Source organism: Nothobranchius furzeri, chromosome 8 (assembly GCF_043380555.1).
Source record: "Nothobranchius furzeri strain GRZ-AD chromosome 8, NfurGRZ-RIMD1, whole genome shotgun sequence".
Lineage (NCBI taxonomy): Eukaryota > Metazoa > Chordata > Actinopteri > Cyprinodontiformes > Nothobranchiidae > Nothobranchius > Nothobranchius furzeri.
In genome coordinates, this window is record NC_091748.1 from 64646665 (window position 1) to 64789574 (window position 142910).

The 142910-nt window shown below is 41.0% G+C and overlaps 7 protein-coding genes across 12 annotated transcripts in view; 1 reads left to right on the forward strand and 6 right to left on the reverse strand.

Annotated features, from left to right (window-relative positions):
• Window positions 1-18379: 18379 nt before the first annotated feature.
• kdm4b (lysine (K)-specific demethylase 4B) lies at window positions 18380-84727 on the reverse strand. The gene is made up of 22 exons (XM_015970785.3): window positions 84593-84727; window positions 77045-77482; window positions 76286-76461; window positions 72939-73053; window positions 71342-71535; window positions 60441-60490; window positions 49929-50032; window positions 48577-48714; window positions 39247-39443; window positions 38922-39154; window positions 38614-38840; window positions 38421-38541; window positions 36912-37072; window positions 33325-33532; window positions 31162-31238; window positions 30442-30497; window positions 30241-30349; window positions 26942-27718; window positions 26435-26611; window positions 25983-26102; window positions 20729-20821; window positions 18380-19042 (listed from the first exon to the last, which is right to left on the reverse strand). Exons 2-22 carry the CDS (start codon window positions 77453-77455, stop codon window positions 18569-18571), a joined length of 4218 nt encoding a protein of 1405 aa, XP_015826271.3. The 5' UTR covers window positions 77456-77482; window positions 84593-84727; the 3' UTR covers window positions 18380-18568.
• Window positions 84728-85156: 429 nt separating this feature from the next.
• uhrf1 (ubiquitin-like with PHD and ring finger domains 1) lies at window positions 85157-103733 on the reverse strand. 2 transcript variants are annotated; one of them, XM_015970787.3, is made up of 17 exons: window positions 103600-103733; window positions 102332-102494; window positions 101939-102205; window positions 99849-99997; window positions 98399-98614; window positions 98044-98159; window positions 97743-97929; window positions 97472-97595; window positions 97270-97377; window positions 94566-94670; window positions 94360-94466; window positions 94084-94246; window positions 93833-93970; window positions 92694-92796; window positions 90909-91057; window positions 90601-90699; window positions 85157-86650 (listed from the first exon to the last, which is right to left on the reverse strand). In XM_015970787.3, exons 2-17 carry the CDS (start codon window positions 102482-102484, stop codon window positions 86504-86506), a joined length of 2331 nt encoding a protein of 776 aa, XP_015826273.1. In that variant the 5' UTR covers window positions 102485-102494; window positions 103600-103733; the 3' UTR covers window positions 85157-86503. The 2 variants fall into 2 exon arrangements, with proteins under 2 accessions (XP_015826273.1, XP_015826274.1); XM_015970788.3 differs by having other exon boundaries at window positions 102332-102489; window positions 103600-103721.
• Window positions 103734-103780: 47 nt separating this feature from the next.
• LOC107392782 (small conductance calcium-activated potassium channel protein 2) lies at window positions 103781-112414 on the reverse strand. Of its 3 annotated transcripts, none has more exons than XM_054752242.2 (10): window positions 111817-112414; window positions 109928-110883; window positions 109375-109812; window positions 107975-108070; window positions 107404-107822; window positions 107158-107299; window positions 106669-106779; window positions 105282-105409; window positions 105052-105121; window positions 103781-104690 (listed from the first exon to the last, which is right to left on the reverse strand). In XM_054752242.2, the coding sequence occupies exons 1-10, from the start codon at window positions 111836-111838 to the stop codon at window positions 104406-104408; spliced, it is 2667 nt and encodes an 888-aa protein (XP_054608217.2). In that variant the 5' UTR covers window positions 111839-112414; the 3' UTR covers window positions 103781-104405. The 3 variants fall into 3 exon arrangements, with proteins under 3 accessions (XP_054608217.2, XP_054608216.2, XP_015826272.3); XM_054752241.2 differs by having other exon boundaries at window positions 103782-104690; window positions 109928-110945; window positions 111826-112414; XM_015970786.3 differs by having other exon boundaries at window positions 103784-104690; window positions 109928-110945.
• A 1911-nt stretch (window positions 112415-114325) lies between these two features.
• ccdc124 (coiled-coil domain containing 124) lies at window positions 114326-116243 on the reverse strand. Its single transcript, XM_015970789.3, has 5 exons — window positions 116148-116243; window positions 115462-115640; window positions 115132-115324; window positions 114962-115067; window positions 114326-114876 (listed from the first exon to the last, which is right to left on the reverse strand). Exons 2-5 carry the CDS (start codon window positions 115618-115620, stop codon window positions 114672-114674), a joined length of 663 nt encoding a protein of 220 aa, XP_015826275.1. The 5' UTR covers window positions 115621-115640; window positions 116148-116243; the 3' UTR covers window positions 114326-114671.
• Window positions 116244-122655: 6412 nt separating this feature from the next.
• cluap1 (clusterin associated protein 1) lies at window positions 122656-131612 on the reverse strand. 3 transcript variants are annotated; one of them, XM_070553954.1, is made up of 14 exons: window positions 131501-131612; window positions 130858-130885; window positions 130664-130775; window positions 130385-130469; window positions 130122-130298; window positions 129080-129175; window positions 128882-128965; window positions 128625-128758; window positions 126022-126163; window positions 125714-125786; window positions 125522-125632; window positions 124624-124673; window positions 124304-124363; window positions 122656-122957 (listed from the first exon to the last, which is right to left on the reverse strand). In XM_070553954.1, exons 2-14 carry the CDS (start codon window positions 130877-130879, stop codon window positions 122790-122792), a joined length of 1314 nt encoding a protein of 437 aa, XP_070410055.1. In that variant the 5' UTR covers window positions 130880-130885; window positions 131501-131612; the 3' UTR covers window positions 122656-122789. The 3 variants fall into 3 exon arrangements, with proteins under 3 accessions (XP_070410055.1, XP_070410056.1, XP_015826276.3); XM_070553955.1 differs by having other exon boundaries at window positions 131508-131600; XM_015970790.3 differs by lacking the exon at window positions 124304-124363.
• Window positions 131613-134929: 3317 nt separating this feature from the next.
• pex11g (peroxisomal biogenesis factor 11 gamma) lies at window positions 134930-137345 on the reverse strand. Its single transcript, XM_015970792.3, has 5 exons — window positions 137195-137345; window positions 136435-136632; window positions 135752-135930; window positions 135389-135457; window positions 134930-135289 (listed from the first exon to the last, which is right to left on the reverse strand). The coding sequence occupies exons 1-5, from the start codon at window positions 137255-137257 to the stop codon at window positions 135067-135069; spliced, it is 732 nt and encodes a 243-aa protein (XP_015826278.3). The 5' UTR covers window positions 137258-137345; the 3' UTR covers window positions 134930-135066.
• A 2064-nt stretch (window positions 137346-139409) lies between these two features.
• The window catches only part of LOC107392623 (mediator of RNA polymerase II transcription subunit 26), a 5219-nt gene continuing 1718 nt past the window's right edge, over window positions 139410-142910 (forward strand). Inside the window, exons 1-3 of the mRNA XM_054752240.2 lie at window positions 139410-139527; window positions 140215-140289; window positions 140369-142910. The exon at window positions 140369-142910 is cut by the window's right edge and continues 1718 nt beyond it. Coding sequence (XP_054608215.2) covers window positions 139456-139527; window positions 140215-140289; window positions 140369-141775 — 1554 coding nt within the window. The 5' untranslated portion in view covers window positions 139410-139455 and the 3' untranslated portion in view covers window positions 141776-142910. The remainder of the gene's footprint in view (window positions 139528-140214; window positions 140290-140368) is intronic.

Consider the following 142910-nt stretch of genomic DNA (forward strand, 5'->3'; position numbering starts at 1 on the left):
CTAGTCCCGCCCCTCAAGTGCCTCTCTGCCTGTGAGTTACCAGACTCTTTCTCTGTGCAGAATTAAACAGAGAATGAGTCTGGCAGGCCAGGCTACTCTTTTCGCCCTCTTCTTGTTTAGGATTTTCCTGAAATGTGCTCATATTATGGTCATTCACAAAGAAAAGCCACAGTCCCACACCCTTACAGAGACCTGAGAGACACTTTTTCAAATACAAAACTTGACAGGTATGACCATCAGACTTAACAACTGAAAGTGCTTAACAAATAAAATGGTACGGTATTGTAAATGGTATCGGATGGCGGAAAATGCACTGGAACTGCCCTGCAGTGGGATTGTTATTCCAGCATCCTAAAAAAACACTATTAGGGTTGGGCAGAGTCATGATGGTAAATAAGGAAACTGTATTAACATTTTTCCCAACACAGCCAGGCTGGAAAATTCTATAGCAATTTCCCATCATCTGTTTTCAACAGCACACTGGTTGTTGCAACCATAGGCTGCACAACAAGGGGATGATTATAATGTTTAAACAGGATATCTAATTTAATGCCCATGTTAGTGCCACCTTCTGGTAGCCTAGTGAACTAGACCAAATTCTTGCTTTGCAAAGTTTGGTCTAGGAACGCTCCACTGGAAACTCAGCAGCCCCTAACAGCATTCTGGCTGGCCAATCACAGCTCTCTAGAGGGGTTTCAAACACAAAATGAGCTGTGATTGGTCCATAATGGTGGGCCAATCATAGTGCTCTATCTGCTTAGTGAACAAATCACAGAGCTTTATCCACTTTGTGGGCCAATCAGGGCACTCTATATGCCTGGTGGGTGGGATGATGCAACGTAGTGAAACAAGATGGCGACAGCTCATTTGAAACTTTTACATCAATTTTGGAATATTAGAACTTGGGCTCCATTAGAATCAGGAGCAGATAGATGTATTTAAGTGCTTTATTTTAGAAAAAATGGTGTTTTGTCCTTCTTCAACTGCGGACCGCCTCATTTACTGGGATGATGCAACAGAGTGAAACAAGAGTATGTCACATTCATTGTCCAGTAGCATGCTGAGATCATTTGAAAGACAACGGTAGAACCCGCCCCACAACCGAGAACCGTCAATGGAGCGTTGCCAGACTAAATAATACATTTATTTAGTCTGGCTTGCCAGGCTAACCTTCTGGTGGAATTAAGTGTTGTGCTTTGAGGAGATAATTAAGACACACGGGCTGTTAGAGACTGAAAACTCAACCTGGAAAACAAACCTGAGGATGAAATAAAATGTGGAAAAGGACAAAAATGGACATTAAGGACTGCAGTGGCCATTAAATATTTGGTAGATAGGCACAGACGGTAGGCATGTGAAATCATTTCATCATTGTCTAATTTATCTGTAAATTTGATGACTGAAAAAAATGATTGTTTTGGAATTGTAGTCATTTTGCAGCTGTTCATGTAGACTTTTCTTAATTCACACAGCTTTTGCCTTGCTGTTGTATGTTCAAACGTTATTTTTTCCTGGTGCATTCATCTGTAATTGGTTCTTTGATGCTTGAAAACATCATGATTATGTGTGTGTGGGAGCGAAGGTTCTAAAACGCCATCATGGCAGCTCAGGATAGGTTGGCTTCCCTCTTTATCATTGCAACTACAGACCAAATAAAGATGACTATTTTGACCTTTATTTCTATTCCTGATTCCTGAAGCTCCATGTTGAATCACATCATGATTGTTTCTTTCCAATAACCAAGCAGAATATGTTTATTTTTACTCTATCAAGAGGAAAACTCAGAAAATGCACAGATCTATCCAAGATGTGAGGGGAAAGGGGTCACACAGGGGACTTAATGCCCCCTCTCCTCCTTCCTCCTAAATAGACTTTAATGCTTATTAATTATGCACCATTTAGTCCCGACATCGAATGTGCACGCAAGTTATCAAACAACACTTTACTCGCGTGTCAAAACAAGAGAATTTGACATCCTAGAAATGAGGACTGGTTGACTCAACAGTCTTTAAATTATTCATTCTGGTTCATGCTGGCATCAAAAATTCAAAGCTGTAAATATGTTTTTTATTATTCATGCTTTGCAAGCATTCACATTGACAAATCAACACGAAATATCTAAATGATTAGTTTTGTTAGTCTGCGGCTTTGCTTTATTGTACTGAAGGGCGGAGACTGGCAGATTAGGGCTTTTAGACTTTAGGAATTACCTGGTATGTGTCAAAGCTCTTTATTTTGCTTATTTATGGTCTTGTTGAGTTCAAATTTTGAGTAAAAATTGAAACATTTGAGTGTTTTAGCTCTGAGGAGGAAGAATAAGAGTACTACAACAAGAAAATTAGAACTATAATCCGTCTATCTTGTCCAATTGATATAAAAACCTCACCAAAAAACTCTTCTAACAGCTTGTTTTGATTTGCTGAATTTAACATGTTTGAAGAACCCACAAGGAACCACTGACACTGAGTGTGAAGTCACTTTACAACAAATATGAGTAAAAAGTTCTTGTTACGTTCAATTAACAAGAAAGGCCCATCATCGTACGTAACAAGTGGGATTTAGGGTGTTCGATGTGATCACGATTGCAGGGGTGCCATCTGGTGCAGTATGGTGGAGCGAGCTGTGAAGTCTCTATAGGTGTTTCAGGCGACGCCTCAATTGAATTCAATTTTATTTATATAGCGCCAAATCACGACAAGAGTCGTCTCAAGGCACTTCACATAATAAACATTCCGTTCTCCAATTGTTGTAACTCTGTAGCAGACGTAGTCAAGGACGTAATTTTCACTTTAGAAGTGGGGGGGACATGGGGGGGGGGGTATCTTTACAATATGTTCTAAGGGGAAACAGGCTTCAACACAAACGGTTGCTTTCCGCTTGGTCCTAGAGCTCAACCAGTGTCAATTTAATATAGCGTAATATTGTTTTTGGATGGTAAAAAGTGCAGGGGTCAAAACTTGACTTTGGAAAAAGTGGGGGGGACATGTCCCCCCCCCCAAAATTACGTCCATTGACGTAGTTTTTCCAAACAGACTGGTGAGCAGGCGGCTCTGATTTAGCTGGAGTGGAGTGTGAATTGATCTGTGTGTGGATCAAATGTTTCATACAAAATCTGCCATCGACTCCGGGTGTTAACCTGACTGCACAAATTGTGTATTTTAAAGCCTATAAAAAAAACTCTGCAAATGATCAGTTAAATCAATGTAGCTACAATAAGCTTGGAAAAGCATATTTATCATTTAAAAGCAAGGTATCCTGTTCAAAGCGTGTTCTGACCTACTCCAGGTGGGTGGTTTTAATAATGTGGCTTCTTCGGGTTTGTTGTTTAATTTTCTCCAAAGATTTTGCACCTGTTAACATATAGCTTAAAGCAGGGGCGGATTAAGGACTGAAGAGCATCCGGGGCTTAACACACGCACACACACGCTCGTGCGCGCACACACACGTGCCACGCACTAGTCAACATCATATATGTCTTGTACCACATAATTTTTAATCTGAAGCTACATATTAAGCATTTTCAGGGCAGAGTATTGTTCCTGTTAGTGTTTAGTGTGAGATGATAGTAAATATTCCCTTTCCTTCTCCAACAACTTTACCTGATAGTAAGCTAACTTTAGGCAAACCAGCAGCACAACAAATATTTTCAAATAAGACTCACAAACCTGAGTCAGCACCAGTCTCATCAAAGCTGGGGTTCTGTCGCCGTACTTTTGGTCTAAAAAACGTCCTTATATCCATCTTCACTCATGCGTTTCAGGCAGAGAGTGTAGAAGAAGCCGGCTGCTGAAGGGCTTCTTCTTCAGTGGAGGAGGCTCAGGCAGGCTGTATACAAACTACTGCCAGCTGCTCCCTCTCTGTTGGACTTTGGTACTGCATGTTACTTCCGCGATTTAGATCCGGGGCTTTCTATGAAACATCCGGGGCTTCAGCCCAAGTAGCCGGGCCTACCGCCACCCCTGGCTTAAAGAGATACTTCGTAACTTTTTCATATTTTAAAATCATTTTCTTTAGTCAATATTGAGCTGACATTTCTGGCGCTGCAGTCTGCTTCCAGCATGTTCCTGCATGTTTTAGATCATGAGCACAGCCTTTTTGTTTGACTTGGTGATGAATCACTCCTGTAGACACTAATGAAGGCTGAGGAGACATTTCAGCTTTAAGATTAAGGTGTTAAAAAGATGAACACACGTTTTGCTTTTGGTTCTCCAAACTGGCACTACAGTTAATGGGCGTTTCTCAATGTCAAGGTGCCTGGCCTCTTGGTCTGAGAGCAAAGTGGTCTTGGCCTGGTCTTGCGAGGCCAGGGCCCTTGCTTACAAGGACACTGTCCTTCCTTGGTCAAAGAAAACAGTTAAATGGAACAGACTTGTATCACGTAAGACAGCCACAGAAAAGGAGCGCTCAGAAAGATAAGAGGAGAACCACTCCAGAAACGTTCCTGATAGGCCTACCCGGTCTCTCAGCCTCTCCAGTAGCAGGTGAGGTCTTCATAGAGTTAACTAGTTTGGTTAACTCAGGCAAAGAAACAGGAGCAAAGCTATCTAGGATGATGGGCCTGGTTGGAGTTGGGAGAGGCAGCGATAAGGCTGAAGGAGAGATGTTAGATCTAACCTTATTGACTTTGTCCACAAAGAAAGACAGAAAGTTTTCACAGTCTGCAACAGAGTGGATGGAGGCTGTAGGACAGGCAGGAGAGACGATGCTGCTGATGGTGTTAAACAGCACCTTGGGGTTCCCTTTGCTCTGGGACACCAGGATGGAGAAATAGGAAACCCTTGCATCTCTGACTGCGGAGTTAAAGGATGTCAGAAGATCCTTTAGGTGCAGCAGATGGACGTGGAGATGGGTTTTCTTCCACAAGCGCTCAATTTTTCTGCATTGGCGCTTCAGGCTGCGAAGGCTGTCATTAAACCAGGGAGTAGGGTTCACTGCAGGAACGGATCTGGTTCTGACAGGACAGATGTTGTCCAGAATGGAGAGGCAGTGCTTGTTAAACTGAGAAGTTAAGGAATCTGGGTCGTTATCAGAAGAACAGGATGGATCAAAAGCAGCAGAAAAATTGCTAGCTGTGCTCTCATTAAGAAAACGAGAACTAACCATTGGGCGAGCAGGAGGTGGGGACGCAGAAACTGACAAGTTAAAGAAAATGTAATGTGATCAGAAATATAAACGTCCTCAGAACAAACACTGTCAGCATTTAGATTCAGGGTAAAAACAAGGTCTAGAGTGTGCCCCCTGGTGTGTGTGGGGCCAGAAACATGCTGGGTAAAGCCGAAGGAGTCCAGGCTGGAGAAATTCATGGCAAAGTGGTCTGAGCCACCAAAGCTGCAACTACTAAGCAACTTACCAACCATAGCTAACTGCTTTGGATATAAAAACACATTTTAGGTATCAGCTCGATAGCTACAATTAGTTGACTTAAATTTAAAATTGCCCTGGAAGTAGCTGCTGGCTTCTGATCCACCATCCTTTTGAAAATAGGGAAGGCTAGGCTAGGCTACAAGGCACCTCCCGTGTATCCTTGCTCAGCTAGCTAAACGGCTAACAAACGGAGAACAGATGCCTTGGTAGAAAATTAACATTGGAACACACCTTAGCAGTTCCTGATGACGTATCTTCTAGGCAACCGGGGCGGGACCAAGACATCATGGCGAGGCTCCTTGGCATTAAGAAACACCCAAAAACTTTCTCACTTCTTCCCAATAATATACAATAAACAATTGTTGTTAAACAATTGCTTTACTATTAATTTCTGAAAAACAATAAAATGATTAAAACAGATATTGTGGTTATTATAAACAAAACAGTTATGAGGGGGAAAATTATGCTTATAAACCAATGTCCAGCACAGAAGTAGTTGCTGATGGAAGTTAGACAAGTTTACAGGAAGTTTATTACTGTCGTAAACAACACCTGCCACAGACATTGCAGAAAGTGATGTCATCTGACAAGGGGTTATATTTAGCACGCTCTCATAAATGAATGATTATTGGCAGATCAGATACAGAGGAAAAGCACCAAGGACTTGGATTGCTAGTCTAGAGATGGTTTGAAACTAAAACCAATAAATACACAGTAAAGCCATAATACAGGTAGAAACCAAACCACTAAAGTTGTGCAGTTTCAGGTCAGCAGGGGGCAGCAGTGTGCTGTCCAATATGAATCTGAATCAGATTGGGCTCAAAAACCACTGAAACCACTTTGAAAACACTAGCTTAAAGTGTTGGAAACTCTTTGGCATTGCTTAAAAATTGTGAAATATGTTCTGTGTGGATAAGTTGCTCCTCTCAATATTTTACTTGTGCAAAATCCATTACCCACAATGCCTCTTTAGCAACAGGCTGAGTCTAAAGTGTCCATGCTGTAGAAGTACTAGCCCATGTAGCTATTGGGAGTAGGTTTTCATCAGAAGTCAGATGCAGTCTGTAGTAAAAGAATGTCCTTCTGTATTGTGCTCTACCCTTTGAACTAGAAGTGGAGTTTACCTTAGGAAATTTGAATTAATGTTTGCTTTCTAGAGTTTTCTTTAGGCAAACTGATGTGTTAAACACTCTGAAATCCTTTTCTTTAAATATTCATCTTTGTGTACAACTGGGAAAATAATTCATGAATTACTGACAAAATGATGTGAACTTGAGGATATTTATTTCTGACAACCCTTGCATTTGTTTATGTCTTATTCACATTCTTCATCTGGACCCTACACATCTATCTGGGTTTGAATGGGTTCGAGGCTCCTGCATTAGCCTCTGATAGAAAATAGACACTAGGATTAGAAAAGCCTGACAGATCTACGTCACACTGTCACTTAACTTATGGACTCGCCCATCTTGGCACACAACAGGGAAGGCTGTTGTTGGTTTAGTGTCCATAACACAGAACGTCTCGACTACTAGAAGCTAACTATTAGCATTAGCAACTCCACCACACAGCAGAACTCCTCCAGGCTTGAGTTATTTGTGGAGATAAAACATCACATTGCAGTGCATACAGAGTCAGTGGTAGAGTCGCTTTGCTGTTATCCAATAAGTGGCAAGATGTCAACATTTCAGAAAACAAGAGTCCAAAACCTGCCGTCCGAGGCTACTCTCTCGTCCAGCTGATACAGGTGCTTCTGGGTTTTGTCCCCCCTGAGTGTGACATTTATTCCTACTAGAGACCACTGCAAATGTATTGATAAAACATTTGATGTTGAAGCTATACCTCCTGGTTATAATCAGTTACATTTGGGTTAAATTATTTGTTATTGTTTTGTAGGGAAGTGTTGTATCAGATGGCTTAATCTCTGCCAAGAGGTGTTTCAGATTTTTTTTTCTCATGTCTGCTACATGCAACTATGTTTTTCTTTATCTTGCTGAACCATCATCTCAGTCTGAGCATTTCTAGATCTTTTCTCAACATCGTCTGGCTTTTGGTCATTAATTCCCCTTACCCAATATGAAGGTGCAAAAGGACCACAAACATTTCCGATTCAGAGCCCTTGACTTCATATCTACTGTAATTACTTGCTTCCAGCAATGAGTGAATACCTCACATTCTCCATATTCAGCTCCTGCTAAAATTGTCTGAATGTTAAGTTTTAACCTCATCTCACATCACGACGTGAACGCTGAAAATAATGTATTCATTTTATAGTAAAGGCAATAAAGCTGTGATCTGATGCGCCACAGGGTTTGTTTCAAATATGTCAAAAACTTTAGATAAATATAGCATGACTCAAGCCTTTAAAGAAATACATGCTAGAATGTACATTTTGAGACTTCTTTTATATTTTTGAATTTATTTACTGCATGAGATTTCATAAACTTTTTTTGTTTTTAACTTTTGATTGTTAAAACGCCAGATTTCCTTTTCAAAAGGTGATCACACAGCCCAGCTCCTTTTGCTGTCTACAGCACAGCCTTTACAACAATTTATCTTACTGACTTCCTTTATAACCCTCTTGATCTTTAATCAACGCTGTGTTTATAAATACTTAGTCACAAAAATAAACCAATCAGTCACTAAATAATGCTAATCCTTCTAGATGCTCCCATGCAACGTCTTATTGCTTCAAACTCAAACTGAGTGAAATTCATTTCTGACTGTAAAATTGTTTAACTTGCATATCACCACGCTACTAAGAAGTATTTCCCTCATTTAAATCCACTGTAGTAGACAATGTGTTTAATGAGTTGAATTCTTGTAAATAATCCCTAAAGTTGAATTGTACACTGCAAAATCTGATTTCTAAGAAAGTAAAAAAAAGTCTAATTTTTAGACATTTAATCTTGTTTTTTATCTATAAACTATATTCTCCAGAAAAACACTACTTAAAATATGGTAAATATTCTTAAATATGATCCAGATTTTCTTTTTTTTTTTGTAAGAATTTCTTAAAACTAATTAATACATTTTTGCTAGTTTTTTTAGAGGCCTCGCCAAGCAACATTTGCTTGCCCCATTGGTGATTTTTTTTACTCAAAACAAGAAAAGTTGGATCATATTTAAGAATATTTACGTTATTGTAAGTTGTGTAGTTATTTTTAAGGTTTGTTTTCCCTTTTAGACTAAAAATAAGTGAAAATATAAAAAAAAAATTGGCCTTTTTACTTTCTTAGACATTCGTTCTTGCAGTGTGGATAAACTCAAATTAAGACAGATTAGGGTTTCCTAATGACGTTATAATGACATTATAAACATGAGCGGAACAGATCTGCTTCACCCATCTGTACAAAAAGATTTCAGAAATTATTTTATGCCGTTTTTGTTTCTCGATGTTCTCGCTTGCAGATAAAAAACACAATTCACTCAAAATACCACCAGCACAATCTGCTGATGTCAAATAGATGATAGCAAACATAATCAGGCAGCTGGATGAGTTTCACTCTGAAACTGCAGAGAAAACATCAACACACACACACACACACACACACAGCCTCTCTCTCTCTGTGATCTTAGTCAAACAAAAATTACCTAAATGTACATTTGAAAAATAAACCCATTTGGAGGCAGCTGCAGAATAGATGCGGTGAAATTATGTTGTGAGTCGCTTGCAAAGTCAAACTGATGAGAATCCTTGATTTGCGAGCTCTGCAGAGCCTGACACAAAGTAAATATCAGCAGCAGCGACTTGGCTGTAGTGAGCATCTCTCTATTCAAATATAAATTAAAAAACGTCTCGCAAAAGAATGAATCAAAGGCTCCCAGTAGCCCCGATAGCCCCGGCATGGCAACTGGCACCTTTTAACGGGGCTGCTAAAAGGCCATTTAATACGTTTTCTCTTTTAAATCATCAGAACTCCCTTTTCAGTAACCTCAGTAATGATCTTTATCAGAGAGTTGAACAAGAAAATGTTCACAAAGGATAGAAGGGGTAAAAATGCCACAGGCGATGGCACTTGGATGGGCTAAAGGCTAATTGTGTCTGAAATGAGATTTTAAGGGTTTGAATTAGCAGAGGGTGCAGCACATGGCAGAGAAGAAATGAAAGGAAAATGGAAGGAATATTGAAGCAGGTCACTTGTAGATAAGCGTGTCAGCTCTCCGGGAGTCGGAATGTGTTTGTGCACCTTTTTCTGTCTGGTGATTAATTAGATCGACTCATAGGATCAAACCATGACATCATGTGTCCTCCAGAGACTCTTAACATTAAACCCTCTCATAAAAAGTAGCAAAACATCACATTTCTTTACATTTGAAAAATAAAAGGAGATATTCCTGAATGGGTAAGCTTTCGAGTTAGTTGTGGAAAGGATGCATTTGCATATTTAAATGATGAAGAGCAGGGTGGAGGACAGGATCAAGATGTGAAGAAGACTTTATTGCTCCAGTAAAAGAGTAAAGATGATGTAGCATCACCAGCTGTGCACTCAGCTCTGTCAGCGCGTGTGGTTTCCATGCAAATATGGGTTGATGGATGAGTGTGGTCCATTCTAAAGGGAACCAGCCACTGGGGGGTGGGGGTGGAGGGCTGTGGTCGCTCAAAGACTAATGGGCCGATTAAGAGCTATATGGAGGCGGCCATTTATTTGTTGTGTGTGGCTGGATGAAGATTCACTTCATTAATGCGGGCTGACGATTACCAGTGTTGCTTTTCTGTGAGTGACTTTTTGTGACATTTTTGTCAAAAGCCTCCGTCTCATTGTTACTTACATGTATAAAATATATTTACATTTAATTTATTATTAAAAATTAACTATTTAAATATATATTTTATAATGGCTGCCAAGCATTACTTGCATTGATTTGAAGCGTTGTTGAATTAAATCAACACGCATCCAACAGCTGCAATATACAAGTAGCCAGTAGGTGGTTTAGAGGTCTTTCACACCATCTACCATACTGCTGTCTTTTTTCTGTCGCAATCTCAAAATTAACAAGTTAGTGAGCTCTTTTATTGACGCCATGTTTGTTTTGGTTGCTCCCTATCCGTTCTGATTTCTCTAGTGTGCCTCCTAGTGGAACACTCCAGGACTACATCCAGTGAGGCAGCCAGCTGCCTGCACCACCGCGAGCTTAAACAGCGACTATATTCCAGGCTTTAGTCTGTTTTAAAAAGGGTCAAATCATTGTCATGCATCAAGCAGAGAAAACATCTGAGAAGATTGCTTTTTTGAGTTCTTTTTTTAAACAAAGGAAAGTTTTTTTTTACCTTGCTGACTCACTTCTGCAATCTTCATCAGAGCTAGCTGTTAATGGCGGTGCCACTTCCTTCTCTGTCCGTGGGCAGCAGAGGAAAAAACCTTTCCTGTGTTTGAAAAAATAACTTCAAAAAGCATTCAGAAGAAAAACATAGAGTGAATATACAAAAGATCTTAGAAGATTGTAGAAACTACTAAAGTGGGTTAAAGTGACAGTGTGTATTTTCCCTGGCATTAGGGGGCAGTATACCTAAATCAATCAATCGAGCAAGCAGTATTTTTGTGTATGTAAGTAAGACCTTACCAACAGATGACAGATCAGGGTCAAAAATCCCTGGGAGCGCAATTTTTGAAGGAGTACTTCGTCAGATTGTTCAACCTTCATCACCACCCTCTCCTTATTCTGCTCTTTCTACCAACTCCTCCTTTCCCAGGATCCACTGATTTCCCTCTTTCCCGTTCATTTTTATTTTCCTTTTCCTAAAATTTCCCACATTTTTTTCCTCATTTTCACCATATTTTTTAAACATTTTGTGGGGTGACGGTGGCACAGGAGTTAAGTGCTCGCCCCACAATTGGAAGGTCCCACTCAGTCTGTCATTGTGCCCTTGAGCAAGCCACTTAACCCACCTTACCTGCTGATGGTGTTTGGAGGGACTGGTGGCCCCTGTGCACAGCAGACTTGCCTCTATCAATGTGCCCCAGGGCAGCTGTGGCTACAGTGTAGCTCATCACCACCGGGGTGTGAATGGGCGAATGACTAATTGTGTTGTAAAGCGCCTTGAGGGGTCCCAGGACTCTAGAAGGCGCTATATCAAATACAGGCCATTTATTTAAATATTTTCAATTTTTTATTTTTTGTTCTTGTGAAGCACCTCGTGATCTTTATCTTCAGAGGTTCTACATAAAAGGTTGTTTTCGTTCTTCTTTCTCCAGCAAATAACAAACACACTTCACAGTGTGGCCCATAGCCACCCCTGGAAAACTGAGCTCTCTGTAAGGTAGATGATCGTCTTCATAACCAACTTAAATGTTAACCTCCTCTCTGTTTACTCACTCAGACTGGAACGCTCTCTGTGAGATCACCACGTCATTGTTTTTGGAGACAAACAGCTGGGAAATGATCTGATTTAAACCAGCTTTCTTCAGTTCCTCTTACCAAATACTCTAAAGTTTAATCTGGCCACTGAAGCAGGTCTAGAAGAAACCAGGTCACATCACGGCTACTTCTTAGAAATTTGGTGGAGTTCATTCAGATGAAGAACTTCTAATAATTCAGTCCGATCCTCTTCTAAAGGGAAGACAGTGCTGACAGATGGAACTCGACTGAGTCATTACGGTGTGATCCTGCTTCGGTGATGTGATTTACGATGCAGAAATGTAATAAAAGCTTAAGGCTATAATGGAGCCTGTCATATCAACCAGCTTGTCAACATAATTGCCACTTTCATCTGCAATTAGATCCAACTGCATTCAGCCATTTCCATTTCCATGTAAGCCATTCAGCTGTGTGATAGTCAACCATTAGGTTAGAGATTTAAATGTCATCCTGAAGGACGTTTTGATGGACACACTTACACTGGTGCCCGTGGACTTTAAACTTACGTGTGTGCGTGTGCGCGTGTGTGTGTGTGTGTGTGTGTGTGTGTGTGTGTGTGCACGCGTGCGTGCGTGCATGCGTGCGTGTGTGTGTGTGTGTGTGTGTGTCTGATTGGGTCCTCTCCACTGGAAAACTCCAGAAGTTTCCTGCTCTTTTGTTCACATAAACTACAGATGGGTCGGCATAAACTTTTGTCCTTGGATGTCCTTTTCAGCTTGTTTCTTAGCTATTCCCCAGCTGGGTTCAGCTGACTAAAGAAATCAAACTCCTTAGTTGTTAAAGTAATTGTCAAGCTGGCACACCCCGAGTTCGTCTGCAGGGACCGCAGACGCTTCCGAATGTTAATGGTCACCCTTTTCCAGCGAGGGCAATGCAGGCTGGGCATATTCAAAGCAAGTGTGTGTGTGTGTGTGTGTGTGTGTGTGTGTGTGTGTGTGTGTGTGTGTGTAAAGGTGGGGCAAACAAAGACTGGCAATTTGTCTACAAGACAAAGAATTCTTGTTCTTTTACGGACCTTTTCTTTAACTTTTATCCTCACCTCAATGGGTTTCTTGTAAATTGTGAAGCTCTTATAACTCTGAAGTGTTTGAGTGAATCCTGTTCATGAATGTAGAAATGATGGAATAAAACACTGAAAGACAGCTGTGATGCATTTTTACTTAGTAATTTATTATTAATGAAGTTTATGTTCCCAACCAATAAAAAACACATTTTGAACCTAAGAGGAGGTACATAAAAGAAAGGCGGATTTGATCTAACGGTAATTCTGGAGTACATTGCAGATCCCTATAACCTTTAAAATGTCTTTTTAATTTAAGTGACTATTGTGCAATATAATTTCACACTTTTGCACAGCATATCCTCAACCTGTTCTGCTGCATAAAACTTTATTTTGGAAGTTTTCTTTAATGTTCTGATGCAAAAGTAGTCGTACCAACCGAATACTTGTTTGAATCACTGAAGAGTAACGTTGGATCATTGGTAGGGTTTCTGAGGAAAATATGACCAGTCTTACCTGTAGCTATTTGAAGGCCTCAGTTTGGAGAAACAGAGATCGATTTTGATGTTATAGATGGCTTATTTCTGATAACGTTTCATACCATTTTAAATCCTGACACCACTCACAACTTCACATTATTAGCCTGACAGATTAATGAAATTCTGAGCAGAAGTGTAACAGATTTTCCACTGATTTCTGATGTAAACGACTACAGAATACAATGTAATAAATCTACGTAGTAACGTAGAGATTTATAAATCAGCGTTAGCATTAACTGCTATGAAATTGTTGAGATTTGTTATGGTGGAAATCTCTTTTGTAACTGGCTTCACTGTGACCACCAGTTAGCACAACTGTTCCAAACTAATCTGTTTCTCTAAACTGAAGCTTTTCAAAGATCTTTCTTCAACAGATGAGAAGATTGGTCATAAACCTTCCAACAGCTGTTTCGGCAGACCTTGTTAGATGGCTGAACTCTGCATTGGTCTGGCTGACTCCATAAATGCTTTACAAGTGTGTGAATGTGAGTGTGCATGGGCGAATGACTGTTGTAAAGAACCTTGGGGGGTTCTTGGACACTAGGAGGTGCTGTATAAAAGACGGCTGTGTACCATTACCATGTACCATTCACAAATCCCTACATCGGAATATCATGCTAACAAATGTCCCGTTTATTGTCCCGCTGTGGGTTTAAGGACTTCTTCAGAGTAAAGTGTTCAAAGAAGAAAAACTGAGGACATTTTGCCTTAAGAACAGCAGGTTATTTTCCACTAAATGGAACATTATTTGCACAAGTGCACTTCTGTCAGCCCCCTTTGACTTAAGAGGCCAAGTGCAACAGTAAGAGAGAAAATCGACTTCCTTTGACTAATACCACATTTAAAGACACCTTGAAAATGCTGCAATGTGCAGCAGGTTGCTGTTGACTGGCATTTTGATAATCTTTTGCTATTTAAATATATTTAATGCTATTTAAAATCCTCAAATAAAATCTGTTTTCTAAATTACACTGAACAAAAATATAAACGCAACACTTTTCTTTTTGCTCCCATTTTTCATGAGCTGAACTCAAACATCTGAAACTTTTTCTACATGCACAAAAGACGCATGACTCTCAAGTAATGTTGTGAAATATGTCTACATGTGCGTTAGTGAGCACTTTTCCTTTACCAAGATGATCCATCCCACCTCACAGGTTTGGCACATCCAGGGGCTGATTAGACAGCATGAATAATGTACAGGTGAGGCCCACAATAAAAGGCCACCCTGAAATTTGCAGTTTGATCAAACAGCACGATGCCACAGATGTCGCAACCTTTGAGGGAGCGTGCAATTGGCATGCTGACTGCAGGAATGTCTACCAGAGCTGTTGCCTGTGAAATTAATGTTCATTTCTCTACCGTGAGCTGTCTTCAAAGGTGTTTCAGAGAATTTGGCTGTAATTCCAACCGGCCTCACAACCACAGACCACGTGTGACCACACAAGCCCAGGACCTTCACATCCAGCATGTTCACCTCCAGTATCGCCTGAGACCAGCCACCCGGACAGCTGCAGCAACAATCGGTTTGCATAACCAGAGAATTTCTGCACAAACTGTCAGAAACCGCCTCAAGGAAGCTCATATACATGCTTGGCGTCCTCATCGAGGTCTGGACCTGACTGCGGTCCGTCGTCGTAACTGATTTCAGTGAGCAAACACTCGCATTCAATGGCATTTTGCATGTTGGCGAGGCGTTCTGTTCTCATGTTGCAGCATGCTAATGCATGGCCCATATTGCAAGGATCTGTATACAATTCCTGGAAGCTGAAAATATCCCAGTTCTTTCATGGCCAGCATACTCACCAGACATGACACCCATTGAGCATGTTTGGGATGCTTTGGATCGGTGTATACGACAGCGTGTTCCAGTTCCGGCCAATATTCAGCAACTTCGCACAGCTATTGAAGAGGAGTGGACTAACATTCCACAGGCCATAGTCAACAACCTGATCAACTCTATGCAGAGGAGAGGATTTGCCCTGCATGAGGCAAACCGAGGCCACACCAGATACTTATTGGTTTTTTGCCCCACCCCTCCCCATAATGCAAAACTGCACATTTCAGGGTGTCCTTTTATTGTGGGCCATCTTAAGGCACACCTGTACATTATTCATGCTGTCTAATCAGCCCCTTGATATACAACACCTGTGAGGTGGGATGGATTTTCTTGGTAAAGGAAAAGTGGTCACTAACACACATGTAGACAGATTTCAGAACAATATTTGAGAGTCATGGGTGTTCTGTGTGTGTGGACACATTTTCAGATGTTTGAGTTCAGCTCATGAAAAATGGGAGCAAAAACAAAAGTGTTGCATTTCTATATTTGTTCAGTGTAATTCAATCAAATTGCTCATGAAAGTATTAAATGGTAATTATTATTATTGATAAAGCCAATAAATGAAACCTGTTTACTGTATTCAACATCTTCTGCAGAGTAGTGATTTACTCTGAAGGGTTAGGTTGTTTCAGCGTGCTTCTGTGTCCAGCAAAATCATGGTTCCCCACTGCCTGACTTAACCCAGGATTCATTTCAACAACCCGCAGCAACATTTACCAGAAAAAGTTGATTTTCTTTAAAGGCGTGGAAAGATAATCAGTCACTAAGTTTTTCATGCAGGCTGAACATGAAAACAGTCTCCTACACCTATCTCCTACATTAGCTTCAGATAGAAAAAAAGACGGTGAAGCTCTAGGATTTGACAATCCTCACAAATACGTCACACTGTGAATCAGCATTCATGGACTCACCCATCTGGACTCATGATGAGGAAGGCTGCTGTTGGATAAACATCCAAGAAACAGCAGACAGCTAGTTTAAGCTAACTGTTAGCATTAGCAACTCCACTTCATGGAAGAAGTCGTCCAGGCTTGTGTAATTTGCAGAGATAAAACATTGGTGTTGCAAGTCAGCGGTAGAGGTGCGTTGCTGTTGTCCAATCTGGGGCGAGATGTCATCTAAAGCTCAGCTATGATGTTGCAGACTTGGGCATGCTGAGCCAGGGGTTTGTGGGCTTTTTCGTGTCCCTAATATTGCCAGCAAGGCATTCTCTAATTCTAGAGACCACTGCAATTAAGTAATCCACAAAAAATAAAAATAAAGGATTTCACACTAAAAACCTGAAAAACCTGAGACATGGTTATGTTTCCATCATTTGTGAATGAGTTCAATTCATTTCCAATAAATATAAAAAATTTCACATTTATAAAAGGTTTCATGCAGGAGAGAGTGTTGTGCTGTTACGGTAACTTTGTTTAGTCAGATCATTATAAATGCAAACTACTGTTTAGCTAATTATAAATTTTTTATATGATCACTAAACACGTTATTTCTTTTAATGTCATTTACTGAGGGCCAAATGTTTAAAACCGTGTTTAAATCTGCAGTTTAGAGGTTATACAAAAAAAAACACCAAATTATGTAAAGATTTTATTTTTGCCCCTATTAAATCTAATTATAAGTCACTTTAACATAACTGTTACTTGATTTTGAGGTTTTAATTAAATGTTTGCAGCACCTCTGAATTTCTCAGATTGAACCAATAAATGCACAAAACACAAATGAGTTGGCGACCAATAACCCACTTTAATCCTTATTTCACTTTTTTCCAACAGATATCATTTAGAAACATGGACATATCTAATTTCATTTGACAGGAAAAAGGGGGAATAGCCTGACATTTACAAAGATGAATCCCAACACAAGGCCTGCAATATGTACAAAGAAAAGCAGTTGATCAGTAGTTTAATAACTTTGTAGCACCTATTTAGAACAGAAAGTTTATATAGTTTTTAAAAAAGGATAACCAAGTTATCAAAGAAAATGTAAGCAAAATTTTTAAACTTCAGCCAAAAAGAAAAAGATTCAGATTTTCTGTGGGCCAGGTTTGTGGATTCAGTTCAGGAAAATAACAAGAATAGGAAAACAAAACATACATTACACCAGGTGTGGCCAACCCTGGTCCTCAAGATCCCCTATCCAGCTTGTTTTGTGTCTCACCCTGATGATTCAGTGGCTGAATCACCTGTTCAACAGCTAATCAGGCTCTGTAGAAAAATGCTAATCACCACTGACTCCAATCAGGCGTGTTGAAACAGGGGAAACTTCTAAAACATGTTAGATAGGGGATCTCGAGGACCAGGGTTGGGCACACCTGCCTTACACAAAGAGTTACAATATAAATGTTTACATTAATTCCAAATTCAGGTTTTAAGGTTCCTACACAATTTTCCTTATTGAAAACAATTTCTTGTTCCTTTAAAAAAAAAATCCCTACTTTAGCTACCTTTAAGTGTCTTTAGGAGATACGTGACCAAAAAATCCGAGACGTCGCTTCATCGTGGACAACCGGTGGAACTGTGAGCAAATTAAAGGAATCCACGAGTCAATTACGAGTGAGGACACATTCCCTCATCGTCCTCGAAGACGTGGTTTTTAAAACGGATTTCTCTCACGTAGGAACCCTGAGACAGTTCTGGTGTAAAAAGTGGAGCCGCCAAACAACGTGAATACATAAAAGTGTCCCCCGTTAACTACTTTGACACAAAACTTTAATGCATCCTTGAGACAAATCTACTAATGTTTGCATTCAACACATTTGCTCTATTACAAATAACTCTTTCAATATTTGACTAAGACATTTAAATACTGAGTTCCCGCTACAATACATTTCTTTTTTACTCAACCCTTTTACCTCGTACCTCTCCCTAAAAAACCCACACCTTAGTGACAGTGTGGTGCAAATGGATAACGTGGTGATTTCAGTTCCAAAGCCACAACCGGCTGGATTAAAAATAAATATCTTGTTGCTGGTTAATTGAGTTAAGTGTATAAGTCCGCCACAGCCTTGTTCCACAGAGGCCGTCACATTTCCAATTAAATAACTAAAAAAACAACATGGGAGCGTGCCGTTACGGAGCAAACACGACGAGGTATGAGGTTGATACCACCCAGAGAATTTATATTAGGAAGAAGCTAAACAAAAGAATTAAACCCACAGCAGTAGCTGGCAAAACAAAAAGCAACAAATATTTTTAAAGAAAAACGCTAATATTAATTCAGTCCAAAATAATTATAAAACAGGATCAGCTTTTAAGCTGCTGCTAAGCGCCACTGCAAATACATCAACTCAAAAGTAGAAAAGTAACATGCATTAAAAGAGTGCTGACTCAGTCTCTTCCATTTTCCCGCCAACAGGAGGAAATGTTTGTCCATTAATACGGCACTCAGAGCCCCCCACCCCCCGTAGCTTACTTCCTGTGGGTCAGCCTCCGCCGGCTGTGTAATAACACGGTGGGGGTGGGTTTAATACAGGGGGCCGGGGCCATCGTCCTGAGGAAAATGTGAATGGAGGAGCGTCTCCATGTAGGAGACGTAGCCGCTGCTGGGCATGTAGCTGTCTGACATGTGTGTGGGGGGAGGCGGTGGGGACGGGGTGGAGAGAAGGGGGTCAGAGTTCAAAGTAGCCTGAAAGGGCGTGGACTGTGGCGTCAGCGAGGGGTCGGAGACCAGAGGTGACTCTGTGAGAGTGCTGGTGAGGGGGTCACTTGTGTCCATTGGGGTCTCGGTTTCCATTTGAATGTTGCTGAAAGGAGTGGAGGTTTCCTGGTTGGTCATGGCAGGCTGGGGCGGAGGACCCGCGTTTGGCTGGCTGCTAACACTTTGATGCTCCGGTGACAGTGCTGGGGTTTGTGGAAGAGCTGAACTGGTGGGCAGGCGGGGGCGTTTAGCTGCTTGGGCTTCATCTGCTGAGGAAACCTCCTGTGGTGCAGGTATGGCCTGAAAGCAAACACGCCATCAGAAAGATCAAAGCAGAATTATGCCAACAGATCTCTTTGGGTTCCCTGACTTGTGTCTGTGAGTAAAAGATATAAAGCTGCTAAATGAAATTTTCCTGGTTTCATCAGGTCATTAAACTCCTTTCTTCCTCTGAACTCCTCCAGACGCCTCCTTCTCTCCTGGGCCCAGCATGACATCACCTAATCTCAAAACCTTAAAAATCTGCTTTTTGGCCATCTCCGTCCTTTTTTAATGAAAACAGACATCACAACTGAAGAATGCATTCAACTAAGAGCCTAAGGACTCTTGAACTCTAATGTGGTAACGACTTCTTAATCACAAGGGAGCCTCACACTAATGCATTCCTGGTTTATTGTCTCATTTGCTGTTAATGGGCGGTCATTTAAAAAAGAAATGGGCTCGTGACGTGGCAGACATGAATGCAGCATCTTAAACCATAAAATCACAGAAAGTGTTTTTGCTGACTTCCTCTGTCACTACACTTCTTCTACTGATGCCATCTGATTTAGAAATGCAGCACATGACCTCAAAACTCCGTAGGAGAAGATTCTCTTGTCTCTACGGCAACAACTTCAAAGTCACAAGAGAAGTCCATTGGTAAAAATCTTTTTCTCTTTCACATTTTCTATGATTTCATGTAGACACAATAAGTTTCTTCCAGAGAAGATGACAAAGGAAGTGAATCCAATCGTCCTGTTAAAATATCACTTCCACCACTTCAAGGTGCATGAAGTAAGAGTGACATCTTGTGGTCAAATTTGGGTACAGCAGCCCACGATTCAAACCAGACGAGTACGCTGTCGGCCATTGATTGACTCTGGAACCAGGAAGTATGCAGGTGGGACAGATTGTAAAAATAGACCACGCCCCTTTTGGGCCATTTTCAAAACCGATTAGAAGGAAGTCTGTTTAAATGTAACCTTCCTTCCAACATGATTGAGACAGATTGTTTAGTGACTATTTCACTGTCAAATTCTTACTTATTGGACCTTTAAATCTATCATCAGTAGTTTAATGTGTGAATTCGGAAACTACTATCTGACCTGTAATCAAATCAAAATCAAATCAAAGGTACTTCATTAATCCCAGAGGGAAACTATAGTTCCAGTACACACAATTCAGAGATCAGACACACATGAGCAAGACACATGACAAGAATTGGTGACTGTGGTCATTCGCAACCCTGAGTCGCACTACCTTAATAGAGATAAGAGGGGTTTACATGAGGATTGGTTCAGGTGGAGGGGAAAAAAGGCACTTCAGAGCTACCCTCCACCGGGAGGGCAGCTTTGCTCTGCAAAAAAACACCTCAGACAGATATGCAACAGACATCACACAACATAAATGTCCACTAGGTGGGGTGGTGGGTTGGGACTATCCCCACTTCAGTTCCTGCAGTCACGATAGAAGCAGCGCATGTCACCTCAGTGTGGATAGGGGGAGGAGCACTGAGGGTTGGAGTGACCATCAGAAAGATGTTTTATAAAAAAAAACTATTTTGTGACTAAGTAGGTCTTCCCTCTCCATTTTATTTGTAGCCTCCAATGAGCATTTCAACTAGCTTAGGCTAAAAAGCCTTTAAAACAAAAAATGTGTGATTTTAAACAAAATGGTGAGATTAATTTTGTACAAAAGCAGAATTTCAATAAAGTAAAGAAAACTCACCAGTCGATTTCTGACCCTTTTGGGTAGCTCGTGGTCCAGGTGATAGATCTCTGAATGTTTCAGCATCAGCTGGCTTTGGTCCTGGAACTCCACCTAAATGGATGCAATAAAAAAAAACACCCATCACCTCCCTTCTTCCTAAGGATTTTCTTCTGAGTGCAGTTGAAATAAGGTGCATTAATGTGGGAACAAAAATGTAAATTTGGAAGGCTAAATTGGTCATAAAAAGGTCATTGATCTCATATCAAAGCTCACACTAATGAAAAGAACCAGGCACCAAGGTGGTTCAGTGAGTAGAAAAATAATGAAATGCCCAAGATTTAACCTGCAACTGTCTCAGCACTTCTCAAATGGTTCCATCAACAATCTTGTGCTGCTGTCAAATTATCCTTGACCACGGCACTGAACCACAGCAGCTCGCCGACTGGATAAAAGCCTTCGTCAAGCACTCTAAATATAAATACAGGTTTTTTACAAGGTTCTGTGAAAAGGTTGAGGCTGTAGCTCAGACTGAGACCAGACAGAGATGGGTTTGGTTTTTAAATCAACACAGAAACATTTTTAAAGGCGATAAAAAGAAAAAAGAACGTGTTGTTTCTGAAGAGAGTCTACGGGTAGGACATTGGTGCTACAACACCTGCAGCAGCTCATCTAAACAAAAAACACAATCATGTCTGCAGTTTAACAACAAGAGCGCTGCTGGATTCAATATTTTACATGTTTGACTTTGTGGAGCATTTCCCTTTCTTCTCAACAACAGCTCCTGTTACCATGGAGCTGGTACATCCTCCGTATTACCAACTTCTTCCATCCTGGTTTCTGTATCGGCTTTCTGTGGTGGTCTTTAAGGGTAATATTGCCGCCACAGTGAGTCCTTTGAAAACGCCGTGGCAACATGGCAAGGAGAGAGAGTATTGCGCCATTTGTGCCGTCAAGCTTGATAGTTATATTACCAGAACTCCAGACCTTTGAAAGAAGATCACACCTTTGTGCAGCAGATGGTGATGTCATAATCATGTCTCGAATGTCGGGCCCAGGCCGTCAACGATATTTAAAATGGGAGTAAAGACGAGAAGTCCCTTTCACATTTGTAAACAGTATCAGCTGAGACAGCAAACTAGAGTGAAGCAGAGATCTAGGAGTTTCTAGCCGTTAGACCTGAGGTAGAGTTCACCACACGGTTATCGGGGACTGTGAGGGACAACCACCTTTTGAAGCAACTCGTAATAAAACTTAAGTGTCTAAAAAGATGCCTGTGACAGTACGTTGACAGCGCAGAGACCACCCCATATACCAAGTAATCTTTTTGTGAAAAAGACCGCCACAGGCTTACCTCTTGTAAACGACCAAATGCTCCCCAATGTCGCATCCAATGGTGCCATGATTTTTGAAGCAGACTTGTGTAAGTCACTTTGGTCCTGATCACATCCAGCTTCATGTTCAGACTATCTCTGAAGTTACCAAACTCTCGTTTTATATTCCGCAGTGTTTTTGTTTCACACACATCAATAAGGTGTTTCTTCATATCTCTATAGTTTGACTTGATTTCACCATTGATAGCATTCATGTTAGTTTGCAAGCTATTAATATTGGACCAATAGTTTTCTTCCTTCCGCGGTCGCCATTTCTTTAGTTTGAATGTTTTTTTCTCTGTTGACGTTATGTTCCTTAATTTTCATTTCCCCATACAACTTATGATATCGTTCCAGATGCAAACCTAGGGGAGATTGTGCATTTGCGGTCCTTGCTCCAACTTTGCGGAACGGTCTACCTTTGACTGTTAGGCTGGCGCCTTGCTTCCAGATTTTTAAGTCATGTCTGAAAGCCCATTATTATGTCCAGGCATTTCCACCACTGGGGTCTGCAATTTTGTCTTGATTTTAATTGTTTAACATTTATTCTCATCTGTATTTTTTATACTGTTTTTATTAGGGTTCCAAGCCCAACGGGCCCTATTGTTTTTCTACGGATTTTTCATTATTTAATTTATTATTTATTATTTATTATTCTTCTCCGCTAATACTGTATGGGCGCAAGAGCCTGAAATTTTCAGGAAAAATCTGACATGGCAGTCTGACAGAAAATCCTGACCGTTACTCAGATTCGATTCGCCTAGGTGGCGCTATTGCGGAGGTGAAGGCGTTTCAGCTACTAGCTCCCACACCGTAGGTCGTAAAGTCAAAAACTTTATATGTACATGATCCTTGGATGATTCTGCATCTTTTTTGTATTGGCCACGCCCATTTCCGCCTCACTAGATTTTTTTGCTGATTGCAAAAAACGCAAAACTTAGTTTTAATCACCTATTCGTCATTTTTCGTCGAATCAACTTCAAACTTTGGACATATAATCTACAGACTAAGCTAAGTCGTTGTGATGAAGAAAAATGCGGAATTATTGAAAATTGGGCTAATGACCTCATGTCAAATTCAGTGCGCTAGCTAGCACATGTCCTAATTGATGATATCTCCACCATTTTTCAAGATAAAATGATGAGACTCTAGACCCTTACAAAGTGTGAGCGGTAAGCCTTATCTACCAAATTTTGTTTGTATTCACCAATAGGGGGTGCTAAAGAGTCAAAAAGTTCTAGTTTTTTATTGGTTTTATTGATGCAATAGAGCTCCGGGAGTTGACGTCACTTCTCCCGGCATGCAACAGTTCAAATCGAAACGGCGCCATATTGGCATGCAGAAGCCGGCAGCTGGACTATTTACTATTGTCAGAAAACTCAATCAAACGGGAAATATGGTAGATTCCTGTTGTGCCCCAGGATGCAGAACAGACGCGGACGACATAAGGAATGAGACATCTACAGGATTCCCCAAGATCCGGAGCGCCGCAAACGTTGGATCATTGTAATAAAACACGCTAGTGACCGGGCGAAAATGAAGCTGTGGGATCCCGAGAGTAAAGGTTTTCGCTTATGCAGCGACCACTTCATATCAGGTACTTAAACCAACGTTTCCTCAACTGTGTATGGTGTTTATTTTAAATGCTTTTATTATGATTCTTAGTGGGCTTCCTAAACTTATTTTGGCGTGGCTTTTTCTGTCTTATTACTCATAGCAACAAGTAAACATCACGTAAAACGTTGCCTCGTGAGTTCTGCGTGCTGCCGTTAACTTGTCTTATGATGACAGCAATTAACCGGCTAAGCCGTATTTAATTTTTAAGCAATGGTTGATCAGATCACACATAAAAAGCACTTTGGATTGCTATTATCTGTGTCACCGAGACTACTTACATGTAAATCTGTTATTTGTCCGTCCATCCATCCATTTTCATCCGCGTATCCGGAGTCGGGTTGCTGGGGCAGTAGCGTGACTTCCCTCTCCCCAGCCGCCGGAGCCAGCTCCTCCGGGTAAATCCCAAGGGGTTCCCCGGTCAGGTCCGGTGCTGTGCCGGTCCGCTCCGACAGCTTCTGGCGTCGGAGCGGGTAGTAGAGTCGAGAGTCCCAGACCTTCTCCCCAGCTCCTCCGGCCGGGGGAATCCCAAGGGGTTTCCCCGGCCAGGTCCGGTGTTGTGCCGGTAAGAAGTCCGCTACGACTTCTGGCGTTTTTAAAAAGTATCCCAGGGGCACGGTAAGGGTCGGAGATGTTTAGTCTATTTAATTTCTGACTATATAAAACGATTTCTTCTGTTTTAAAGTGTGAAGTAAACTCAGACGAAGTAAAATCCAAGCGGATCCCGTTCATGTTCATGGTTACATCCGTGTTTGTTTACCTTTTTTGCATGCCAAAATGGCGTCCACTAACTGAGAGTCACTTGGGGTCCGGAGCTCTATTGCCTGTTTATTGTTGTGTTCAGCACCTTGGGCTTCTGCTGAAGGTTGTGGAAGGTGCTCTATGAATGAATAAATGAATGAAACGATAAACTAGATGTTCCACTTGGGGAAATTGACAAAACAAAATACCTTTTCTGAGGATTAATGTGCTATGCAGCTGCCATCTTTACTGCCATACCACGAAGACAATTTTGGGTATGTGGAAAAGTCAACTAACTCATTCACTGCCATTGACGAATAGTCATCATTTTAAATCCAACCGTTCACTGCCAATGACGTCATTTGCATGTTTTTACTGTGTGGGCTTCGGAACGAGCCCCAGCACCGTGAGAACAAACATCTCAGCTCTAAAGCCGATCTTCATCCGCATACGTCACACATCATGTGATCAGGAAGAAGAAAATCCATGTGTTAGGAGATCGTTTTGGGCCGCTGCTGTAAAAAATGTGACCGGAAAAGCTTCTGCCGATCAAAATTCAACAACGGATAATGAAAGAACGGATAAAGCTTGAAACACGCAGATTCTTCCTGATGTAAGAGGCGAGTCTCCTCTTTGTTTTGGTGTTGACATCATCCTAGCATGCAACGTTCTGTGACGCTTAAAGAAAACAAACAGATAAATCGGTGAGAAACGATGGCAGCGAATGAGTTAAGGAAAGGTTAAGAGGCACCCTCAAGTATTGTTTCTGATCTTTGTTTCTCTGGAACAGTCTTCCTCTGCAGATCAGGACCTCACAAAGTCTGGATGTCTAAGTCCTTGCTTAAAACTCATTTATTCAACCTGGCTTTTATGTAGGATGATTTTATTTTGTCATTGTCATTCTTTCTCATTTTTATTGATTCTATAATTGTGTGATGTAATGTTGTTTTTATCCTAACTTGCTGATTTTTATGGTTTTGTGGTTTTTAGTTATACTTGTTTGCGATTTTATCTTCTGTGCTGTACAGCACTTTGGGATGCGGAAGCAATAATAAGTGTGCTTTAGAAATAGATGTGACCTTGACCTTGTTTCAATTGATGACAATTTTCCAAAATCAGCTTGATGACAACATTGGAAAAACCGAACTGGCATCATTACATTTATTTTTGTTTATTTCTACATGATTAAACTGGCATTACATTTATTTTTGTTTATTTCTACATGATTAAACTGGCATCATTACATTTATTTTTGTTTATTTCTACATGATTAAACTGGCATCATTACATTTATTTTTGTTTATTTCTACATGACTTTCTTTGAATGTTCCAAAAATATTCTGTTAATTTCTGCATTAAATGTATGGGAACCACACTGTGTGATAAGGCTCAACCATAAACTACAGCAGAGTTACTTAGATGTTGATTCAAGCCAGATTATTATTTAACTGTAATCCTGCAAACAGACATCCTTTTTTCTGAATAGTGACTCTAGATCCCAGAATCTGACCGTACAAGACCTGTAAAAGTAAACGGCTTCCCCTCACCTGGTAGAGCTTGTGTGTGTGCTCTTTGATAAAGGTGGCACTGAGGATCTGTCCATCAGGTGTGCTGACCACGATCGCCTCCCCCAAATCAGGAGGACCGCTACGTAGGCAGTCGTGACTCTGGAAGAGAGAGAAGGAATTTAGAGGACGGATGAAGAACATGAACTCCAGAGATCTGAAGTAAAAACGTTTAATTTTAAGTAGTTTAAGCTGCTCAGTTCTCATTTCTCTTCCCACTTAGTTATTTGTTCAAACTCCTACGTTTTTTTAAAATCAATTACAAATTTATTATTATTTAAGTTCAATGCTAACTTTAAATACCGACCTTAAAGCTTATCTGCAGTTTTATCAGTAATTACATTTTCAGGTTGCTCAGTCTACAAATGTGTAATGCTTCTAATAAAGGAGCTGCGAGTTACACAGCGGTGGATTTAACTGTGAAAAACACTCACAGTGATATTTTCTGGGTGCACGTTGTCACAGTAGGAGCCTTCATCAAAATTGACCTCATAGAATGTCTGCGTTGCCATGCCGATGATGGTACAGTGGTAGAACCAACCGTCAACGTTACGGCCAATTGCCTTCTGGCCCAGGTCCAGAACTGGAGGGGCTTTAGGTGCCGCTCGAAGCTAAAGGGAGCAAAAAACAGCAGGAGTGATATTTAACATGTACTAGGAGTTACTCTGTAATTAACAAAATCACATAGCACATCTTCAGTATCTGAGTGTAAAGCAAAACTGTTCTAATTAGAAGCTACAAAATACATCCAAAGGGTGGCAGCTGTCTATAGTCAAACAGGCGTTACATCAAACCGTCCCTTAAAACAGGCTAAAAGTACGTTTATATACTTCCGTTTTAATTCATTTTTAGAAAAAAAAAATGAAAACATGATTGAAAATATAAAAAAAATCATCAATATTTCCTTAAATAATTGTTTACACACACACACACACACACACCTTCTGGGTGGAAACTTTCTGAGTCGATCCCATCTGAGTAGGAACCTTCTGGATGGGAACCTTCTGAGTGGGAACCTTCTGGATGGGAACCTTTTGAGTGGGAACCTTCTGGATGGGAACCTTTTGAGTGGGAATCTTCTGGATGGGAACCTTTTGAGTGGGAATCTTTTGGGTGGGAACCTTTTGAGTGGGAATCTTTTGGGTGGGAACCTTTTGAATGGGAATCTTCTGGGGGACAACCTTCTGGGTGGGAACCTTCTGAGTAGGAACCTTCTGGGTGGGTCCCATCTGGGTAGGAACCTTCTGGGTGGGAACCCTCTGGATGGGAACCTTTTGCGTAGGAACCTTCTGGGTAAGAACCTTCTGGATAGGATCCTTCTGAGTGAGTGCCATCTGGATAGGTTCAGTCTGAGTCGGAACCTTCTGGGCGGGAACCTTTTGGATGGGTACCATCTGGGTAGGAACTTTCTGAGTGGCTCCCATCTTGATGGGTTCCATTTGGATAGGAACCTTTTGGGTGGGAACTTTCTGAGTGTGTGCCATCTGGGTAGGAACCTTCTGTGTAGGAACTTTTTGAATGGGAGCCCTGTGGGTGGGACTTTTTTGGTGCTTGTGGCAGGTGACGGACACCACATAGGGCCAGTCTGCAGGTTTCATGATCACCCCAGCAATCTGAGCACACGTGGCGTGAAAGGAAGTGGCGCAGTTCTCGTATGTGCACTGGATGCAGGCGCCACGATTCTGGCTTGGGCTCTTTGTGTGGCAGAACACACATTTCTGTAATAAAAATAAATAAAATGACTGTTTTGTTTTCCATATGAGACAAACACCTGTTTAAATCATAAGTGGGTGCAGCATCAACGGCTCATTTATTAGTAGACATTTGGTACCTGAATAAAAACATAACAAAAAAAAACCTAAATCTTAGAGACAAAAGGGATAGCTAGAGGAAAAAGGCTGAATTCCACTCTTTAATCATAAAATATTTTATTACATGCAGCTTTACCTTCTATTAAAGGTGCATTACGTAAGAATAAAGTAAGGAGGCCATCCTGTGGTCACATTTGGTTACTGCTGTTCATTTTCAAAACAAACAAGTCCCTTTCTCACTTCTGTTTGTGAGTTTCATGGCTGTTGTCAGCATCGGAAGATTCAAGAAGATGAGCAAAGACGAGTCATACACAGCAAGTTAAAAAGTAGATAAAACAATTTAGCTGTAATATCAAGTTGTTGGTAATTGAAAAAGTAGCTTGACATTTTTTAGAGCTGACCATTTGTTTCCAGTTCACCATTAGCATTGTCAGCTCAATGTTTGCCTATTCTGGGTTGCTCCTGTTACTGGCTTTGGATATTAAACACTTCGGAAACCCTCTTTGTTTTTGTTTTTTTAAGGAAAATAAACAACAACTGCCCAGCCGGCTCTGAAGACAATCTATTTCAATGTAACCTTCCTTCAAACATAATTGAGACAATAGACTATTTTGTGGTTATTTCACTGTAAAATGCTTACATATTGCTCCTTTAAGTAAATACAAACGCTAATTTTCTATGTACTAATTTGAATCTATGATGACTTTCCGACACTTGTCTTTCTGATTGCTCACCTTCTATCTCCCCTTCAATGTTGTTCCTTGTTTGAAAAATGAAAACATCACTGTGTCCAGCTGCTGCAAAGTGATATTCAGGAGGTGCTATTGTTATTATTGTTACCGCGTTGATACTTTATTTTGATCTGGTGCAACATAAATGTTCCACCTGCGGCCATGTTTTCTATCAGTGGGTTCAGTTTTCCCTCGATAAGATCTCAGCCAGACGGAGACATAAAATACAACCGAAGCAGCAACAAGATAATTGTTTATGTCGTCTTATTGAATCCTGCTGGTGAGTTTTTACATTTAGTCAGTAGAGAAGTTGGTTTACACCAAATCTGCTCACTAGAAGAAATCTATCGGGCAGAGATCTGTTGTGGAAACATTAAACTACTTTGAACTTCTTTCCTGACAAACATTTTTAATGTTGCATCTCTGTTTTCTGCATGCATTTGTTTCACTTCATATCTTTTTTGCTTATTTTTTTTGCATGCCGTATATTTCTGTGCTTGTTTTTATGCAGCTGCAGTGAAGCAGGTGTAGTTATAGAACAGAATTTTCAGCGGGAGATGTGCTTTGACCCTTTCACTTCAATATAATGGGTATTTTTTGTGCCTCAAAGCAAGTCAGAAGATTTTTTAATCAGTACGATTCAATTCCCCACACCAACCTAAGTTACCATGTTAAAATTAAAAGTCTGAAAACTTTAAGACTAAACTTTTCTTCTGAGAGCATTTGGAAGAACTGATCAAACAACCGTTCTCGGTGATGTTCTGGGGGAGTTGCAGCTTCGAAACTTCTGGCATTTAAACAGAAAATGCTGCAACAAAACTGAATCTGTAACAATTACTTTAAAAGGTACTGGACAGTGTTTTAGTGGCTGAGAAATTTCAAAATAACTAAAAAAATATATATAACTTGTGTGAAAACTCTTCATCTCTGAGAGCCACTTATTCACAGGTAGGAGGGAGGAAGTACTGATTGCCGAACATGTTCCAATATAAACGGTTTCCATGGGTGCACGTTCACATTTGATCAGCCCAGGCATCCAAACCACTGGAGCACAGCGTCTCCTCAAAGCTTCTTAAGAGGTGGAAGAATCCTGCTTTGACAGCACTCCAATGCAAATGTCACCCAGCTTGTCTTTGATAGATTATTCAGAGAGAAGAGGAGGGAGAGAGGTGACATTATTTGCGAGTTTGTGATAATGTACCAGTGAGCACTGATATCACTCGTTGTGCTGCAGAGACTGTGAAACGAGGGATGGCAAGAAGAAGGGAAAAAAAGACGAGGAAAAGAAAAGCCCGGAACAAGTTGTGTTCAAAGATGCGGCAGCAATCAGGAAATTGCCTCGAACCCACGGGATCGATGCAGTTCATTTGGCGCAGTGAGAAATGACAGCTGATTATTCAGCCATTCCCCTCAGCACGTCTGTTTTATGCCACTTCTCACTTTAAAAAAATCTATCTATCCGCCAGGAAAGGAAGGAGGGGAACGGAGAAAGTGACAGAAGCCATGAAGAGGAAAGAAAGCAATCTGACTGAGCGTAGGAAAAGACCGGAGGAGCAGAGGAAGCTACAGAAATTAAACCGCTGAGGTGGGCGGGGCTACAGACAGATGTTCTGACTGGATTTTTGTGCTGACCTTCTAACTGGTCCCACTCCATCACGTAACAACATGTAAATCTCTCCCGTGATTTCCTGAACTTACCAGATTCTTACGGGTTTCTGGGACAGCGCTCACATCCACCGGTTCCCTCTTGATGGCGTTGACAAAGCGAGCTTCTGCCACTCCGATGGCACAGATGACGTGGACCCACCTGGAGACAGAGGTGGACACCATGGAGACATCAGCAGAATTTGATAAGAAGAAAAAAATAATAAAGATGCAGATAAATATCTGAGCACTCACCTGTTGTCAGTGGTAAGCTTCAAAGCTCCTCCTCTTAGGTTACAGAGACAACACGCCTGAAAACCCCACAAGAGTTTAGGCACAGAATCACAGAGCCGTGTAAGGCTTACAAACATGTTCACAGAATAAACCTGCCTGGTTTCGGTCACGAACCCCTTCTACTCTTATTACTTATTTAAGAAAAAACAGCATCACTCTGCTGGTTTCATGTTGGCCAAAGCTTTACTTCCTGTAAACTACTGCAGAAGTGAAGGTGTCTGTCAGCCATTATCAGTGTCTTGATCCAGGCACATTACAATTCAAAGGTTACGGCCCCTGACCTGTTTCATCAGGAGAGAGGGGAAAAAGCCACTGTGGTGACATCAGCTATTCTCTAAGAAGCTCAGAAATGTTCTGACACTCAAGCCAGTGAATGGTGTTTTGCCCTAAGTGAACCTCTCATTAGTCCTTAAGGGGGAAAAAATTAGAAGGATACAAGCTCGAACTCCACCATTCAACCATCAGATTACCCGTTCTTCTGGATCTCCAGGAGTCCATCCACTTATTTTACTATTTGAGAAGATCATATTCCTTAAAAAGCCTCTCTGGGTACGAGTCTGAAATCTGCTACTGACTAGAAGGCCCAACTACAAGGCAGTGGTAGGATTGTTTGTTCTGACATTGCTTCATGTTGAAAAAATGACTGAACAATAGTGAGCATCAACTCTGGCTTCCACTCACCATTGTCCAGGCTCCAGCTGCACACCTGGAGCACGCCCAGCGGCCTCTGACAGAGTCGGGGTTCACACCATAGCAACCTGCAACAAACAAAACAAATCTTTATTAATATTCTCACATTTCAACCTGTTTGTTAAATGATAATATTAGATCCGGTCTCAACATCCACTCAACCTTTAAGTGTTCTGATTTCAGCACGCTTTGGCTTCAAACCCGTCAAAACAATTGTTCACCTTTTTTTATTAACAACTTGTCTGATCTTCTCACTCCTGCTTCCAATTTGAGCCACACCCGGATGTTTAAACGGTCTTTTAGGTTGAGGTTCTCTCCTGAACACTGAGGAGCAGAGGCATGGGATGCAGAACTGGCATCTCTGACAGGAGCTCTTTCTGCTTCATGCCCTCTTATCAATAACAGCGCTGTTTCAGCAGCTTCTCTGGATGACTAATGAACTGGCCTTGAAGGTGCAGGCCAGCTTTAGGGATAATAAGAGCCCAGGAGGGCCGGTGTGTGTGTGTGTGTGTGTGTGTGTGTGCGTGTGTGCGTGCGTGCGACTTACCATTTGTGATTTATGTGTTCGTATATCCAGACAAGTACAAAACACAGCTTTTTTTATTTAATACTTACTAATTTATATACTTATTTATATTATCTGCTTACATTTTAATTTGCCCAAAAAACACTAAATCTGATGAGTTTAAATAACTGATCTTAAGATTTCAGACTGAAAGCTGCAATGGCAACGTTTTAACATCTTATAGCTATAAATACATTTTAGAGCTACAAAAAATAAAACCAAAAATTAATAAAGTGGTTCTCTCACATTTGAAAACATTTACCAATAACACAGTTAGGATGGAAAGCAACTATTGGACCATCCTGTTGTCGGTCTCGCTGAACCACTGCACTTCCCTGGGTCCTCCACCTATTACACACTCATGTATTTAGCAACAGAACGCCACTGGTGTGAGAGGTTCTCCGCTTGATAATATCGGAGAGGGAGAAACAGACGGCTGCTACCACTGCTAGAACCTTAACAAGAACCAAGAGAACCACGCACATCACTCCTGTTCTTAAATCTCTACACTGGTTACCAGTAAACTACAGAATCAATTTCAAAGTACTTTTAGTTTATAAACCACTCAGTGGCATGGGGCCAAAATACATGTTGGAACTCCTTCAGGTGAGAGCCTTAAGAAGCAGTCAGCTGGTAGAACTTTGGATCAGAACCAAACAGGTGAAGCTGCTTTTAGCTTCAATGCTGCACACAGAATGAATCAGCTTCTTCTTGACCTCAAATGTGACCCAACTCTGGAAACGTTTTAATCAACATTGAAAACCATGTTTTCATCAGCCTTTGAACAAATGTTCACATGCTGCACCTTCTGCACTGTAACTGTTCACCCTTTCACTTAGTTCCTTTTTCATTTTTTAAATGTGTTTTCTGTCACATTAATTTTAATGTTCTTGCTAATAAAAAGCACATTGAATTGCCTTTGTGTATGAAATGTGCCATTTAAATAAAGCTGCCTTGCCTTAGGACTAACTACCAGAGTCCCAAAAAGAAATACACCATTAGAAGTCACAGACAATAAAAGACGTTTGGAGGTAGAAAACAGCGACTGGTGTTTAGCATTCTAGTTTCATCCATCATCGTGGGTTTCTGGTTCCAACAGAAGTGTCTCAGGTAAAACACCTGAGGGCATGGGAGGGCATGGGTGAGTGTGTCGGGACTGTGTTCACGTTCAAAACCAAGGTTGTTCTGTAAATTCGCTATAGCACCTTGAAGCCAAGTGCAGACAGGATAAGACGGACATGATTGACACTTGTTTTGCTGTGGGTGAACACTTTATAGAAACATCTGCATTCCTAAAAGAACCACAACCCGGTTCAATTTGAATCAACTGTTGAGTTGAACCAGAAAACCTTGATGAGAGCAGAAAACAGAAAAACTGAGCTGCAGTCAAATCTCATAGTCAGTGTTTTGCCTTTTTTACTTCTAACTCTTCTGAGGGGAACAAAGCTGAGAAGGCAGAAAGCGGCGAGAAGCCCAGTGGAGTCTGTCTAAAACTAGCAGGCTGATATCAAGACTACATTTGGAATGAAATGCAGCTCCAACCACTCAAGAAAGTTTTATAGCATGCAGGGTTGTGCGTGGATACTTACTGGCATGAACCTGCAGGTTACAGTCTTTACAGCAGATCAGAAGACTGGTCCCGTCTTCTCCAATGTGACAGTTGGATGGCGGTGGCTCTGTGTTTCCGGCTCCAACACTGAAGCACATCTCTGGGACCAGAGGGCAAGTGAAGCTGCCGTGCCGAGGCGGCGGGACGGCGTCCGAGGCATCAGCTGCGATGGCACGGTCCTTCCAGGACTTGAGTGGTTGGAAAAGGAAGCCAAAAAATAATAAGAATAATAAAACTAGAACTGCAAGCAGTTATCAATGGGTTCCAAGCCAACCAGCGCCATTCCCACACCCGGCCCCGCCCTCCCCTTTGCCATTCCTCACGTGGCCCCGCCCCAAAAACATGATCTCCTGCTGGCGTCCCGTCAGCTCACTTCAACCGGCGCAATGAAAGGAACACTCAGGATACGTCATTAAACCTTTTGCACAGCCTATACGCATATCTTTCATAGGCATGGCTGACTTCTCAATCGTGATTACAATCAAATTCCATTGTTTCCTTATTAAAGAACGTTAAGATTTATTGAGTGAAGTCATGTGCTGCATGGGACAGCATTAGCTCAGGAAGTGGAGCGGCTTGTGCAGTAATCAAAAGGTTGAAGGATCGATCCCAACTCTGACCAGAAAATGCTGCCTCGCCTCTCAGTGCACCCCCAGGGAAGCTGTGGCTACATTGTAGCTCATTCCCATCAGCGTGTGCCTGGGTGATTGAATGGATGAAAGACTCCTGCAGGCGTTTTTAATTTTACTCGTTTAATTTCTAAAGATCGTGGAAATTTAGTCAATTGAGTCATGTACTGCATGGGACAACAGTAGCTCAGCAGGTGGAGTGGATTTTCCAGTAATCGGAAGGTTGAAGGTTTGATCCAAACTCTGACCAGAGAATACTGCCTCGTCTCTTGGTGCTCCCCAGGGCAGCTGTGGCTACAGTGTAGGTCATGCCCACCAGTGTGTGGACTGTGTGTGAATGGGTGAAAGACTGATTGTGTTGTTTAACGACTTGGAGGGTTGTTTAACCCTACTAAGGCGCTGTACAAATGCAGGTCATGTACCATTTCAATACTACTGACAATGTTTATTAAATTCATTAAAAATGTATTAATTTCCAAAATATTCTTGGGTCATGACCAATCAGTTTTTGTAATGTTATTGTTTCTAAATTAAATGCTTTTTCAAAAAATAAATATATTGAGATGTATAATTAAACTGACCGAAATAAAAACTTAAATATAAAATCCATATTTTATCTAAAGATTATCAAACAATAATCTATACATCAAAACAATATTGGGAATAACGATAATACTTGATAATGTTTCTAGATTTTATAAAATTTCAACAAAAACTATGAGTTTCATTTTGTGACTTACTGACCAAATAATATTTAAAAAATCCTGAAAAATCCATATATCATCATAAAATCACCTAAATATTCTCACATGGCAATGTTAACCTGTGGAATGCAATGCTGTTGTTTTTAAATCAGTAGATTCAAAGCTTTTTTGAAGAAAAATTGGTAAATATAAAATTTTACGGGTCACGCCCAAAATTAAAATATTCATAAAAAAATATTGCTACTTTCTAAAATTAGTAGAAAAATGTCAAATCACCATAGGTACATGTGGAATGTTATAAATGGTTTATATTTACTGTATAAGTAAAAAACATTTTAACAAAAATGATTTACTTTTTTATCCAACTATAGAGAAAAACTGGCATAAAGTAAAAAATTCATTAAAAATCGAAGCTTTTGTACAAAAATGTAAAAATATTTCTAGATTACCTTTTTGATGTGAGACTTCTGCTTATATGTTTATAAGGATCATAAATGTTAAACTTTTCTAACAATAAAATAATATTTGCATTAGTGGCTGTCCATAAAAATAAATTCTAATATTAAACACAAGGGGGTATAAAAATAAATTCTAATATTAAACACAAGGGGGTGCTCAAATCAAGACTATATTTTATGTGTTTCATAAACCACCTAACAGTGAACTCTGTGAAAAATTTCAAGAAGATTGCCATAACGGAATTTGTGCTACAATTGCTAGCCTAAAAATGCATTTTCGTAAATATAAAGAGCAAACCTCTTCATGGAGCTGCGATTTTCGTGATATGAACTCAGGGCTATGCAGTTAATATAACCTAAAAATATTTGGCTCTTACATGCAAATAATGATTTATAGGAATTTTTTCAAATTTGAAATTTTAAACAATCATAAACCACGCCCACTTTGATTGAACATTACTATATTAATATTGTAGTCCTAAGACTATATAATGACAACCACTAAGTTTCACGCAGATTCATTTAGCCAGTTCAGAAGTATAAATTCTTTCTATTTATAGTGCCCCCTATTGTTGAATCAAGCTGAAAATCAACATACACTTGAATTGACCTTGGGTACGGTTGATATGAAAAGCTTTGAAAAAGGTCAAAATCTTTTAAAGTTATACCAAAAAAAAAACTTTTTCATTCAAAGAAAATTATTTTAAAAAGTCGTATTTCCAAAAATAAATAAAATTTCAAAAATCTGTCCATAAATTTTGGTCAGCCGTTCTTCCCCTCTTGTCAGGCAAAGTTTTGATTTGATTGTGTTTGACGGCCGGGAGGAGTTAACGAAAGTACGTTTGACTTGCTATGAAATTTTCTACTAATTTGCATAAGTTTACATTTTTTTTCAAAATACTCATCTAAATTTGACTGACTCAGTGAACAAACAGGATGAGATCATTTGTTTTTTAACTGAAGAAATGGGGAAAACATTGCCAAAAATATTGTTTGGGTATAACAGCGACACCTATTGGACTAAATTTAATTTTTTCTCTGTGATTGTAGATGAGACTATTACGGATATGAACTGTAAATTTTTGTATAGAAAATATATTTTTCAAGAGTAAAAGGGCGACAATTTTTAAAGCCTACAAGCCACGCCCACTTTTTCATCATTTTCAAAATATAGCTTGAGGGTCTGATGATAAACATCTGTGCCAAGTTCTGTGGAAATCCATCAAGCCGTTTCTCTGAAACAAACTTTTTGACTCTTCAGTGCCCCCTATTGGTGAATCAAACCAAAAAGCTCATGCTTTGTAAGAGTCTAAAGTCTCATTATCTTAACCTAAAAAATTGTGGAAATATCATCAATTAGGACATGTGCTAGCTAGCGCACTGAATTTGACATGGTGTCATTAGCCCAATTTTTAATATTTCCGCATTTTTCTTCATCACAACGACTTAGCTTAGTCTATAGATCATATGTACAAAGCTTGAAGTTGATTCAACGAAAATTGATGGATTGGTGATTAAAAATAAGTTTAGTGCTTTTGCGATCCAGCAAAAAATCTAGTTAGGCGAAAATGGGCGTGGCCAATACAAACGACATGCAGAATCATCCAAGGATCATGCACATATAAAGTGTTTGATTGTAGGACCTATGGTTTGGGAGCTAATAGCTGAAACGCATAACCCTAACCCTGCCCGTTGGGCTTGGAACCCTAAAAAGATAAATTACATGTTAGGAATGAAAGGGTTAAACAAGTGTGTGTGCTGAAAATGAGTGTGTACCTTTGTGTAAGGACAGAAAATTGAGCAGACAGCACAGTAGGGCTGAAGGCTAGCCACCGCAGCGTTGAAGGATATCTCTGCCAAGAAGTTAGGGGACTGATTCTGCCACAGGTGCTCCTGTTTCTTCATGTCGCTGTCCATCGTCATTGGAGAAGCCATGTCTGTAAATGTTAAAAATAAAAGTGAACACAAGCACTGCGATAAAAACCCATCATCACTTAACTCATTAACTGCTATTGACAACAAAAGTCGCCATTGTAAATCCAACCATTCACTGCCAATGACGCATTTGCATTTTATTACTGTGTGGGCGTTGGAACAAGCCCCCGCACCGTGAAAACAAACATCCCAGCTCTAAAGTCGATCTTCATCCGCGTACGTCACACGTCACATGATCAGGAAGCAGAAAATCCATGTGTTAGGAGACTGTTTTGGGTCGCTGCTGTAAAAAAAAAAGTGAGGCGAGAACCAGAAAAGCTTCTGCTGATCACAATTCAACAACGGATTATGAAAGAACGAAAAACGCTCAAAACGCACAGATTCTTCCTGATGTGAGAGGTGAGTCTACTCTTTATTTTGTTAGTTTTGGCGTTGACATCATACTAGAGCGCAACGTTCTGTGACTCTTAAAAAAACTGTAAAAACACCAAAAAACGCTGGCAACGAAGGGCTTTTCTGATCAGGAAATGGTTGGCAGTGAATGAGCTCATTAGCGGAACTGGAGATGGTAAAACATTCACTTTCAGTAATGCTTTTTATTCACTAAATGGCATATAAAGTCTTTTTAGAATATTTCCAGAGGAAGCCCTCACAAAGAAACCTGAATAGCTCCCGCTGCTCCGGGGCAACACGCCCGCCGGCCCCGATATAATTGGTGATGAACAAGTGGCATCAATAATTTGCTTTTCTAGGTTAGAATCAATTGTGCAGCGCAGCCCTCGAGCTACTGATCCACACAGTTTGTTGGGCCTAAACAAAAGTCAGAGGGATCTTTTCACAAGATTCACACTCATCTTTTTCATCCCCCTCCCCCTCCCCCGCTCCCACCATCCACCCTTATGAAGGACAGGCGGAGTCACTCCCCGGCTACCAACCTAAAGTGACTTTGAAAACAGGTAATTGGAAGTCATGATCTCCAGATCAATAAGTGTCAGTCAAAAATTGGAAAGGAAAACAGAAAAGGGCGGGGGAGGGAAAGGAAGCCCTGGCATCTTGATTTCATTCTTCCTACAGGGAGCTTCAGTCCTGCTCGTTTTTTCTTCCCCAGATCAATAAGATAAACAAACAAAAAGGAGGCTGTTGTCGATGTTTTAAGTGTGCTGAAGCCAAGAACTGAAAAAGTCAAAGCGTGGATATTTCTGTATCCGACTCCCTACATTGAATATGATGATGAACTAAACTACATCCAAATGGGAGGCATTCCCAACTTTTGTATAAAAATTATGATGTTTCAAACAGAAATATTCAGTGCAGTCATGTTAAACGCTCGCTGACATAAAAAGCACACACCTTTCTCGGCGGTCGGGTCATGCTTGACGATTGATAGAGGGGTGCGCGTGGGCGGCTTGCTGAGCGGGTGGCGCCGGCTCTTCTTCACCTCTGTTGGCATTTTCATCTTGGAGTAACTCGACTAGAGAAACAAACCATTTAGTCTCAATAGATTTTTTGGTTTTAAAGCATGCGTACACAAATTAACCCTCACCTGGGGGGTGGCTGTGTCCAGTTTTGTGTTTGCTGGGACCTCCTTGTGTACTGGAGGTAGGCTGTCGATAGCCATGCTCTTTGAACTTTCGACACCACCAGTAGCAAACTGCTCAAATGCTTCTTCGAATCCCGACAAGAAGGTGTTGGACATTCTCTTCAGGTTTTTCTGCTTCTTTTTCTCAATGTCTTCGGTTAAGTTCTGTGTTTTGACTTCTGGTTCTTTTGCTGTGAAAGAAAAGTGAGAGAAATGGTTCAAAAACAAGTGGTTAAACAAATAATTAAATGAACATTTAGCTTCCTCCTCACCCCAGGGGTTCTCTGCTGCTTTTGCTGCAGCCTCTTGTTCCTCACGCTCCATAGCCTCCAGGGTCATCATGGCCTCTCTGGCTAAACGCTCCTCCTTCTCCTTCTTGCGCCTAGCCTCGCGTTCCTCCACCTGACGCTGGTAATTAGCAGCGTTCAGCTCTATTCCCTCCTCTGCCAGCACCTTCACCTCCTCTATCTTCAGACGGCGAACCTGCCTCATCTTGCGCATTGCTCTGAAATGTAAAGAGCCAAGTCATCCCGATGCTTTAAAATGATGGATTTAATTCAATATGCCCCCTTCTGAATAGTTCATTTGACCTCCTACCTTTGCAGGAGATTTTGCCGGTAGGTGACCCGATGCTGCCTCCAGAGCTCTAGTTCAGGACTGGTCAGCTCCGTGGGCTTTAGGTGGTCCAACACTGTAGTGTCTTTGCCTTGCTTCCAAAGGTCATAGCGATCCGGTTGTAGGGAGCGCACAAACACGTCCATCGAGATCTTCACCATGTCCTTTCGGCAGGAACACTAAAAAGACAAACGCATGCACGGAGGTAAAGTTAAAGTCCCATCAGTCATCACACACTGGTGAAATTACATCTCCACACTGGAGCCATCCTCGTGGGGAGCGGTGAGCTGCAGCTGTGGCTTAGCTCGGGAACTATTTGGTGGGAACTCTGTAACCACCAATCAAAAAGCAGCTTCATTAGCTGTGCTTCCACTATGGGAGTTCTGCAAAATTCCTGGAGAGGGGAAGGCGACAGGGAAAATACTAAGGCTCAGTCCTCTCAGCTATTGGGTCTCCATACAAAATCGGCCCATTGCTAAGACGTCAGCCTGTCATAACCATTTAGGCTGTGAGTGAGGTCACTGGTCAGCACCAAAAGGTGTCCACAGACATTATCAACAATTAAATGTTTTATTCTGTGGAAATATGCTGTAATTTAATCCATTCAGGGACTGGGAGAGCAGCGGTGTGACATAAAAAGTACCGTTTAATGACCAGCATAAGCACCATTTTTACAGAGTTCTGTAGGAGAATGCAAGGCGCTGTCATTTCTGGCGTTGAGGGATTTCTGCTACATGTTTCTGCGTTGATAGCTAAGAAACAACTATTTTAAAGCAGCCTCAATCATTCCATTCCAATTTTTCAAATGCCTGTTGCTACCAATCAGCATGGGCCAACACCAAGTCCTGCCCAGCGGGCCTTTCCGACTACCTACCCTAGGTCAGGTACTCCACTGGCTCCTGAAAATGGTCTGATGATGGGTTCTTTCTGGTCGGAGCGGTGAAATGGAGACGTGCATGCCACAAAGGTCCAGTAAAATAACCCGTAAGTTCTGATAGTGAAATGGGCTTACATCTATTTAAACTGATCCTGTGCGAGTTGTCCTTTATTTTTACACCACATTAACACTCCCTGTCTCACCTTTTGCTGTTGTCAAAGCAAAACTCAAACTCTTAATCATGTAGAAGTAAGGACTCCATCTTGTCAGTTTTGAGAAATATTTCTCATTTTTGAGAAAAATCCACAGGAAGAATAAACTGTTTGTGGTTTGAAATATCTGGACCACCATTCCTCCTAAAGTGTGACGGCTGCATCTGTTCACACCTCAAAATGTCTCCACAAACCCTGATAACATTAAAGGTCAATGAATCGTTCTGCTGACTAAAGGTGGGAGCAGCTGTGTGATGTGGCGAAGGAGCAGAACGGGTGTGAGCTGAGAAACAGCAGCTCTGAGAAAAGAGAGGAAGAAAACTCAAATGGGGAAGGAGAGGGAGAAATGAAAATGTTTTTTTCTTCTCTTTTTGCTTTGCTTGCTGCATTACCACCATCCTGTGAGCTGTACTCAGAGTCTTATGTTCAATTATGGGAAACACAACAGCTCAAACCTCCACAGCAAAACAATATCCAGCCTCCTACATCTCATCCCGGCTCGCTTGACAGGCGGAAACATTAAAATGTGGTATCGGGTGGAGGCTGCTGGAGAACGGGGGGGGGGGGGGGGGGGGGAATCAATCAGAGCAGCTGACTGTAACCATCATGACACATTCAGGTGACTTTACCTAGAGAAATGTGAAAGTTTTTAATATAAAAAAACAGAATATTAAGTTACTTAATGTAGTTTGTAATTAAACTATTCAGAATTTTGGCTTCTGTTCCCCAAGGATGAGCCTACATTAGCAGAAATGCGTCTGAAGATGCTTGAAGAAGCAAAAAATACTTCAAGGCAAGAAATCAATGAGCTCTGAAGTACACTCTGAATCATAATGGAGCTGAAATGTTTCTTCACAAGCGAGCTGTAGCCTGAAGACTCTCGATGGATCCTTGAACTCGGTAAATGAGCGATTAAAAATAAAATCTTAGAACTGTCTGCTAGGATAAACAGAGGCCACAATACTATGGTAGTACAAAGCTTTGATCACATACACCTCTGCAGATTGCTCGGTGTATTTTTTTATAGAAAACGGGGGAAAAAAACTGATTTTCATATAGGTTGCCAAAAACAAGTTTTTTTCACATCTTCAATCACATCTTTTCCCCGGTTAAATCACAAAGAAGGACTTCATACGTCTATAAAAACATGTTTTAACAAATATTTGCCATGGACATATTGTAAGTAGGATGAAGCGTAATGAAAATCCACGGCATACCCAGCCAGCCTTGCCAACACAAATCAGCAACTGAGTCCAAAAATATGGAGCGAGTCACCTGCAGTTGACTCTTGGAATGAAAAAGTGGTGCGATTTAGTCTGGGATCTGGGAGAATGATTTCAGCTTCTCTCAGAGACAGAAAAAAAAAGTGGGTTTCCTAGAGGAGCTGTAGCAAACAGTGACTGAGCACCAAATGAGCAGAGAGAGGCTTTCACTGAAAATCCAGCAGATCCAGAAGATAAAGTGTTTACACTCAGCAGCATAGTGGTGTGGCATACGTAACTACAAGATCTTCAGAGGGCTCAGTACTCTGCTGCTGTCAACAAATATCACTAATGATTGTGTACTATATCTAGAAATGCCTTTATTTTTATTTCTTAAAGTTTTCTGCTTGCAAACTAGTTTTCTGTTAGACTTTTGTTAAAACTTTGAAGATTTAAACCAAGGAGAAAGCTGAAAATGATGAATTAATAAGCTACAAGAAATTTAAGAAAAATAAATACTAAAGATCCTTCTTTGTTAATAATGCTTTTATGTTAAACAAATGTCCTGTTGGCATATATACATTTATTCTGAAAGTGTGTGGTAGCTTCCGGAGGAATCCCCTTTTTGTATGGGAGTTGGATGGTGTCATGGCGGAATAAAAGAGAAGTCTAGTTTATTGAGTAACATTGGTAGCAGAGGATGGTTAACAACTACAGAGTCCCACCAGCCTTCGATGAAAATAAGTCCTATGAAAGCTGGAAAAATGAAGTCGCCATTTGGATTCAGGTTATGGACTTGGAGAAAAATAAACAAGCACTCGCGGTGGCGTTGGCACTATCTGGAAGAGCAAGAGAAGTCGCGATGGAAATATCGGTGGATGATTTGAATGAAGATGACGAAATGCAGACATTACTTGAAAACTTGATTTATTTCTTAAAGAAGAAAAGGACAATCATGTAAAGGAGATTGTACAAAGACTTGGAAGAAAAATATCAAAGGTTGACCCTGCTGTTTTCTTTTGGACGGGTCAAGAAGGCAATGTTGTTGGAGTACTTGCTTGTCATGTGGATGACTTCATTTGGGGAGGAACAGAGAGCTTCTCTTCAACAGTGATACCCCAGCTAAGAGCTGCATTTCAAGTTGGCCGTGAAGAGCAGAACAACTTCAGTTATGTGGGAATGGATTTTGTTACTATTGACAAAAAGGTACACATACACCAGGAAACCTACATCCAGCAACTGCAGCCCATACATGTGGACCCCCAACGCACTGTACAACAAGAGTCACTTCTCCTACCAGGAGAAAAGGATCAACTCAGATCCAAACTGGGTCAGCTTCTTTGGGTGGCAAGACAAACCAGGCCAGATATAATGTTTGACGTAAGCATGTTGGCGTCAAGCATGAAGGATGCAACTGTGAACACAATTCATGAAACTAACAGAGTAGTGTGCAAGTTGAAGACAGTGTAACTTTGAACTTTGGACAACTGGGCAGAGACAGCGATCTCAAGATTGCTGTGTTCAGTGATGCTTCTTTTGGAAATCTTCCCGACGGAGGAACACAAGGAGGACATCTAATTGTCCTCATGGGGAAGGATGGAAAGTTTTCACCACTCTCCTGGCAGTCACGAAGAGTTAAGAGAGTTGTACGGAGCACACTAGCGGGCGAAACACTGGAAATGTCTGATGGAATTGATAATGCACTTTTCCTGTCTACATTGTTTTCAGAGTTGACAACTGGAGACTTAAAACATGCTGTCCCCATAATCTGTATTACAGACAACCATTCTCTTGTCGACGCACTCAAGTCAACGAAGTCGGTCTCTGAAAAAAGACTTTGCCTTGAAATGAGCAGCATAAGGGAGCTCATTCAAACCCAAAAGGTTGAGCAAGTGTTGTGGCACAGCGCCAAAGCTCAACTTGCAGACTGTCTCACAAAAAAGGGGGCATCCTGCTTTCAGCCACTGAAAACGCTGAGTGAAGGACAATGGACTTTTGAATTTAAAAAAAAGTATTAAACCTATCTGGTCTCATATATCAGTCAGTTGGTTTTGTTTGTTTTTGAAAGAGCACATCTTTATAGGTGTAAGTGATAAAAATAATTTCTTTTAAAAGGATAGGTGAGATTGTTAATAATGCTTTTATGTTAAACAAATGTCCTGTTGGCATATATGCTTTTATTCTGAAAGTGTGTGGTTGTTTCCGGAGGAATCCCCTTTTTGTGCGGGAGTTGGATGGTGTCATGGCGGAATAAAAGAGAAGTTCTTAATAGAGTATCAGTCTAATTTATTGAGTAACAATTTCCTCATCAAAAACCCCTCCAAATGACGGACATGGCCATTGGCAAATCGACAAGCGTGCCAGTTCAGTGGCCAAGCCACCAGGAAATGTTGCGGTTTTTATGCCGCTGGCGTGTAGGCAGCATAAGCCACTTTCTTGTTCACCGTCTTCTTCATGTTCCATGATGCTTTGCTGGGAATCTAGGGTTACATCGAAAAATTGATTGAATTCACACAGGTGGGGGAGGGATTTCATCAAATCCAATTTATAATTTGAAAGGATTTCTCAAGAAAGGAACCTATATCTCAGAACAAACGACGTCTATAGTGCCACGGTAATATTTTATTCATATATGGGCCTGTACTCGCTCTGGAAGGTTTAAAATTGCACGGTACAGCTCCTTTAAATCAAAATCCAAAGCCAGGAAGGTTGAAAAGGCAGTTAAATAAAACTTCAATGTCTTCAACACAAAGTGTCCATGCATACGCAGCATGCACAAAGTGTTGACAGTGGGCTCGTTTCTACTGCAGGTGTGTGTTCACTTAGTGAGTCGAGCCGATAGGTCTGCAACATGGCAGCCTGTGTTTAATGAGACTGGGACAGAAAGCTCTGCCTAGCTCCAGTCTTTCCTCCTCTGTAGTGCGGCTGGTCAGTCTACGATTGGTGACAAATTTGATCCAGAGCCCCATCCTTCACTGTCCTTTTGGACGCTGACAGAATAGGGTTCAGTAAATTGGGGAGGGGCAGGAGATGGGAAAAAAGACAACCGGGTGAGTTAACGGATGACTGGTTAAACTAAACATGGAGAAGAAAGGAAGACCAAGAGAGAGAATGAGGTTTAACTTTTGAGGTGGGCGTTATACAGATCTACTGCACCATCCCATCACCATTGACAGGAAATGTAGGTGGAAACAAATTTCCTGAGAGATCTCCACTAAATTAAAAGCAATTAGACTGTGACTGGTCTTTAATGACTCTAAAGTCAATATCAAAGTTTCAAATCTAGATTTAAATCCGATAAGAAAACAATCAAGTTCAATGTCTGCCTAACTGTTAAAAGGTCCACTGACTCTCAGTATTCAAACGATCTCATAGTGGTCTTGTCATAATGATCTCGAACACCAATGCTGCAACTTTCATCAGAGAAGAGGAATGTCAAAGCGCTGCTCATCGAACGAGTCTTCACATTCCTCCAACTGTGTGCTGTGCTGTCGATTTGTGGGCCTCGGTTAGTGGTGCAGAACACACCACTCTTCTTTATCAAACGGAGACAACGTGAGCGGGAGATGCTCCCTTGAGCATTGAAGCCAGGGCCACTGGTTCTTAAATTACAAGTGGCCACATGGGTAAAGGAGGAATGCGGAAAATGAGAGCGAGTGAGAAGGGAGGGAGATGTACTTTTGCAAACTGGCACCTCATAAATCTGACATACAGCCAAGCCAAGTAATGAGGAGGCAGAGAGGAAACCCACCCACACACACACACACACACACACACACACACACATCGAGACGGAGTAAACAGGGAAAGGATGGCAGAATGTAAAGAAAGGAGACAAGGTGGGGGGAGTTTCTTCCAGAGGACAATGTAGTTGGACTTCCTGTACAAGCGTACCCATGCCCTGTCAATTTCATGCTCAGCAGCCCACAGGGAGGGAGGCTGTTTGCGTCAGAGCAGGGATGCAAGTGTATAGTTGGTGTCGGTAACAGATGGTGTGCAGCTCAGATCTGCGCTGCTTTTATAGTTTGATATAATCTATTGCTGCATCCCTTAAGAGGAGCAAAGAACCTGAGCAGAAAATCTGAGGGTGCTGCAGACTTGCACATCGGATTCCATTTTATTTAAAGTCTCCATTTGTCAACAGAGCGAGGGGATGATGAGGATGGTGATGGGAAATACTTAAGGTGTCATCTTTTACTTCCACACTTCATAACTTGTTTTAAGTGTCTCTTTAAGCCTGATTTATACTTCTCCGTCTTTGTTGGTGCGGAGACACGCAACGCCGTTATGCGTCGGCACGAGGGCTCTCCGTCAGTGTAACGTCGAGCAATGGTCAGTTTAGGTACTGTTTGACCATTCAACATCTGGTCAAAAAGGAGACACGAGACTGCATATATTCCCTTTAAATTAGCCTGCCTTCCTCACACCAGCTGGAGCTCAGAGCCTGCAGCTCTGACAGAGATAATGAAATCATAACAATAACATTCTCTCCTTCCAAGGTCTCTCACAGAGCACGCTTCTTATCCAAGACTCCTTGCCTCACAGAAGAACAGAAGAAAGAAGATTTTTTAAATTAAATATGAACTTCTAAAATTTACAAGCTAGATAATCATTAAATAAACGTTTGTTTATAGTTACTTACAATAATTATAAAATAATGAAATGTTCATTAATCTTGGCTCAATGATATATGTTTCAGCATTTTACTTGACAAGGTCATAACATTTGCACTCACACATGAACCAAGTTAAATCCATCACACATAATTAGCCTTTGCCCCAGATCAGAGCTTCTGGATCAAAGGCGTGTTTCTGAGATTCTTGGTAATATCCTCAAACTTGTCAACCTCTGGTTGGCTACATAATCATAACATGAGTACATTAACACCAGATCACTCTGGTGATTCTTCAGTTCTAGAGAAGCTTCAGGCCGGCCACCTGAGGCAAAAACCTCTTTAACCCACCAAAGCTTTTGACACGTCGTCAAAACCTTTTTGCACCTGCAAAGCTGATACAACAAAATAGTTCCTGCAGAACAAGCTGATTTGTTCTACTCCTTAAGAGTTATTCCTGAGACGCAAACTAGTTCCAACTGTCGTTACCTGGAGATGACTCTGGACTGCCTGGTCGTACTGCAAGTTAATCTACGGATTTCGGTACCTGGGGTCTCCGAACAACCCCCCCAAAAAATTATTTTACATCCAGAACTCACCTCTCCTAGATACAGGGTATCCGCAGGTTTAAGTGAGCCAAATTTAAGACTTTTTAAGACCTTTTTTAAGGCCACTTTGACCAAATTTAAGCTATTTTAAAATTAAATTTAAGCTTTAATTTCCAGCTATTGCCTGGAACCGGTGCCAACCACGTCGCGAACGTGGGATTAGCCATCCAGTTACCATTTTTTTTATAAAGCAAGAATGGGGATTTGAATATATTCCCATACATTTCAAACATGATGTCAAAATTATGGAATTGGTATGCTATTCTAAAATTTTGCTTAAGTTCAAAGGGTTTGGGGGGGTTGGGCTTATAAGCTTATGCTTCTGCCTGCACCCATTCTTAGCATTGTGTAAGTTGTGTGTTTGCTTGTAAACCTGCACATGTTTCTTTGTTATACTATTATATTGTTCTATTGATTTTAATTTCTCATTAAACTTCTCATTAAACCATTGTTATACTATTATATTGTTCTATTGATTTTAATTTCTCATTAAACTTCTCATTAAACCATTAAACTTGCACTTCCCCATGGCGCAAGCTCCCACTAGTTTAACCAGCTAATGTGCTCATCTAAAAATAGCCCCCTTTCACAACCAACTGAATGTGTACGGTTCCGCTTACGCCAACATCATTCACAAAAAATGCTGAAGACTAACTAGAAATTCACGAAAATTTTATAGAAATAAAAGAATCTTGTTTATTGAGTCTTTGAAAATTTAAGACCTTTGGAAACTGTATTTAAGCATTATTTGTCATTTTTAAGGATTTTTAAAGGCCTTAAATTTGGAAAAGCTAATTTAAGACTTTTTAAGGACCCGCGGATACCCTGTAGATACGGAAGTTCTGACTAACATCTCATTCACACATAGGTTTCATGCATCACAACTAATTCCATCCATCGCAGTACATGCTTAGTTAAATTGTCATGTTTTAATTGTTGGAAAATAAATACTTACTTTTATAAACCTGTTTTCTGAATCAAAACGAAGTGTGTACAACCCCCTAATAAATAAAGAATCCTAGAATATTCTGGTTAAAGCACAATAAAGACCAGGCAGGGTGATGTTCTATATTTAGATAGAGCATCCCAGCTTATTGGTCATAAGTAGAGGTAATATCTATTGAGCTCTTAAAGCACTTAATTTACCAAACCCTACAACAGGCTCACAGAGGGTGACGGACATGCCCAAAATTTTAAGCATCTGTTGGAAGTGACGGATACCGCAGGCTTGTGATTGGTCAGGACACCGCTTCCTGTAAATTCCTCACCAGCACCGCTGTAGCTCAGTTAAAAAGTAAACAGATACTTAGCGGCAGACCCAGAATAGACTGAAGAACGCATCGTAGAAAAAGTCTGAAAATAAGAACATTTATTCACTCGTGAGTGAAGGAGTACAAAATATGGAGCAAACACGGACGGAAACGATGGGAAATGTGGGTTTAGAGGTGGCGACCGCATGAAGAGGTGGAGGAGAATGAAGGACAAACTTCACCATGTTATCAAGTCTCTGAAATATATAAACACATTAGTAAATACACTATCGTGGACCGGATACTTGAGTGTTATGGTGGCAGGATACCACAAAACAGCACTACACCCTCTGTTGTCCTGGTGGGGAATTGCTTTGCAACACTCAGCTCCCTGAACAGAAGTTCGAATGTGAAAACCTTTCAGACACTCCGTGTGCATCTCTCCGTTGCGGAGCTCACGGAGAAGTATAAATCAGGCTTTACCATTTTATAATCATGTCATCAGTCAGAGAAAACACATTCAGGTGTTGAGCAAATGGAAGTCTTCTCACCAGAGTTGCATTCTTGCCGTAGTCCACCCAGCGCAGCGTGGCAAAGTTTGTGGATTCTGCACAGTTGAAGCCGTGGTTGAAGCCAGCATGGTAGCCATATGGAAACGTGATCATGAACTCGCCTTCATTCTGAGTGATCTGTTCACATTCAAGGGAATAAAACAGAAAAAACGTGTTTAAAAGTTTGAAATTTTTTAGTAAGTTCTTATTTGATGTGCAAGTGCTGAAACTGTGTATGCTTTCTCAGACATGCAAAGTGGTGATTCATTCACCCAATTATTTCTTACAGCTGTGGTTCATGATTCACCAATAAATAAAAAAGTGCAAAACATTGTTATTACCCATGAGCCTCAGACATCAACCACTGTTTAAGTTTTAGAAACGATCTTCTCAGAAACAACTTTGCTCTAAACTTTACGTCTTTTACCCAAACGTGACCGCTGCTGCTGTATTTAGTGTCTTTCTGAGAGCTCAGTTTCATTGTTCAGCTGCTTAAGCTCTTTTTTTGAGTGTTTCCTTAAAACTTATATGTAACAGCAGATCTCAGCTTGTACATGAAGCCCTGCAATCAGGAGGCACATCAATTCTGACAGAAAAAAAAACAGGCACGAGGGAAGAAATGGGAAGAAGCTGAACTTCCTCAACAAACAGCAAAGGTTCAGATATCAAACCGTCAAATCCCTCCTCGCTCAGGCAAGAACAGAAGACAGTTTTATTTTTACACATGAATCGGGAAAGATACTGCAGGTGTGCTACACCCAACATGTTCGCTGTGATAATGACATCCTGAGGGGGGAGCGCTGGGATAAGTTCAGTGAAGGGGGTCTTTGGATGCCTGCCCTGCACCTTTTTTTTGTGGCTGCACTTTTTCCCTTTAACCACGGTTGTGGTGCTGAGAGCGGAGTCAAAAACAGTGAAAAGATGGCAACTAGTTTTCTGTGACAGGCACAAGTGATGATCTTTCCCCACAGTTGCGTCATTGCTGAGTCATTCAGAACGAGCCCACCTTTCTGCAATTCCACGCAGAGAAAAGTCCGTAAAAATAGATAACTTCACTTTTTCTTTCCCATCTTAGACATTTCATACTCCTATACCAACCTCCTCGTCACAGTGGTTGCTGTGGTTACAAGGAGGTTGAAAACGGATAAATAAATAAATAAATAAATTTTAAAAAGACCATCAAATGTTGCTGCATCCATTCATTCATCAAGTAAAGCTACCTTGATGCCTGTGAAGGCGTAATGGCTGAAAAGCACAACAACAGCTCCTAGATTCTGATGTATTTAGCCATTTACCATTATACTGGAGATGAATTAAAAAGTCAACATGTGCAGAGATAATTTTCCACTCACTCTGTCAAACGGAATGCCGTATTTCTTCAGGATGGACGGCGATATCAGCGTCATTTTGTGGCGGAGGAAGGCGTCACAGCCCTGGCAGCTGCCGGGGAAAAAACCTGCGAGGGATGATTTTTTTTTGGGGGGGGGGGGGGGGGGGGGGGGGGGGTTAGTGACAATGAAAACTTAAGAAATTTCATTAAAATGCAGAACTGGAACTCAACTACAGAAAAAACTTACAGCTGCCTCATATCCAACTTTAGGTGGTTATACTGACACACGATGAAAGAACTGCCTTCTACTGTCTGTCACTTCATCGTAAGATGTTCTTGGGACAAAGAAGCAGAGATGGGGACTTGTGGCATCAACAAGTCATCTCCATGTGGTGTTTTTCTTTGGTTCAGCAATTACAACCAGGTGATTTCAATTAGCACAGTGAATGAATCTTGTTAGGTGCTTGGCAGAACAAAATCATGGCATGGAGTTGACTTGTTGATGCCACAAGTCTCCATCTCTGCAAATAAGTGAAATCCCATGTCAAGCACGAAACTGCCTATAAATCTAGACAGACCGCAGCTGAAGGATTTTGCTCTGCATGTCGGTCTAGCCACCCTCCATAGGAGCCTCAGCAGGTCTACCATTGGCCTGAGCAGTGTTGCATTGTGCCAATCACAACGCTCTATCGGTTTGGTGGGAGGGACAATACCACGAAGTGGAACAACTAAGATGGCGATGGCTTGAAAAGGCTTTGGCATCAACTTTCGACTATTTAGATGTAATGTCCAGAAAGGGTAATTTTTCATCTACAGTTTGACCTCTTCAGTCTCCGGCCATCTGCAGACAAAATTCTGCATCTGTGTGCTTTATCTATATTCCAAGCTGCAAGAAAGATTCTGCAAGTGCATGCTGACATCTCGGGATCACGACATTGTCAACATGCTCCCTTCCCAAGGTTCTTCTCTGCCAAACTGCTGCTATCTAGTCTTTTCTTCACAGAATAAAGAATGACCTTTTATAATAATGAACAATTATAAATAATGAAGTGTTAAAATAATGATGAAATGAACAATATGGTTAAATGAAATACTTAAATAACCATATAATGAATGGACAAGGTGTTAAATGAAATGTTTGATTAATCTGTGCCTAAATTAATATGGCTGAAATGAATATGTCCTTGCAATATCTATTTGTCTGATAATCAGCGTACATGACTTGACAAGCTCACACACTCATACACACTAGTGATGTGTCGGTCGCGAATGAACCGGCTCTAAGAGTCGGCTCAATAAAGTGAACGATGGGAGCCGGCTTGTCATTGGGAGCCGTTCACACATTCAAAGATCAAGCAGGTTGATATTCTATTTATATAGAATCATCACATCTTATTGATCATAATTAACACCCCAATCGTCATATCTCTACATAGACTTAGGCTGTTCTTTGAGTCAAGAGCAGATCGAGTTACTTAAGTCCTTTATTTAGAAAATAATGCTGTTCCAAGAGCATGCAGACACAATTTGAACTAAATCTGTAGATCCTGCACCATGTCTATGGGTCGTGGCCAGACTATATGTTCAATTATATATGATGGCTTTCCAGGCCACCAAACTGCAGCTGAACAGTATAAAAAAGGAACCTGCTAAATGAAGCTATTTGCCTTGATGCTGAAGGTCAGGAATCATCACAATTACCCTCACATACTTGTAACTAAACTTTGATGCTGCCTAAATTAGACAACATCAACTAAAAGAGAACTCATTTACATCTAAATACTGGAAAAGCAGAGTTGAAATAAACCACTACTTGGTGTTTATGTTCTTTTCTTTGTCAAGTTGAGTTAGTAGCTGTATGATCCTTTGATACATTTACAAGCATTGTTAATATAATAAGCAAATTGACACAATTAAGGAGATTTCATCATCTGAAAAATTAACTGACTATCATATTTGAGTTAATCCCATAAACTGGAACAGAACAATCCATTCCTCCTTAATTTAGTGCCTTGAGTGTGCTTTAATCACGTTACCACAGATGACGGAAATGCAACAATTTAGTGGTTTTGGGTTTGATGTCAAGGAAAATCCGACAAACATCATTGTAGCACAAAGAACAGCTACAACACAAAAGTAAACATGGGGTCGTCGCCTAAAAAACTGAATAAGACCTGCTTTGTTGAATTTAAACACTCAAAGACTAAGAATGTTTACTTGGACACAATCAGTGTGAAATAACATGATGCTCTTTTGTTTAACTTTCTGCATGTTACGTTATAAAATAAACTGATTTCCTCAGAGGCCAAAACTACCTGGAGATGACGTTTTAAGGAAGACACGTTGGACTCTGAAAGCCTAAACTTGCTGTGTAACACAAAGGCCCGTTTGTACTGTAGACAGCCTCAGATGGCCTCGACATAATCAAAAGAAAGAACTTCTCCTTTGCCGCTCGCTCGTCCTTTACCATCTGTACCCGCCGGTGCCTCAGAGGAAGGGTTCGCCTGAGCCTCCACCAAGTTAAACTTTAATGTGACTGACAGCATAATTGGCACTCATTTCATCTTTCATTTTCACTGCATTGTTTCAGCCTCTTCCATCCTACAAAGCAAAAAGGTAGGGGGTGGGGGGGCTCTACTCTCTCATTGCCCTCCTGCTTGTTGGAGCTGATAAAAGGTGAATAATATGCTGACAGAGCCTGAGTATTAATCCCCATTAAAATGCAGCTGGCTCTCCAAGCTTTCCACAGGGTAATATTAACTTAAAGGTTTCATTTTGTCCTTTTCAGTTTGAGAATTAAGTGGCTCTCTCTTTAACCCCGTATGCTTCTGTCATTGTGGCCACCCTACACAAAGGGTCTGAAATTACTGCTTAAATAACGCAGAGATGTGGAGTGATTGACACACAGCTGCCAAAGCAGGGTCCTCTTTAGAAGAAACACCACCAGTCACTTTAGGACCTTACAAACGCAGCTTCCAACAATGGCTGTGATGGGTCAGTGGGTGCCTGTTAAACAGTACTGGCACTGCGTTCCTCCTATTGGCAGCCGATTGGATAGGGAAAGAAAAAGCATCGGATCTAGCTGAAAGAGTGATAAAGGTCCTTGCACTTATTGTGTTTTAATTAGGTTAGACTGAGGCTCAGCATTCATGGGAAATGATGAAATCACATCCAGGTCATAACCCTGTCAGCATCAAACTTTGCGTGCTTGAAGAAAAGGTCAGTCTTTAACAAGAGTTTGTTTGGTAAGAATATAAAGTTATGCTAAGAATGCTCATCCAAAATGTAGGAACCCTGGAATCCCTGCACCGGCGTCCGGTGCACCTTTGGGCTGTTTTCTGGTCCTTGCAAGGTGGTTCTCCAGGTTTATCCAACCATCCGCATGGCTACATCCCATGCTGTGTGCTTGATCACTTTTAACCTCAGCATGGTTATCTTAAACAGGTCTTTCACTTATATTTTTAATACATTTGCAGGAGTCTACAGTAGGAATGAATGCCTTGTAATTTCTCCTCCTTGAACCGTCACCTTATCGTGGTGGAGGAGTTTGAGTGCCCTAATGATCCTAGGAGCTATGTTGTCTGGGGCACTTTATGCCCCTGGTAGGGTCTCCCATGACAAATTGGTCTTAGGTGAAGGGTGAGACAAAGAACGGTTCACAGGATCTTTCATGGAAGTAAAGTCAAAGAGTCGGAGTACCCGGCCCGGAGGGTTACCGGGGTCCCACCCTGGAGCCAGGCCTGGGGTTGGGGCCCATGAGCGAGCGCCTGGTGGACGGGCTTTCGCCCATGGGGCCCGGCCGTGCCCAGCCCGAACCGGATACATGGGCTCATCCAACTGTGGACCCACCACCCGCAGGAGGATCATGAAGGGTCCGGTGCAATGTAGATCGGGTGGCAGACCAAGGCGGGAGCCTTGGCGGTCCGATCCCCGGACAAGAACACTGATTTTTGGGACATGGAACGTCACCTCGCTGGCGGGGAAGGAGCAGGAGCTTGTGGCAGAGGTTGAGCGGTACCGGCTAGATATAGTCGGACTCACCTCGACACATAGCTTTGGCTCTGGAACCCAAGTCCTTGAGAGGGGTTGGACACTCTCCTTTGCTGGAGTTGCTCTGGGTGAGAGGCGGAGGGCTGGGGTTGGCTTTTTGTTAGCCCCAAGGCTCTCTGCCTGTGTGTTGGGGTTTACCCCGGGGGACGAGAGGGTAGCTTCCCTGCGGCTTCAGGTTGGGGAACGGGTCCTGACTGTTGTTTGTGCTTATGAGCAAAATATAAGTTCAGAGTACCCACCCTTTTTGGAGTCCCTGGGACGAGTGCTAGATAGTACTCCATCAGGGGACTCCATTGTCCTGCTGGGGGACTTCAATGCTCACGTGGGCAATGACAGCTTGACCTGGAGGGGTGTGATTGGGAGGAACGGCCAGCCTGATCTGAACTCGAGTGGTGTTTCGTTATTGGACTTCTGTGCAAGCCGCAGTTTGGCCATAACGAACACCATGTTCAAACATAAGGATGCCCATCGGTACACTTGGTACCAGGGCAGCCTAGGTCACAGGTCGATGATAGACTTTGTAGTCTTTGCATCATCTGACCTGCGGCCGTATGTTTTGGACACCTGAGTGAAGAGAGGAGCGGAGCTGTCAACTGATCACCACCTGGTGGTGAGTTGGATCAGATGGCAGGGGAAGATGCCACGTAGACCTGGCAGACCCAAACGCATAGTGAGGGTCTGCTGGGAACACCTGGCAGAAGAACCTGTTAAGACGGTCTTCAACTCCCACCTCCGGCAGAGCTTTGACCGCATCCCTAGAGCAGTGGGGGACATTGAATCCGAGTGGGCCTTGTTCCACTCTGCGATTGTTGAGGGGGCTGTTGCTAGCTGTGGTCGCAAGGTGGCCGGTGCCAGTCGTGGTGCCAACCCCCGTACCCGCTGGTGGACACCAGAGTTTCGGGGAGCCGTCAGGCTGAAGAAGGAGGCCTACAGGGCGTGGCTGGTCTGTGGGTCTCCGGAGGCAGCAGACAGGTACCGGATAGCCAAGCGGGGTGCAGCAGTGGCAGTTGCCGAGGCAAAATCTCGGGCGTGGGAGGAGTTTGGTGAGGCCATGGAGAAAGACTATCGATCAGCTCCAAAGAGATTCTGGCAAACTGTCCGGCGCCTCAGGAGAGGAAGGCAGCAACTCGCTCACACTGTTTACAGTGGGGATGGGGAGCTGCTGATGTCAACTGGGGCTATAGTCAGACAGTGGAAGGAATATTTTGAGGAGCTCCTCAATCCCACCTATGTGCATTCCGAGAAGGAACCAGAGCCGGAAGACCTGGGGATGGACTGTCCAATCTTGGGGGCAGAAGTTGCTGAGATAGTCAAACAACTACACAGCAGCGGAGCCCCGGGGATGGATGAGGTTAGTCCTGGGTATCTCAAGGCTATGGATGTTGTAGGGCTGTCATGGTTGACATGTCTCTGCAACATTGCGTGGTCATCGGGGGCAGTTCCTGTGGAGTGGCAGACCGGGGTGGTGGTCCCCATCTTTAAGAAGGGTGACCTGAGGGTGTGTTCCAACTATAGGGGGATCACACTCCTCAGCCTCCCTGGAAAGGTCTACTCCAAGGTACTGGAGAGGAGGGTCCGATCGATAGTTGAATCTCAGATTGAGGAGGAGCAATGTGGTTTTCGTCCTGGCCGTGGAACTGTGGACCAGCTCTATACTAGGGCTGCAACAACGAATCGATAAATTCGATGAAAATCGATTACTAAAAGCGTTGGCAACGAATTGCGTCATCGATTCGTTGTGTCGCACAACTCTTCCAAAAGCGCCCCCCCCCCCCTTCCCGCCCGCCGTTGCGCGCAGACCAGAGCAAGTCAGATCAGCGCGAGGGAGGGCCAGCAGATCAGCGCGAGGGAGAGCCGCAGATCAGCGTGAGGGAGAGCCGGCAGATCAGCGCGAGGGAGAGCCGCAGATCAGCGTGAGGGAGAGCCAGTACCGGCAGATCAGCGCGAGGGAGAGCCGGCAGACTTGCGCTGCTGCGAACCGGTTCCGCATTGTCGCGCAGTGATCCAGGCAGCTGCTTCCAGCGCACGGTCCATTCTCAAAGTGGCGCAACCAAAAAACTATAATTAGCACACGATCGTTCATGTCCGCACATGTTCTCTATTTTCTGTCTTATTTGTGCCTGAAGCTCGCTACTGCGGAGCTCATCACCTGTGCTGTGGTGATGTCACCTCACGCAGCATCGAAAACGCGCTCTGCGCTTTTCGGTCAGGAGATCCCTTTGATCTGCTCAAAAGTAACTGATGAGGTGAAAAGGTAAGAATCCAGGCAACAGATTTTCTGGAGAATTATGAGGAGATGCAGGAAGATGAGAGACAGACAGGACAGGAAAATAGTTAAATAAAAACAAGAAAACAAAACAAAGTGTTGAAAAGTCAAATGTAGGTAGATTTATCTCCACGACATGTTTTTACCAGTAAAAAACAATAAGTTATACACATGTCATATTTATACATCTGATACAATTCAGATCACCTTCAAAACTCAGTCACACACCCAGGGCCGTTTCAAGACATTTTGGGGGCCAAGGCAAAATGCCCCCCCCCCCCCCCCCATAACTGGGCTCCCCAGAAGCCTCTGTGTAATTCATGCCCTCTCCAGGAGTGTTAGTTATACAGTGTTTATAAAAGCCCCTCAGACATTACTGACATGTTCTAATATTATCAGATGAAAAACTAAATTATCAGACATGCTGTCTCATCTGCTTCTTTAAAAAACTTGCAAAAAGTAACAAAACCATTTGAAAGCCACTATTTGTGGATTCTCTGAAAGTTTCCATGGAGTGTGTGACAACTTATTTTTTCATTGATCCTATCGTCTAATCTCACAGCTGAAACAAGCATCCTTAATAATCTGTGCACAGGAAGCTTACCGATGCTGTAGTAAAACAAAAGGTATAATAATTTATTATTAATAAAACCTTGTTGCAGCACTAAAGCAGAAAAATTAGATTTTGCATTAAATATGCAAAATATTTACATATGAATTGTTTTAGAGCCCTTTAATTGGCAGAATCTGATATTAATTTAGTTCTTACAAAAAATGGGTCCCAACATGGTTTGTGTGGCGTTGCCATAGTGTGACGTCATAGGCACAGATCCCCTGTCCTCTTGTTTGGAAATGGAAATATGGTCACCCTATATCAAACAAACTGTCCACCCGGGCTTTTGCGCTGCACAGAGACGCTTCGCTGCCTACGACTGAATGTCAGTTGAGAGTCAGTCTCATGCAGACTGACCAATGAAGAGAGGGCCTCAAGTTAAGACCCTCTCCTCATTGGTCAGTCCACACGAGGTGGGTCAAAGGTTACTCTGGGCGGGTTACGTGTTGTCAGGCATTCAAGTATTGAGTATATTTACTGCATATTACAGTAAAATATTCTGTATGTGACCATATTATGGTGATCCTTGGGTCGAGATGATGGAGCCCTTGAATATTGTTGCCCAGGGTACAACAAAGTGTTAATCTGGCCCTGGTTCCGCCGTCACATTCCCGCAGAAACTGGTTGATCACACCGGGGCCAGACTACTAGCATGTGGTTTTACAACCACAATGTCCTCAGAAGCAAAAACGCTTTTAAAAGGGAGGGAGGAGTCCTAACTGTTGCTGCAGGCGTGTTGTGTGAGAGTGCAGTTATATACTGGTTAATATATTTTTGGGTTCAGTTGCTTTCATGTGGCCTAATGTGAGTCTATTTGGGATCATTGGAATGATCAGCAGCATTTCTTGATGTGACTTTATGGCAGTTGCCCAGGGCATCATCGCAAGGAGGATGGCATTCATTTACTTTTGTTTTATTTGGTATTTTTTCAGTCAGTTTTGGAAATAGTGATCAATTTTGATTAATTCACAGCCTATGTTTAATTACATTTAAAATAAATATTAACAGATGAGATCAAACAAAACAGATGAGAATTGCCCTTAAGCTGTTTAACTTGGACCAAGCATTTTAGATCACAGATAGATGTAGCTTAGGGTCTCTGTCTATACACCTTATAAGACAATTTAGGTGATGGCATGTTGTTTTTCTGCTATTGAACTGTTTTCTAATAATGTTGTGTTAAATAAAGTGAAGGAAGGAGAGAAATAACGTTTCCCTAGCAGTTTTTAAAAATTTCCCCATGTAATCCGATTAATCGATTAATCGTGTCGAGACCCCATCCGATTAATCGATTATCCAAATAATCGTTTGTTGCAGCCCTACTCTATACCCTTGCAAGGGTGATGGAGGGGGCATGGGGGTTTGCCCAACCAATCCACATGTGTTTTGTGGATTTGGAGGTTTATGACCATGTCCCCGGGGGCACCCTGTGGGGGACGCTCCAGGAGTATGGGGTGGGTGGCTTTCTGTTAAGGGCCATTCAGTCCCTTTACCAGAGGAGCGTGAGTTTGGTCCGCATAGCTGGTAGTAAGTCTGACCTGTTCCCGGTGAGGGTTGAACTCCACCAGGGCTGCCCTTTGTCACCGGTTCGGTTCATTACCTTTATGAACAGAATTTCTAGGCGCAGCCATGGTGTGGAGTGTGTCGAGTTTGGTGGCAGGAGAATCTCGTCTCTGCTTTTTGCGGATGATGTGGTCCTCCTAGCTTCATCCAGCTCTGACCTTCAGCTCTTGCTGGGTAGGTTCGCGGCCGAGTGTGAAGCGGCTGGGATGAGGATCAGCACCTCCAAATCTGAGACCATGGTTCTCGACCGGAAAAGGGTGGCTTGCCAACTCCAGGTCGGGGAAGAGGTCCTACCTCAAGTGGAGGAGTTTAAGTATCTCGGGGTCTTGTTCACGAGTGAGGGTAGGAGCGATCGGGAGATCGACAGGTGGATTGGATCAGCATCTGCAGTGATGCAGAAGCTGAGCCGATCTGTCGTGGTGAAGAGGAGCTGAGCCAGTAAGCCAGGCTCTCGATTTACCGGTCGATCTACATCCCAATCCTCACCTATGGTCATGAGCTTTGGGTAATGACCGAAAGAACGAGATTGCGGATACAAGCGGCCGAAATGAGTTTCCTCCGTAGGGTGGCTGGGCTCAGCCTTAGAGATAGGGTGAGGAGCTCGGACATTCGGAAGGGACTCGGGAGTAGAACCGCTGCTCCTCCGGATCGAAAGGAGCCAGTTGAGGTGGTTTGGGCATCTGGTCAGGATGCCTCCTGGACGCCTCCCCGGGGAGGTGTTTCGGGCATGTCCTGCCGGCAGGAGGCCCCCGGGTCGACCCAGGACACGTTGGAGAGGTTACATCTCCAATCTGGTCTGGGAACGCCTTGGGGTCCTGCCGGAGGAGCTGGTGGAGAAGACTGGGGAGAGGACGGTCTGGAGCCCTCTCGTTGGGATGCTGCCTCCGCGACCCAACCCGGATAAGCGGAGGAAGACGACGACGACTACGCCTTGTAAGTTGTACTCTGGAGGTCTGACGCACTTGTTTGAGGACAGATTACTCCTACCTTTATGGCATTAGCTGACTTCAGCTGGTTCAGAATGTAGCAGCAAGGTTCCTGACCGGAGTTAATAGAAGACACCACGTTACACCTATTCTCTAATCTCTTCAGTGGTTGCTGGTTCAGTATAGGATCAATTTTAAAAAGTTTTCAAGTCTCTGCACAGTCAAGCCTCCTATCTGAGTGTGTTGCTCCGTTCGCTATCAACCTCCTTGTGCTCTCAGGTCCGCAAACCTAAAGTGAGCCTGAAGGAGTTCTGCCATGTTTTGGAGTTGCTAATGCTAACCGTTAGCTTCTACTAGACGAGACGCTCTCTGCTGTTTCCTGCTGAACAAACAACAGCTTTCCCCGTTGCGCGTCACTATGGGTGAATCCATAAATGTTATTTCCACACAAGTGAAACTTTTCAACTGTACAGTAGACATTTGTTGTAAAGAATGGTAAATGACTAATGGCCTGCACTCACATTGCACCTTTCTGAGTCAGAGGACTCCAAAACACTTTACAGGTGAAACTCAAAAAATGAGAATATGGTGTAAAAGTCCATTTATTTCAGTCATTCAACTTAGACTGAAAGACCATCTAAAGGCTCAGGAACCCTTTGCAGGTGTTCTGGATTCATTAGCTGATTAGAGGGTGACACTTTGGGTCTAGAATATTGAATCTTTTCACAATATTCTAATTGTCTGATATTTTAAAATGTGGGGTTTTCATAAGCTTTAAGGCATAATCATCACAATTATAACAGATAAAGGCTTGAAATATCTGGGTCTGCATCTAATGAGTATACCTCATATATTAGTTTCACTTTTTAAGTTGAACTAATGAAAAAATGAACTTTTGCACCATGTTTACTTTTTCCACATTAGACCTGTACAATACAGTCAGTCTTTCACACACATGGTGATGAGCTGCAGTGTAGCCACAGCCACCCTGGGGCAGACTGACAGACACTTAATCCATTTTTTTAATTAAATAAATTTTGGTGTTTACTAAAATGACTGGTGCATTTGTTAAGAATGAATGAATGAAGGAAGGAAAAAATAAATCATTGCTCTCACCTTGTGCCAGCCTCTCCAGCCTCTTGCCGTGCTCAGGTGGGATAGTGTACCTGCAGATAAAAGAGGTAAGGAGGCTCAGTTAGTTTAATTACTGAAATGCTGAAGAGTCTGACCTCTGCAAATCATGATGGAGTATTAGATAGTTCCAAACCGAATTCATTATATGAAAAAAAACCAAGTTCAACTTTATCAAATGAAAGCATTTTTGCATGTAACACAGATCACATTCTTCATATAATGAACTATGCTTGGTGTGTAAAGCAAATTCAAGCTTTGAACCTAAAATGAATAAATCAGAAAAATGCTCAAACACCAAAGTAAAAGTCCCACTGACCCAAGTGGGAAAACACGAACAAACGAGCTCTTAGTCACAGTCTGAACTGTTGCACGTCAGACCTCCACACTAAAAATAATCAGGGCTGTTTGTGTATTGCTAGCTGGCTGCACTTAACGTCCGCAAAGCTGTGTGGCTGGCTGTGGAGGGGGAAAAAAACCTCCTGCTGAGAACATTTGTGAAAATTACACGCAGACTCTAAAACACCTTCACAGTTTAAGCTAACATAACTGCATCAATCTCTAAAAAAATTGTGAAAAGGCTGTTTTGGAGGTGCATAGAGTGTGATGTGATTGGGAGGATAGAAGGAACAAGAGGAGGCTGTGATAGAAGAGATAAAATGACTAAATGCTAAAGAGCAGAAGCAGGATGGGTGACCGTTTGGGGAGTGCTGGCTTATTTCTCAGCCCCGAGCACTTAACAGTTTAGGAAATGAAGTTATGCTCGGTGCATCCTTCAGCCCTTTTTACCTACAACCTCTCCTTCACTCGCATTCTTTTTGAGACATCCATCCATTTTCTTCAGCTTTAACGGAGTCGGGTCGCAGGTCAGCAGCCTAAGCCGAGGGGCCCAGACCTCCGTCTCCTCGGCCATCTGGGCCAGCTCCTCCAGAGGAATCCCAAGACGTTTCTTGACTAGATGAGACAGTCTCCCCAGCGTGTCCTGGGTCTTCCTTTAGGTCTCCTCTTGGTAGGACGTGCCCGGAAAACCTCACCAGGGAGGCGTCCAGGACGCATCCTGACCAGATGCCCAAGCCACCTCAACTGGCTCCTCTCGATGTGGAGGAGCAGCGGGTCTACTCCGAGCCCCTCCCGAATGACCGGACTTCTCACCCAATCTTTAAGGGAGAGCGCAGCCACCCAGCAGAAGAAACTCGTTTTGGCCGTTTGTATCCACAATCTCGTTCTTTCAGTCACTACCCAAAGCTTATGACCATAGGTGAGGGTAGGAACATAGATCGACCAGTAAATCGAGAGCTTCGCCTTCTAGCTCAGCTCTCTTTTCACCACGACAGACCGGTACAACACCCGCATCACTCCAGACACAGCACCAATCCACCTGTCGATCTCATGCTCCAGCTTTTCCTCACTTGGAAAAAAGACTAAGATACTTTAACTTCTCCACTCGAGGCAGGACCTCATCCCTGACCTGGAGACTTCATTCTACCCTTTTCAAGACAACTACCTTTTAAATAATGGGGATTTTAAAAATGCCTAAATGAATTTAAGACATGATTCAGTTGTTAGTAAATCATTTTAAAATCAGAAATCTGAGCAAATGTGTCTGTTAAGAAGTAGGCAGTTTTGGCATGCCTGGTACCCCCTAGTGTCCATTTGTAGAACCACTGTGCGTTTGTCTTATTAACAACTTAATTGAACAGCTGAAATGTCTCTGCAGCCTTCCTTAATCTCTACAAGAGTGATTCATCACTAAATTAAACAAATCGGCTGTGTTCATGATCTAAAACATGCAGCAAACATGCTGGAAGCAGACTCCAGTGGCTGGTATGTCAGCCCAACAGCCGCCTGTAAGTCTGAAGTTGCAAGTGAGATATTCTGGTCATAGGGGCGATAGGGGCTGGGTGGCCTTTCATTAACCTTGTAAAGCAGGGGTATTCAATTCCAGGCCTGGAGGGCCGGTATCCAGCAAGTTTTAGTGGTTTCTCTGCTCCAACACACTTGATACAGTGGTTAAATCACCTGTGCAGCAGCTCATCAGGCTCGGCAGGAGCCTGTTAATCACCTTCTGATTGAAATCAGGTGTGTTGAAGCAGGGTTAAAACTGAAACGTGCTGGGTACAGTTCCGGAACTGCGCTGCTCTGGGTGGCTGCATGTTAGAGTAGCTCTGTTGACTATATGTAAGCTTGCCTTTTTTGGACATTTTTTCTTCTAGTTTCTCAAGAAAAACTGTATTTTTTGGACATTTTGATTTTCTGTTTCTGGTGCTGTGAAGCTTGGATTTTTACTGCTATTTTTTTTTTCACTTTTTGAGCATTTGTTATGATGTGTAACCATGGCAACAAGCTGGTTTACAATCGGAAGCAGCTGATTAACATTGGAAAGGCTGAAATAATACCTCAAATGAAGCCACAAATCCCAAATGAGCTAAGACGCAAGAAGCGAGGGTGCAGAGCGGGAGCAAAACCGAGTCAGAGAAAAAGGAAATTCAAACCATCTCTTCCATCGATCATAATGGGCAATGTGAGATCACTGGCCAACAAGATGGATGAAATCCAAGCCCTTTCAAGGACTCAGCCAGAGTATCGGCAGTGCAGTGTAATGTGTTTAACTGAAACGTGGCTGCAGGACCATATCCCTGATTCCAGCGTCTCTCTGCCAGGATTCCTGACTGGACGAGCAGACAGAGATCTGAAGAGGAGCGGGAAAAGAAAAGGAGGTGGAGTGGCAGTGCTTGTCAACAACAGATGGTGCCATCCAGGTCATGTTACATTCCACCTTCAGCCATTGCTGAAAGTGCATGTGATGCCATCAGTTCCGTTGTCGCTAAGCTACAAACCCAGCACCCCAATGCATTTGTGGCTATCATGCCTCGCTTTCTGCTACACTTCCAACATTTCAACAGTTTGTCAGCTGCTCCACCAGAGAAAACAAGACATTGGATTTGTGTTATGCAAATGTAAAGAATGCATACATGTCCAAAACAAGAACACCTCTGGGACAATCAGATCACAATCTTGTTTTTCTCTGCTCAGATTACGAACCACTTGTTCAGACGCAAACTGTGATAAGAAGAACTGTGAGAAAATGGTCACAGAACGCCGAAGAAGCCCTGCAGGGTTGTTTTGAGACCACAGACTGGATGACCATCTGCCAAGGATATGAAGAGGACATCAATGCCATGACTGGATGTGTCACTGACTATACAAACTTCTGTGTGGACAACATTATACCCACCAGAACAGTGAGATGCTTCGCTAATAACAAACCCTGGATCACCAGTGAACTGAAGAATCTGCTAAATGAGAAAAAAGAGCCTTCAAGGAGGGAGACAGGGAATTATTGAGGAGTATACAGAAGCAACTGAAGATCAAGATCAGAGACAGTTAGGAGGCATACAGGAAGAAGCTGGAGAACAAACTACAGAGGAACAATATCAGATGTCTGGTCAGGGATGAAGAAAATCACAGGCTTCAAGCAGAGTAAGGATTGCACAGATGGCAGCCTGGACACTGCAAATGAACTGAACAAGTTCTTCAATAGGTTCAGTTCAAGAACAAACCCAGCATCCTCCTCGCCTGTCCCCAGCCAATTAGACATCCCATCCTCCTCTGATCCAACATTTTTCTATCACACGCCAGCTCTTTTGTCCTCTAACGCAGTCATGGACTCTTCTGGTTCTATAAATCTGTCTTCAACCAAGTCAGGAGATGCTGCTGCCCCAGTTACCTCCCCCTCCCACCTATCTGTCTCTAGAAGTCAGGTGAAGAGGCAGCTGGAGAGACTGAACAGGAACAAGGCTGCAGGTCCAGATGGTGTCAGCCCCAGGGTACTGAAGGCCTGTGCAGAGCAGCTCTGTGAGATTCTGCAGCACCTCTTCAACCTCAGCCTGGCCCAGGAGAAGGTTCCAGTCCTGTGGAAGACATCCTGCCTTGTTCCAGTTCCAAAGAAAACTCGCCCATCAGTCAATGACGACTACAGACCGGTTGCCCTCACATCCCACATCATGAAGGTCCTGGAGATTCCTGTTGGTCCACCTGAATAAGCAAACTAGAACATATCAGGACCCGCTGCAGTTTGCTTATCGCCCTGGAGTTGGAGTTGAAGATGCCATCATCCAGCTGCTTCAACCAACCCACTTTCATCTGGACAAAGCAGACAGCACTGTGAGGATCATGTTCTTTGATTTCTCCAGTGCATTTAACACAATCCAGCCTGATGTACTTTGCCAGAAACTCCAGAAGACACAGGTGGGGGCCTCAACTATCACCTGGACTAAAGACTACCTGACAAACAGACCACAGTTTGTGAGGCTGAAAAACTGCACATCAAACTAGGCGATCAGTAACATTGGAGCACCACAGGGGACTGTACTCTCACCATTCCTTTTCACCCTGTACACCTCAGACTTCCAATACAAATCAGAGACCTGTCATCTACAGAAATACTCAGATGACTCTGCAGTCGTCAGGTGTATCAGAGATGGACAGGAAGCTGAATACAGAGAGCTGGTGGAGTGCTTTGTGGCATGGTGTGGAAACAATCATCTGACCTTGAACGTGAACAAAACAAAGGAGATGATTTTAGACTTCAGAAGAAACAGGGTGGAGTCTAACACTGCTTCCATCATGGGAGAAGAAGTGGAGGTGGTTGAGGAATACAAATACCTTGGAGTTCACCTGGACAACAGACTGGACTGGAGAAAGAACAGCGAAGCCATTTACAAGAAGGGACACAGCAGACTGCACTTCTTGAGGATGCTTAAGTCCTTCAATGTCTGTAGCAAGATGCTGCAGATCTTCTACAAGTCTGTTGTTGAGAGTGTAATCTCTTCAGCCATCGTCTGTTGGGGTAGTAGCATCAGAAGCAGGGACCTGAAAAGGCTCAACAGCCCAATAAAAAAGGCTGGTTCTGTTCTGGGGGCGACTGTGGAACCATTGAAGATAATGCAAAGAAGGACTCTCCAGAGAATCAAGAAAATGATGGACAACCCTGAGCATTCTCTTCACAAGACTGTCCAACAACGGAAGAGTGTCTTCAGTCAGAGGCTTCTTCAGTTTCGCTGCAACACTGACCGCTACTGGAGATCCTTCCTGCCAACAGCCATTGTAATATACAATAACTCTTTGACTTGATTATTATTATTATTATTATTATGAGCTACTACAGCAATCAACTTCCCTCTGGGATTAATAAAGTATTTTTGAATTGAATTAAATTGTACTGGCCCTCCAGGCCCGGAACCCTGCTGTAAAGGGTCTTTTTTAGCCCATACTGGCTCAAAAAAGTTATTTAAAAATATGTAAAAGTTGTATAGTATGGCTTTAAACTGATTTTTATTGTTCTTTCTTCATGTATGATAAAGTAACCCTGCAGCTTTGATTATGTATCACAGCAGAGTCATGTCTTACCATTCCGACTGTTTATGCTAGTGTTGGAGGAGGAAGAGACATCCACACAAATGCCACATTTAGAAAGACTCATTTATTTGTAAGAGTGAGGGAATCAGGAAGGAAGCCAATCCATTCAATCATGAAGGCTTGTGATATTTTTTTATTAGTGCAATCATTTCCTCTAGGATGGGCAACTCTCCACAGACCACAGGCTAAGAGCTAAGAGTAAAAAAATAAATAAAGCAGGATCTTTTTGCTGAACCGCATGGATGCTTGAAACAAACTAAGAAATGGAAGAAGATGAGAAAGGGAGACAGAGCTGGTGAGAGGAAAAACATTTAATGAGAGAAGAGAGACAGGGAATGAGCAGAGGACAGAGAGAGGAGATGAAAATAAGTCAAAAGCAAGTGAAAGAAAATGTCCAAGTGGTTAAAAGACAGAGCCACACTGCCACCTGTAGACAAAAGCTTAGAGCTTCACAGATCCACTCTTAGGAACACACAATACCCTCCCATCTAAGCAGTGATGGAGCATTACCAATAACAGGATCAATAAAAACAAGTGATTCGTATTTCCGGTCATCCGATGAGTCACAAATGATCTATTTGAGAAAGTTTGCACCAATAGTTTACTTCACCTCATTTATGTGTGTTTTTTTACAAAAGCACAAAATAAAAACATATCAAGGTGTACAATCAAGAGCATGAACTGGTCCTGTGGCTGTGAGACAAAGACAATAAAAGGTAATAACTTCTAACTGCAGGCAGATTCAATTATCCTTCAGAGACAGCTGGAAACTTTGCATTTATTCCAAATTTAACCTCACTTAAGGCTACGATTTTTCATTATCAAGCCCACAATGTGTGTGTGTGTGCCTACCAGGCATTCTCATAAGTGTCAAAATGAGATCCCATGATGCACTCCAACTCCACACGGGGGCCGCTCTTCCTCGTTGACCTTTTCCAACTTTAAGCTCACTCATCAGATCCTCCCCTTTAATTTTTCATATTGCAAGCTTCAGCTCTTATATTAGAAGCTTTAACAAGGTCATTAGCTCTTCTTCAAACTATTTAAATATAGTTTGGGATGCACTTCTTACTGGACTTTGTGGGTCAAATTAAGTTGGGATCAGAGCATAATTATGACACACCAAAGAAAAGTAATGTGTGTTAGTGTTTTTGTTTAGCTGGATCAAAATGTTAATGCCAGCCTTCTGTAAGGAGAGAGACTGGTATTGATTTTTTCCATCCAACTCTCTAGAAAAAGTACATTTTCTAAATAGTTTGAATGTTCCTTTAAAGGTTACACAACTAGCCGACACAGCGTGACACTTTTCTGTACAAATGTGCACAAATTTCAGACTGCCACTAGCCTGAGATCTGTTTGAAAGTCTGTTTCATACAAGCTGCAAAATCAGCTTTTCAGCACATGTCCTCTAGCTCCCTTCTTCCCTTGTTTCCATGGCAGCAACATGCATGTCACTTTGGCAGCGGGAAAGGTAACGGACACATCAGGCAGCATGCAAAAAGGGGAAGTCTTTAGTGTAGAATCTTCTCTAAGATGAGTGTAATTAATCTCTGGTGGGGCGGCATTCCTGGCAGGTGGAATTAAGGTGTCATCACTGCAGCGAATCCACAGGAACTTAATCTATTTGTGGCATCAATACTTTCAACATATTCAGTAAATAAGGTGCAGCTTTCTGCCTCAGCTCTCTCCTCTCAACAACAGATTGTTACAGTGTTCCCATTAAGGCAGACTCCTTCTCAATCTGCTCAACGGCGCCCAGACATGTTTAACTCCCACTCATCAACAGGTCCCCCAGACACGAACATCAGAAAGTGACTCCACACCAAGAAGAGCTATTCACGCTTTTCTCAATCTGTCCTGTTTCACCGCCCGTTCCTGTGGGTTCCTGCTGGGATGAGGAAGGACCAGCCAAGTTCAACATATACAGCAGTGGTTCCAAATTATTTTCCATCACGCCCCCCCCTTCAGGCAACAATTTTCTCCGCACCCCCCGGCAGCCAACCACACACAACACACAAAACACACACACACACACGTTGTATGTGTTTTGTCCTCTTGTTTACGGTCTTTCTTCTGTTACCATGTATATCACAGAGCAAACATGGTAACAGATCTACAGGTCAAATCTATAGATTTTAAGTAAAATTTTGGAGCTATGGTAACTAGATGCAATACTCCAAGGGTTACATATTTTGTAGATTTTTTTTGTCAAAGCCCAAGCTAGTGTCCTCGCTAAAGGAGCAATTCAATGCAGAACCTTCAGCTTTCCATTTCTCTCCTGAGAATTGTCAAACAATAATGGTTCAAAACCAGTAAAATACACAGGGAGTTGGGAACTGATAGGATCATAATAAACTCCTCCCTTTGCAGGAAACATGGCTGGGATACTCTTAATATAAAAATAAATCAAACTTTCAATTCACTTACATCAGCCTTTCCTTGCCTTCCACCTGCATGCTGTAAGGCTACTCTTTCACCTGACAGCAGATTTACTCTTGTGTGTGTCGGGATACAGAAGCAGTTGAAAGACTTTTAGCACTGACAACAATATGCATGCATGCGTGCATGCATGTGTGTGTGGGCAGAAGAGGTAGTTATGATGAAGACTGACTTTGATCGGCACAGAGTGGCTAAGGGAATAAACTTAATTTCACAAACCGCTGCGCTATGAGTGAAAGAGGAAAACAAAGTGTTTGAGTCTGTGTGTTTTAAAGGAATTTGCCTTATTTAACTGCCTGTAATTACCCTGTCACACACGAGTATAAAAGTGAAGTCATTCGGTTTTGGTTCATAAAAAAAGAAAAAAAAAATGTGAGAGTGCTTGGTGAGAAATCAAGAGTGAAAGTAACCAAGGGAGGGTGAGAAAACAACAAAGAAGCTGCATGAAGAATGCAAAAAGATATACATATTTATTTATCACTGCAAAAGCTAACCTTTTATAACGATAAAGCGGATGTAAAAATAAAAATTACAAAACTACAAGATTAAAGACACTGCATATTTGAAGCAATCAAATAAAAAATTCAATATAACGCTCTGCAAGATCTGGTTTAAAAATGATGCAAACATGGTTAAATGTATATGAAACGGAGAAATCTCATTAGATTGGTAATGGTATCTAATGGGTACATCAGGATAAGCAGCAACGCAACATCGAATTTAGCTAATCTTACAGCCATCGTCATCAAGTTCTAGCGCACAAACAACGTGTAAAAAACTAAACATACCTTAATGATTTCATTTCAGATGTGTCAGCGCAGCTTGATGCATCTCGATTTTAACTACGGACACACACGCTTATACTTTGACAGCAAGTTGTAGAAACAACAAAAAAACACTCAGTGAGAGGTGTGAAAATGAAATAGATGATTTTAATGAGATCACATCACAGCAGAAAACAGCAACACACATCCAACACAGCAGGAGGTGGACAGGAGACGGGAATGACAGGAGGGAGGAGGTGGGGATGTGGACGGGAAAAAGAAGAAAAGCTTAAACACACACATACACCCACACCCGACTCGGACTGCTGGATCAGCCCTTTTCCCTCCTACCGTGACAGCAATGGAAAACAACAAGAGGCTTGGGAAAAGGCTTAAAACACACTTTGAAACAATGCTGCAAAATCCAGACCAGTAAAAGCCCGCTGCACACACAGAGCTGACTGACTAACATGAGATAACCAATCTGAGACAAGCTAAACCACCTGCCAGTTATTTTATACTAGAACACGCTGTGTCAACGGGAGGGAGCCCAGCACTTACTGTTGCACAGCATGTTGTCACCTTTAACAGAGCCGAATGGCCTTCGGTCAATAATCAGTTTTACACCTGTGCTTTTATACAGAAACAAGAACCTGGAGTCCAAGTAAAAGACCCAGTCGAGCCATAACCAGAGCTCAGCGCTACCTGTGCAGCATGAACCGCGTCATCGGTTCAACAGATTGTGGATTTGGTGAAAAATCTTATAACACCTCTGTAAAACATGTATGAGGTTTCAGAAGCGGTGCTGAGTGGCTTCACAGTCAAGTAAGTTAAAAACAATAAAACGTTTTTTGATTTAATTTAACATAAAAATGTGTTCAAAATATATATAATCTTTACAGAAATTTGCATTTTACAGGTTAATTAAAAACAATAAAACCCTTTAATTTAAATGGAAGGAAAAATCACATAAATTTACATTTTAGGTTACAATATCCGACATGTTAATTTCCTTCCTAGTGTCCTTTTATCCATCAAGTCCATAAATAAAAAACTCAGAAGGGTACTTGTGCCTGAATAACACTAGATGGTGCTGTTTCCCATAATCTCTGATATAATTTGAGAGGAATCCATGTTTATCAGAAAGGTTAATTAATTTAGAACAAATATGAACGGCAGATGTGTCTCAGAGGAGCAGATGTATGGAATGATCTGGATAACACTTTAAAATCTATCTGTGAATGCATTTAAAAAGGTTTAAATCAAATATAATAAACAATTATGCAGCATTAGAAATAAATCAAAAATTAATTCTGTGTTTGGAAAACTACTTTAGAAATAATTTTATTGATGAAATGTATGTGTAATTAATCATTAATTTGATTGTAAATAACTGATGTTAACTATTTTGTTGTCATTCGGTCGACAGTAAAATTGTGTGTGCTACATGCACTAAGCTGTAATTAGGTTTGGCCTTAGAGAAGTGTTTCACTTCAGCCAAACCCTTTTCAGTCATTGCTGTAAGTTAGGAGGTCAATTTCATTTGTGTAAAGATATTACTGACATTCATTTGAGACAAGTGGGATGGCAGGGAAAGATGCCAAAGCAGTTAACTGAATGTTTTGTCAAACAAACAAGGTAGCCATTTTGTTTATCAATGATAAGACATGATTATAAAGGAAATGTTGAAGTATCAGTGGACATCTTTATGCAGCTTGTAGTCACAAAAACAGAGCAGTACTGTCCTCCAAAAGCACCAAAAATGAGTTTTAAAATACCGTATTGACCCGATTATAGGACAGCCCCCCTTTCCAAGACTAATCTTTGGGAAAAGACAAAAAAAAATCACTTTTTAAACAAATTTTCTAAAAATCTGAAAACAAATACTGAGCAAAAAAAATACTATTTTTATGCAAACTATCAGAACAAGTGAGGCTTTTATTCACGGACGTCCTCTGCCTCCCTGTACTCACCTTCATGCTGCTGCGGTCCTGCCCAGCTCCTCCCACAGAACGTAATCCTAATTGCCATCCAAGGCATCCATGCCTGCACTGTTTGACGCCTCTGCTGCATTGGCCACCATACTCTTAAAATTAGCATCATAACTCTGCCTTAGTAGCTTGTTAACTTGCCCTGATTATAAGATGACCCCACATTTTAAAATGATATTCAATTAAAAAACCTTGTCCTATATTCGGGTCAATACCATAAGTGAAGAGTTTTTAAGTGCGATTGTGTGTGTAAAGGTGAAAATACTTGACTGACCAAGACTTGGGCTGCCCAAAGTGCAGATAGTTGATACTGTAGAGGTCCATGTCCTCCGTGTGCCAGGCAAAGGTGGTTTTCCACATGCCGAAATACAGGTATGGCGTGTTGACACCTTCGATCACAATGCCGCACTCCTGCTCCACCATATCCAGCAGCGTGTTGAGATGGCCAATGTTCCACTCTTGGATGTTCTGGACAAAACAAATGTGTGCATTGTCATACACAACTAACCGGAAAAGCTATTTTAAATGTCTTTTCTGTGCTAGCCACCAATCCCAGATCTGGGGCCTCATTTATCAAACGTTCGTAGAAACTTTCCTATATTCTATCCTACGAATGGAATTTAGAATGTTCGTACGAACAGCCCAAAGTCGAAACGTGTGGTGGCCTCTCGTCCGCAAGTTCCTCCGCAATCGGCTGTTGATAAATCCCACTTGTGCGTACTTGTGCCTGTTGACAGCCACTTTGCATAGAGAAGCGTCCTCAATTAACCATATTTGGTTATATATGCTACATCCTCAGCACATGAAGGGATCCCCCTTTTTTTTCAGAAAAAATGACAAAAACTTTATTGACAACGAGATCGAAACACTGGCTGCCGAAGCGCAAAAGAACCAAACAAGTTACAGAGGTTAGAAACGTGGTCGGGACAGAGGAGAGGTTCCTGTCGGAAAAAAATTTAAAAAATTTATCTGGTAAATCGTTGAGTATCGGGTTGTCGTTTACATTTAAGGAGTCGTTTTGTTTGGAGTTTGTTTCATTTGGAAATGTTGTCTGAGAGTGCAGCCTCTGAGCTGTCATTCAGTCTGGTTACCTTAGCAACGCGGTGTGTATGATCGGGGAGCAGAGGAGGTTCTGGGGGGGTTCTCGTATAAAATATGACCTGGGGTCGGACTCCTGAGTTTTGTCTGTCACGCCACAAAGGGTCCCAAATCCCAGCGTAGCAGAAGGATTTCCTTTGAGATCAGAGCGCTCACGGAGAGAGCATTCCCTCCAGAGAGCACACTCTGGTAAATCCTCCAATAACTCAGATCAGCCATGACACAATGTCAGATTCCCATCGGTCACATGTATCTTTTATTGGTTTTAGCAGCAATTATGCGAAAAAGCCGTTTTTCCACACTGACAAAATTACATACTAGATAAATAAATTGTGGATGAGAAACACATTTGGATGACTGAGACATTCTGTCTTGTGCTTCCCCGTTCTGCTACTAGATGCTTTGCATTCGCACGGTCAGAGATCTTCTTACATTTAGGAACGTTTCTACCACAAGTACAGAATGACAAATACCACACAATGCGTAGAATTGTTCCTACGCACGAAAAACGCACAGAACTGTGCGTAAGTACGTTTGATAAATGAAGACCCTGGTCACCATCAACATTTCAGCACTTAGTTCAAATTTACCCAAATTGGTAAAGAGAATCTTTTAGATAAAGAAGACAAAAACTAAAATGCAAACCCGTATCTGATCAGCTTGATTCTAATGCCTTATTTGTTAATATGTTATCAGTGATTATTGATTTTATGTGTCCAAATGTTCGACTTGTTAGGTACATTTTGAAAAGGAAAGTAAGTAGGACTGCTCACTTCGTCATAGATAGAGCCGCTAACATCAGCCCCATAAATGGGCGACACAAACGTCAGGTTCTTCCAGTACTTCCTCTCTAGATCATCAAAGTCTTTGTGGCGAGGTGTGCAATACCTAAACGAAAAAAGAAAAAAGAAACACAAAGTTCAGGAACCATATTTAAAATGACAGCTAATAACTCTTAAAGTGGGCCTTTAACGCTAGCATTTATGTCAGCCAACGGCTTTTACTGGGCTCATTTTTGTACCAGAAATCAGGATGCATCAAGTAAAAAAAGATTCTTGCAACAGCTGAAGTTCCTCTAGAAGCTTTAAAACCTGAAAAGCAACTTTGTGATTAACAAAAAGGGCAAAAGTCACAGACAACAACTCTTGTTTCCATTCACAACACACCAACAAAATTATTCTTTTAGTAGAAGTATATCAGCTGACCATCAATGTAGGGCTGAAATGAATCATCGAATGGTTTGAGTCATTAAATTCCTTCAATTATTTTTCACTAATTTGAAGCTTCGTTAAATGTGTGCACCACAGTCTGAAGACATTTTACTGGAGCACAACATGCTGTGGAGGAAAACAGAGAAACCAGCAAAGAGACATCCATTGTAAAAGGCAGAAGTGATTTAAAGCTACAGATCAAAAGTTAAACTACGAGCAGATTGGCTAACGCTAATACTAGCGCATACAAATTATTAAGCCTTTTATAATTTTGTTGTTTTATTTTCATATTTTTAGTAGCAGACCAGTCTCGTTTCACTTGGAATATCAAATAGATTATTTGATTAATCAATGGAAGAGTTTATGGAATATTCAAAGATATCTAATAGCTGCAGCCAAGCTGACCCTAATCCTACATCAATGTACTTACCAGCAAATCCAGGTCATTTGATTAAACCTTAAAGATTTTCTGGGCCACAAGAGGGCAGCAAAAAATATTAAAAGAACGAGAGACATGTTTGCAACACTATGGTCCAAATTGAAATCCAAAAACACTTTAATAATGCAGAGACATGTTTAAGTTTACCATTATTTTACGAAAACCCAACGATTAGATTCACTTCGGTTACTACTTATGCTCAAAGCAACTAGAGCTGAAACGATTCCTCGAGTACCTCGAATAATTCGAGTACAAAAAATCCTCGAGTCAAATTCTCTGCCTCGAGGATTCGTTTAATTCATATTTAATTAATTCATGGCTTTGCAATCGCCCGGGGTCATGTTTCACCCGGACCGAAATAAGTGACGCACATGCCCACTGGACTGAATGCACACGCGAGTGGCGAATGTAACTTAACTTTCTCTTAACAACGTGGACCCCGGTGGAGTGCGAAAAAGACAGAAAAAGTCAAAGGTGTGGGACCATCTTTCACGTCGTAAGGCGGAAAACGTAGTCCAGTATAAATACTGTAAAATGGATTTAGCCTATCACAACACCACATCCTCCATGCTGCATCACCTGTAAATGTCCCTTCTGCAAGCGGACTCAGAGCCTCTACAAGATAATGCTTTTTAGCCTGTTTTTCTATATATTCTGCGGACTCTGCGACTTTTTCATTTGTAGCACTCAGTTTCAGCTCACACCGTACATCTGGTAGCAACACGTCGGACTTAAAATGTGCTAAAAATAGCAGTTTTTACACAACACGTCGGACTTTCTATTGTGTTATTGATGTCCGTTGTCCCTCGGGGTTTCTGCAGGAGGACACGGGTATTTATGAGTGGCGGAGGAAAACGAAAGAAAGTAAATAAATGTTTTGTGATCAGTATAATTTGAGAAAACCACAGCAAACATGCTTTTGGCAATCCTTGTTAGTGTGAGAAAAAAAGTGTAGAAATTAAAACGGACGTATGTTAATAGGGAAACAGCCGGCGAGCTGTTTGCGCCGTGAGCGGTTCTGTTTCTGTTTGGGCCGCAGCCGCTCGCAGCGCTACTTCAACAGTTATCCTCCTAGTTTTTGTCTGGCTTGCAGGCTAGCAGATTCTCACACGAGGGGAAAATCGGCTCAGGTTGTTTACTTATTTTTTGCACAGGCATTTGTTTACTGTGAAGTAAAGTTGAAGTGCTGAAGTTATGCAAACTAATTTTGAATAAAACTTGAAGAATAACTGGCAATTGCTTGCTCATTTTAAGAGGTCTTTCATAATTATAACATGCTATTTGATATCAAATCACTTTTATTGTCACGTCACATGTGCAGGTACACTGGTACAGTACATGCGAGTGAAATTCTTGTGTGCGAGCTTCACAGCAACAGAGTTGTGCAAAAATACGGTAATGTAAAAACAAGTAAAATATAAAAATGGCTAATCTAAGTATACAAATGAATAAAGTAAACAATAAGATAAGAGATATAAAATGTACAGAGGTTGGTATGTGCAAAACAGTGGCATTAATGTACAGTATGGAGTGTGTAATGTTGGAACTTGGTGGAGCTCGCGACGAGGCAGCCATACTCGACGCCATCTTGGCTCATCAATATATGATATAATGGTTTACAAACACAAAAGGGTAATTTATTAGAGTACTCGATTAATCGAAAAAAAGATTCGATAGAGTACTCGATTACAAAAATATTCGATAGCTGCAGCCCTAAAAGCAACTTTTAGACTTTCAAACTCGGTCTTAACTTGTGATTTGCAAGTAGGGTTGTGATTGTTTTGTTTTAATTTAAAGAAAAGTCATTTCTCTTCACTCCAAAGGAAATAAATCTGTTATGTATTGCTGACTTAACAAAAGAAACTGAATATTCAAACACAAAGAAGTAAACATACAAGACTGTGCTAAAGTTTTAGGCGGGTGTGGAAAAAAATGCTGTGAACAAAGAACGCTTTCAGAAATATAAATGATTGTTCATTTTTATCAATTTGCAAAACACAAAGTGAGTGACCCCAAACATCAGGCTAAACTCATTAGGATCCATCTCCAGTTTAAAGAAGAAGTCCTGGAAGTGATGGTGTGGCCCCCACAAAGCCCTGATCTCAACATCGTGAAGTTTCTGAGATTACATGAAGACAGAAGGATGTGAGGAAGCCTACATCCACTGTGGTTGGTTCTCCAAGATGTCTGGAACAACCTACCAGCCCAGTTCCTTCAACAGCTGTGTGCAAGTGTAGCTAGAAGATCTGATGCTGTTTTGAAGGCTCACACCAGATATTGATTTAATTTAGATTTCTCTTTTGTTCATTCACTGTTTTTGTTGATTGGTGAAAACAAATAATCAACACTTCCATTTTTCTAAGCATTGCCTGTTTACAGCAGTTTTTCCACACCTGCCTAAAACTTTTGCACAGTTCAGTGTTTAAGATAAAATGTATGAATAAAGCTGAAGGACTAGAGGCCAACTTACTTCTTGCTGTTGGCCAGCTTGCGGAATTCACCAACAGTCATGGATTTCTTCTGAATGTTGTACTGGGTAAACAGGCCTGACTGACCAGTCACCACCTGACTGATGGGTGCTGGGATCACCATGTCCTCGATGGTGTCGTAGCACTTGCGTGGTTTCCAGCCCTCGGGAGGAATCACCTGAACAAAGAAAGGTTTGGTCATGTTAATTTGCAGATAAATAGGCTAATGCTCTAGATTCCTTATAGGGTAGGAAAGGAATGACAAGACTACAGCAAGTTTTATTAGGAGTGGTTCACTCATTTCATCGATACATTTGCAGTTGTTTCTATAGGAATGAAAGCCTTGTAAGTGTGTGTGTGTGTGTGTGTGTGTGTTGGGGGGGGGGGGGGGGGTTCAGATGTGCCTGTTTCAGCATGGAGCATTCAGCTAGAGGAAAAATTAGCTAGTTCAGATGACAGGATTATTTATCTTATCTCCTGATATTTTGACATCTCGCCTCTGATTGGCCAACAGCAAGATGACTCTACCACCGACTCAGTTTTCTTTGCAACATTAATGCTTTATTAAAAACAAGCCCAAAGGAGTTCTGCTGTGTGGTGGAGATGCTAATGCTAACTGCTAGCCTCTATTAGTCGAGATGTTCTCTGCTGTTTGCTGACCGATTATAATCACAAATTATAATTCATAATTTGTTTTGGAGTGAAACACACCTGAATGTGTAGGTGGGGGTTATGTTATGTGCATATAGGTGTTGTAATACCTTAGCCAGGCCAGCACGATGAGCTCCTTGACTCTCCATGTAGACAATATATTTTGCAAAGTCCTTAAACTCCTCCATGGTGGGCCGGAAGGTCATGATCTTACAGCTTGGGTTCTTGGCAGCATTTGGAGGCAACGGTGCTGGCAGAGGAACCTGGGATGGCTCAGAACCAGGGACAGGAACTGATGTCGCTCCCGGGTCTATGGGCGGAACCGGGGGGGAATGTGGACTAACATTTTGTTCTGAAGTCACAACATCAGGAGTTTCAGTGATTGCTGGCTCCTGGGTAGGACTCTGGTCTTGGGCTGCAGCGGAGTCCAGAGCAGGAGGAGAGGCTGGGGCCGGATCGGAGGCTGAGGATGGGGCAGGGTTTGGGGCCGACTCCATGTCCGTGGGCATGTCAGTAGCCATTGGAAGCTTGAAGGTTTGCAGGTAAATCTGTCAAGTACAACACTGGTGGTTAAAGACAGTTTAATTTATTTGAGTTTTCTCTACTCTCAAAAACAAACACAGAAAACGGAAATGACGACAACCAAACAGGTTCCAAAGGCTCAAAACTGTATGCAAAAGGGATGCACTAAGCTCAATGTGATCACTAAAAAACTTTCAAAGTATAATCTAATGTTAGGAGCTTTTACATTTTTATCATAAATTAGTATTAACATAGTTTTATGCTTGACTGGATTATCTCGTGTGCAAATTAAGTACTGTGATTAATTTGTGTCGCTGCGTGATTGCTTAGCATGAGGATATCTGTAAAGCCAATAACACGAGTCAGTGACTCAATGCAATCTGCTGGGTTATAAGAAACTTTAATTGTGAAAATGAACTGAACTCAATGCAATAATTAGGTCCGATGGAAATATTTACTTTCCTAAATTTTCAACTTTTACAGAATAAGTTAAAATCACTGATGTTTATTTTTATTCTTCTTTGCTCCTCTTGTGAAATGTACACAATCCTGTCAACCTGCTTCGCTGTAATGACACCAAAATTTTCCCAATGAGGGACAATAAAAGAATTTTCTAATCTATTCTAATCTACTCTGTATACATTGTTAAAGCTAAAACCTGGAGTTTTCCCCCTTTTAGGAATTAGGTATGATTTTTAGAATGCGCGAGTCTAACCCTGTAATAGGCTTGAACGATTTTGGGAAAATATTGAACTGCCATTTTTCTAGGAGAAATTGCAACTTCAATTTGATTCCCAATTTTCTTCAAATTAAGGTTCAAAACATTATTCACAATATAGTGGTATAAATCATACCATATAAACATTAAAGCCACACGCTTTTCCACTTATTATCTTTTTAATGTAAAGTAGGAACATTTCACCCAATGTGGCCAGAACGCACAGCCTCACATCTTCTTTCTGCTTTGTGCCTGCTTGTGCAGAGTTCAATAAGCGGCGTTTTGTGAGAGAGAAAAAAAGACAAATCAGGTGGTCCAGAAAAACGTCCAGTTTTTTGTCAATAAATACATTTTAAAATCTAAGTTTTACCCCCAATTTTTCCTCCTAGCATTATTAGATTAGAGCAAGGACAACAAGAAAGTTATATATATATAGCACCTCTTGATAAAAATCACAAACACATTAAACATTATTATTATTATTTTATTTTTCTTAATGGGAGAATTTTTGCCCAGAAATCTAGATGGAAATTAGCAGAAGCTAAATAATTTAGCTCTGCATCTCGGTCTAGCCACGCTCAGTCTGGTGGCTGACCAATCACAGCACTCCATTGGTTTTGTGGGCCTCAGTTTGGTAGGTGGGATGTTACTGCGACTGAGTAAAACTAAGATGGCGACGGCTCATTTGAAACTGCTTTGGCATTAACTTTGGATTATTTAGGCTTGGGCTTTCCTTTCAGTCAAGCACAGATAGAAGTACAATGGCTTTCAGATACAATGTAGTCATAGAAACACTGTGTGTGTGTGTGTGTGTGTGTGTGTGTGTGTGTGTGTGTGTGTGTGTGTGTGTGTGTGTGTGTGTGTGTGTGCGTGCGCGTGTGTGCGTGTCTAAATGCTTGCTTAGTATGAGGATTGCTATAAAGACATTGCCACCAGTCAATTTGCTGGGTTCCCTTATACGTATAGGAAACTTTTTACTGATTGGCTTAATGAACTGACCTGTATTGGAACTTTGTCAAGTGCCTTGAGACGACCCTGGTCGTGATTTGGTACTTATATATATATATATATATATATATATATATATATATATATATATAAACTGAATTGAACTGAACTTAAGTTCTTTATTTAGAAAAATGTTATATTTGCATCTTTTTCAACAGTGAATGGTGGACATCCCTGTTGTCTGACGTTCGTAGCGGTGAGTACGTCACATTGTTTATTGTCCAACAGCCTATGGAGAAAGTTTGAAAGACAACCATAGATACCGTCCTACGACTGACTACAGCCCTTTTCACAAGACACACCATTCCAGCAAATCAGTGTAAACCTAGGGTTGTCACAGTAACCGGTGTAGTGGTAAACCCCGGTAAAAAAGTTGACAATAATAATAACCAACTTGTTTTTAATATATTATCTCAGTGGATTACCGTGGCTGTGGTGTAGGCGCGGTGACCCTTACCAGTCACTGTATCATCTGCTGAAGTTGCCGGTGGCATATGCGCGCTTTGTTGTTTACAACCTAAACTTTCTTGAAGCTAAAGCTGAAATAATGGCCGAAGAAGGAGACGGCAGCGCTCAGGACATTTATTATCCCCCAAAAAAGACAAAGTCGGAAGTATGGGCATTTTTTGAATATTTGAAGAATGCCGAGGGACAGTTGATAGAAGACAGCTATCCTGTTTGCAGCACATGCAGGAAAAGTGTGAAAGGCAGCAATGCTTCAAATCTCATGACACATCTGTGTGACCATCACCCACAACTCTGCAGTCAACGTAAGGCAAGTTAACATTAGCGTTTCAGCTAAAATGCGTGATCCGAGGATTTGGGTTGAGGGAGAATGCAACGAGTCGCTACATAAAGCAGCCGCAACGCCCGCTACCTGCATATAAACCGTGTTGCGGACACCCCCATATTGAAATGACGCTATCTATGCATTACAGGGCTCCCAGGGGCAGATAAGAGTTGGTCTCTCTCCGAGAATAATTATGAATTTAACAGTGACTACGTTTACATGCAGCCAATATCCGGGTTATGATCGGGTTAAGGTCGGTATTCGGGTTTCTGAGTTGATCAGAATAACCCGTTTACAAGCATAAATAGAAAGAGTTACCACTAACTTGCATGACCCGATGTAAATGCGGACGTTGGGGTAGCATCAGGACGTATGGACTACGTCCAGACGCAATATTCGTCATTTCTGGTTCTTCTTGTTCCGGTATCCGTGAAAACAACAACATGTTTCCCAGTTTGGAAGAGATAGCGACCGCGTTTGTTTGCGCTTTAGTTTCCTCGTCACTCCAAAAGTGTGGTACTGCGCCGCGACTCGCCATGTTGCTCCCAACTTGTTGTTTACTTCCGGTGTTCTGGCGCATACAAGACGTCTCGCTACTCAAAAGACCAAGATTCCTTGCGAACAGAGCATGCACAGAACACACGCTTTGATGGGGATACCCCGATATGCGTTTACACGACCAAACATCCGGGTTAGAAAAGGGTTACCCCAGGTTATGAGCATATCCGGGTTTTTGGCGGTGTTTACATGGACCTGCGGAACCGGGTTATTGTGAATATTCGGGTTTTAAAAGGGTTACTGGCTACATGTAAATGCACTCACTGGTTACATTTTCCCAAATCTGCAAAGCGCACTGGATGGACACAAACCGAAGACAATATTATTCCTGATATAGGGTTTATTACTCAAGTAAGGGTAAAAAATGTATCTGATTAGAAGGCTACTTGAGTACTGAGTATCATCTGGTCTAATATTTTTAAAATGAAGACATCAAACAGAAAAAAAATAAGTTATGGGCAAATATTGGTATTTTAAAGACTAAAGGGGAAAAATGTAAACAAATAAACAACATAATAACAACACATTTTAGGCCAAATTTAGACACAAACTGAGGACAATATTTTCCTGATATACAGGGTTTATTTAGCTGTCTGAAAATGTAACGCGTTTAAAAAAATACCACGATAATACCGAAAACCGTGATAATTTTGGTCACAATAACTGTGAGATTAAATGTTCACACCGTGACAACCCTATGTAATACTGCTGAACAAAAGTGTGGCTGATGAATATGCCATGGTGGCACAGCCTTGTGGGAATTTTCCGGCATTCGTGTTGCCTTGCTTGGCGGTGATATTGCCGCAACACCAGACTTGTGAATGCATATTATTAGGGCTGCAGCTATCGAATATTTTTTGTAATCGAGTACTCTATCGAATCTTTTATCTACTAATCCAGTACTCTAATAAATTACCCTTTTGTGTTTGTGAACCATTATATCAAATAGCATGTTATAAAATATGAAAGACCTCTTAAAATGAGCAAGCAATTGCCAGTTATTCTTCAAGTTTTATTCAAAATTAGTTTCAGCACTTCAACTTTACTTCACAGTAAACAAATGCCTGTGCAAAAAATAAGTATACAACCTGAGCCGATGTTCCACTCGTACGAGAATCTACTAGCCTGGCATGCCAGACAAAAACAAGGAGGATAACTGTTGAAGTAGGGCTGCAAGCGGCTGCGGCCCAAACAGCACCAGAACTGCTCACGGCGCATGCGCAAACATGGCTCGCCAGCTATTTCCCTATTAACACACGTCCGTTTTAATTTCTACACTTTTTTTCTCACACAATAACAAGGATTGTCGAGAAAGCATGTTTGCCGTGGTCATGTCAAATTATACTGATCACACAACATTTATTTACTTTCTTTCGTTTTCCTCCGCCACTCTCATAAATACCTCTGTCCTCCTGCAGCAATCCCGAGGGACAACAGTCATCAATAACAACACAATAAAAAGTCCGAAGCATTGTGTAAAAACTGTTATTTTTAGCACATTTTTAGGTCCGACGTGTTGCTAGCAGACGCACATTGTGAACTGAAACTGAGTGCTACAAATGAAAAAGTCGCACAGTGTCTGCAGAATATATAGAAATACAGGCTAAAATGCATTATCTTGTAGAGGCTCAGAGTCTGCTTGCAGAAATGAAACATGACCCCAGGCGATTGCAAAACAATTAAACATGAATTAAACAAAGCCTCGAGGCAGAGAATTTGACTCGAGGATTTTTTTGTACTGGTATTATTCGAGGTACTCTAGGAATTGTTTCAGCCCTACATATTACACCTTGGCGCAACAGAGGATGGTGTCATAATCACATGTTACTGCAGAGCTCCAGCCAGCAACTATATTGAAAATGAAAGTAAACATGGGCAATAAATTTGGCTTTTGTTAACAGAATCAGCTGGAGCGATGCAGAGCTCCAAGAGCTTCTCTTTGTTAATAGCTGGAGATCACATTAAACTGGAACTGTGGAGCACAGACACATTTAGGAGTGGCTCATCCCAAAAACTTAATGATAACAATAAAAAGCAAGTTATATCCAGGATAAACAGAAGTCCACGGCAGCGCAGAGACTGCCCCTATAACCCCTTTATACCACCATTGTGTAATTATTCTTGACCGCCATGCTCCGACCACTTAAACGACCTAAGGATCCCTGATTCCGTCTCGACGTTGCAGTAAATTTGCAACACTGTTTTCTAAAAGAGGCTTGTAGGTCATGGCCAGACTATATATTCACATATATAGGATGGCTTGCTAGGCTAGAAGAATATCACAATAGCGAATATTGTGCTGAACCTTGATTTGAAGAAAACCGGGAATCAAACTGAAATTACCATTTCTGATAGAAAAACTGCATAGTGGCGCAGTGGTTAGCACTGTTGCCTCGCAGCACGAAGGCTGCAGGTTCGAAACTCGGCTGCAGCCTTTCTGCGTGGAGTTGCGTGTTCTCCCCATGCATGCGTGGGTTTCCTCCGGGTACTCCGGTTTCCGCCACAGATCACAACATGCCCTATAGGTTATAAATTGTAAGTCGCTTTGGATAAAAGCGTCTGCCAAATAAATAAACATAAACATAAAAACAATCGCTATTCTATCTTTTCCTTAAATTTATGTTTACCTGACATATTAAATTGAATTCAGTGTTTTGGTGTTCTTTGTTGAACGCAGCTAATTAAGGGATAGCATAAAAAGGCCAGGGGTGCGCTTAAAAGTGCATCTTCTAATTTTTTTGATAGTTTCAATAATTATTCATGTATGAACTTTTTAAAATCAAATTTCCTTGTTTCTATATCATCCAGTCCTAAGCTGTAGTCCTGTGGTTCTGAACTTGTGCATAAAATGTGGTGTCCTTGATTTAAGTTTCTACAAACTGAAAACTCTTGTTTGCAGGTTTTTGCCATTTTATGTGGCTCATTTAGGCAGTGTGTGTTTGTGTGTGTTAATTTGCTGTATTACCCCATTGCTGTACAGATAAATGAAAAACCAGTCAACAAGTGAAGCTTGGTCAAAATGGCCTCACAGAGTGAGACAAAGGTCCTAAATTTTGCACTTATCATTTATAACTTCAGATAGAAAACACATTTTAATTATTCGTTTAAGAAAAGTCACAAATACTGTGGAATGTATTATTAAGTTGAACAAACTTCCAAAATCTAAAAAGAAACGGCACTGCCTGCAGTCTTTCAAACAAAACAGCTCTGGTTGTGGGATGACTTCCTACTTTGGTGCAGGGCAAGGCCAGGCAAATTTGGACTACAGTTTTAAATCCATTTGAATAGAGTTGAAAAAAAAAATCTAAAAGAAATAAATATCCATGCCACAAGCTAGAGAAAAAAATAAGTCTGGTTTTAAGTATACAGACGAAGATGAAGATCTGTAAAACGTTTTAAAGTAATGCAAATAAAAATGACACGATTGACAGACACTCTCTTAAAAAATCCATGTTCACAAAACAGGCTGGCATACTAATAGCGTGGAAGGAGGAAGGACACATAAACCCCAGCTATCTAAACCACAACAAAAAGGGCCTAAATTGACTCTTTAACGGATCTAGGCCTGACGGCAATTCTTCTGTGCTACGTTACTGTCCCTAACTTACTGGTGACGTGTGTTTATTACACTATTACATGTTTTAGAATCCTGTGATGGTGCAAATAAAGGTTCTCAGTTGAATGTAGCAGCAGTAGTGGGGGGATGTTACTCGCTATCGGCGATGCTAGCCTAAGCCTTGCACAGCTGACATTATTTGTGCTAGCATTCCAAATGACAAGGAACTGAAAGCGGCAGAAACAAACAGACCTCAACTGTAAAATCTTTTTGACGACCAGTTCAAACGATTCATTTCTTAAATACCGAAAACGTGCAAAACAGCTCTGATATTTAAAAGTACAATTAACCGTGTTTTAACACCAGCTAGCCTCGAGCTAAGTGCTTCACGTCTTCCATTTAAAGAAAAAAAAACAACACCGCGACGAAAGAACACAGATCACCATCAAACGACGAAATTGACTCTGAAATTGCAAACAAATATCAAACCTTTTCGATAATCTTACCTCCTGCAGGAGAATATTGTTCTCTCAATTTTGCTCAAACGATTTGGTTTCGTTATTAAATACCCCCTATCGATTTTTCTTCTAGCATGAGCTAGCTGCTAGATGAGGGTGTTTTGTAGGTGACGCCCACCTTCTTCATCAGCTTTGTGATTGGCTTCTTAGTGTGGCTGATGGCTGCAGTCGGAAAAGATTTCTCTCACGTGATTGGGCTATTCAGTGACGGACACATAAGCTAACCAATCACAATCCTAAAATCCATATTAGGTTCTTGTACACTATATGCACGTCCTCAATGCCGCTTGCCAAGGTTTGTAATGATCTGCAGACAAAATCCTCTGCAAAGTGGGGCTTTTCCAGTTACACTTCACACACACACGTCAGTAATTGTACGTGTTCTTTTCCTTTACGAGCCTCATACGATCTCGAAGTGAAGGTGGGTTTCTACCTTCAAATTACACATCAATGAAGATATTTCAGTTCAAGATCGATCAATATTTGTATCCTGAGAAATAAAGCCAGTTATTCGTTTTGTCACATTTTCTCATTCCAAACGACACCACTCAATTTCTTTTTGCCAACTTTTTTATTGAACACTGAAAACGCGTTGACAAATCTTTGCAAATATGTGCAAGAAATCCTAAAACTACACATGGAATCTAAAACGGTCTACAAAAATTATACAATTTCGGAAAATATACATTTCCCTGTATATGCAATTATTTGTCCTGTAACACATGAACAGGTTCAACTGGTTTATGAAATTCAAAACAAAAAATATTGAATAAACAGTAATGGAAAAGGGTAGACGTGGAGCTCAGTTTTGATGAATGTTAAATTTTAGACAGCATGTGTATTTAATTACCTTGAAATGCAAATATTAACCAAAGACCGGACTCTCGACTGAGAAGAAAACAACTGATAAAAGTTGAAAAAGTAAATTTTTCATCTTTTAACATACAAATTAAGTTTCTAAGCTTAATTAAGTTCAAGTGTTAGGGACAACATATAGAGGACTAGATAAAAGGGACTTCTAATTTACAGTCTTGGTTAAGCGCCAGTATCTTTGGACTATTTAAATGTGAACTGCTCAGAAAAAAGGGGAAATCTAAAAATTTACTTTTCAATCTACTGCCTTTCAAAGGGTTATCAACATGTTATAAAATTCATAAAACAATTATCAACTTTCAGAAACTCCATATACAAATCACAAGAGAAAAAAAAATAGAACACCAGCAACCTTTGGGAAACCAGTATATGTGTAAAAGAAATATATTTTTAAAAGCAACGTTTGATGACACCGTTTCAGATAAGACACTTCTAAGATGGCCAAACTAACGGTTCGCGTTTGTACATTTGGCTTATGTTTTATGGAGGCGGTACCCTTTGTTTTCTTACCACATTGATACAACTTCAATCTAAAAACCCAATACAACTCTCAGCCATTCATTAGCTTTATTCTTCCTGGACAGCAGCCACCAAATGATAATGAATTAAAACCACAATAGTGGAAAAAGAAAAAGGAGATTCTATTCTTATATAAAAGCTTAAAAAAAAGTCTGAGAAACCACCAAATTGCTTTAGACTTTAAAAAATATCCACCCAAGGTCTAAAACAATGGGAAAACACTGTTTAAAATACAGACATTAATTCCAGGACAAAACACTGAGCAAGAACCAAAATAGCCATTAACTGAGTAATTGTAAATTTAGTTCAGAATTCTCAATTTGTCACTAATGGGTACAAAATGGCTGATTAACAGTAAAAACTGTTGCTTTGTAGCTCACAAATATTGTAGCTTTATAATCAACAAAAATATATTAGGAGGAACGGACTCTTTATTGCCCCTTGGTGAAAATGCCCCTTACAGTTTTCCTCACTCTTCCTTGAGAGCAGAGTAGGCAGGAGTGGCGATCATCGCCCGTTGCTGTACCCGGGGAAAAGCTGGGTTAGGATGTCCTGCAGTGGTTTGTTCACAGACATGGGGTAATTCTTGCCCAGATCGTGTCTGCAGGCTGGGCAGGTATACACTTCTGCCCTGAAAGACCGCTGGAGGCATTCCTAAAGAGAAAAGAACATAATTACTTTAGATGGCAAAAGAAATCTTTGAAGGAATTGGAAAAGACAACCAAGGGAGAAGACGTTGTTCTGTCTATTTGTGTTTTACATTTGTATTTTCATTAGGCATCAGCTTGTGTTGATGTGACTACGATCGTGTCCAAATTCAAGAGTAGCATCCCTTGTAGGGATGCGTCCTGCCCAGGCCACGTAGGTCAGGTCCATCCTCAGCAGCTTGACCCAGAAGTAAGACCAAATTTAGACGGCCATGCTTCATATTTTTTCTCGCCCAACTTTCAGTGTATATCTTGTTGCCTAGCAACAGTGACAGCGTTAAACATAAATTAAAACTAAACTTAAACAGCAACACATGAAGAAAAACTGGACCTGCCATATGAGCTTCTTCGGGGAACCTCTCAGGTTTATACAACAAATTTGGGATGCACTGAGGAATTTTTGGCCCAAAAGTGCATTTTCGGCCAAAACACCTAAATCAACACAGCCGAAAACAGTTTTCAACAACACAACCTCCAAGTCTGTTGTTTTATTACCAGACATTAACATGTAAACTTTAAAACTGTAATCCTCTCTTGTTTCGTCCACCATTATTACAATCAAAAAAAATCTCCAGTTGGGCTTGCAATGAATCTTGGGATAGCCTTTGCCCCTGAGAATACACCCCATACATCCATTTCCACTTATTCGGGGTTGGGTCACCGGGAAAGCAGCCTAAAGTCGAGTGTACACTGTGTGATGCTTTTACTCGTAGCATTCGGCTCCATCTAAAATGTAAGACTTCCTCACGGAGCAATGCTCACAAGTCATGTGCGACCGGACTGCTCACATTGTACGTCTGGTAGCAACACGTCAGACCTTTGAGTCTGAAATCCCACGAACACCTGGAGACTTTCTGTGGTTATCGACATGTCATTTATCCTTTAAGCTTGCCATAAGAGGACACGCAGGGCTTTATGTGGGTTGGAGAAGGAAGACAAAAGAAAGGACGTAAACAATGTTCTGAGATTCGTTTTACTTTAAGTAAACATGGAAAACACTCTTTCTCGATAATCCTTGTCATTGTGTGTGGAGCAAAGTGTATAAATTAAAAGAAACAATGTGTGTGGAAACAAAAAACAAAACAGCAGAGCCGGGTTGGCGCATGAGCTGTGAGTGTTTCTGACCTTAGCTGCACACTGAAAGCATCGGCGGCGTGAAACGGCAGCGGACAATTTACTTGCGACAATCACTGCACTCGATTTCACACCGAGTCTCAGCAGCAAAGCGGCTTCTCTGCCATGCTGCCATCAAATAATCCCTCAAGACTTCAAAGGTTACGGTTTGTTTATATAATCTGCCATTAAACCAAAAAGAAGGAAATCACGTCGTTGTTTCCTGTCATATAGGATGTTGTTCCTCTCCACTGCCAGGTTTAAAGCCATGAAAACAGCTGAACTTCTGGAAGGACGCTGTGAGTAAATAGGTCGTTGGGTCACACTTAAGCTTCATGTATATCAAATTGCATTGCTGCAACTTTTATTTTGAAGATCATCGGTGATGTTGCACTAAAACCATGTGATTTCCTGTCATTCCAGAAGCGGCTCAGAGGAAAAATAAAACTCAATCCCATCTTTAGCGGCGCAGTGCGCTGCTTCTGGGATGTGTTGGAAATTTCCACGTCGCAGCTGGTTTGTAATGACGTTTAAGCCGCTGATGCTTCCGGTGTGCAGTGAGGGCGATTCTTCCGGGTTGCAGCGCTGCTTCAACAGTGCAATACCCTCACGAGGAACGAGCAAAATGTCAAACATGTTTTATCTTCCTGCGACCGTATGATTGCTAATCAGGAGCTGGTCATGAGGTGTTAACCGCCTCTCGTAACCCCCCTGTATACTACACAATGCAAAACTTGCTTGAACCTCAAAGATTCTTAAATGTGAGCAAAATCGGCTAAAAACGCTCCAAAAATCACACAGTGTACACCCGGCTTGAGCAAGGACCCAAACTTCCCCCTCCCCAGCCACTTGGGCCAGTTCTCCAGGGGGAATTCTTTAGCGTTTGAAGTTTAGCCGAGTAAAGGCTGATTCATGCCTCTCCGTCTGCGCCAGTGCGGAGACACTCAACGCCATTGTCTGTCCTGACGTAGGGCCCCGGCAGGCACGCAAGTACGGACGAAGTCGAGCCCACTTTTTTTAAACATCCGTCGAACGAGACGGAGAACGCAAGCTTGTGATTGGTCAGGGCACCGCTGTCGTCTACACCGCCGCTATTGCGCCTTCAAAAACAAAAACAGAGCCGAGGATAACTAGCGGCAGACAAGGAGCAGCTTGAAGAACACCTCGCGAAAAAACTCTAAAATATGAGCATTTAAGTCCCCCGTGACTGGATGAGTGAAAAGATACGCAGCAAGCGTTTTATTTGTGGATGGAAATGACAGGAAACGTGGGTTTAGAGGTGGCGAGCATGAAGAGGTGGAGGAGAATGAGAGACAAATTTGTCCGTGTTAAAAAGTCTCTTATATACAAAAAACAATATAAACACACTATCTTGGACCGATACATGACAGGATACCACAGAACAGCGCTACGCCCTCTGTTGTCCTGCCGGAGAACTGCTTTGCAACACTCTCCAGAAGACGGAGAAGTATGAGAGCAAAACGCTTCCGTCAATCCGTGCGTGTCTGTCCCTTGCAGAGCTGATGGAGAAGCATGAATCAGCCTCAACTGTGCCTCCGACGTGTCCTGGGTCTTCCTTTAGGCCTCCTTCCAGTTGTACGTACCCAGAAAACCTCACCATGGAGTGGTCCAGGAGGCATCCTAATCAGATGCCCCAAGCCACCTCAACTGGATTGAGATGCACCAGGCAAGTCCTGCAAGGATGCATTTGAGTAGCTTTCTAATTTGGACAGCCTTGTTGCTTTACTTTGACATCTGGCGTCTAGTCTGGTATTCTGCTGAACTTTGATACCTCCAAGAGGAAGCAGCTGGCTGGCACACTACCGCCAACCACTGAACATTCTCCCTCTCCTGATATTTGCTTTCTTTAACATATAAAGTGCTTCTACTAGTTCATCAGCCAGGTTTAGTTGGAGGTTTCTTCCCTCTTCACTGCTTGCTTAGTATGGGTATTGCTATCTGCCAGGTTTTCTTCCATAAAAAGATTTTAGTGAAATAAGGCAGCAGTAGCTCAGGAAGTAGAGCGGGTTGTCCAGTAATCCAAAGGTTGCAGGTTTGATCCTGGCTCTGGACAGAGAATTCTGCTGCAGTGTCCTTGGGCAAGACACTTAACCCACTTGCTGGTGGTGGTCAGAGGGTCTGATGGCACCTGCGCTTGGCAGCCTTGCCTCTGTCAGTGCACACCAGGGCAGCTGTGGCTACACTGTAGCTCATTAGCATCAGGGTGTGAATGTGTGCGTGAATGGATGAATGATGCACTGTAGTGTAAAGCACTTTGGAGTCCTCCAACTCTGAAAGGCGATATACAAGTGGAAATTGCAATCTGCCGGGTTTTCTTACATAAAAATAATTTTTTTTGAAATAATAAACTGAACCCAAGGCACCGATAAATGAGTTTGATTTGATTGTTTATAAATTGCCTTGAGATGACTTGTTGTGAATTGGTGCTTCATTAAAAAAACTGAACTGAATTGAACAAGGGCAGGTGCTGGGGAAGCTTAACTTGTCCGAGCAATCGACCTGTACTTATAATTGGACTAATCAATGATCAAACTTCCTATTGAGTATCTAAGGAAGTTCTTACTACGAAGTATGAACTTAAAAAACCTTAGAACACTAGTTACGAGAACTTTCAACAGCCACAAATTTCCGCAAAGTGCAAACAAAGATAAATTAACTAAGGAGGAGAATTGTAAAGATTACCGAGTTCCAAAAGTATGTCCCACCACCCTTTACAACAACCTCCTATGTCATAAAATAAAAGTTTTTGCGTATATTTCTTACCCTGCAGACATTGTGTTGGCATTCTGTGGTGATGGGCTGGAAGACCACTTCTTGGCAGCAAATGCAGAGAAACACCTCTTCTACTTTGTTCAAGAATTTCTGTAGAAATAAGACAAAAATTATAAACATGTGATCTTGCTTTAATAGTTAAATCTAATGAATTGGTTTATTTTAAAACAAGTCTCAGTATAGAGTAGTTTTTAAAATCAGAAACTTCCACTAACAAAGATTTTACAATCAGGATAATTTCATGGTGGTTTGATGCATCAACATCAAGCTGAGAGAATGAAGAGAAAACCAAATCGCACCGGCCCAAGTGACAGCGACCCCATGGCTTCGTCCCAAAGCTTCTTGTTCTGCTCATCGTTCTTTATGAGGGTTTTCTGCTCGTGTGAAAGCTTGTAAACCTCCACTTTGATCTTCTTTAGAGACTTGGCAGGTGAGGTCTTGGGAGATTCTGAAAGAACCCAAGAAAACATTGTAATATAATCCTAAACCACATGTTTTTATTTTAACCCACCTGGACCCAGAGTTTATGACTACTTTCACATAAGTAAACACTTTCGAATTCAAACAAAAACAGTCTCACCACATTGTTAAAGGTTGAATATGGAACAATTTAATGAAAAGCTATTTTAAAAAAAAATTATACCTCCACGGGGCATTTGGAGGTGTGCAGAATGAAGGTACAGAATTTTTTTAAGTGAAATTTTAACAAAAAAACTAATGAAATATTTATTTTGACTGGCACTGGGTTTATGTTTACATCTACCAGCCAATAGAAGGCACCATTGCCGGTTGCCAAACAGTCTGCTGGCACAGAGGGGATGGCACAGTAGAAAATGGCGGAAGATGTCATTACTATTCTCAGAATAGAGAACAAGGAAAGAGGAGCAAACATAAAAAATCTAAAACCAGAGTGAGTTTAGATTCAAATCTATTATTAAAGTTTATTTATAAAGCGCCAAATCACGACAAGAGTCGTCTCAAGGCACTTCACATAGTAAAAATTCCAGTACAGGTCAGGTCATTAAGCCAATCAGAAAAAAGTTTCCTATATAAGGAACCCAGCAAATTGCGTCACCGATGGATCTAAATACCCCGGGGGATCCAAGTAGCACCAAAGTTGTCAGCGTGAGTAAACGAACGTACTGCATGCTAGAAATTAAGTCTGGGTTGCAATAAACGGGAGTTTCCTTTAAGCATATAAGCGTGAATATACAACTACGTGTCGGACTTGGTATGCTAATTAAGTTGGGCTGTGAAGCGCCTCCCAAATTCGTCGTTTATGTTTTTGTTTATTTATTTATTTGGCAGACAAAGCTTGGATCGGAGACAACTCGCGTGGGAAATTGCAATGTAGCCATGCGGCGGCGTCTTCTTCTGTTTGTCTGGGAGGCGGAGTCTGCTTTACGGCATCTGGCTGTCGTGCGTGTCGGTGTACTTGAAGAAGGCTGTGTATAATAGTCCATAATATCGATACCACAGGGATGGAATATCTCATTTAGATACCACTTTTAGTATCGATTTATATCTAGGTATCGATTTTTTTGACAACACTAGTGTGTGGGTGACGTGTCTCCTGTGAGCTAATACTGCAGCACAGACAATTGTAATTTGACAGCTGCAGGCAAAAAGCTCCAGTTGTTTAAAGTGGTTGCAGTAACCAAATTTTACCACAGGATGTCATTTTTACTTTATTTCTACATAATGCACCTTTAAAAGAATTATAAATATTTATTAAAAATATCAAGTTTTATCGATTTTATAGAGTGAAATGTGAACTTTTCATAATTCTTTACAGTTTCAAGTAAGTGTAGTTAACATTTCCCTTTACAGAAGTAGAAAATTATTGCATCCGAAAAAATACAATTTATTCAATTAAAACTAATTGGGACAACTCAATTCTGACTAAAACAAAAAGAATTGTAGTCAAACAATTAAGACTAAAAGTAAATTAAAGTTTCTTGTCAAAATTAACATTGGCTCACTACGATACATGGTGTTTGCAAAAATGAAACAAGCAAAATAACCACTCAAGAATAAAAATAAAATAATAATAATAAACCATGCTAATAAGCCAAAGAACATACCACTGCCCTGAGATTTTCTCTTCCTCTTTGCCTTGCTGGGTGTTGCTGCTTCCTCTTCCACTTCATTTTTGTTTTCCTTCTCTTTCTGATAGCCAGCAGGATACTACGAAGACAAGGCAACATGACCCGTTTACAACCAAACTATTATGCAAATGAATGTTAAAAGCAAGCAGGTTTTCAAGTAAGATTGAGCAACAATTAAAATTTTTCCAATGGAAATTCATCAGTCCAGCAAACGACGATGGGCATTTGTGCAGGTGATTATTAGACATTTGTGGATCTGACATGCTCTGCATGCAGCGATTCACCACTCACAATCGTTCTTACAGAGTTTTGCAAAAGCAGACCCCTTGTGATCTGCAAGTGAAAGATTGTTTTCCCCGAGTTTCACTGGCTATTTGGTGCGTCAATTAACAAGGTACTGAGCCGCAACTGCCTCAACCAACAGGTGAGTCGGGTTGGGCATCGTTTGATTTTGAACTATTCCGATTCCAATTCCTTGTTTTGCCTCCAGTTCCTATCGATTACCGATTTCAATTCTTTGAAGACATGACATGCTTTACATGAGCCAGCTAACCACAGGTCCTGCTTGATGAAATAATCTCAACTTCAACATGAATTTTAATTCTATGAACAATAACATCACCTTCAGTCAGACAAAAACATGTTTTGGAGAAAAACAGAAAAAGACTTGCAGCACAACCAGTGTGTTTGTTTCTGACCACAACCAAAGTCTGGAAGCAGCCTCTGGGATGAGAGACTAAATGTCTCCAACATATCCAGAAACGTCCAGCTGTTTTCAGCTGAAACTCTCAGGATGATCACCTCCATGCTGCAGCAGCATTCAGTCAGAACAGAAGGTGAAACTTAAATGTAGCTGCTGTCAGTAACAATCTAACAGATTTTAAACATTAAAACTCTCAACAGAAATAGTTCAGAAAGGAAATTAAAATGTTTACAACGTTGTGTGATTTATTGTGGCAGAAGTTGGTGTGGTCCACCACAGAGAAAGCTGCTCTAGCATGATGACTTTAATTATTCTACAGGTTATTGTTCAGCCTTCTGAGACACACACACACACACACACACACACACACACACACACACACACACACACACACACAGTTAAAGTGCCCTACCTGCATGGTGAGCCCAAGTTTTTTAATCTTTTCTTTGCCATCTCTGGTCCACGGCGCCGGCTCGTCATCGTCACGCTTCAGCAGATACCGCCAGACCAGGAATCCAGACTTGCCTTTGTCTGGCCAGTACTTTACCACCTGTCAAAGAGTTCAAGTGAAACTAAATAATAATACTCAAAATAATAACCGTTTACTGACTGGCTATATCCTTTCTATGATGCATAAAGGAAGCTACCCATGTTGTACTATACCTTGTATATGCCATCATATCGGTTTCCTTCTTCGGGGCAGTATTTACTGTGTTTGCGTCCCTTGCAGTTGCGCACGACTCTGACCGGTTTGCCTTCCTTCCAGTTTTTGGCTTCAGCTCCATGTTTGTCATTGACAGAAACATTGCAGTTGAGAGCCAGCGCTCTGACAAGGCAAAAAAATAAAACATTTATATCATCTTTGAAAAGTTAAAAAAAAAATAAAATAAAAAAAAAATAAAATAGATGACATTAATGTTAAGTCATCTAATATCTTACCGGTTCATGTGAGTGAGAGTCTGATCACATGACTGCTCAGCTGTCCTCTTGTTTCCAGACAGATCTCTGCCTCCTGAGCCAGTGTAGGTGAACTCGTTGCCATCATCCTACAGATGAACGAAAACAAAAGTTAGATAAAGTAAACATCAGAACTACTTGGATTGTCTGCAGCATCCAGAAGTCTTAAACTAGAGAACAAAGCTCACCACATCATCTTCGTAGCCCCCAGCCAGGACTAAAGAGTAGGCGCCATCGTTGCTCCTGCCATGAATTCCAGCGACATGAGGCCTGTGAACTCCAGATTCGCTGACCTAAAATAATATTTTAGTAAGACACCAAATATAGTGTTTACTTAATTCACTCATTTAATACAGACTGCATCAAATTCAGTGTCAAATGTCTCAACTTTGAAATTTCTTTCCTATATTTTACCATTTCAGATAAAGGATATTAAATCAAACTTGTGTAATATTAATTATGGAGTTCCACAGGGGTCGGTTTGGGGACCAAAACAGTTCATGTTATTTATTAATGACTAGGGATGTCCCAATCCGATCACATGATCGGAAATCGGCCCCGGTCACGTGGTTTCTGACTGATCGGCACTCGGGCTTTACTTCCCGATCCAAGCCCCGACCCGGACTTGGATACTGGGTTCAAATTACAGGAGAGCAACTTGGTTCTCCTTAAAGGTCGTCAGGCTCCACTGATGCCCTCACCTTACACACCCAGAAGGAGCACAAAAAAGATCCAGTTTCTACCTATATTATATTATTTATATGGACTCAGAGTAGCGGAGATTCTTTTGAGCAGAGATGCAGAGCGGCAGGCAGACCGCTGATCATTCATGAACTCCAGCTGCGTTCTGCACACGGCCACAGTAACATTTTCCAAGTTTCTAAGTGGTGTCACCAAAAAATATATAATTAACACAAAGTCATTCGTGTCCGTTCATTTTCTCTCTGGTAAGTTCTGTCTGCATTTGAGCAGGACGTGTGGACGCTGCCCCCGCTGCAGCGCTCGTCACTGGCGCAGCCGGGCAGCACAGCGCACACTCCGCTTTTTTTGCGGTCAATAGATCAATTTGATCTGCTAGTTAAAAAGTTAGTTGAGAGGTGAAAAAGAAGGAAGCAGGCAGGAGTTTTTCTGGAGGACTGGGAGATGCAGGAAGACCAGAGACAGACGGGACAGGAAGATAGGAAACTAAAAACCAAGAAAAGAAAACAAAGTTCTTAAAAAATAAAATGTAAGTAGATTTATCCCACTACACGTTTTTACCTGTATAAAGTAATAATTTATCAGCATGTAGTATTTATATAGCTGATACAATTCAGATCATCTTCAAAACTCCGTCCCATGCCCAGGGACGTAGCGAAGCATTTTGGGGGCCGAGGCAAAATAGACCCCTGCCAGGTATTTTAAGTAGAAGTGCTATCTGTTTTTATATTAGACTTTTTTATATTTGCAATAACGTCCAAAAGTGAAGAATTTATGTTATTTATTACTTGATTGTTCAAGCTATCTCACAGAAGTGATCTGTGGTTAAAAATTAAAATAAAACGGTAATTAAATAAAAAATAAGGAACATTCTGGAACCGTTTCTTCCTTTTCTTTCTTTTTTTTAATGTATCGAAAGTATCGAATCGGGACTCTGTATCGGCAGATTCTCAAAATCAAATGACTCGGACTCGAGGGCAAAAAAACCTGATCGGGAACTCCCTATTAATGACCTTGTGAACGTATCAAAGCTACTTGGATTATTCGCTGATATATTTATCTTTTCTGGATCTGATATTAAGGAAGCAATTTAGTTATAAAAGTTAAAGAACAGTTTGAAATAAACAGTCATTGAATCTGGAAAAGACTATTTCATCTTGTTTAATGACAAAAAATGTAAAATAAAAAAATAGATTGGATGGAAATTCAAAGAGTAAAAGACACCAAATTCCTAGGAGTAATGTTTAATGAAGCACTCACATGGAGGTCACACATAGGTTACGTCAAAAGTAAATATGATTAGGGTTAAGATTTTACTGAATAGTTCAGGGCTGCTGACATTGTATAACTCGTTGATTGTACCATATTTAATGTCTGCTGAAATCTGGGGATCTACATATAAAACATACTCGGCCACAAGAGCATTGAGAATTGTTAACAATTGCTACAGAGATCACTCCAATCCATCATCTGTCAGGTATAAATGACTGAAGGTTCATGATTTGGTTAATTGGAAAATTTTACAATTAATGTATAAAGTTAAGGCAAACACCAATTAGTATTCAGGTAATGTTTGAAAAGAGGACTAGTTGATATATGATGAAAGGATCTGAAATATTTAACCAACCAAGACTCAGAACTAGGATAAGGGAAGTCAGTACTTCTGCAAATGGGGTTCGACTCTGGAAAAGCCTCAGCACCGACATAAAAGAATCAAAGTTCCTGAATGTATTCAAAAATGTACAAAAACAAGGGTAACAAAGTATTATGGAAATGAAAACTAGAGTAGGGTTTGTAAATTGTTATACGGCTCGTTTATCTCATTAAAGAATGTTGGTATTTATGAATGTTTTGTGGTTTGACTTTATTCTCGTTTTCCTTTTTAAATTTTTTTTGGTAGTCTTATTTCTTTATTTTTGTTACCATTTCCTCTTTGAAAATGTGTCGTCTGCAAGGAGACTATGGGCGCGTTATGATGAGCAATTATGGTTCATAAATGGGACAGAAAATATAAGATTATTCTTCTGCCCTTTTCATCCAAATCGTACAGAAATGTTGTGTATGTGTACTTTGTGGTTTGTTTAAAAAAAATTTTTTTTTTTTGTTGAATGAAAAATTTGTAGTGAAAAAAAAGATTTTAAACACATAATTTTATACATTTATGCCTTTTATCCGCATCAGAATTAAACAAACCTGCACTCTGAACTTCCACAGGGAGCCAACGGGGACGCCAGGGATCGGACCATAGTGATTGGACGGGACTATGGTGCACTGCTTGGTTCGACCCACACACGCCATTCCCTGGAAAATAAAGTTTCCTTTGTTAGACCTTAGTGACAAAGTAGTGCACAAGAAACCCCAACATGTGACACGCTGGTTTAATCTGCTTCGCCACCTTGCCCCAGTCTCTCTGGCTAGAGGAACTGGCAGACGCCATCTTTGCTTTCTTCTTGCTTTCCTTCAGCTTCTCTCCAGCCAGGACAACTTCACTGGAGTCATTACGACAACCTGGGCAATACCTGAGGCAGCAAGACGCGTGAATGCAAGTCAGTCTCACGAACATCGCACAGACAGCAACACAATAGTAATAATAGCCTCCATCAGAATCAAAATGCTGCCTTTAACCATGTGACGGCTGATGTGAAGCACACGAGTAAACGACTCACCAATCCTCGTCTTCGGGGATAGAGGTAAGTGGAGGATTCAGACAGTAGGTGTGATAGGCCATGTCACACTCGTCACACAGCAGCTGTTTGTCGGGGTCCTGTTTGATGCCGCAGATGTGGCAGTTGCACCAGCGGCAGTTTTTCTTGAGATCGTCCTTACAGTGCTTGCATTCAGGTCCACTTGATCCTAAGGGATGCAGATCACATACAAAAAGCTTTAACACAACAGCACTGGATGAAGCTGCCTTTACAGTAGCCAGCGACACCAATGAGAACAAACAAACCAGAATCTTTGACCTACTCTTTAACGGGCTCTCGCTTCCAGCTGGAGCGTCGCTAGAAGAACCGGGCTCCTCGATTTTGTAGATTTCTGTCACGAACATGATCCGGCAGTCGTTGAGAGAGTCGCCAGCATCACTGCCAGTTAAAAAAAACGTCAGGGCTCTTCAGCACAACTATGACACGGGGACACATTCTGCTTCCAACGGCGCAACCCACTGATACCACAGCAGGAAATCTGCTTCTACTAAACCAACTGTTGTGGCACTACAAACCACACAAACTGAGATGCTGTCGGTGTCACAGTGGGAGGAGACTCCCGGACAAACCTCATCGTAACAGATTCTGGACAGTGTAATGCTAAAAAGTGTCCTCACCCAAGGAGGATCTGGGCGTAAACCTCCCGTATCGTACGGGTTTCTCGTTTCCTCTGGATCTTGGCGTCGTACCAAAACCCTCGTTCCTTGGGGTCATCTGGATTATAGTTGACCATCACGGTCATGCCAGGCTCCAGCTGATCCCACTCGAACACCGTACGGGCACGAGGGCGAACATCCTTGGCCAGCAGCTGGATCACTCCATTCTCCGGGTAGCTGTGACAGTTGATGCGAGAACATAATCAGGAAGAGGAGAAGAAGCCACGTGTTCTCACAGGCGTTTCACACAAAAATGTCTGAGTGATTGTGAGGCCGAGTGGGTTTTCAGCAGCTATATCACATAAATGTTACTTCCAAAAATAAAGCAAGTACGAATTCAAAATGCAAGAGGGAGTAAACGGAAGAAGTGGAAAAAAGAAAGATCACTATAGTTACTATGAAATAATAAATGCTTCTCTTTCAGTGTTGGACCGATAACGACGTTCATTTTGATTTTTTTTAACCAAAGCTGACGCATGCACAGCAACTTATTTATTCCAATGTCCTCATGTGTCTACCAGGTTTAACTGCAAGTATGTGTCCTCTTGTTTGGGATTGTACTATAATAATAATAATATTCTTTTAGGTTTGACTGTAGGTATTTATAAGGGTGTGCTTCCATCTCTTGTTGGTCAAGTTGTATCTTTTAATCTATTTGTTTACTTCTGGAGTTTTAGCTTAGTTAAAAAATATGTTTATTATGAATTTTCTTCTTTCAAAATTGCAACACCTAACAAACGTGATAAACTAGGGATGTCCCAATACCACTTTTTCACTTCTGATACCATACAGACATTGCAGCCTTCAGTATTGACCGATAGATATCAATCGGAAACAATATCAGCACAAATCATTCTTACTTTCACCTTTTTCAGTGTGGAATGTATGAAAGGTTTGAAGAGCCAATAACATTCAAGTATGAAAAAAATGACAATATTTTAACCATTGGTTGCAAAAATGCGAAGCTTAACGGACTGCTTACATTGGAGATTTTTGATGCAGTCCGATATAATCCGATACGGTGTTTTGGGGGTGATATTGGATTACTTTCTAAATCGATATCGCAGTGGGACATCCCTATAATTAACATCACCAACTTTTTTAATAAAGCGTTTTCCATTAACAAGGTAGCCCGAAGTGCTGAACACAACATAGAAAGAAGAAAGTTTTCTTTGCATAGCACCTTTCAAGATAGAAATCACAAGAGGCTTCACAAGCACGATAAAAAGTTAAATAAATTTAAAAAAAAAACACAAGAAAATTTTAAAATTAAAAGAGAAAATTAAATTTAAGATAAAAGCTACAAATAAAAATAGAGAAAATGATCAAATCGGACATCTCTGCAAGATGACTTCCATTTGAAAACAGGTCAATAATAAAAGGTCACAGGAAACAGAAAAGTGATTCTTACTCTTCGTATTTAACATGATACAAGATCTCCTCTTCATCATCTGGTTTATTATCAGCCCCCTCTTCTTTAGGCGTCTTTGTAACTTCTACGATCTGGGCCTCAAACCACGCCCCCATGTTTAAATCTCTGGCGTCCACCAGCTCATTTATCTGAAAACGAACATAAAGTTGTCCAACTGCTCAGAGACATTTTAGTGTGAACATTTTCCCAGAAAAATAAGCAACTAACAACTTTCCTAACTTTCTAAGAATATTTGACTTGAAAAATTAACTGATCACAACATAAAGTTAGAGAAAATTTTCATTCAAAACCTTTAATACTATTAAAAACACTGAAACGTTGGTCATCCAAAAGCAAACATGGCATTAAATAGGGATGGACCCGAGCAGATACCGGCACTGTGTGTGTGTGTGTGTGTCCAATTCCACGTGATGTACAAGTACCCATCAGAGCGCTCCATGGCTACAGGACCAGATTTCAGCCTGACAAGAGCTTCGATTCCCTCTGACAGTATTAATTTGTGCACAGACGCTCAGGCTGGGCGATATGGCCAAAAATGAACATCACGACATACTGAGGAGTTCCCCTTGAGAACAATAGACAATAACTACGTGTATGCACAAAAACAAAAATTGTCCACTAGAGGGGGCTGTCATGTGTATTACATTGGTGGTGAAACTTCTTAAAGGGACATGAACATTGCCAAGCTACACACATCTTTTTGTTTTTTTTATTATTGAACTTATTGACATGGGAAAACTTTTGTCATCAGAAACATTGATAAGCTACATTTTAATTTATCGCACAGCCCTCAGCAACGATGATGCATCTTAAATAGGCTGAAAAAAAATGAAAAAAAATAAACGGAAGAGTTTATTTGTCTCAGGGCCTTGTTTATAAGTAAGAGAAAGATGGAGCGCGAGATCGATAGGATTGAATACTTTAACAAACCACCACTAGGGGCAAAATCCTGTTCTGACTCTTCAATGCAGCAGCAATGTTACAATATTACAAAATTATCTCATCACGTGTTTCTCCTCCAGCGTCCGTAATTCTTCCGGTACCCAGATCTATATACTGGGATTTTTTTAATGGGTAAGGCTGTAGCATACTGGTGGCCATTTCTTACCAGAAAAAAGTATTTGCTACTAATATTAGGTTTTAACGGGGTTAAATACTGGCGATGTTTACTCCAAACTAACCCCTCAGCTTTTAATCGGTTTCATAAGAGGCGGGTAATGTAACAAATCCAGGTCTGGGGTGAGTGTGGTTCTATGCCAGTAAATTATAATATGTACAGTAGTTATATATTATGTAAACATATTTATGTTTAATGTGACCAAAGAACGTGAATCCCTAAAAACTTCATTTTCAGGAGTGTAATGATATTTATTAGTATTCGTATCAGTACTCAAATGTAAGTAAGTACAATATAAATAAGTGTCGTGCTGGAGACACATGTAGTCAATAATTTGGCACTTTAAGTGCATCTTAGTTAAAATGTTATTATTCTGCCTAAAACCAAACAGTCAGTGTTGTGCGATCCTCAGGTAAAAAGTCTGCACTACATTTGAATTTAAATCCGCCACCGCTGTTAGCTAAGAGGTAGGACATCGGCTGGTACATTATGATGTCACAATGTCGTGAGCCTGTGTTTGTGTATTTGTTAGCGGCTCAGCTCTCTCGGTCTGACAGGCAACAGCATTTGTTGCATTTTTCTAACAGGAAGTAGGAGTGGAGTAAGACTCTGGTAGGGGGCAAGTTGCTCTTTAAATATAGTTATGTAACTAACCAAGACAAGAAAGTTATGTTTTAATGTGTTCAGTGTCATCAAAACAGCTCTGATGGCAGGTTTTTTATTTTTGAAATGTGCAGTCTTTGAAATGTGAACTACACTCTGATGAAAACAAAGTTAAAAACATCAGAGTTCAGAGATATAAAAGATTGATCAAGCTGATCCTAAGACACAAGCTTTAGTCCCAATTATAACTTGTCCTGGATCAGTGAAAAATATGGACAAACCATAAACAATTAGAGAAAATTAAAAATCTAGATTTCAACATGACCGGACTATAATCTTTGGGGAGTACCTTGAAAAACCCAAATCCAGGATAGACAAGTTCGGAGGTGTTTGTCTGAGTGGACGTTCCAGCAGTCTGACCTTCGACCTCTCCGTGAGTGGAGTTCTTGTCAGACTCACTCTGTGTTGAACCGCACCCAGAATCTGAGTCAGACAGCTCTGCTTCTTTGTCCTTGCTCTTGACAGCGTCGGCAGGGGGCATCCCCTGCCTAACAAGCAGCTGCACAATGTCGTTGAGGCCCACGCTGTAGTCAAATATGGTATGGCCATCTTCCATCTGAAAGTAACCACAGATACACAAAAATACCATAATGTCTTAATGTAATTGCCCAAAACAAAATAAACTCGTAAAATACCAAGAGTTTTGTGCTCAAAAGCAACCGGTGCCTCTGGAGCACCTCACCTGTTTGCCACGATAGAAAAGTCTCTGCCTCTCTGGTTCCACCTTGAACAGCTCCATGATTTTGAGCCGTAGCTCATCTACCTTAGTGAGCTTGGACAGGGAATCCACCCGATGGGTTTCCTTCCCGTCCATTGTGCGCACTTGGATCCACATTGCAGCTGCCCTGTGTAAACAAACAAACTGCAGCACTGGGCAACTTTTTATTCAGAGCCTAATTAATCCTAACTGACAAACAGGGCTCTGTTTTATTCTTGCATCATTGTTGACATAAATAAACTAAAGACAAAACAGCATGATCTCTGCAAAGAAAAATATTGAGAAATTGGAAATTCACCCCAAACTTTAAGGTGAACTATCTAAGTGTCAAAACAAAAACTAGGCTGATCTGAAACCAACCTTTTGTCCGCCCTGAGGTTCAGATTTATGTTTTCAGATCTTACTTTGAATCATGTCAGAGGTTTGATTGAGTGAAAGTCACAATCTGAGCCAAAGGAAAAGCCAACAGCTGCACAGAAGCAGAAATAGCACGCTCTTCTCTGTTTGCACTGTATGCAGCGGGCTGTCACTCTATCAGCGTTATCATAAAGGGAGGGAAGAGGCCGATTTAAATACAGTGCGGGAAACTGAGCTCCAAGCCACGCCCAGCACTTTTAAAAGCACATCCGGACGCGAGGGAGCGCTAGCAAACAATGTGCCTTCCCTTCGCTTTCTTGACAATAAAACACGGTGAAATATCATCTTATGGGTCGGTCTGAAAAAAAGGTTATTTTACCGCTGAGATACAAAACACCAACGTACCGCTTAGAAGTCCCCTTAAGTCAGATATAAAAAGCCCGGCGGCTGCTTGGCTTTACTTTGACGCTCTCAGCTGAGGTCGAAATAATCCACGGCAGTGAACAAAAACATCTAAAAAAAATTTACTACTACATCCAACGTGTGATTCACTACTTCAGCTAGCTCATCTGCTTTACGCTTTTTTAAATGTGCAAACAAAATGTAAGCTTTTTTTATTGGCTTAACAAAACAGGAAAAACAAGTAAATAAGTCAGAGATGGCATTTTCGTTTTGCTTGATCCTCTGAAAGAAACGAAACCGTAAAGCTAGCAAACTTAAAACACGTTTTTCACATTATGTAGCCGTGCTAGATATAAAACCAGATAATATACAGCAGTCAAGTTCATCGCCCACCATGAATGCGTACAGTAAACCACGAACTCACCAAAAATACACTTTCTGAAGTTATTACAACGTGCCGGAAAGTCGTTTACCTGTTTGTTCGTCCAAATAGAAGCAATAAATTGTCGTTTAAGGTAAAAACGTGAACGTTTTCCCCGATTAAGTTCTACAGAGGGTCTGCACAACCAACTCTTTCCGTTGTTGAAGATTGATCAATGAGTTATTCTTCAAGACTTCGTTATCCCGCCTGCTGCAAACAGCTCATCTTGAGCATTGGCTGCTTTCGTTTTAGGGTAGAATGCTGATTGGATAACAGAGCTGTCAATCAAAAGAATGACTGGAGCTCAGTGTCAGCGCGCGAAAGGCATTTCTCGTGGGTGCGACTTGTCTTCGGTAAGGTATCGCGAGATTAGCGCCTACACATTAGTAACCCGATTCCACAGATGGTGGTGGTTGTAGTCAACAACTCCCAAACACGTTTGGCTTCAGCACTAACTTCCGCTTTTACCTGTCTCAATGTTCAATAGACTTCAGTGTAATAAAAGATTTATGTTTACAATTTTGGTGAATTATTGCTAAGTAAAAGAATCGGCTCCAAATGAAACAATGAATTTGAGATGAAAATCTGTGCTCAAACAGATACAAACACATTTTTATTTTGTGTATTTTTTGAAAAGTGATGACAAGAATATACCAAATAGCTCTATTTAAATTAGAGGAGAAAATCACTGCTATGAAAGTAAGCATTGTTATGTGCTGCATCTAAAGCCAAGCTTTATAATAGTAAAGTAAAAGATGAGAAAACAAAAAGAAACCCTTTGGATTCAACAAGTGAAACTTCTCAAAAAATGAAATCAAAATCAAACAAGGACAAGAAAAAATCTCAGATGCAAGCCTATCAGCTGTACGGTGTCTCTGGTGTGGTGGATCCTCGATAAAGTTGCTTGGGGGGTGCTGAACAGCATTCAGAGCTCAGCGAAGATGACAGGAAATGAACACGACAGGCCAACTCATCCAGAAAGTCCCTTTGGAGCTTTGCAATTGCTTGAGAGAGCACAACCGGCAGTGACTGCACACCCAGGATGATGGAGTCCAGTTTCTCTTCCAGAACCACAACCCTCCTGTCCATCTCTCCGGCCCGATGCTGGAGTTCTGACACCAGATCGTACATCATGTTCTGAGTCTGGAGGGCAACAGAGAGAAAGTCCAACAACCCGGCAGGTCTTAAGTTTGGATCATCATCAGAATAATAGCTTAAGTCATTCTCACTCTTTCACTTAGCCACAAACCTTTTCATTACTTATTTCATGTATATATGAAAAGTTTTGGATTCTAGCCTGGTTTCATCCTAATGTGAAAATTGCGATTTCTTCTATAGAAAACATCATAATTGAGCAGACAAAGCTAAAAATGTAAAATGTCACAATGGGGCCTGTGGATCACAATCAAAGGTATATGTGAAATGAACGCAATGCAAAAAAAAAAGAAGCTTCAAAATAAAATTCTGATTTAACATCTAAAAGTATGTCCCAGCACTTACAAACCTTTGCAAGATCAGCAACTGTATTTGCCTGATCTGTTAATTTCCTCTGCTCCATTTTGAGTCTTCGCAGTCTAAAGTAAACAAACAAACAAACAAAAGTTATATGAATAAGGTAATTGTTTATCTTAGCAATAACCCAATTTAAGAATATTCCAGATTTTACTCTTAACAACATTAAGAAAAGCATGTATCTCAACTCTATAAGCTGAATTTGACTACAGTAATACGTACTGGTGGATGGCTTGAAGGAATTTCCTCTGATGGTGGCGTACGCGGGCATGGTCGACTTTTTTGACCAGCTTGGTGTTTTTGTAGATGAGCCATGTCTCCCTCAGTACATTAGCTGCTGTATTTTTTATCTAAATAGGTAAATTATGAGGTACTTTAAGTCATGTTTCTGTGCTGCAAATTGTTTGTCTTCATGTTTAAAGTATGCAAAAACTCATTAAAGAGCAAGTCACCCCCAATCAACCTTTCTTTGCTGATGTAAATGAGTGTCTAATCATGCTGTAGACATATGTAGTCAATACTGTGGCACTTTTGTGCATCTTAGTTCAAATTTAAATATTCTTTGTAAAACTGTCAGTGCTGCGCCGTCTTCAGGTATAAACTTTGCACTGCATTTGAATTCCAACCAGCCATCGCGATTGGCTGAGAGATACACTATGACATTGGCTGGTACATTATGATGTCACAATGTCGTTGTGAGCCTGTGGGTGTTTGTCAGTGCCAAGGAACCTTGCCTTGATGTCTTGGCCCCGCCCCGGTTACCTAGGAGATACATCATCGGGAGATGCCAAGACGTGTTCCAATGTTCATGTTCTACCAAGGCGTGTGTTCTCCATTTGTTAGCTGTTTAGCTAGCTGAGCAAGGAAACACGAGAGGTGTCTTGTAGCCTAGCCTAGGTCAAAAATTACCCATAATACACTGCAGTATTTTCAAAAGGATGGCGGATCAGAAGCCGGCAGCTACTTCGGGGATAATTTTTAAATTTAAAAGTAAGTCAACTAATTAAAAATGTTTTTTTAGATCCAAAGAAGTTATCTATTGTTGGTTAGTTGCTTAGTAGTTGCTGCTTTGGTGGCTAGCGGGTAGTAACTCACTTATATTTTTGATTTAATAAACAAATACTCAATTTAAAAAGTAAAAGCCTCGCTATATATTTATATTGAAACTAATACGTATAAAATATAATGTTGTCTCCCGTGTCATGTGATGTTATGTGTCCGCCGTGGAAGCCACGGTCATGTGATGCAAGTCTGTTTCATTTAACCGTTTTTTTTTTTTTTTTTACCAAGGAAGGACAGTGTCCTCGTAAGTAAGGCGTCTGGCCTCGCAAGACATCGCCTCGCAAGGCCAGGTCCCTTGACATTGAGAAACACCCTGTGTGTGTATTTATTAGCGGCTCCGCCCTCTCGGTCAACCAGGCCACAGCATTTGTTGCATTTTTCAAACAAGTGGGAGTGGTGTAAGACTCTGGTAGGGGGTGACTTGCTCTTTAAGAATTTGTCTTGCTTATGACATAAATCTGGCAAACCCCACACTCACCGTTCTGATGATCTCATAAGTAAAACCCACTGCTGGCTCAGAAATGTGCATTTGTGTTTGGAAACAGACCTTTTTGTAAAGCTGAGTATCCATCATAAAGTTGTGGACGTGTTTTTCAGCTCTGGTCAGCTCTGACTTCCTTGCAACAACAGCTACCACCAAGGCGGTACAACCTGCTCCCTGAGGAAAAATGTTGTCATAGCTGTGTTCATGCACTCATTGTAGGAAAAGCATCACAGTTAACTCTGCAGTCTGCTGTTCTGGAGCAGGCTTTGCACTGTTAATAGTAGAACACACTATTTCTATCATTGCCACTGAAGATGGATAAATAATGCACTGGAATCATGAGCTGCAAAAGGGAAAAAAGCTAACTTTGGTTAAAAGATAAAAAATAAATCAATGTTTTAGTTAGTTAGTTAGTTAGTTAGTTAGTTAGTTAGTTAGTTACTTAGTTAGTTAGTTAGTTAGTTAGTTAGTTAGTTAGTTAGTTAGTTAGTTAGTTAGTTAGTTAGTTAGTTAGTTAGTTATAATCTTTCACTGCATGTCTGCATATCTCACCATAATTCCTGTTAACAGGCAAACCCCTTTTCCACAGTAGGTGTGAGGGACCATGTCTCCATAGCCGATGGACAGGAAGGTAATGGAGATCAGCCACATCGCTCCGAGGAAGGTGCTGGCCACTTCTTGTGAATCGTGATACCTGCCGAGGAATGACACCTGGCTGTTGACATCACGTTTCACCAGAAAACCGATTTCTCCTTCCTTATAAGTTTGGTTACTCGGTTGCTAATGACGTTCACACACCGCTCACAAATGCGCACAGTCCATGCTGCGATGATCCAACAGGACACACTGAAGATGAGCAGGACCGTACCGGGGCAGATGGTCATCAGGGTCTTCATGACGAAACGAGTGTCGAAGTTGATCTTGTTGAGGGCCCCGATGCTGCGTGACGAGGCGTCTGTGAAGAGCTTGCTGTGGAGCAGCATGACCCGTCCAATCAGGTACAGGCGCAGGAACATCGGCACAGACAGGACGATGTCCACATCGGCGTCTGCCACAGACGCCGTGTAAGTGAAGGCCAGACGTGTGGTCCAGCTGAACACGTACTGACCCGGGATTGGATGGATGGCACAAACAAGTAGCTCCAACAGGATGAAAAGGATCCGCTCTAAAGTCATGGCTATCCTCCAGTCGTCTGCGCCGTTGTCTACCATGAAGAGCTGCAGAATTACAACATTAATGAAAGTCCAGAACACAAAAAGGAAACAAAGATTATCTAAATGATCTGATAGAACTAACTGGTTGTTTTTTTCCCCAGTGTGTAAAATTCATGTCGAAAGCTCAAAGTACAGGAAGACTAAAGGTATTTTACCTCTATCTCCCTGGCATGGTACATCAGAATGAGTACAAGGAGCATGGCCGTGGAAACACTGATCAGACCCTTTAGTACATGAGAATAAACAGAATCCTGTAAAAGAAGAAAAAAAAAAGAAACGGAGAAAAATAAATAGTGAGTGTAGTCTGATATGAGAATCCCAACAAAACTGATACAAATAGATTTTTCTAAGTTTATTGCTGACGTTTCTTTATGAACCATCAGAAAGTTTTCCTGCGTTCTGGTTTCTAAACTTTAAATCCTAATCAGGTTCTTTGAATTTTTTTCTTATCAGCTGTTACAAACAATTCTTTAGGATTCACCTGCGCCGTGGAGCAATACCACAGATTTGAATGGATGGTATGTAAAATACTGTGAAATGTACCTATTGTTGACAGGTTACATCAGCTGAGTTTTACCTGATGTAGAAGCAACAACTCCTGTGTGACAGATTATGCCCCAGCCTCATTAGTGAAATCTATTTCAACTTAGACTATAGTAAATAGTCTTAAACTCAAAAAAATTAGGATATGATGCAAAAGTCAATTTATGTCAGTAATTCATCTTAGACTGAGAGACCCTCCAAAGGCTCAGGAACCCTTTGCAGGTGTTTGGGATTCATTAGCTGATTAGAATGTGACACTTTGAGTCTAGAATAAAGTTAAAGTCCCATTTGTCATCACACACTGGTGAAATTCATCTCCGCATGAGACCCCTTTCCTGGGGAGCAGTGAGCTGCAGCAGTGGCCGTGCTCGGGAACCATTTGGTGGCCCCAATCCAACCTCTTAAAGCTGTGTCAAGCAGGGAGGCACTGGGTTCCATTTTAAAAGTTTTTGGTATGACCCAACCGGGATTTGAACCGCGATCTCCCAGTCTCATTGAACCTTTTCACAATATTCTAATTGTCTGAGATTTTGAATGTGGGGTTTCCATAAGCTGGAAGCCATTATCGTCACAGTTATAACAAACATCTGGCTTTATGGTCTGTCTCATGTATTAGTTTCACCTTTTAAGTTGAATTACTGACAAATGAACTTATGCACTATTTCCTAATTTTTCAAGTTTCAATTTTCCAGGTTCTACAAACCCCCAAGGTACTTTACAACACATCAGTCATTCACCTATTCACACACACATTCACACACTAGTGGTGAGTAGCTCCATTGTAGCCACAGCTGCTCTGGGGCGCACTGACAGAGACAAGGTTGCCGTGCAGGCGCCACCGGTTCCTCTGACCACTGCCAGCAGGTAAGGCGGGGGAAAAGTCTTGCCTAAAAATGACTGTGACAGACTGAGCGGGGTGCAAACCACGCACCACCCATTGACTGTCACAGATATTCGTCTGATTGTATACTCATGCAACTTTTAAGAGAAGTCCTTCTAAGGTCTGTAGTACCTTGCTGTAAAATGCTCTTGACAGCTCCGTCTCAATGACCATGGCAATAATCCCAAACATCCCACAGACCAAAGCGTAGTCGCTCAGCTGCTTGCGCTTCCCAAACAGAGCTTTCCTTTGACCCAGCCGGTAGCTAATGTCCTTTGTCTTCTTCTCTGGTCTGCTGCTCTCTGCTGGGATCAGGTTCTCGCTGTTGGCTTTGCTGGAGTCTTCTCTCAGAACTTTAGAGAATGCATCTTCAAAGACGGCACTGTGAAGAAGCTGAAGTGGTTGTTGGCTCGAATGAAGGTCTGTGAGACTAGATGCCCAAGTACCCTGGCTGCTGAGAGGCCGCGCAGCATCCCCGTTGAGAATGTTGCCCGTTTCCAAGGTTTCGGAGATTGGAGGAGAGTGTTTAGGGAGAGATGGGTTCGATCCACAGAGATACGGAGAATTCGTCTGCAAAAGAAGGTAGAATAGAATAGAAGACAATGTTTTATTTTTAAAGCAAAGACAGAAAAATATATAGTTATATATGAGACATATGGTTTACAATTACTCATCAGTTTGGTACCTGGCTTTCTTGCGGTCTTGTTTCGTCCTCCACTACATCCTGGTTGTCGAGCAAGCTGCACTGGCTGGTGGAGACAGATTTTAGACTTTTTTGACTGGCAGGTTTCTGTGATTTCTGCGTGTTGGCCGGGCGACAATAAGGGAGATGACGGCATTTGAGTACGAAGGACGGATTTCCGGATGGCTTGCATGTTTGGTCACCAGTTACCGAACAGCGAGAGTCTTTCGTTTGGCGTTGCTGCACCAACAGTGGTTCTTTACCAAAAATCTCTTTCCAGTTGATTACCGAGAGTTGAGGCTGTTTCTGAAGCGGCTTATTTGTCTCACATTCAATGGATTTTAGAGGAATGTTGAACACATTTGGACAAGTCAGTTGGGTGCAGTCCTTCAGTTTAGGATGACAGCAAGGCTGTTTTTTCTGACCTTCTTGGTCAGCGCTCTGAGGCATGACAGTATTTGTTGGGTGGATTGCTGCAAGTTTTTGAAGATCTTTGTGGTTTTTTTGCTGTGGAGAATGAGTGGTGGAACGGTGGGTGCTTTGGGAGAAAAGTTGTGTGTGAGCTGATGAAATGCTCCTCTTATTTCTCACCCTGGAGAGGCTCTCTTTAAGAGAGCCTCGATTTGAGTGTGGTAGAAAACTAGAAGTCTCAGAACACTGGTGCACATCAGGACAAGGACAAACACACGCTCTTCCTCCGGAGGGTGGGTTATCTGCGCTCCTGACCTGGTCACAAAGCAGCAGCCAGTCCTGGTCACTCAGCTGTGACAGGGTGAGGTTCTGGGTTCCCAGCTGAGCTGAACTTCTCGGGGGACTGAGTCCTTTAGACGAAGCAAAACCCTGACTTTTCTCTGGTGGGGACGAGGATGTGTCACCTGACGTTTCAGAGTATGGATCATGCTTCTTCTCAGGACCTCCTGTAGTAAAATGTTCATGATCTCCATCTCGGAAGACTTCACCTGTTGAGTCAAGACGTCTTGTTGCATTGGTGGGTTTAACCAGAATCAACCTCATGGCTTCACTGCAAAGCGTATGGACAAATTTATTAATGTATTATTATTATTATAAATGTATTAGTTTAATCACAAATTAAATTTTTTTTTTCATTTTATATTTAATTTTTTTTTTATTTTTCTTTGTTCTTGTGAAGCGCCTCATGATTGTTACCATGAGATACGCTGTTACAAACTATATATACAAACTATTAAAGCTAAAATAAAAAAACAACAACACACAACTAAAAAACTATAAAACACCTCAAATGTTTACTAAAGAAACAAATGTTTCATATTTGCAGTCATCAAATATACATTTAGAAAAGAGTTTAAATTATTCTCATTACAATAAAGAACGAGCCAACAGATTTTCCTTTATGCTCGGAAATAAGATGATTATTTACTGCCAGAAGGCTCTTTTGTAAAAGAAACTATCTATTTAACCCCAGATTGAGTGTTTCAGGAAAATGGAGATTAAAAAACAATCATTCTGTCAAATGCAGGTGTGACACCCCCCCCCCCCCCCCCCCACACACACACACACACAAAATCGAGTGTGTTTACTGAGATTGGAGATCAGAAATGCAGAGAGGAAACAGATCAGCTTCACACATCAATTTAACTTGTGTGAAATAAACAAAGCCCTTTTTGTAATTATAAAAATTAATCAAAATGTCATTTTGAGTCAATTTACACTCAAATAACACAGAATTGTTCCCTAAAAAAAGTTTTTAAATGATGCCACAAGAAATCCTTCCGCATGTAAATAGATGAAACAACCATGAACAAAACGACAAAAAGTGATCTTTATCGACCATTTGAACTGATAAATTAAACTTATTTTGGTTCTGCTTACAGTAATCTGTAATTGTCTGTAATCTCCACCACCATTCTTACCTTTTTTACCTTTTTCCTGCATGTGCCTTTCTGTCCAAACTTGAAGAAGCAGGTCACAAATAGAAAGTGAACCCCAGCAGACGTCTTAAGAAGAGCAGCCTGAGTGAATTCCCTCCTCCCGGGATGACCACTTGATAAAGAAGCCTTACGAAATGCTCTCCTTTGAAAGTAATGATTAGAATTCAACACGAAGAAAGACACAAGCAGCAGCTGGCTGGTGGAGGGTTGCCATGCAAATGGAGCAGAGTGGGAGGGTGCAGGTGGAAAACAAACAAATCTGGAACATCAGATGGAACCATTAAAAAAACGTGGCTAAAAACTGGGAGGGATCAGGTTGGCTGGAAAAGGAAATGAGAGGAACTGTTAGCATTCATTGCTAAGTGAGATATAAAAGGTCATTTGAAGTTGCCATTGAAGCGTGTGGTTCAAAGGCCTTCGCATGCTCTCTTATCTCTTCCGCCACAAGAACCCACAGGACAAAAGTGTCCATTTTTAATCCTGGTTCTGAATGAATCAAGGCCGGTGTCTTAGAAGATCTGACAAACGAAACTGCAGGAAGCAAATCAGCCATCACTTTATAAACAGGTGCATTCAAACACACCACTGCTTTTAAAAGATACCCATGTGCTTTTACGGTTTTGAGGTGAGAATTATGCAATATTCTAGATTTTGGCTGCTGTTAGTAAATAAAAACTAATATTTTGATTTTATTCTTTAGGATAAACAAAAAGAACTAAAGAATTATACTTTATGCAGCTAAAATGATTGACTTTTTATATTTTAGTACTGATTTTAATTTAAATGATTTATTTACAACATATTGAGTTATTCTCAGGCAGAATCAGCCCACTGAACTGCACAACCCTCTAAAGCCTGGGGTTGCTGCCTCAGCAGCTCCATACGCTGGAAAATACAAAACCTTTGTGAAGAGCAGCAACACTGGCCTGTCACATGTCCATTTAAACTGGAATAACACAGTGGTAATTAAAATAATTATATACGGTAGCTTATATTAAAACAAGTTTTCAGTTGTAGCAGAGTAATGGCCCATGAGGCTGGCTGAATAGATGGAGGAAAACTTCAAAAACAAACATAATGCTCGCCGTGGTGAATCCAGACTAAAGAGGCTTTTCTAGACCAGTGGATACCAAAGATCTGCATCTTTCAGACAAAATGTGGCACCACTGTCCGCGCTTTTTAACTTGTTTTTACCAACAAAAGCACATTTATATGAAAGAGTTAAGTATTAAAAAAACAACAGTGTTGATTTGTGTTCATCTCCAATTCAGCAGTGCAATTTAAACATCAACTAGCATAAATTCTTTTGATATTTAAGAGAAGACAAGTCTATTTTAACAATTATGCACTTAAACAATCTGCGATGTAGAAGTTTATTGGTCAAGCTTTCGGTCAGAGACCTTCATCAGGAATTGTGCTAACTATTATGCACTTACCAAAGTGACCGTTTCATAAGGGATGCTTGATATATCGGCATCAATATTGGTATCAGCCAACGTCAATCACTTTTTAATACATTGATATCGGTACGATGAGTAAAACTGGGCAACATTTACAAGCAAAATTTCATCTCGTTTCTGTTTGTGTATCTGTTTCAGTGGGGGGGGGGGGGGTCTCATGAGACAATGATGGTTATCTAGCCTAGTGAACTAGAACAAGTTCTTGCTTTGCAAATAATCTATTAAGTCTGGCTTGCCAGGCTAATGGTAATCATCTCAGAAGAGTAAATGTTAATGTGTGTATGTGTGTGTGTGTATAACGCAAGGCATTTGAAAATTCAGCTTGTATGACTTTCTGTCTATACAAAATCTGTTGATAACAGAAGCATAATCATCAGCATATATATATATATATATACATATATGTATATATATATATATACATATATGTATATATATATATATATACATATATGTATATATGTATATATATATATATATATATATATATATATATATATATATATATATAAACACACACACATATCAGTATCAGCAAATATCGGTTATTGGCCATAGCAGCTATACTAATATCAGATATTGTTATTGGCCCAAAATTTACTATCGGTACATCGCTACATTTAATAAAACTTTTTTTTAATTATCTCAGTCGTCTTTTCCAGAAGTGTCCAAATATTTCAACACAAGGGCCAAAATCATGTCTTTCTGGGACAAAAATTAGATTTTTTTATTGTAAAAAAAAAAATAAACAAAAATGATTTTATTGATTTATTTATTTGTGCTAAATATACATCTTTTCAGTAAAAATCTGAACATAAATGTTAAAAAGTGTCAATCTATGTGACTTTTTCTAGAAATGTTACTTGGGGGACCGCATAAAATTACTTCAAGTGTCACCAACGGGCCACATATTGGTCGTGTCTGCACTATTCTAGGAAAAATGTGCACAAAGCAGCATCTGCTGTATCTGACAGGATGTGATCAAGCTCCTTAAACATACTGGGCTGTGAAGACAAAAGCAACACAAGATGTTGGCGATTTAGAGATGAACTTTAATAAGTTACTCTCACAACATCTGGAGTCCCACCTACCCAGATGGGTTAGAAAAAAAGATGCAAGTTAATTAATTAGATGTTCGAATGCTTCATTAGAGTCTATGCACACAAATATGATGAAGAGTCGTTAACTCGATATGAAAAAAACTTGATTTTTCTTGCTAGCCAATGGAAGAACAAAGTTGTGTCCTCTGACACATGAAACCTCCAGATGAAGTTCTCATCAGCAGCACATTATTCACTGAAATTTTTTTTTTTTCCAATAGAAGTCTCCAATGTGCCCAAGCTGAGTTGTCAAATGTTATGGCAAGAAAAAAAGAAATCACTTTGTGTTGTAGGTGGCAAAACGCTGGTTCAGGGGGTTCTCTGGAGATTTATTCCATTCCTTCTTCAGCTGTTGCTTCAGCTGTGACAGCCGCATGTTGGGGTTCTCCTGTTTTAGACGAGGCATGTTTGCTTCCTCATAGGAAGCAAATGCAGCTTTCATCCTCCGCTCCGGGTGGCGGTCCAGGTCCTCTGATTCAGTGCTGGGAGAGAGAAAACAGTGGTCACCAAGAAAGCAAAGTAATAAGATCAGCGTAATGAAAGTGAAAACATGTCACATATTTGTACCTGAGCACAGCGATGGCGTCCTCTATTGTTCTGGCTTCCACAGATCCTTCATCAGCTATAACTCTGTTGATATTCTCCTCCAACGGGGTCTCCAAATGGCTTTTCTCTGTAGGAATGAACAGTTTCGTAATTCAAGAGACTTAGATCAGCACCTCTAAGCTGAACTTTACCTTTCTGTTTGATCTCCTGTTGCTCTTCCTGTTCGTTCTGAAGCATCTGCTCAATTTGGGCACGGGTCACTTTTCCACCAGATCCAGCCTCCTTCTGAGATTTGCCTTTTAGATGGGAACTCTCCTCATCCAGAAGTCGCTGGTTTTCCTTTTTCCTCTCCAAGAGCTCCATCCTCTTCTTCTCCTTCCCATCCTGCAGGGACAGAAAACAGTTTGAGAGATTAAAAGTTGCAGATGTTATTCATGTAGAGTTAAACATCCAACATAAATATCCAACATTTGTTAAAAATTGTTGATGTTAATCTGATGAGTTTAAATATGACTGCTCACTTTTCTCTGCTCTTTCTTGAGAACATGTTTGTCTGTTTCTTGCCAGAGGGCATCCTCCTCCTGCTGCTTCTTGCGGGCATCTGCGACAGCCTTGGCTTCAGCCTTTCGGGCTCTGGCTGTGGCCGCCTTAGAGTTTTCCCCCTGGAACTTTTTGGGCATCCCAACAGCTGCTATTTCAGCTGGGGGTGAGAGAAACAAACAAAATAACAGATAATAAAAAAAAATAATACACCAATACAGCCAGCGTTTAAAAAATGTAATCAATTATTAAAATTTATTTTTATTCTTTATCATCTACATCTAGACACTGGGACAAGTTAAGGCACTGTTCTCATAATATCAAAGATAAACCAGAGTTATTTTAGCCAGATGTGCAGCTAAGCGACATTAAGATTACTTTAACACTGTGGGCTTCACAAAGTTTGTAAATCTCTCACCCCCTAAACACGGGTTAGGAAACAGATAAACATGCGGCAAAAATAACAGTACCGTTACCAATTAAACATCTATTTTCAACATGTCTCTTCTGTGCTTGACTAAGTAGCTACTTAGCATTAGCTGGTTGAAGTTAGCCGAGTAAAACCGATTTTCACGCTAGTTAAGGGCCGATTGTTCATTAAACTATTTCATTTATAACATATTTGCAGTAGTCACAACGCGAAATCGTACAGGTAAATTATTCCTACCGATAGGAGACGAAAACCAGGAAACAACAATTTACTGTTTTGAAGAGGCATCCGCCACCTCCACCCCTAACAAGGGCGCGTAGTGATGATGTCATCAACAGGCCCCGATCTTGCTTTGATTAAAAAAATATGACCGGTGTCCCGAGCCGACACCTGAAACTAGAAGGGTTTTTTTTTTCTTTTTTTTTTAGTTTACATACTTACAAACTCTTACAGGGAAACGACAGTACAGCATCGCTTGTGTTAAGCCAGAATTTAGAACTAAAAGATCTCTTGCAATTAAACAAAACAAAACTATGTTTTCACACACACACACACACACACACACACACACACACACACACACACACACACACACACACACACACACACACACACACACACACACACACACACACACACACACAAATAAAAAAAAAAAACTGCCATAAAGAAAAGAAAAAAAAAACAACATTTTCAAGGCCATATTCTCACTTATTTCGAAAAAAATTTCAAGCAGTGTGAATCTTTTCTATGAAAAAAAAACGAAACGCTTTCTGGGTATCAAAGTTTTGACACATTGTTTAAAAGGATAAGTACTGGTTCATATTTTCACATGTCTGGTCAGCATACTTGCAGTTTTTTAAATGAGCTAAAGATGCATACAGTGATATCAGTTCAACCTTTAGGACGTTTAAGGAAGGATTTTCATTACACCATTTACATTTATGAAGGTGGTATTTTCCAACAAGTATAATAATATTACTCAGTATTTCAAGTTATTTTGACAGACTGTCATCATAATACAAAACCTGTGTTACTGTCATCAGACTCTTTCTGTTAATTGTTATTCCCACCCAGTTTACCATATCCAGCCAAAATAGATGTTACTGAACAAGAAATTAAATAAATAAATAAATGTTCAACACTCTCTTCTTCTTGTAAACAAAAACCACATGGTTTCCTCAAAACCGAATCGTTTTTTTAAGCATTGGAGCTGCTGTGTAATATCATCCATCCATCCATCCATCCATCCATCCATCCATCACTCTTCTGAACCCGCTTAGTCCACGTAGGGCCGCGGGGGGGGGGGGGGGGGGGGGGGGGGGGGGGCTGGTGCCTATCTCCAGCAGTCAACGGGCAAGTATACGGGATTGTGTAATATCCATTTATTATTTTAAACTGCATTTCCTTAATCTTTGGGGGGATAGACCATTTGAAACATGCAGTTTATATATGTATATGTACAGTCTATGGTTTATATATTTCTGATTTATCTTAATATTACATCCCTTTAGTTTTATGTCTTTGTTAAATTCACGAAATGAAATTTCTTTAAACAGTTTATTTATGGTTTTGTTACAACACTTTTTATTCATTAAAGGAATCTGTTTTAACTGTAACAAAGGTAAAGTTATTTGACTTTGAGCATACATTAAATGATGTTGTATCAAATGCAACAAGGGCGAAGGGATTGCTTTACAAATTTTGTTGTATTCTCTAAGTGAACATTGGATATTATATTTTCCATTAAAAGCCTTTATTTCGACACTGACCTTTTGAATCTAGTAAATCTGTAACAAAAATAATTCCTTTTTCTTACCACTTATCTGTAAATAATGAATTTCCTGGTTATTGTCATTGTCCTATTATTCCACAAGGTGGAGCCATGGGGAGTAAAGTTGTGATTAAACACCATCTTCCAGTAAAACAATATTTGTTTGTGATATTCTGACAGCTTGATAGGCAACCTCGATATGTCAAAATCACATTTCAAAAGGAACTTCAACCCTTCCACCTTTTTAAATATATTCCTTGGGATATGGAACCATATTGAGTCAGGTTTTAAAAGATAAGCTTTTAGCCAATTTATTTTGAAAACTCCTACCATAGATGGGAAATCAATTGTCTTAATTCCTCCTTTAGAATAGTCTTTAACCAGTTGTGATTTTTTAATATAGTGTGTTTTATTGCACCAAATGAAATTATTTATTTTTGAATTAATCTTTTTGATACTCTGCGGGGTAATATAAAAAGAATATAATGGATAGACCATCTTTGAGACACCTTCTGATTTAGATAACAAATTATGTCCAAAAATTGTAAGACCTCTTGTTAACCAGTGATGCAGTTTTCTAGACATCACATCAAGTTGATCTTTCACATTTTTTGTCCCTCTAATTTTAATATCTTTGTTTAAGTAAATTCCTAGATACTTAACTTCTCCTTTCACTGGAATGGTCTTCATATTGGTTTCCAAACAATCATAGAGAAGTAAAGTTTCAAATTTCTTCAGATTTAGGTTCAAACCAGATGCCTTTGAAAAAACTGAAATCACATTTAGGGCTTCTCCAATATTGAATGATGATCGTTCTTGGCAGCCTGTTGTTTGCAGCGTCGCCCTTCTTCCTGTGTCGATGTACTGTATCCACCATGAGCTGCAGCTTTTCCACTGACACATGTAATGTCACGAAATGGCCAGAAATAAGACCCACAGGTCAGGATCTACAGCCAGGTCAACTTAACCTGGCTACGACTCCAACCTACATTATTTCCCGCACAGAAGACTGAAAGTCTGCACGTAGTCCCTTTAAATCAGAGCCTGCCTTCCTCACACCAGCTGGAGTCAGAGCCTGACAGAAATATTAAAAGATAAACAATAACATTCTCTCCTCCAAGGTCCATTACAGAGGAACTCATGAAATAAACTCCTCGATTCACAGAAGATCAGAAGAAAAGAAGATTTTTATAATTAAAGATAATCATTAAATAAACGTTTGTTTATTGCTACTTAGAATAATTATAAAACAATGAAATGTTCATTAATCTGTGCTTAATGATATATGCTTAGCATGTTTACTGGACGAAGTCATCACCATTTGCCCTCACACAAGGACAGAGTAAAGGTAAGTTAACGCATGACACATAGTTAACCTTTTGCCCAGATTCAGAGTCTCCAGATCAAAGAGGGTGTGTCTCTGAGATGCTTGGTAACAAACTTGTCAACTTTTGGTTGGCCATTTATCCATAACATCAATATATTAAAACTAGATTACTCTGGTCTTCCCTTCAGTTCTAGAGCGAGCTTCAGACCGGCCATCTGTCACAAAACCTCTTTAACCAGCAAGAATTTTGACACATGGTCAAAATCTTTTTAACCTTTTTCGCACCTGCGAAGCTGATAACAACAAGATAGTTTCCTGCAGAACAAAGCTGATGTTGCAAAACTCCTCTTTAAGACGCAACAGTGTCATCAGTAGCTGTGACCCGGAGACATCTCAGGACCGACCTGGTCGCACTAAGGTTTCTCCACCCATCTCGTGCTTGGGGTCATCACTCCTCCTGACATCTCGGATCCAGACGGGGGTCTCCAGAACGGGCGAGGAAGACACTTCAGACAGAGTGCGTCTTGATGCTTTTAATAAGAAACAGCTTATTTGCAAACCAAATTCTTTTAAATCCAGAACTCCGCTCTCTGAGATTCTGATTACTTTATATTTACACATGAGTTCCAGACACCATCCTTTAGTTCGCATCCACTCACAGTAAATAATAGTTTAAACAATTTGACAAGTCTTAATTGTTTGTAAAATAAATTCTTATTTTTATAAACCTGACTGTTTCTTGAATCAAAACGAAGTTTGTACAATTCCCTAATGAATAAAAGAATCCTAGAATCTTCTGACTAACACAAATAAAGACCAGGCAAAGTTATATTCTAGATTTAAAGAGTATCACAGCTTATTGGTTACAAGTGGTGTTAATAATAAATGGCTCTTAAAGCAATTTACATAACCCAACATACTATTATTTATTAACATTACACACAGGAATGACTCTCGTCAGGAAGCACTCTCTCCCGTGTATTTTCATCCTTTTTCTGCCAGGCCAAGTAGTCGGAGGTCCCATCTTCATCGGTATCTTGAGTTTTCCAGACATCTTTCCTTCAGTTCTTTGTTTTCCTTCATTAATGCCTCCATCTTTGTTTTGAGCTTGTCTGTTTCCTTTTTGTTTTCTTCAGTTGCCTTTGTATTTGCCTCTATCCTAAGGTCAAAAGCTTTCAGATTTTTGTCTAGCAGATCAAATCTTTCTGTAAAGGCCAGCAGGGCTTCATATTTTCATTGCTCACCTGTTTCCCGGTAGCTTTATTTGTCATTTTTTTTTGGATTGGGGCTTTTTATTGGTGTGTGATCACCAGTGGGTCTTGCTGCTATCTGTTGATGCTCCATCTCCTCTATGTCTTCGTCTGCACATGCTTCTTTCATTGCCGCGAGGTTGTAGTCATGGTCGGAAAGGCTACCTATTAGCTCCGCCATGTTAGTCATTTGATGTTTTGCGTTTGCTGCTTTATCTGTCCAATAACTCTTCAAAAACTATGTTCCAGGGGTTCCACTTTCCTTTCAGTTTCCTTTCTGAATAACTGTTTATCAGAGAATAACTTCTCAGGACATTTAAAACCCACCGTTTTATCAGACCTGCCAAGTTTCCACCTGCTCACTCCGCCATCTTGAATCTCTCCCCCGAAAACTAGAAGGTGTACCTGGAGAAATACATAAAACGCACAATGCTATTGGTCCTGACTGTAGTTTGTGCTTATGCACCAAACTGCAGCTCAAACCACCCACCCTTTTTGGAGTCCTTGGAGGGGGTGCTGGAGAGCGCTCCTTCTTGTGACTCCCTAGTTCTGCTGAGGGACTTTAACACTCATGTGAGCAAAAACAGTGAGACCTGGAAAGGTGTGGTTGGGAGGAACTGCACCCCCTTCTTCAAATCTGAGCGGTGTTCAGTTACTGGACTTCTGTGCACATTATGGATTGTCCATAATGAACATCTTGTTCAAGCATAAAGGTGTCTAGATGGGCTCTTGGCACCAGGATACCTTAGGGCGCAGTTCAACAATCGACTTTGTTGTCGTTTCATTTGATCTATGGCCACGTGTCTCGGACACTCGGGTGAAGAGAGGGAGAGGGGCTGAGCTGTCAACTAACCACTACCTGGTGGTGAGTAGGCTTTGATGGTGGGGGAAGAAGCCGGTCAGACCTGGCAGGCCCAAACATGTGAGAGTCTGGTGGAGTCTCCTGTCAGAAGGAGCTTCAATTCCCACCTCCAACAAAATTTCGAAACATGTCCCGAGGGAAGCGGGGGACATTGAGTCTAAGTGGGCCATGTCTCATGCTTCCATTGTTGAGGTGGCTTATCGGAGCTGCGGCTGCAGGGTTGTCGGTGCTTGTCGTGGTGGCAACCCCTGAACCCGCTGGTGGACACCGGGAGTTAGGGGTGCTGTCTAGCTGAATAAAGATTTCTATTAGGTATTTTTGGCCTGTGGGACTCCAGAGGCAGCTGATAGGTACAGACAGTCCAATCGGAATGCGGTTCAGGTGGTCGCAAAGGCAAAAAACCCTGGCGTGGGAGGAGTTTGGTGAGACCATGGAGCAAAACTTCCGTATGGCTTCCAGGAGAATCTGGTTCACCATCCAGCATCTCAGGAGGGCAAAGCAGTGTGCTACCAACACTGTTTACAGTGGTGACGGTGTGCTGCTGACCGTTACTTGGGACATTGCGGATTGGTGGGTGGATTACTTCAAAGACCTCCTCAATCCCACCGGCACATCTTCCAGTGAGGAAATGGAGGCTGGGGACTTTGGGTTGGACTCTCCATTCTACCAGGATATTGTCGTCAAAAAAACTCTTCGGTGGCATGGTCCCAGCGGTGGATGAGATAGGCCCAGAGTTCCTTAAGGCTCTGGATGTTGTGGGGCTGTTGGTTGATGCAGCTATGCAGTATCGCGTGGACATCGGGGACAGTTCCATGGATTGGTTGACTGGGATGGTGGTTCCCCTATTTAAAAAGGGGGACCGCAGTGTGTGTTCCAACTACAGGGGGATCACACTCCTGAGCCTCCCTGGTAAGGTCTATTCAGGGGTTCTGGAGAGGAGAGTCAGCCAGATTCTTGAACCTCGGATTCAGAGGGAACAATGTGGTTTCTTACCCTATGGTCACCAGCATTAGGTAGTGATCAAAGGAACAAGATTGCAAATACAAGCGGCTGAAATGAGTTTTCTCCGTAGGGTGGCTGGGCTCTCCCTTAGAGATAGGGTGAGAAGCTCGGTCATCTGGGAGGGGCTCGGAGTAGACCCACTGTTCCTCTACATCGAGAGAAGCCAGTTGAGGTGGCTCGGGCATCTGGTCAGGATGCCTCCTGGATGCCCTCCCTTTTGAGGTTTTCCAGGCACGTCCAACTGGGAGGATACCCAAGGGAAGACCCAGGACACTCTGGAGGGACTATGTCTCTCGGCTGGCCAGGGAACACCTTGGGATTCCCCCGGAGGAGCTGGACCAAGTAGCTGGGGAGAGGGAAGTCTGGGCCTCTCTGCTTAGGCTACTGCCCTCGCGACCCAACTCCGGAAAAGCGGCTAAAAATGGATGGATGGACTTTCAGATAAAATTCATCTGCTGTTGATAGTTTTTTTAAGTTTGACACTTCAAATCCATCGTGCTGTCAGGCGGAAAAAAACACCAACACACAAGCACATTTTAAAATAAAATAACTTTATTTATATTAACGAATAGAAGCTATATTGTAAATAGGACTTGCTCACATATGTTTCTGAGATGTGACAACACGAACTAACTGGAGCTGGCACATGGAAACTGCTCATATCTCAGAAGTCATTGTCACTTTCCTCCAGCAGAGGGGATCTTGTGCCTCCTATGGAAGGATGGTTACCCCTCGACAGCAGGCCGTTCAAACTGTCATCAATGCTCTCCTCCTCTTCACCTTCATCGTCTTCCTCATCATCATCATCCACATCAATCTCACTATCTTCAGTCTGAAATGTACAGCAAACATAAAAAACACAATAAGTAATCACCCAAAAGCTCAAGTCTGTTTTCAAGAATCCAGTTTTAATGTTAGTTGTCTGAAGTATTTATCCACAAAAACACTTAAAGGAACAGAAGCCAGGAGGAGTTTTGTGTCCAACTAAACACAAGAACAGCTAATGCCTTACTGCTTCACATGGCACAGTCTAATAAGCAAATAGCACAATTTAACACAACACACACCTAATGTTTTTTATCTGCATAGAACAACACCACAGACAGTGGCGGCTCTTCCACATCCTCCCTGACGTAAATGGAGAAAAAAATTCTAAAATGTGTAAAAAAAATTAAAAAATAAAATAAAATCCCCCCTACAACACATATCCAAATATTTACAAAAAATGCAATTTGAATGATTTACTCATCATTTTCACCAGCAGTCTCTCATCAAACAGCCTCACTAATATCACTGCAGGGGGACTGGGCCCCTGAACTGCAGCAAAACAGCCAATCGTGGGTGGTTGCTAGAGAGAACTGGGGCATTTTTGACCAATACGCATCACATAATTTTATGTCTCCAGCCAATAGTGACCATGCTACAGGAAATGGCTAGCTAGAATGCTAGAAGGGGCTGGATCTTCTCCCTCTCACTCTCTCACTCACTCACTCACTCACTCACTCACTCACTCACTCACTCACTCACTCACTCACTCACTCACTCACTCACTCACTCACTGCTGGTTTATATAGGTAGCGCTAACATCAAACATGTACCTTCTGCTGTAAAGTGTGTTTATTTGTTCTTATTGTATGTGATTTAAATTGTCAAAACAGGATATCTAACTAAATTTCTATGTTCTGTTAGCGTCGCCTTCTGGTGGAACTGAGTATTGCGCTTTGAGGTGTGCATGCTTTGATTAATTAAGACACACTGATGCAGAAAACTCAAGCTGGAAAACAAATTAATGTCAAAATAAAATGTGAATAAGGCCAAAAATGACTGCAATTGCTCATGCTTTGTAGAAAGGTGTTCATGGTAGGCTTGTGTATTTGAGTATTATTATAGTCTAATTCATCTGTAAATTTTACTTTGGCTTTATCTGTAAATCAGTTTATTTAGAGAAGGGAAATAAAAGATTGTTTTGAAACTGTAGTCATTTTCCAACAGTTCAATTGTAATATTAAAATGGATTCAAGGGAAAATCTTTTCACACATAACGCCACCTAGATTTTTTTTTCACTAGCTACCACTGACCACACAGATGAGGATCTACTGTTCACAAACTGTGATGTGGAGAGTGGAACATAGGAAGGGAACAAAGGCAGGTCGATGGGATCCATGGCCTCCACAAACCTTTGCTTTCTGCTGTTTTAAGTGATGGCGGGTTGACCTTGTGGAGGCTGATAAAAACACCTTTTAAAAACCACGTGAATGACAACAAGAAAACAACAAACACAGATAAGTTACAAAAATTTCAGTGGAAGGAAAAGTTTGAAACCAAACAGAAATAAAAAATGAATCTGAAGCCATGATAGGATACAGGAGAGCAGACTGACAATTAAGATGGGCTGAGAGTCAGTCACAGCGAGAACCACTTAGAGGTGCTAGTGGCAAACAGAAAGACTTGAAGTACAAAAATGGAGGAATATTAGAAAGTCTAAGATATTACTGACCTCATCACTGTCACCACCTTGCATGTTACCGATAAAATGTCCTCCTCTCCCTGAGAAGGAGAAAAAACAACAAGCAGTTACGAATTTGTAAGAGAAAAGGATTCTGAACAAGAATTTAATCAAAGCTCTGGGCATAGAATTAAAGAACAAGTTTTTAATACATGTTCAGCGGTCTCTAGTGGGAATTAATGCCTTGTAAGTTGTTCTCTGGGGAACAAAAGCTCCGGTGCACCTGATTGAGGATAAAGAAATTAGCCGGAGTAGAAAGTAGGAGAAGGCTTTGGAGTCTTGTCCTGAAATTTGGACATCTCTCCACTGATTGGCTAACAGCAACATGACTCTACCACTGACTCTGTTTGCTGTGCAACGTTGATGTTTGATCTCCACAGATAACACAAGACTTAAGGAGTTCTGCTGTGTGGTGGAGTTGCTAATGCTAACGGTTCACTTCTACTTGCCAAGACAAGCTCTGCTCTTTCCTGAATGCTAAACAACAGCAGCCTTCCCCGCTGTGAGTCCAGATGGGCGAGTCCATGAACGTTAAGTGACAGTGTGACATAGATCTGTCAGGCTTTTCTGATTCCAACCTTTTTCCATCCATTTTCTATCAGAAGCAAATGCAGGAGATAGGTGTAGGAGACTATTTTCAGGTTGAGCCTGCATGTTATATTCAGAGTCATTTTCAAAAATGTTAAGTAAAAAAAAGGTTTCTCAGTGAGCCTGCTCTTAAGAATCTACATTTTCACTTGGAACATTTATATACATCTTTGCAGCCTGATCCATCTTGGGTGAGAAGGTCAGCTTCAGTCCCTCCACACTGTTTACACTCTTAGATTATGATGGCTTAAGTAAAAGCCAGATATGTCAGGCTTACCACAGTCATAGCCTGTTTGCGTACCTGCCATGAGTCCATTTCTGATGAGTCGTGGCTTAGAGGGTCGAGATTCTTCAAGGTCGCTGTCTGACCCTTCGTCCTCTAGAACATCCAAGTCAGAGTCCTCATCTTTCACTGCCAGAGACAAAAGACAAGAGTTTTGGGACTGGACAAATGGGTTTGAGTAAGCATTTAGTGTGTGTTTGATTTTCTCACAGGATCCTCTCATCAGATCTCTCTCCTTCTCCCTCAGTTTGTGCTGCACTATCCTCAGATTGTTTTCAGCTTCCTGCACAACACACAAGTAAAAAAACATTATTACCACAGGACTTTCAATTGACCATCTCTTATAATCTCATCGTGATTTATGAAAGAATCTGATTTTATGGAGACAGGTTGTGCAGACATAGTTGTAGTTTGTTACTGATATTTTCCATAGATACACTAGGGAGTGAATACAAGAAAGGTTTAGACAATTCCAGAACAACAATATGTTCCTAGTTGTGTTTGTTTATTTCACGCACCTCAAATCGTTCCTGTTCCAGTCTGTAAAATTCATCCAGCTGAGATTCCAAGAAGTTGAGGTTCCTAAACTTTTCCACATAAATCTCATACTGTTTCTGCAGATCTTCTTCTATCTTCTCATATTCATCCATGTATGCTGGCCTAAGGGATTAGGATGAGAAAATCAAAAGCATGTCTAGTAAGATTATGTTTAAAGGTCAACTTTACTCATATTTTGAATGCATTTTAGTGGTCCTTAGTGGAAAAAGTTAGTAATTCTCTGGGGAAAAAGAGCTCCGGTGCACCTGTTTGAAGACAGAATTCAGCTGGAACAGAAAGTAGCTTGAGACGGCAGGATTTAGAGTCTTATTTCCTGATATTATGACATCTTGTCTCTGATTGGCTAACAGCATCACGACTCTACCACAGACTCCATTTGATTTGCAATGTAGATATTTTATCTCCACAAATAACACATGCTTGGATAAGTTCTGCTGTGTGGTGGAGTTGCTAATGCTAACGGTTAGCTTCTACTAGTCGAGACATTCTCTGCTGCTTCGTGGATGCTAAACCAACAACAGCCTTCCCTGTCATAAGCATTGACATGTAAAAGTATGGATGTAGCCAGCCCATTGTTCCGTGGGAGGCAGGTTGAAGCCATAAATGGGAGGTTCCCACCACTGATTTTTTGACTGTGTTTGTCAGGCTTTTCAAATCCTAGAGTTTCGCCGTAGGGCTGCAACAACGAATCGATAAATTCGATGAAAATCGATTACTAAAAGCGTTGGCAACGAATTGCGTCATCGATTCGTTGTGTTGCGCAACTCTTCCAAAAGCCCCCTCCCCTCCCGCCCGCCGTTGCGCGCAGACCGGTGGAGAGCCGGCAGGTGTTTGTAAGAGGAACATGGCAGAAGCAGCGAGACTCCAAAAAAGTAAAAACTTCTAAAGTTTGGGAGCATTTTCAGTTAAATCAGGCGAAGACATTCAACGTTTGTAGGTCAGACAGCATGGCACGGGGATACTACGGTGATGATGCAGCGTCTTAAACGCAAGCATGTCAGAATCATCAGCGAGGAAGGAGAGAGCTCGGTGTCCGGGTAAGTTAAAAACTTTTCAAAAGTGATTCATCCAAGCCCCGGATTATTACACAGGCTAGACATGCCCTAAGCTCGTAAAAAAAAAGTCCATAAAATTGTAATTAAAGAGCAAGTCACCCCCAAATAAACTTTTTTTTGCTGATAAACTAAATAAACGAGTGTCTAATCGTGCTGCAGACACGTGTCGTCAATAATTTGGCACTTCAGTGCATCTTAGTTCAAATTTAAATATTCTGCCTAAAACTGGCAGTGTTGTGCCGTTGTCAGGTAAAAACTCTGCACTGTATTTTAATTTAAATCTGCCACCGCTATTGGCTAAGAAGTATGATATGATGTAAACTGGTACATTATGATGTCACAATGCTGTCGTGAGCCGGAGTGTGTGTGTATTTGTTAGCGGCTCCGCCCTCTCGGTCTGCCAGGCAACAGCATGTGTTGCATTTTTCAAACATAAAGCAGGAGTGGAGTTAGACTCTGGTAGGGGTTGACTTGCTCTTTAAGCTGTTTAACTTGGACCAAGCATTTTAGGTCACAGATAGGTGTAGCTTAGGGTCTCTGTCTATACACCTTATAAGACAATTTAGGTGATGGCATGTTGTTTTTCTGCTATTGAACTGTTTTCTAATAATGCTGTGTTTAATAAAGTGAAGGAAGGAGAAAAATAACGTTTCCCTAGCAGTTTTTAAAAATGTCCCTATGTAATCCGATTAATCGATTAATCGTGTCGAGACCCCATCCGATTAATCGATTATCCAAATAATCGTTTGTTGCAGCCCTATTTCACCGTCTTATTTTCTATCAGACGCTAACGCAGGAGACAGCTGTAGGAGACTATTTTCATGTTCAGCCTACTGGAAAAACTGAGTGGCCGATTATATTCAGGAATAATTTTAAAAAAAATTCAGCGTTCCACACACGTAAGTGAAACTGGTTTGGAGTAAATAACTTCATAAACATGTTTTTGACATGTGTAGACCATTTATTTAAGAACAAAAGTTATAATATGTCATATTTATGAACAGAAAGGTATAGTTAATCTAAAATCTGGCTCCAAATAACTATTTATGAGATATGTTGACGTGAGACTATTACATGATGTTTCCCTAAATGTCAGCTGTTCTCAGAAATCTTGGATTTAGTTTAAAATGTGTCAAAAAAAAGCAACATTAATTTTAAAGGGACTAACCATTTCTGAGAAAAATAAAAATGAAAATCTTGGTAGCACTGTTTAACCCTCCCACTGTCTTTATGGGTCACCGCGCGAGGAAAGTTGACTATTGAGCAGGATTGATAGTGTATCCCTTGAGGTCACACCCATTATGACAGTGGGAGGGTTAAACAGTTTCCTCCAAAGAGATCAGAAATTCAGAAGCTAATGGAGGAGATGGGGTAGAAGACTATCAGCCTGCATGAAAAACTCTGATCTGAGTGATTGATTATAATCAGAAATAACAATTAAAAAAAATATTTTTCTGTGAAATGAACCTTTAAAAAGTTGGTTGAAACATCTAAATGTGAAAACTGACCGGACACTCTGCAGGGTCTGCAGCCTCTTCTGATGCCGCTCCAGGTCCTGTTTCTTCTTTTCAATCTTGGCATCCAGACTGGTCTCATCCGACACGACATTATTCAGCATCTCTTTGGTCTTTTCCACACTTTCCTTCAACACAAGGATTTAGCACCAGATTCAGCACTACAGCTCATCAAAGATTAAAAAACATTTTCCGTGTGAAGTCAAGTGTTGAAAAGATAACAAAACAAAACAATAATTTAAAATACAGACCTGAACTTTCTTGATGGCAGCTCTCAGGGCTTTTTCAGTCTCGTTAATCTCAAGAGGTCGAGCAATGGCAGCCATTCTCGCTGCCTGTCAATTAGAAAAGAAGTCCGTCAACAATTAAAATCTAATTGTCTTTTTCTAATCAAATAAAAACTTTTTAAAGATGTTTAAAACTGCAAGGTATGGTTTGTTTCCCTTTACCCTTAGGTCCACTTCTTTTCCCAGTAAGTCGTACAGAGATGCTCCTTTGGATGTGACTTCAGATGCAAGCTGACGAACTGCTTTAAGGTCTGAAATCTGCAGCAGAGACAACGTGAGAGCTAATAAGCACTCATCTTTCACACAAGTCTTCGGAGCATAAAATGTGTGGGCAATAAAAGTGACTGCCATTTACTGGCTAACATATGTCCACAAGTCTGGAGGTTTTTGTTGGCAGGTGTTGAATTAAAAATGCTGATGCAGCAGTGTTAGCTGGCGCACTCAGCTACCCAGCAGGCTCATGGATTGTAAACAAAGACTTTTAAAGGAGAAAAGCTGGCCTCCATCCAGCCAGCTGAGAAGGAAATCTGTTTCAATGTAACCTTCTTTCCAGCATGATTGAGACATTAGTTTTTGATAATTTCACAGTAACATGATTTTTTTCTTCATTTAACCTGGTAAAATGCTTGAGAACAAGTTCTCATTTACAAACAAAAATTCTTACATATTGTACCTTTACATTAGGCCAATTTTTCTGCTTCCAAGCATTGATCTTGATTCTTTATTGATCCCTCTTGGAGAAATGATTCCCTGCATCCCTGAAGAGCAGTGGGCTGTCGTTTGTACAGCACCCCAGGGGGGGAAATTTCAGAGTTCAGTACCTTTCCCAAGGACACATCAACACGTGGTCTGCCAAGGCCTGGGATCGAACCACTCACCTGCTGCTCTCCCTGTTCAGCCACGGAGACTTATTTTTAATAACTTGATACAGTTTTGATGCAATAAAAACTACCCTGACACAAACTCCTGTTATGAGATTGTGTGTGCCTGTAATACTGTCAGTAAGTAATACTGTCAATAAGTAATACTGTCAATAAGTAATACTGTCAATAAGTTGTGCTTTGATTGTTTTATTTAAACTGTCTTAAGTTCCCAATTTATTCATAATGTACCAAACTCCTGACACCTTACTGTTTACTAATATGTTCATAAATAACTGAGGATACAGGAACATGTGTGTAAAATTACTCGCAGACAAGCTCACCCTTGAGCTGAGGTCAAACTTAAACTTGTTATCTTCTTCCACTACATCTTCCTGAGCCATCTCTTTGGTTTTCATAGCATTGTAGATCATCGAGGTGATCTTTAGCATCTCTTTTACTGCGTAGCCATCCGCCTGATAAAGACGCTTGGTGTTTAACTTAATGTGAGCCTTTGTAGCCTGTGAGCAGATTAGACAAAAGTTAAAACAGACTTTGAATTTGGGTGGGCAAGAATACAGAAGATAATCTGTAAAAAAAATGTCACCATAAATTGAGCCACAGCCTTGATGAAGAATATTCTGTCTGACTCTGTATCGACATCAGTGGGAATATCACTGTGAGGATCATATCTACAAGAGGAAAGAAAGTGAACAGGAACAAAATTACAAAAAAAGTATTTAGATTTTTTAATCTTGGAATATTTGATGAAAAACCAGGAACAAATCCAAATAAAGTAGTGATAAAATTAGGAATTAAATATTTGTGCAAAAAACTGAAGATGTTTAGACAATTATGTAATTTATTTAAAAGTGTGATGCCATACCTCTTTACAAGCCATATGAGGATTTCTGACACCAGCGCAAAGTTTGGTGTCCTGAAATTCTCCATAGAGATCAAGCGATGGTAGCCCAAGGCCCTCATCATCTCTGTGAAATCTGCAAATAACAAATTCAGGGTCCAATCACTTGAAAAAATGTGTGTTACATTATATAAATATGGAAAATAACACACACTCACTTCTTAGGTCTCTGAAAGACATGCTGACCTGAAAGGAAAACATGTCATTATTGAGAGTGGTGTTACCTAGAAAGCTCAATGTGTCATATTTGAGATTATAGATGAAAACATAACCAAATAATGTTTCCAACAAATCAAAACTATTTCTTCCCGTTTAGAGTCAATGATGATAAAAAAAAAAATAAAAGAATCGTAAACCTGAAACGTTTGCTAGCTTTATATGATTTGATTAAATTAATTAATTTAAAAGCAATCAATTTCCCTCTGGGATTAATAAAGTATTTTTGAATTGAATTGAATTATGAGGGGACAGAGCAAATGTGCTTTGAAATATGGTATTTTTGTTCTATCCGTGTCTTTTTAAAACAACCATGTTTATGCTTTGTTTATAATCTGTTCGGCGCTTCATTAGTCTTGAAAAGTACTTAAATAATAAAGCTGGATGGAGAATAACATCTGCAAACTTCTGTTTATGTAAACGTAACCACGGTCTAGCCTCTTTAGCTGAATGTTAGCAACAAGCTAACACGACAACCGCTAGTGGCTAACAGCTAGTTAACAAATAAATAATTAATATTTTACTTAATGCGTTATTAGTAGTTCCCAGACGGATTTAAAATTATTACGATATTGGTGTCATTACCTGTTACCTTATGTCCAAGCTAAGTTATTCCGTAGACGGCCTCTAGAAATGGTCGCTATGGAAACATTCTCACTCTCATCTACGGAAGCTCGATGTAGTCAAAGCTCAAAGAAGGGCGGAATCAATGTCTGTGGGAATAACTAACACTTGGATTCGTTGTACTTTATTAAAGTAAATGCAATAATAAATGCACCAATGTCTCTTTGAATTTAAACATTGATTTTTAAATTTGGACATGCTTCAATAATGAAGACAGTTGGGGATAATGACGTTTAACTACACATTGTTTATTCTGATCTTATTTATTAGCACTTTCCAGAAAGCACGATTTAATGTGTAGAATGACGGACAAAGAGTGTATAAAACGTACATGATTTGACATGTCAGCTCATAATACTCCAAAACTGTGCCTATGAAACTGATAGTCATTGGCCTTTGCTGAGTTTTATCTATTTAAACATCTTCAACACACAAACTGGGTTACGAAAAAAAGATTGGGCAGCATTCTCACTATACACACACAAAAAAAGGAAATATTCACATTATACACACCTGCATTTAAAATTATTGCATGTAAAAAAACAATAGAGGTCTCAATAGAATTTGCTCTGCTAGTCCTGCAAAATGTGTCTCATTTTATTATCATTGTAATATAATACATGTGCTAACTTGTCTTTTTCTGATAACAAATTTTGAGTAGCAGCTGAAAAACAACTGGTTTTCAGGTATTTCACCGCTTTTGGTTGAATACATAACTCCACATGTGTTCATTCATAGTTTTGATGCCTTCAGTGAGAATCTGCCAATGTCATGAGAATAAAGAGGGCAGGGTTTATCAGATGGAACGAGGGAAAAACCATAAAAACAATACATATCAATACTTACAATTATGAAGCTGAGGTTGACTTGCAATTGTAAGTGGACCTAAGTGGCAAAAAATCTGTTGATGACTGTCATGCAGGACTCAATGAAGTCAATGCAAATGTGCAAAGCAATCTGTAGAGCGGGTCTCAAGATAAGCTGGGAGCTGCAATACAAGAAGCAAAAAATGCTCTAACTGTAGCAGCTACACCTGCTTCTGCAGACAGATGAGACAACCATGACATGATGTGTCTGAGTCTCAGTCAACCTCAATAAATCCAGATACAGCAAATTACATAGCAACAAGTCAAATCAACAAACACCCAGAGTTAATTAGAGTTTATGATTGAATCCCCCTCATATAAGCTCTTTAATGGGCTTTTTTTCAAAATTTTAAAAGGAATCCACACACAGAGGCTCTGTGTACAGGCAACGATCACACAAAAGACAAAACGACCAAGTCCTGTTTAATCAAACACCGATATATTGATCGAAAGAAGAAGAAAAAAAAGATTTCCACTTTTTTTAAATACTTTATTTTTTTCCCATTTTAGGTCGTTTAAACATTTAACAACAAAAAATGTTTTTTGTTCATACTAAGAACCTGAATCGGAAACAAAGTTGAACATTCAAATATAATTTTTGGAACGTTTTATTCAACATTTATTAAAATATTTTTAAAGAAATGAGCGTCAAATAAAATATTCTTATTCAGAATTCAATGTCAAAAGCTGAAAATTTTCAAATGATCAAAAACACATCAACATCTCTTTTAGCAAATGCTATTGTTGGATTACATAAGAGTTCATTTCTTACCAGCAAAACAATATTCAACAAAATATGCTGGTTTGACTTGGGTTGTTTTATTAATGCAAATATTTTTCTGCATTTGATTTTACAGGTCAGGACAAATCCAAAGCTGAAGGATAACTTAAAATCACTTGCGGTCATATAAATCAGATTATTCACTCAAAAGAAAAAGAACAAGTTTGGAGATTTTAACGCAGTTTACAGAATTTCTGCCACCAGTTTTTGCCCGTTTGGGGCATTATTAGGAGTAGGGATGTAAGAAAATATCGATATGGCAGTGTATCATGATATTTTTTCCAGCAATATTATATCGATATTCAAAAGCTGTGTATCTAATTTTTGGAAGAATTTGTATGCAAACATTTAGGTGCAATTCAAACATCGACCACTAGTTGGTAGCAGTGCGTTTTGTTTCCACCACTGAAATGTAAATCTCCCTATCATGGTTCAGATACCCCATGTTAAACATGTATTGGTTTGGACTGTTAACTGAATATTCCTATAATAATTTCAGACTAAAAAAATCGTTAATATCTTCTGACTGAATGTATCGTGATACATATATTATCTCCATAATTTCACCAATACACATCCCTAATTAGGAGTACACATTTTCTGAGCTTTAAGTTTATGCCTCTGTGCTCCAATTTACTCCCATGCCCCTGAGAAAGGGAAATAAAATTATTACCTCTGCTATGGATGCAAGTAGAAAACAGGTTGGATAAACAAAAAGGTGCCTAATATTTTATTATTTGGTGCAAAACTACAGTGACTTGAAAATGAAAACGACAGCGTATTTGTTGTTTTCTTAAAAAGACAAATTAGTGTGTAAAATACACTGAGCTAACCTACATGTTAAAAGTACAAATGACATGTAAATACATAGTTAAAATAATGACACAATTTGATTCCTTATAACAAAAAATGATAAATTTGAACAAAAAAATGATTAATATAATCAAATATTGCAAGTCACTGTCATAAAAGAGAAAAGACCATGGTCTTGATTCGGAAAAGGGTAGAATGCCTTCTCTGGGTCAGGGATGAGGTCCTGCCTCAAGTGGAGGAGTTTAAGTATCTCGGGGTCTTGTTCACGAGTGAGGGAAAACTGGAGCGTGAGATCGATAGGCAGACTGGCACTGCGTCTGCAGAGATGCGGGCGTTGTACCGGTCCGTCGTAGTCGAGAGAAAGCTGAGCCAGAAGGCGAAGCTCTCAATTTACCGGTCGATCTACGTTCCTACCCTCACCTATGGTCACGAGATTTGGGTAGTGACTGAAAGAACGAGATTGCGGATACAAGCGGACAAAATGAGTTTTCTCTGCAGAGTGGCTGGGCTCTCCCTTAGGGTGAGAAGCTCGGTCATCCAGAAGGGGCCCAGAGTAGATCCACTGCTACTGCACATCGAGAGGAGCCAGTTGAGGTGGCTCGGGCATCTGGTCAGGATGCCTCCTGGATACCTCCCTGGTGAGGTTTTCCGGGCACGTCCAACTGGGAGGAGGCCTAAAGAGAGAGCCACGACACCATGTCTCTCACCTGGCCAGGGAACGCCTTGGGATTCCCCGGAGGAGCTGGCCCAAGTGGCTGGGGAGAGGGAAGTCTGGGCCTCTCAGCTTAGGCTGCTGCCCCCGTGACCCGACTCCGGATAAGCGGATTCAAATGGATGGATGGACTGTCATAAAATTAAAATATGACGACATTTAAAAGAGTAAATCTGAAATGTTTCTTTTTCTCCCTTTCTAAATTTTAGATTGTTAGCCACAAACGTGTTCTATTTATTCACCTACAACACAGCGAGACATCCCAAACAAAATGAGCTAATCAAATCAAAGATCTTCCACAGTTTCTTCCCACCAACTTCCATTTAGTAGAAAAGGTCACATCTGCTCTTCATCGTTATGACGACCCGGTGCTGTCAGGCTGCTCGCTGCCACTGGTGTTCATCTGGATCAAACCGATTACAGAGGAAGTGGTGCCCAGCAAGCCCACCAGCCAGCTGGGGAAGCATCCTGCCCAAAGGAAGCCAGGTGGCATCCAGTGAACGGCGTTACTGAGGTCAGCCGCGCTGCTAATGATGGAAAGCAGCTCCCCTCGCATCTGTCTGCAGAGCTGAGAGTGTCTGCAGGAGAAAACAGGCAGTTTTCCCACAAAACTACAGTTAGCTGCTACAATCAAACACATTTATACTTCAAGCATGCTAATGTTTGTGTATTTTGACCTGCTGCTTTCTCCGTTCCTCCCGTACTCCTTCAACTTCCTCTTCAACAGCAGCAGAACCCTTAATGATCTACAGAAAATCAACATAAACACCACATGACTCCTCGAGTCCCACTAAAGCCGTCTAACGGCTGGTTAATGCCCAAGTACACAAATCACTTTCTAAGCTATTTTAAGATGCACACTTTGCTTGCCTATAAAATATTTAAATAACAGTAGTAAAAGTTAAAACAAGCGTGAAAGTTTTAGCTAGTATACAAATAACTTGACTGATTTTAGATATTTCAAAGTAAAAGCTGAACTGGATGTTTTTCATGAGTACAATGAATGGCTGGTTAGAATACTGTAGGATTTAAGTTCCTACCTGAGGATTCCCAGAATCAGCGAGGTTCCCCACAGCACAGTACTGAACAACCACCACTTATCTGACCGCACTTTAATCAGCTCAGCATCGGCAGCCCAGGCAACGTGTTCACATGGGTAGTAGAGCTGGTCAGCCACATTGGTCAGCACCGATATCCAGCGAACCCCTGCATCCTCCTCCTGAGACAGAGGTGCACTAAACGTTAAGCAGGTCAGTCCCGTCAAACGTGGGCGACAGTGGCACAGGAGTTAAGTGTTTGTCCCGTAATCGGAAGGTTGCAGGTTCGAGCCACGCTCAGTCTGTAGCTGTCGTTGTGTCCTTGGGCAAGACACTTAACCCACCTTGCTTGCTGGTGGTGTTCAGAGTGATCGGTGGTGCATCGGTGGTATGGCAGCCTCGCCTCCGTCAGTGTGCCCCAGGGCAGCTGTGGCTACAATGTAGCTCATCCCCACCAGGGTGTGAATGTGTGTGCGAATGGGTGAATGACTGATTGTGTTGTAAAGAGCCTTTAGGGGTTCCCAGGACTCTAGAAGGTGCTATATCAAATATAGACCATTTACCATTTACAGGCCAAAACAAATACACTGTAAATTCTAAGTAATTTCATCATTTTATTATAAAATAGTTAGAGGAGATAAAAGAGGAAGGGATTATTAGGATGCCTGAGTGTTGTTTTTACTTACTGAAGCACCAAGCCCATAGCTGTGAGAGTACGCCAGCATAGAGAGATCATCAAACAGCCTCAGAACGGTCCTGCAGTGGCTGAGCTGAGCAGAAAACAGCAACAAACTTTTCCCAAGCTGCTGAGAAGAAAGGTCTGTTTCCCCCTTTTTGGTAAGAACTCCTCCAACCAGCTGGGAGCCGTAACAGACAGTCCTGATCTGCACATGCAGGCATGAAAAGGATTACAAATGCCAACATTGTCACATTTAATTGGTAATCCTAACTCTAATTCTAAATGCATCTAAAAAATTGAAATAAAAAAACTACTACTACCAAATAAAGATTTATATTCCCTACGAGAAAATTAAAAGTTTTATTGTGCTTGTTTAATTTACTTCAGGATTTATTTCATACAGAAAAAGTCTATTAAGGAGTTTAATGAATTCCAAAATCCCGCAAGACAATTTATCCAATTATCTTTATCAATTACTTTTGTCTAATGAGGTTGGAGTAAAGAAATATTGAAAATAGATCGAATACAGTATAAAAGACAGTTAGTATATTGACCACACACACACACACACACACACACACACACACACACACACACACACACACACACACACACACACACACACACACACACACACACACACACACACACACACACACACACACACAGGGGAGGGTCCATCTGTAATCAGTGAATTTCTACTGTAGCTGAGCTAACACATAAACCACAGACTCCTGTAAGTAAATTGAGCTTTGATGAAGACTCACGACTTTATCTCTTCCTCTGTATGACTCCAGTAGTCTGACCAGGGACTCCACAGACTCCTGCATGTCTGCTAACAACAACAGTTTCCTCCACTCTGCTCCAGCAGCATTCAGCAGGAGTCTGGACTTTGAAACAGGAAGTAGTTTTCTAAACAGACCAGAGTAGACGATCACATCGATTACTCCAGATTCCCAGTGTTCACCCTGTCATGGATTTCTGGGGCTCGGTTAATTCAAAGAAAAATTCTGTTGGGGTAAAGACTGTAAATATTTTAAATAAGAGATATCCTTTACTTTGCTGGTGAATAAGAATTTGGGGGTAAGGTTTCTGGTGCTTTCTAGCTGCTGATAAATCATTGTATTTAATTCATGAATCTGAGTAAAGACAAAAAGATTGAAGTGGAAAAAAAGATTTTATTTTGTTCCTGATGCAGAAAAGTACAACAGCAGGTCGTGTACCGGTATTTACTGTTTCTCTGTGTAATTAACAAACATCAATACTATTGTTCTTTTCCTTTTTTAACAGAAATTTACAAGATTTAAAAAGCAAAACTCTCCATTTTAGGGGTTTAAACACAACTTTATATTATTACACATAAAAGTAATTTGATGAACAAGAGCAGGTAGCGGCAGAGGCCTGGGCAGGGTCCTCTAGATCTACTCCTTCTCCCATTGATGTGTAGTCCTGTCTCCCATGGTTATTGGGCTCACCTGTTACCGTGTTACTTGTCACCCTCGTTATCCTGCCCACCTGATTCCTGATTACCCTCATGTTTTTAAACCCTCTGTTTGTGCTTCTCTTTGTCAGATCATCATCTTGTCTTCCTGCATCATTCTGCCATTATTCTTATTAAACAGTTATTTTGCCCATCAGTCTGCCTGCTCCCCTGTGTTTGGGTCCCACCACTTAGCACATGCAGGTAGGTAGATAGGGCTGGACGATAATTCAATAGTTCAATATATCTATCGATAGACATGTCGAAAAAAGGTCAATAAAACTTCGATTAAAAAAGTTTCCTTTTTTCATTATAACCTATCAGGTAGCAGTGTGCTAGGCTCACTACTTCCTCCTAGCCAATCAAAACCACAGACTCGGGCACCAGGCCCTCCCCTCTCAAACCAAAGCAGAACATGAGGCAGCATGAAGAGGCGGAGAAAAAATGAAAATACTAAAATAAAATGGCCAGGACTGCACGTAAAATATATTTTCTACAATTTATAAAATACTTTTCAATAATTATTGATATTGATCAATAAAACATTTTTTTATCAACATACTTTTTTTCCATATCATCCAGCCCTAACCTGTACAACATCTGTCCTCTAACATCGTTAAACTGGGATTGGCGTACACCTAATCACACCATGTTCTATCAATGGATCGGTTTAACGGAACCTTGCTGCAATCTCTAACAGTAAGAGAAGTGTCTGGATTAAGATTTATTCAGTTAAAAAAATCATTTGGACTCCAATAAACCACAAAAACAATCTCTTTCATATTTAAAAAAACGATTTATAAATGCCCTGATGACCCTAGGAAGAGGATATAGTGTTTTTATTATCAATGTTATTTTTACTTTCTTTGTCATTTAGTTCAGAATCCAATCCATGCATGAAGTCTAGTCAGTTTGCTGTAGGAAATGTGACTATAGTCCCAAATGAGTGGGTGTTGAAGTTTTAGAACTGAAGATAGCAAACAAACAGACATTAATGTTGTTTTGGACTATAATAAGAGTCATGATTTAACTATAGAATAATTAGTGCATGCTTATCATAAGCTAGATTCTGAAGGCATTTTATTCAGAATGATGTGGTGTATTTTTTTCTTTTTTTTAATCTTTATTTTTAGTGGAAACTCCCCAGGCATTTTTTTCGTTTTTCTGTTTATTCTTAGATTTTTGCGTTATTAAATTTTGTGAATTTTGGAATTTCAAGGCAGTCTTCAAGTTTCTTTTTTCAGTCAGTTCTTCATACATACTGTGGAAGCCCATTCCCGCCACTCAGATAAAAATATTATTATCTCATAATTATGACTTAGATATTTCATAATTATTATGAAATATCTAAGTCATAATTATGAGATAATATATATATATATTTTTTTTTATCTGAGTGGTGGTACTGTAGGCAACGTAAAAAAAGAAAAAGTCTCGCGTCACGCTCTTCACGGACAGGGGTGGGGCGTGCAGGCGCAGCAGCAGGCTGCACGTGAGCCTCGTTGGGATTCCCACAGCCGTCCGTTAAACCCAAGACTTCACAAGGCGATGGCTGCCGCTACATCCACACCACAGGCGATGAGAGACCGGCTGCTGCTGGCCATCGATGCCCAGAGCAACGTGAGTTCCATGCAAGTTGTTTTTTTCCCCCTCTTTTATTTAGCAAAAGTAGAAGAATCGCAAACGCACCTTTGTTTATATTCCCACTCGTTTTCAGTTTTATACCTGATCAGCGGAGTTTTAGTTAGTCTGCAAAACTCTGTCCTGTGGTTCATTCTGGCATAAAAGCTAGTCTACTTTAACTAATGATCCTCAAATGTCTTTAGAATATAAAATTAATCATAATAAAAGTGATTATTTAAAGATAATGGAAGATGAAATTTCATATTATTCTATATAGAATTACAGTAAACAGATATAAATACTCTGTAGCGCTGCACTGAAAGAATGGAAATCTTCTGTTTGTTCAAGTTACTTCCTTACATAGCTGAAATGTAAAGTTGACTTTCCCCAGATTAAATTAAACAGACAACCAAGAATGCCACATTTCTGTCTACAATTGGGATTAAATACATTTGCATTTCTGTAGCCTCATGTTCCGAAACTAGTATCAGTATTTAACAGGTGCAGATTTGAAAGTGTATTCAAATTATGACCCCTTCTTAGTACAGTTCATTTTCCCTTCCGTCGTTCACATCTGACTGCTACTACGAGTAGAGGATGAGGTTTAGCAGTATCCTTTGATGAACTGCTGGACTTGGACGTGGTAAACACCATTCTGCATGAGGGCTTGTGTTTTCTTCACAGATTTGCAACATGGCAGTAGTCTTGGAGGTGATTTCTGTTTTGGAAAAGTATCCTATCACCAGAGACGCACTAGAGGTAGTTCTAAATATTAAATAAATAAATTAGTAGGTTTTATCCAACTCTTCATAAGTCAAGTCACATCATTCTCGTTTAGGAAACACGACTTGGGAAGATAATTAACGATGTCCGAAGGAAAACCAAGGACGAAGTCCTCGCAAAACGAGCCAAGAAGCTCTTACGGAACTGGCAAAAATTCATTGAGCCAGGAAAGGGTGAATTTTTGACCAGAGGACTCATTGGTGCATCGTGGTCTTCCAACGGAGTCATTCGTCCCTGTATCTGTCCTCCAGCAGCCATTGCATCGCTGGGTAAAACGGGCCCAGAGTTGAAGACGAGGTGTGACTTTAACAACTGCGCCCCAAGTGTGGAAGAACTAAGCATCAGAGAACGTAAGGAGGACCAGAAGGACGGACAACCCCAACAAGCTAAAATACTCCCAACCACTTTTGATCATCAAACGCAAAACTCAACACAGCTCCGTCATTGTGGATTAGGTGGACGCGCTAATAATGTTCACACGCATTATTCTTTAGATGGGGAAACATCTCAGCCTACAGACAAAAACAAGGGGATTAAAATCCCCATTCATGCTGCAAAACTCTATCCAAGCGCCCCTAAAAGCGACCACCCTAACCTCTCCAGTCTGGACAAAGCATCAGTTCTGCAACAGGGACAAGCTGCCACTGGGGGCCAGTGTTCGCCAAGACACCTACAGTCTTCTCATACTGGATCTCAAAAGCAGGAAACTTTTGTCAAACCAGCTGGTGCCCAAATCCAGAACATTTACCACCCCAGTTTAAGAACTGGGATTGTGGAGACTCAGACTCATTCAGCTACCTCCTGTTGCTGTGAAGATGTCGGTTTGGTAAAAGATGGTCCTACTGGGATTATGAAGAAACCAAAGCAACAAAAGTACAGGTCTAAAGATTACATGGAGCCTTTGGAAAGACCACTAGCAGAAGGCCAAGCTAAGACAGAGATGGTAAAAGAAAGAAGAGTCACATTTGAACCTGTAACAGGGAAAATCAAACCCTCTTATAATAAGGAATCTTTCTGGGATGGGAACATCTCAGGGCACCACAGACATAAAGTCCAGAACCAATCTGTCACCCCAAGTCTATTTCAGCAGAGTTCAAAGAGTCAAACGATCTATTCATACCTCAGTCAGCAAAGCAATGTGTTGACTTTGTCAGGTGTCCAAGCTCATGGAGCACCATTTTTCATGACATCAGAGATTTTGAAAAAGGAGGAACGCTGGTTTGAAGACGGCAAGAAAACACACAACGTATCAGACCATCCACCCAAGGAGTTACCTGGTGTTAGCAGAGAAATTAGGAGTGAAGACCTGCAGAAATTACACATGCAAAAGTGGTCTGGAGTTAACGGTTGCTACGACTCAAAGGGTAACTGGTATGACTGGACAAAGTGCATGCACTTAGAGCGAGATGGAAGTGAGAGCCGACTGAAAATACTTCCCTATGTCTGTCTGGATTACATCTGAGGTTCTTGTTCTCATGGAAAGCAGCAATTACCTTCAGAACAAGCTTGTTGAAGTTTTAATAACATGCTGCCTTCATGGGCGTGTTGGAGCTTTAACTGTGTATTCAGCTTTTATTTTGTAAGTTTGTGAATTCGGTGTTTCTACAATGTGAGAGGAGGAAACAAATTATGGATTTTATTTTTTACATTTAAAGCTGCTGTAGCAAATTTGGAAATCAAATTAGCTTTAAACATTTTTTATGCCTCTTAAGAACATTCCAACATTGTATAGTTATAAATATATTGTGGAGATAAAAAAACAAAACAAAAAAGAAATTAATAAAGTGGTTCTCTCGAACCGCCACGCTTCCCTGGGTCCTTCTTTCATTACACACTCGCGAATTTAGCTACAGAACACCACTGGTGTGAGAGATTCTCTGCTCAATAATATCAGTCAGTGTGTCTACATGCACATCAGTAAACCAAAGTGTTGCCCTTAAAAAGACTCGTCTTTTTTTATCCATGTAAACGTGTTAGTCTGGCTGAAAGTGAACTCTTTCTAATCGAGCAGAAACACCCAGATAATGCTGTAGCAATCCGAGTACACGGTGCATGTAAACACGCCAGCCGAGTTAATGCAGGTTAGATGCTTGCATTCCAGAAGTGACGAGACCGCAGAAGCGTCTTCTGACATTGTCACAAAGCAACACACGTAGCACCATAAAACAGTACAGTATGTACGAAATAAACTGTGCTGCAGCATTGTTGTTGTACATTCCTTCAGCCATTATGTTTCACTTCCATCTGCTTCACTCCTGCCAGCCTCTGTTTACTGCTTGTGTTGCTATAAGCTAACAGGTTAGCCGAACTACGCTCGCATTCCGGAAGTGTACCGGAGTGGAACGAACGTTAATTGAGAGGCTGGTTAACTAGGATAAAGACTCCCAGTTTACTGCAATAAAATCGACCTGGATAGACTTAAATGCCAGTCAGTGCGCATGTAACCACACTGAGAGAAGGAGGAACAGCCGGCTGCCACTTCAACTTTAGGACAAACTATGAGTCCCAAAAAGAAAAACACCATTTGAAGTCACGGACAACAAAAGACTTTTTGTTCTAGAAAACGGTGACTGGTGTTCAGTGTTATCTTGTTTCCT

Excerpts from the sequence above, each read along its gene's own strand:
- kdm4b (XM_015970785.3), bottom strand. The coding sequence starts at position 77,455 with ATGGCTACTGACATGCCCACGGACATGGAGTCGGCCCCAAACCCTGCC. Across the intron at positions 60,491-71,341 it reads TTTGGGCAGCCCAAGTCTTG|GTACACTATCCCACCTGAGC; the intron begins GTCAGTCAAGTA and ends TTTTATCTGCAG. Across the intron at positions 30,498-31,161 it reads CAGCTGGAGCCTGGACAATG|GCGTGTTGTCTCTGTAACCT; the intron begins GTGAGTGGAAGC and ends TGGGGTTTTCAG.
- uhrf1 (XM_015970787.3), bottom strand. The coding sequence starts at position 102,484 with ATGTGGATCCAAGTGCGCACAATGGACGGGAAGGAAACCCATCGGGTG. Across the intron at positions 94,247-94,359 it reads ACTCTCACTCACATGAACCG|AGCGCTGGCTCTCAACTGCA; the intron begins GTAAGATATTAG and ends TTGCCTTGTCAG. Across the intron at positions 86,651-90,600 it reads GCCAACACAATGTCTGCAGG|GAATGCCTCCAGCGGTCTTT; the intron begins GTAAGAAATATA and ends TTTTCTCTTTAG.
- LOC107392782 (XM_054752241.2), bottom strand. The coding sequence starts at position 110,938 with ATGAGGTTGATTCTGGTTAAACCCACCAATGCAACAAGACGTCTTGAC. Across the intron at positions 109,813-109,927 it reads CAAGACCGCAAGAAAGCCAG|ACGAATTCTCCGTATCTCTG; the intron begins GTACCAAACTGA and ends CTTCTTTTGCAG. Across the intron at positions 108,071-109,374 it reads CAAGAGCATTTTACAGCAAG|GATTCTGTTTATTCTCATGT; the intron begins GTACTACAGACC and ends CTTCTTTTACAG.
- ccdc124 (XM_015970789.3), bottom strand. The coding sequence starts at position 115,620 with ATGCCCAAAAAGTTCCAGGGGGAAAACTCTAAGGCGGCCACAGCCAGA. Across the intron at positions 115,325-115,461 it reads TCAAGAAAGAGCAGAGAAAA|GATGGGAAGGAGAAGAAGAG; the intron begins GTGAGCAGTCAT and ends CTGTCCCTGCAG. Across the intron at positions 114,877-114,961 it reads GACGCCATCGCTGTGCTCAG|CACTGAATCAGAGGACCTGG; the intron begins GTACAAATATGT and ends TCTCTCTCCCAG.
- cluap1 (XM_070553954.1), bottom strand. The coding sequence starts at position 130,879 with ATGTCTTTCAGAGACCTAAGAA. Across the intron at positions 128,759-128,881 it reads CTGCCATCAAGAAAGTTCAG|GAAAGTGTGGAAAAGACCAA; the intron begins GTCTGTATTTTA and ends CTTGTGTTGAAG. Across the intron at positions 124,674-125,521 it reads CAGAAATGGACTCATGGCAG|GGAGAGGAGGACATTTTATC; the intron begins GTACGCAAACAG and ends TCTCCTTCTCAG.
- pex11g (XM_015970792.3), bottom strand. The coding sequence starts at position 137,257 with ATGCAGGAGTCTGTGGAGTCCCTGGTCAGACTACTGGAGTCATACAGA. Across the intron at positions 136,633-137,194 it reads ACAGAGGAAGAGATAAAGTC|ATCAGGACTGTCTGTTACGG; the intron begins GTGAGTCTTCAT and ends CTGCATGTGCAG. Across the intron at positions 135,290-135,388 it reads AGGAACGGAGAAAGCAGCAG|ACACTCTCAGCTCTGCAGAC; the intron begins GTCAAAATACAC and ends TTTCTCCTGCAG.